Source organism: Pogoniulus pusillus, chromosome 37 (assembly GCF_015220805.1).
Source record: "Pogoniulus pusillus isolate bPogPus1 chromosome 37, bPogPus1.pri, whole genome shotgun sequence".
Classification (NCBI taxonomy): domain Eukaryota; kingdom Metazoa; phylum Chordata; class Aves; order Piciformes; family Lybiidae; genus Pogoniulus; species Pogoniulus pusillus.
Window position 1 is genome coordinate 1675950 of NC_087300.1, and position 120412 is coordinate 1796361.

At 59.1% G+C, this 120412-nt stretch overlaps 12 protein-coding genes across 20 annotated transcripts; 6 read left to right on the forward strand and 6 right to left on the reverse strand.

Moving 5' to 3' along the window:
* Nucleotides 1-272: 272 nt before the first annotated feature.
* On the forward strand, nt 273-1325 carry CNR2 (cannabinoid receptor 2). The gene has a single exon (XM_064172540.1). The coding sequence runs from the start codon at nt 273-275 to the stop codon at nt 1323-1325; it is 1053 nt and encodes a 350-aa protein (XP_064028610.1).
* Nucleotides 1326-3253: 1928 nt separating this feature from the next.
* Nucleotides 3254-10925, forward strand: FUCA1 (alpha-L-fucosidase 1). Its single transcript, XM_064172442.1, has 8 exons — nt 3254-3606; nt 5094-5228; nt 5654-5791; nt 6400-6505; nt 6911-7111; nt 7885-8075; nt 9451-9550; nt 10691-10925. Exons 1-8 carry the CDS (start codon nt 3254-3256, stop codon nt 10829-10831), a joined length of 1365 nt encoding a protein of 454 aa, XP_064028512.1. The 3' UTR covers nt 10832-10925.
* Nucleotides 10926-12029: 1104 nt separating this feature from the next.
* On the forward strand, nt 12030-17904 carry HMGCL (3-hydroxy-3-methylglutaryl-CoA lyase). 2 transcript variants are annotated; one of them, XM_064172443.1, is made up of 9 exons: nt 12030-12095; nt 12398-12487; nt 13186-13293; nt 14240-14335; nt 15067-15215; nt 15591-15654; nt 16289-16477; nt 16607-16732; nt 17258-17904. In XM_064172443.1, the coding sequence occupies exons 1-9, from the start codon at nt 12045-12047 to the stop codon at nt 17357-17359; spliced, it is 975 nt and encodes a 324-aa protein (XP_064028513.1). In that variant the 5' UTR covers nt 12030-12044; the 3' UTR covers nt 17360-17904. The 2 variants fall into 2 exon arrangements, with proteins under 2 accessions (XP_064028513.1, XP_064028514.1); XM_064172444.1 differs by lacking the exon at nt 12030-12095 and adding an exon at nt 12182-12278.
* A 2765-nt stretch (nt 17905-20669) lies between these two features.
* On the forward strand, nt 20670-24903 carry GALE (UDP-galactose-4-epimerase). Of its 2 annotated transcripts, XM_064172897.1 has the most exons (10): nt 20670-20791; nt 21833-21948; nt 22204-22317; nt 22494-22670; nt 22874-22987; nt 23057-23123; nt 23210-23295; nt 23429-23506; nt 23696-23810; nt 23901-24039. In XM_064172897.1, the coding sequence occupies exons 1-10, from the start codon at nt 20671-20673 to the stop codon at nt 23954-23956; spliced, it is 1044 nt and encodes a 347-aa protein (XP_064028967.1). In that variant the 5' UTR covers nt 20670; the 3' UTR covers nt 23957-24039. The 2 variants fall into 2 exon arrangements, with proteins under 2 accessions (XP_064028967.1, XP_064028966.1); XM_064172896.1 differs by lacking the exon at nt 23696-23810 and having other exon boundaries at nt 23901-24903.
* A 1529-nt stretch (nt 24904-26432) lies between these two features.
* LYPLA2 (lysophospholipase 2) lies at nt 26433-36373 on the reverse strand. 3 transcript variants are annotated; one of them, XM_064172899.1, is made up of 10 exons: nt 36171-36373; nt 32839-32943; nt 31835-31866; nt 30290-30355; nt 29509-29556; nt 29236-29306; nt 28920-28993; nt 28632-28733; nt 28009-28185; nt 26433-27362 (listed from the first exon to the last, which is right to left on the reverse strand). In XM_064172899.1, the coding sequence occupies exons 2-10, from the start codon at nt 32914-32916 to the stop codon at nt 27312-27314; spliced, it is 699 nt and encodes a 232-aa protein (XP_064028969.1). In that variant the 5' UTR covers nt 32917-32943; nt 36171-36373; the 3' UTR covers nt 26433-27311. The 3 variants fall into 3 exon arrangements, with proteins under 3 accessions (XP_064028969.1, XP_064028968.1, XP_064028970.1); XM_064172898.1 differs by lacking the exon at nt 36171-36373 and adding an exon at nt 35910-36017; XM_064172900.1 differs by lacking the exon at nt 36171-36373 and adding an exon at nt 33869-34113.
* Nucleotides 36374-36459: 86 nt separating this feature from the next.
* Nucleotides 36460-39156, reverse strand: PITHD1 (PITH domain containing 1). Its single transcript, XM_064172446.1, has 6 exons — nt 38959-39156; nt 38723-38766; nt 38495-38572; nt 37632-37736; nt 37112-37220; nt 36460-36881 (listed from the first exon to the last, which is right to left on the reverse strand). The coding sequence occupies exons 1-6, from the start codon at nt 39154-39156 to the stop codon at nt 36780-36782; spliced, it is 636 nt and encodes a 211-aa protein (XP_064028516.1). The 3' UTR covers nt 36460-36779.
* A 658-nt stretch (nt 39157-39814) lies between these two features.
* On the reverse strand, nt 39815-55815 carry ELOA (elongin A). Of its 2 annotated transcripts, none has more exons than XM_064172567.1 (11): nt 55650-55815; nt 50762-50818; nt 50077-50195; nt 48064-49264; nt 46017-46131; nt 45518-45670; nt 45290-45387; nt 44766-44946; nt 43615-43726; nt 43185-43336; nt 39815-42685 (listed from the first exon to the last, which is right to left on the reverse strand). In XM_064172567.1, exons 1-11 carry the CDS (start codon nt 55719-55721, stop codon nt 42624-42626), a joined length of 2322 nt encoding a protein of 773 aa, XP_064028637.1. In that variant the 5' UTR covers nt 55722-55815; the 3' UTR covers nt 39815-42623. The 2 variants fall into 2 exon arrangements, with proteins under 2 accessions (XP_064028637.1, XP_064028636.1); XM_064172566.1 differs by having other exon boundaries at nt 45518-45673.
* Nucleotides 55816-58331: 2516 nt separating this feature from the next.
* Nucleotides 58332-61692, reverse strand: RPL11 (ribosomal protein L11). Of its 2 annotated transcripts, none has more exons than XM_064172596.1 (6): nt 61614-61692; nt 61083-61233; nt 60555-60661; nt 60079-60210; nt 59030-59140; nt 58332-58412 (listed from the first exon to the last, which is right to left on the reverse strand). In XM_064172596.1, the coding sequence occupies exons 1-6, from the start codon at nt 61617-61619 to the stop codon at nt 58383-58385; spliced, it is 537 nt and encodes a 178-aa protein (XP_064028666.1). In that variant the 5' UTR covers nt 61620-61692; the 3' UTR covers nt 58332-58382. The 2 variants fall into 2 exon arrangements, with proteins under 2 accessions (XP_064028666.1, XP_064028665.1); XM_064172595.1 differs by lacking the exon at nt 61614-61692 and adding an exon at nt 61319-61444.
* Nucleotides 61693-63327: 1635 nt separating this feature from the next.
* On the forward strand, nt 63328-70330 carry PPT1 (palmitoyl-protein thioesterase 1). 2 transcript variants are annotated; one of them, XM_064172893.1, is made up of 9 exons: nt 63328-63452; nt 64083-64192; nt 65490-65617; nt 65910-65980; nt 67345-67447; nt 67524-67614; nt 68864-68962; nt 69153-69224; nt 69625-70330. In XM_064172893.1, exons 1-9 carry the CDS (start codon nt 63344-63346, stop codon nt 69745-69747), a joined length of 906 nt encoding a protein of 301 aa, XP_064028963.1. In that variant the 5' UTR covers nt 63328-63343; the 3' UTR covers nt 69748-70330. The 2 variants fall into 2 exon arrangements, with proteins under 2 accessions (XP_064028963.1, XP_064028965.1); XM_064172895.1 differs by lacking the exon at nt 63328-63452 and adding an exon at nt 63813-63827.
* A 2011-nt stretch (nt 70331-72341) lies between these two features.
* CAP1 (cyclase associated actin cytoskeleton regulatory protein 1) lies at nt 72342-87179 on the reverse strand. Of its 2 annotated transcripts, none has more exons than XM_064172891.1 (13): nt 87111-87179; nt 81857-81968; nt 81409-81509; nt 80364-80441; nt 77294-77437; nt 76687-76772; nt 75826-75931; nt 75541-75718; nt 74586-74773; nt 74312-74435; nt 74128-74210; nt 73211-73354; nt 72342-72596 (listed from the first exon to the last, which is right to left on the reverse strand). In XM_064172891.1, the coding sequence occupies exons 2-13, from the start codon at nt 81948-81950 to the stop codon at nt 72513-72515; spliced, it is 1410 nt and encodes a 469-aa protein (XP_064028961.1). In that variant the 5' UTR covers nt 81951-81968; nt 87111-87179; the 3' UTR covers nt 72342-72512. The 2 variants fall into 2 exon arrangements, with proteins under 2 accessions (XP_064028961.1, XP_064028962.1); XM_064172892.1 differs by lacking the exon at nt 87111-87179 and adding an exon at nt 86976-86994.
* Nucleotides 87180-95368: 8189 nt separating this feature from the next.
* On the reverse strand, nt 95369-106114 carry MFSD2A (MFSD2 lysolipid transporter A, lysophospholipid). The gene is made up of 14 exons (XM_064172520.1): nt 106031-106114; nt 105789-105911; nt 105064-105188; nt 101608-101731; nt 101408-101486; nt 100030-100202; nt 99826-99916; nt 99171-99292; nt 98798-98881; nt 97907-97990; nt 97321-97433; nt 96984-97127; nt 96605-96781; nt 95369-96026 (listed from the first exon to the last, which is right to left on the reverse strand). Exons 1-14 carry the CDS (start codon nt 106112-106114, stop codon nt 95969-95971), a joined length of 1581 nt encoding a protein of 526 aa, XP_064028590.1. The 3' UTR covers nt 95369-95968.
* Nucleotides 106115-113626: 7512 nt separating this feature from the next.
* MYCL (MYCL proto-oncogene, bHLH transcription factor) lies at nt 113627-118840 on the forward strand. Its single transcript, XM_064172597.1, has 2 exons — nt 113627-114334; nt 116781-118840. Exons 1-2 carry the CDS (start codon nt 113830-113832, stop codon nt 117344-117346), a joined length of 1071 nt encoding a protein of 356 aa, XP_064028667.1. The 5' UTR covers nt 113627-113829; the 3' UTR covers nt 117347-118840.
* The last annotated feature ends 1572 nt before the right edge of the window (nt 118841-120412 follow it).

Genomic DNA, 120412 nt, shown 5'->3' on the forward strand with positions numbered 1-120412 from the left:
AGAGCAGGCTGCCCAAGGAGGCTGTGGCTGCCTCCTGCCTGGGGGTGTTCAAAGCCAGGCTGGATGAGGCCTCGAGCAGCTGAGGGGTGTCCCTGCCCATGATGCTGCAGAGGAGCTCTGAGCTCCCTTCCAGCCTGAGCCATGCTAGGATTCAGTGAATTTATTGCTCTCAGGGCTCCTCTAAGCCCTTTTCACCTCGATCCTTTGCAGAGCCCCTGAAGAAGTGCAGAAGGAAGCAGAAAGGCTCTCAGGAAGCTCCCAGCTGCATTCCAATGGATACCTGTGAGACACATGAGAACACCTCCAAGTGCAGTGTGAACTCCATGGAGTGCTTCATGGTGCTCAGCACACAGGCACAGAAGATCAGCATTGCCACCTTGTGTGGCCTCTTTGGGACACTCTGCATTCTGGAGAACAGTTTGGTGCTGTACTTGATCTTCTCCTCCCCTGGCACCAGGAAAAAGCCTTCCTACCTCTTCATCAGCAGCCTGGCCATGGCTGACATCCTGGCCAGCATCATCTTTGTCTGCAGCTTTGTTAGCTTCCATGTCTTTAAGGAAACTGATTTCTCCAAAGAGATGTTCCTGCTGCAGCTGGCAGGGGTGACCACATCCTTCTCTGCCTCCTTGAGCAGCCTGCTGCTGACAGCCCTGGACCGTTACCTCTCCATCAGCAGGCCCTCTGAGTACAAGCTCCTCATGACCAGGAGGAGAGCTTGGATAGCTCTGGGGGTGCTCTGGGTCACCTGTGCCACCATCGCTTCCCTGCCTCTGCTGGGCTGGAACTGCTGCACTCTCAACTCCACCTGCTCCCAGCTGTTCCCCTTCGTGGATGGCAGCTACCTGTCGAGCTGGGTCTGCCTCACCCTGCTGCTGCTGGGCTGCATCGTCTGCGCCTACGCGCGAGTGCTGCGCAGGGCGCACCGGCACGTGGCCTGCATGCAGCAGCACCAAGCTCAGGGGGCACAGCAGCAAAGCAGCAGGATGAGGATGGATGTCACCCTGGCCAAGACACTCGTGATGGTGCTGGCAGTCCTCGTGCTGTGCTGGTCTCCAGTCCTCGTCCTCATGACCTACAGCATCTTCTCCAGGCTGAGTGCTCACCTGCGCAGGGCATTTGCCTTCTGCAGCACCCTCTGCCTGCTCAACTCCATGGTGAACCCTATCATTTATGCCCTGAGGAGCAAGGAGCTGTCTGCCTCCCTCAGGGTGGTCTTTTCTCAGTTCAGGAGGCAGATGAAGGCCTCTGAGGAAAGCCCAGAAGCAGGCAGTGCCCACAAGTGCTCCGTGATAGAGACCATCTGCGAGGACGTGCGTGGGAGTTAGGGAGGCAGCCACAGGAAGTCCATCCTGGGGGTGGCAGAAACAGTCTGGAGCACTTTTTCTTTTCTCTTCACATGGAAGTCCTGGGAGATGAGGGATCAGGTGCCTGTCATGCAGCCAGCTCCCACTGATGTTATCCTTAGGTGCTGGGGCATAAAACGTGCAGATGTAGTCAGGCAGCTGCCTCACAGCTGCAGCGATGCTGGTGCCATGTCAGTGTGCCAGCCATGGTCACATCGTGCCACAGGACAGCAGATTCTCATGTTTTGTAGGCTCCTTTTGCTTGGCAAAGACCTTTAAGATCCCTGAGTCCAACCATTCTCTAACTCTACCAAGCCTGGTGCTAAGCCATGACCCTCAGCACCACAGCTCTGCCTCTTGGAAACACCTCCAGGGGTGGGGAATTCAACCACCTCCCTGGGCACCCTGGGCCAGTGCTTGAGAGCTCTTTCAGTGAAGAAGTTTGTGCTGATATCCAACCTAAACCTCCCCTGGTACCAGGTGAGGTCATTTCCTCAGACATCATCAAGGATGATGAGCTCCTGCCAACAGTGAGTGCAGGACCAGCAGCAGCAGGAGGAACCCTGAGCCTTGCTGGGGAAGCTGGAGCTGCTTTCTCTGGACTCACTTGCAGACAGCCCTGGCTAAGCACATCTCACAGCATCTAGGACCACGTTGATTTTAGTCTCTCCTTCTTTATGGAAGACTGAAATGCTTCTCACTGGGCTATGGACTCTGCCATGGTTGAGGATCTCAAGGCAGCCTGGACCCTGCAGCCAGCGAGTTTCCCTCAGCAAACTCAAGGAAGGCTAACCTGTGCCACACAGGAGTTGGTTGGACATTAAATGATGAAGCATTAAAGCCATTTCCAGCTCTTTCTTTCTTTAACCCCTGGAGCACAGACTCCATCTGGTGACAAGCTCAAGCCCAAGCTGGGGCAGCAACTCAGAGCAGGAGGAACTCCATCAGATTTGTTGGCAGCTGCACCACCTGCAAGGAGAGCAAAGTGGGGCAGAGCCCTTCACCGGGGCCCTGGAGGACTCCTGCTGGTTCCTCTGCTAGGGATGAGCCTGGCTGGGCTGCCCAGGGCATGGCCATGAGGCCTTTGGACTCTGCCCTGCTCCCCCAGGGCTCGCACCCAGCCCTCACATGCTGGGTTTGGAGCCAGGCCCTGCGTCTGCTCCAGCTGACAGCAGCAGAAGGGGCTCATGGAGCCTGAGCAGCCACGGGGCCAACCCCACAGGCTCCCTCCTGGCCCCTCAGGGCATGGACAGCAAAGCTCAGACTGCAGGAGGAGGGACCCAAGCAGCTACAGTGGGGCAGAACCGGGCTGGGAAGGTCACACCTTGAGTGCTGTGCCCAGTTCTGGGCTCCTCCATTCAAGAGAGCTGTTGAGGTGCTGGAAGGTGTCCCCCAGCACAAGCAGCACACGGAAGGGTTGGAGCCAGCGCGGAGGAGGCCACCGAGAGGCTGAGAGGGCTGCAGCAGCTCTGCTCTGAGCACAGGCTGGGAGAGTTGGGGGCTGTGCAGGCTGGAGGAGAGAAGGCTTGGAGGAGACCTTGGGGTGGATCTGAAGGGGGCTGGCACAGGTTGAGGGGGGTGAGACCCTGGCACAGGTTGAGGGGGGTGAGACCCTGGCACAGGGTGAGGGGGGTGAGACCCTGGCATAGGTTTCCCAGGGAGGTTGTGGAGCACAGAAGCACCCAACGTGATCGAAGATCACGTTGGGTGCTTCTGTGCTCCACAACCTCCCTGCAGGTGTTCAGCACCAGGCTGGCTGAGTCCCTGAGCGACCTGTTCTAGCAGGAGCTGTTCCAGCGCTGGGACCCTAACCCTCACCCAGCCGCCAGCGGTCTCGAACCGGCGGCCCTGGGGTGGGAGCCGTGGCGGCGGCGCGGTGACGTCACGGCGCGGTGACGTCACGGCGCAGCATGGCGGCCGCGGCGCTGCTGTGGCTGGCGGCGGCGGCGGCGGCGCTGGGACCGGCCCTGGCCGCTGCCCGTTACAGCCCGGACTGGGCCAGCCTGGACGCGCGGCCGCTGCCGGGCTGGTTCGAGCGGGCTAAGGTGGGGGTGTTGGTGCACTGGGGAGTGTTCTCCGTGCCGGCCTGGGGCTCCGAGTGGTTCTGGTGGCACTGGCGAGGCGAGCACCGAGCCGACTACGAGCGGTTCGTGAGGCTCCGGTACCCGCCCGGCATCACCTACGCCGCCTTCGCGCCTCGCTTCACCGCCCGCGACTTCCAGCCCCGGCAGTGGGCGCAGCTCTTCCGGCGGGCTGGAGCCAGGTGAAGAGAGTGGCTTCGAGAGCCTGCGTTTGTGGAGGACCTGGGGGGGGTGGGGTGGGGTGGGAGAGGGCTGGGGGTCCTCGAGTGCCGTGCCCGGGGGTCCCTGAGGGTGTGGTGGAGCCCTTCTGGGGCTCTGCGAGGAGATGGGGAGCCCCTGGCAGTGAGGAGCCAGGGCAGCCGTGTCTGAGGCTCCTTGGAGGTACCAGGCAGCTGTTCTCTGGGCCTGTGAGGGGTGGGGGGCCCTGGTCACCGACCCCCAAGGGAGCCACGGCTGGGGGCCCTGTGGGGATCGAAAGAGAGCATGGGGGCCTGTGCCTGGGGTCCCCAAGGGGACAGAGGGACCCCGAGGGAATGGAAGAGACGAGTCCAGGAATCCCTGAGGGACTGGGGGTCCCTGAGCAGCGCTGGAGACCCTGTGGGGTCATGCCCATGGTGCTGAGGAGATCCCTGTGGGGTCATGCCCATGGTGCTGAGGTGATCCCTGTGGGGTCATGCCCATGTGCTGAGGTGATCCCTGTGGGGTCATGCCCATGGTGCTCAGGAGATCCCTGTGGGGTCATGCCCATGGTGCTGAGGTGATCCCTGTGGGGTCATGCCCATGGTGCTGAGGTGATCCCTGTGGGGTCATGCCCATGTGCTGAGGTGATCCCTGTGGGGTCATGCCCATGGTGCTCAGGAGATCCCTGTGGGGTCATGCCCATGGTGCTGAGGTGATCCCTGTGGGGTCATGCCCATGGTGCTGAGGAGATCCCTGTGGGGTCATGCCCATGTGCTGAGGTGATCCCTGTGGGGTCATGCCCATGGTGCTCAGGAGATCCCTGTGGGGTCATGCCCATGGTGCTGAGGTGATCCCTGTGGGGTCATGCCCATGTGCTGAGGTGATCCCTGTGGGGTCATGCCCATGGTGCTGAGGAGATCGCTGTGGGGTCATGCCCATGTGCTGAGGAGATCCCTGCGGGGTCATGCCCGTGGTGCTGAGGTGATCCCTGCGGGGTCATGCCCGTGGTGCTGAGGAGATCCCTGTGGGGTCATGCCCATGTGCTGAGGAGATCCCTGTGGGGTCATGCCCGTGGTGCTGAGGAGATCCCTGTGGGGTCATGCCCATGTGCTGAGGAGATCCCTGTGGGGTCATGCCCGTGGTGCTGAGGTGATCCCTGTGGGGTCATGCTCATGTGCTGAGGAGATCCCTGTGGGGTCATGCCCATGTGCTGAGGTGATCCCTGTGGGGTCATGCTCATGTGCTGAGGAGATCCCTGTGGGGTCATGCCCATGTGCTGAGGTGATCCCTGTGGGGTCATGCCCATGTGCTGAGGCAGTGAAGGGTTTAGTACTTGCTGAGTCTCGAGGGTTCATTCTTTCCCAGCATTAAAGTCCTCTGCCTGTGTTCTGCACTTGAAGGGCAGTGCCAGCTCCTCACAGCGTGGCCACGCAGCCTGCTGCTGTTGCAGTGGCTGGGGCTGACCCTGACCAGCTCTGCCTTCCCTCAGGTACGTGGTGCTGACCACCAAGCATCACGAAGGCTTCACCAACTGGGGGTCTCCTGTCTCTTGGAACTGGAATTCTGTGGATACTGGGCCTCACCGAGACCTCGTTGGAGAGCTGGGACAAGCCCTCAGGGAGAGGTATGGCACTGCCAGGCCCTGCTGCTCCTCTCCTCTCTGTGCACTGAACTCTCCTGGCTGCTCTTGAGAGCAGAAAACAGTTTGATGTGAACAAAAGGAATGCTTGCAAAGTGGTGAACTCTGAGCTAACAATGCCAGCAGCCTGAGCTGCCATTTAACAGGGACAGGGCTCTAGGCTGGATGTTAGGAGGAAGTTGTTGGCAGAGAGAGTGATTGGCATTGGAATAGGTGGTGGAGTGGCCATGGCTGGAGGTGTTGAAGCCAAGCCTGGCTGGGGCACTTAGTGCCATGGTCTGGTTGGTTGGACAGGGCTGGGTGCTAGGTTGGGCTGGCTGAGCTTGGAGCTCTCTTCCAACCTGCTGGATTCTATGCTTCTATGATCCCTGCTGCCAGCATAACTTGTTCCTCTGTTTTCTGTCCTCCAGCAACATTCACTATGGACTCTATTACTCACTGCTGGAGTGGTTTCATCCTCTCTACCTAGCTGACAAAGAAAGTGGCTTCAAGACCCAGAACTTCATTGCCAAGAAGACTATGCCAGAACTTCATGATCTTGTCTTAAAGTAAGAGCTGCAACCAGTTAGGAATCAAAAGCATTTCCTGGCTTCTGTGCTGTAGAGAAGTGGGTGCAGGGCAGGGGGATGAGCAGTGTCAATCTTTGCCATGTTCATGATGAGTGGTGGTTAAAGAAGGGCTTCACATTTGCCCTGTGGGCAGTTTAATCTGGAGAATAAGGTAGGGACAAACTTGTCAGAGGCAGTTTTGCCTTTAATGCTGCCTTTGTGCAGGGCGAGTTTGAAAGTGGAGCAAGCTGCTCAGTGTTTGGTGGAGTAGAAGAATGGCTTCACTGTGGCTTGCTTCCCCTTGTTGACAAAAACATGAGGCTTCAAAACATGCTGCTCCAAGTGGCTGTTGTCCCAGGTCAGGACCATGACCCCTGATTGCTTCTGTTTCTGCTGAAGGGCTGAATCCTCTCCCGAGCTGTGACCCACACAGCACTTGTGCTCTGTGAGAACCTCCCTTAGAGCTTTGTCTGGTGGCATAGCCCTCCTGGTGCTGCCAGGCAGTAGGAAATGGAAGTGAAGCTAGAGCCCAGCAGGCAAAGCCCAGTGCTCCCTTTGTGGCAGGAGCAAATAAATCCATTCTGGAGTAACAATCATCTCTCTGTTAGGTATAAACCAGACTTGATTTGGTCGGATGGAGACTGGGAAGCTCCAGACTCCTACTGGAACTCCACCTCTTTCCTTGCCTGGCTCTATAACGACAGCCCTGTCAAGGTATCTCTTCCAGCTGTCCCTCGTGGCCACTGGCAGCTCATGGGGGTGGAAGGTCTGCAGCAGTGAGGGATGAGTGGGATCAAAGCACAAACCTGTTTGCCAGATGTGCTCTGTTCTCTCACAGCAACCCAAGAGGCCTCCTCTGAGCTCCTAGAGAGAACTCTCCTGCCCTTTGCAGCATACCTGGGAGGCTCAGAGGCCAGGAGCCTCATTCCCTCAACTGCTACCCAAGTGAATTGAGAGACATTCTCCCAGAGAGGGGTTCAGCCTTCTCTGGAGGATCCTCTCTGGCTTTCCGTGGATCACACAGGGGATTTTTGGTGCCTTTGCTAACCTCAGAGGGATGAATGAAAGCTGGAAAGTGCCAGGCAAAGCCTCCCTGCTGAGCTGAGCTGCTTCTTGCAGGACACTGTGGTGGTCAATGATCGTTGGGGCAAGAACTGTGCTTGCCACCATGGGGGCTACTACAATTGTGCTGACAAATACAAGCCAGGGTCCCTGCCAGCCCACAAGTGGGAGATGTGCTCCTCCATCGACAGGCTCTCCTGGGGCTACCGCAGCAGCATGAACCTCACCGAGCTGATGGATGTGGCAAGCATCATCCAGGTGAGAAGTCTGAGAGGCACACAGCAGCTGTGAGGGAGTGCCTGAGGGTTAGAGCTTCCCTTCAGCAGATGGAGGGAGGTGATTCTCCCCCTCTGCTCCGCTCTGCTGAGACCCCACCCGAGTACTGCCTCCAGTTCTGGAGCCCCCATTACAAGAAGGATGTGGATGTGCTGGAGAGTGTCCAGAGCAGGGCCAGGAGGATGCTCAGAGGCTGCAGCAGCTCTGCTGTGAGCACAGCCTGAAAGAGTTGGGGCTGTGCAGGCTGGAGCAGAGGAGGCTCCCAGGTGACCTTCTTGTGGCCTTCCAGGATCTGAAGGGGGCTACGAAAAGGCTGGGGAGGGACTTTTCAGGCTCTCAGGGAGTGCCAGGACAGGGGGGAATGGAGCAAAGCTGGAGATGGGTAGATTCAGGTTGCACATGAGGAGGAAGTTGTTGAGCATGAGAGTGGTGAGAGCCTGGCAGGGGTTGCCCAGCGAGGTGGTTGAGGCCCCATGGCTGGAGGTGTTCAAGGCCAGGCTGGCTGAGGCTGTGTGCAGCCTGCTCTAGGGTAGGGTGTCCCTGGGCATGGCAAGGGGTTTGGAACTGTCTGCTCCTTGTGGTCCCTTCCACCTCTGACTGATTCTGTGATTCCTCCTTGCAGAAAAGAGTTGCCAAGTGTTTCACACAGCCAGGCTGGGGTTGAAGGAGCAGCTGATGAGGACCATGCCCTCCTCAGGCTCCTTTGTTTGAAGTGAGGACGATGCAGTTTGTCACCTTGCCTTTGTCTGTCGCAGGAGCTAGTGGAGACAGTGAGCTTTGGAGGCAACTACCTTCTCAACGTGGGGCCTACAAAGGAAGGAGTGATTGTGCCCATCTTCCAGGAAAGACTTCTGGCCCTTGGGAGGTGGCTGGACACTAATGGAGAGGCAATTTATGAGTCCAAGCCATGGAGAGTGCAGATGGAGAATGGAACAGACAGGGTCTGGTAAGGACTCCCTTGCTTAGTACCTTCTGACTTCCAGAGCTGACAGCAGAGCTCTTCAGCCTGGAGAAGAGAAGGCCTCCAGGAGACCTTAGAGTAGCCTTCCAGTATCTGAAGGGGACTACAGGAAGGCTGGGGAGGGACTAGTGACAAAGTCTGGGAATGACAGGATGAGGAGGAGTGGGCTTGAACTGGCAGAGAGGATGGTGAGACACTGGCACAGGTTGAGGGTGCTGAGACACTGGCACAGGTTTCCCAAGGAGGTTGTGGAGCACAGAAGCACCCAATGTGATCAAAGATTGGTCGTCAAAGATCACAGTGGGTGCTCCTGTGCTCCACAACCTCCCTGGAGGTGTTCAGGACCAGGCTGGATGAGGCCTTGAGCAACCTGTTCTAGTGGGAGCTGTCCCTGCCTATGGCAGGGGGGTTGGAACTGGCTGAGCTTTGAGATCCCTTCCAACCTAAACCATTTTATGATTTCTTTCTCCTTTCTTCTTTCCCTCTGCTCTGGTTGGAGGTGTCCCTGCTGACTGCAGAGGCCCTTTGAGGGTCTCTTCCAACCCAATGCAATCTGTGGATCTGTTGAATTTGTTCTTAAATCTGCAGTTGTTAAAACTCTGAAGTGTTGCCATCGATTGCAGATGGCTTTTAGGTAAGACCCTGCCCCAGGCTGTTAAGTGAGGAATCTCTGACTTGAAAGCAGAGAATAAAAATCAGGACTTCATCCATTTCTGCTCTGTTTGGAACAGAAAAAAACCCCAACTCTTCCTTAAATCCCTGCAGCTGCTGCCAGGGCTGCTTGGGTGGTGCTGGTTAGTTTGAATGACACAGGTGTCAGGTACCCAAATTCAGTTTGTCAGCACAGCACTGTTGACTCTTCAGCTGTTATGTAGTAGTGCTAAGCACTAACCACACTCACCCAGATTTACAGTGGCTAAGAAAGGTGTAGTGAGTCAGGAGCCAAAAATTGCCTCCAGACAGGATTTTTGGGTTCCTTAAGCATGCTCAAGTGTGTTCTGTCTGGAAAAGCAGAGCAGCATTAGAATAAGGCAGCAGCAGCACATCCTCTCTGTTGACCACAAGCTGGGTCAAGGACAGGTTGGCAAAAGGCATTTTGCTTTTAGGAAGCACTCATGGACTTTGTTTGGGTTTCATCAGCCAGTGCTGACTGGTTAATGGTGGGTCCAAAGGGATAGGCTTTGGGCTGGGAGGAAAGTAGGTGACCCCAGGGTGGTGACAACAGGCAAGCTGCTCTTGTGCTGTCTGGGAAGGTCAAGCTCATGCCTGCTTGTGTCTCTTCTGGGGTCTTTTATCTTGCTCCTTCTCCCTTAGGCACCCTGCTCCTTCTCTCTTAAGTACCTTGCTCCTTCTCTCTTAGGTACACTTCTAAGGAACCAGCTGTCTATGCCATCTTTCTGACCTGGCCTCAGGACAACATTCTGCAGCTGTCCTCACCTATTCCATCCCAAGCCACACAAGTAAGGGACTTGATAAAAAAAAACAAACAACCTCTGGAGACTTTCCAAACCCACCTGGATGTGTTCCTGGGTGCCCTGCTCTGGGTGCCCCTGCTCTGGCAGGAGGGTTGGACTCCGTGGTCTTCAGAAGCCCCTTCCAGCTCCTACCACTCTGTGATTCTATGATCTTGGCCACATGTGGGCTGGGAAAGTCCAACCTGACTTCATTTGAAGAGGAGACTCAGGGCAGACCTTATTGGCCTACCTGAAGGGAGGCTGTAGCCAGGTGGGGTTGAGCTCTTCTCCCAGGCAGCCAGCAACAGAACGAGGGGACACAGCCTCAAGTTGTGCCAGGGCAGGTCTATGCTGGATGTTAGGAGGAAGTTCTGGCAGAGAGAGTGATTGGCATTGGAATGGGCTGCCCAGGGAGGTGGTGGAGTGGCTGTGGCTGGAGGTGTTGAAGCCAATCCTGGCTGGGGCACTTAGTGCCATGGTCTGGTTGGTTGGCCAGGGCTGGGTGCTAGGTTGTGCTGAAGGAGTTTGGAGCTCTCTTCCAACCTGCTTGATTCTGTGATTCTGTGATTTGGAAACTTGGGGGGGTGTGGAAGTTGTCCTCCTCTCCTTGTCCTGGGGTGCTCTGGCTTCCACCCAGAGCCTTGCAGCTTATTCTCCAGGCTTTAGCTCACTGTCAGCACAGAGCATTGGGTAGGACCTGCCAGGACAGGCTGCCAGCCTGCCACAGAGCAGGCAGAGATGCTGCTTTGGATCTTGTTGACACAGGGAGGTGAAGCACATAGCAATCCTCACACGTAGAAGGGCTCAGTGGTCTTCAGCCCTGATTCAGTCGGGTGCACTGACCTGCTGAGTGTAAATGGAATCGTGAGTGACGCAAATGCCCTTTGCTCTGGATAAACACAGCTAAAGCCTCCCCAGGGGGGAACCCAACCAAACAGCCAGCACCAGGCAGATGTTTACCCCCCAGATACCCTGCCTGTTGTCTCTTGTGCCCTGGCAGTGCTGGGTGGAAGTGTGCAGGACTGCTTTGACGTGTGGGAGATGCCCCTGCACAGCTTGTCTGCGTGGGGTGGGTGTGTGGGGATGTTCTCGTGGGAAGCACCTGTGTGAGCTGCCACTGAGCGTTTCCCCTGCCCTCCTCTGCAGGTGACAATGCTGGGATTAGCAGGAACTCTGAAGTGGCAGAAGTCCCCAGGTGGAGGGCTGCTGATAACTTTGCCCTACCCACTGCCATCTTCTCTACCTCCTCAGCCTGGCTGGACTGTTAAGCTTGAAAGTGTGAAGTGACAGCTGCAGGATGAAAGCAGCAACCTCCTCCTGCTCTCCAGTCAGCTGTAAGAGGTTTCTGCATTCCTTGGTCAATAAAGTGTCTTTCTCTTGAGAGAGTCTCTCTTGCAATGTTTTGCCTGTGGAATAGATGACCTGGAAAGGTCCCTTCCAAGCCAAAACATTCTGTGATTCTATGAATCTAGTGGTAGAAAATCATCACCTAATGCAATTCCATCAACAAAGTGATTTCTCTTGTGATGGAGACAGCTGTGAATTGGGTTTGCTCTTTCATGAATGAGAACCAAGTGCTGAGTTCTGCACTTGGGTCACAACAACCCCATGCAACACTACAGGCTTTAGGGGTTGGCCTCTTCTTTCTAGCATCAAGTGATAGGGTGAGGGGAAATGGCCTCAGGTTGTACCAGGGGAGGTTTAGGTTGGATGTTAGGAGAAGCTTCATTCCTGCAAGAGTGGTCATGGACTGGCACAGGCTGCCCAGGGAGGTGGTGGAGTCCCCATCCCTGGAGGTGTTGAAGAAACCTGTGGCCGTGGCACTGCAGGATGTGGTTTAATGGCCATGGTGGCATTGGGCTGATGGTTGGAATCAATGATCCTGGAGGTCTTTTCCAACCAAACCCATTCTGTGACTCTCTGAATTTAAGGGAGTTGCCATTCTGAGGCCAACCTCTGACTGCTGCCTGAGTGCAGTGAGTTTCCCCGTGTTGATGTTGAGCCTCTCTAGAAAGGGCTGAACAAGACACGCTCCGGAGGGGAGCTCCTGACAGCAGCAGCTGTATCTGGAGCAGGGCTGCACCTCTGCGTTCAGCTCTGTGTTGTTGCTGCAGGGAACGGTGCAGGCTGCGGCCGGGGCTGGGACACGTGCGGAGCCGGTGCCGGAGAGCAGTTACTCAACGAACAAATAATGATTCGTACAGAGGAACCTGAGCTGAGTTCTGGGAACTGGCACCGGCTGCCCGGGACCTGTGCGCTGGCGGCAGCACCGCTCCGGCCCTGCCGATGACGCTGTTGTGAGCACAGAGAGGGAAAAACAAGACAACAAAGCCATGGCCTCGTTTCCTTCCAGCCCCACCGCGGGGATGACCTCTGGTACCAGAAGGGTCCCATCCAAAACAAACAGGCCGTGTTTGCTTAGCGACGCGGCCAGCCCGAAACCCATCGTATAAGTACCCAGCTGCCCAGCCGCCCTGCAGTGCCGCAGCCGGGGGCAAGGATGCCGCAGTACGACACCGGATCGCTGGCGCGGGACGGCCCGCGGGGACAGGTACGAGCCGCGGCTCTGCCACCGGGCGCCGGGCAGCAGGAGCCCTCCGCGCCACGTGGCTGCGAGCACGAGGGTCATGTGATCGCCGGGTCACGTGGGGGTGGGTGTGTCCCGATCACGTGACAGCGAGCGGACATGGCGGCGAGGAGGCTGCTCCCGCGCTGGGCTGTGGCGCTGCGGCCGGTGAGCGGGGCCTGACTCTCCCCTTCTCCCCTTCCCTCTCCCCTTCCCTCTCCCCTTCCCTCTCCCCTTCCCTCTCCCCTTCCCTCTCCCCTTCCCTCTCCCCTTCCTTCTCCCCGCAGGTCAGTTCGGCGGCAGCGGCGGGCGGAGCCATCCCCAGGCGGGTGAAGGTGGTGGAGGTTGGGCCGCGCGATGGGCTGCAGAACGAGAAGGTAGGGACAGGCCTGGGCACTTCCTCTGCACCTCCCCCGGGGCTGCGCCAGCCAAACGCCCGGAACGAGTCGCTGGGCACCGCTGGCAGGCTTCAGATTTATTGAAGTGCCACAGGCAGGGACAGCTCCCACTAGAACAGGTCACTCAAGGCCTCATCCAGCCTGGTCCTGAACACCTGCAGGGAGGTTGTGGAGCACAGAAGCACCCAACGTGATCTTTGATCACGTTGGGTGCTTCTGTGCTCCACAACCTCCCTGGGAAACCTGTGCCAGGGTCTCACCACCCTCAACCTGTGCCAGGGTCTCACCACCCTCAACCTGTGCCAGGGTCTCACCACCCTCACTTTTCCCTAGCATCCAGTTTCAATCTCCCCTCTGCTACTCCAAACCCATTCCTCCTCCTCCTCCTGTCATTCCCAGACCTTGTCAATAGTCCCTCCTCAGCCCTCCTGCAGCCCCCTGCAGATCCTGCAAGGCCACTCCAAGGTCTTCTGGAAGCCTTCTCCTCTGCAGGCTGCACAGCCCCAACTCTCTCAGGCTGTGCTCAGAGCAGAGCTGCTGCAGCCCTCTCAGCATCTTGGTGGCCTCCTCTGGACTGGCTCCAACCCTTCCATGTGCTGCTTGTGCTGGGGGCTGCAGAGCTGCACCCAGGGCTGCAGGTGGGGTCTGCCAATGGCTTTGCTTCTGTTTCCTCTCAGAATGTGGTGCCCACACCAGTGAAAATCCACCTGATCAATCTGCTGTCAGAGACAGGACTCCAGGTCATAGAGGCCACCAGCTTCGTTTCCCCTAAGTGGGTTCCTCAGGTCAGTACCCAAGCAGGGTTTGCAGCTGCATGTGCTGAGAGTGCCCCCTGGGAGATGAGAACCCAAGGGGAAGGTTCTCTTGGCTCCAAAGCCTTTGTCACTGTGGCTTGTAACCAGGCAAGAGACAGCAAAGGCAGAAGGGCTTGGGATGGGCCAGACCTTCCCCTTGCACCCTGCAGAGGAGCAGATGCCAGCTGGAAGCAGCAGCTGGCTGCGTGCTGGGGCTGGCCTGAGTGGCTGCCCTGGGGCCCTCCCAGTGCTGTTTGCTCTTAGAGCCATAGAGTTGGAAAAGGCCTCTAAGGGCACTGAGTCCAACCACTGACCCAGCACCCCATGGCCCTGAGCTGCCATGTCTGCATGCCATATCTGTGCCCTGAGGTGCCATGTCTGCATGCCATGTCTGTGCCCTGAGCTGCCATGTCAGCTGCCATGTCTGCATGCCATATCTGTGCCCTGAGCTGCCATGTCTGCATGTAATTTGTTAACACCTCCCTGGGCAGCCTGTGCCAATGCCTGTGCCAATGCCTGTCCATTCCTGCAGGAAAGAATCTTCTCCTCATATCCAACCTAAACCTCCCCTGGTACAGCTTGAGGCCATTTGCCCTCATTCTGTAACTTGCCATGAGGGACACCAACCCCATCTCACTCCAACTCCTCTCAGGGAGCTGTAGAGAGCAGTGAGGTCTCTCCTCAGGCTCCTTTCCCCCAGGCTGCACACCCCCAGCTCCCTCAGCTGCTCCTCCCCAGCCCTCTTCTCCAGACCTGTCACCGAATTGGTTGTCCTTTGGCCCTGCTGCTGCACCTCAGTGCCCTTCCTGCAGTGGGGGCCTGGTGTCTCCTTCCCAGATAATGCTGTTCCTGTTTCCAAAGGAGGTGCTCAGCCTGACTGCCCAGTTGGCAGGTGTGGATGCTGTCACCCTTAGGGAGCCCTCCCTGTGCTTTGCAGATGGCTGACCACACAGAAGTCATGCAAGGAATCAGCAAGCTGCCAGGCGTCAGCTACCCTGTGCTGACCCCCAACCTGAAGGGATTCCAGGCAGCGGTAAGAGCTGGCAGCATCTGGGTGTTCCCAGCACCTCCTGTGCAGGGGCTGGCTGGGAAGGAGCATTTCCAGCTGTGCTTAAGGGTGGGAGAAGCCTTTCAGCTCAGTTGTGCTTGTGAGTGCCCTGGCAGAAGGCAGTGGCTGTGCTCTGTGAGTGCCCTGGCAGAAGCCATGGCTGTGCTCTGTGAGTGCCCTGGCAGAAGGCAGTGGCTGTGCTCTGTGAGTGCCCTGGCAGAAGCCATGGCTGTGCTCTGTGAGTGCCCTGGCAGAAGGCAGAGTGGCTGTGCTCTGTGAGTGCCCTGGCAGAAGGCAGAGTGGCTGTGCTCTGTGAGTGCCCTGGCAGAAGCCATGGCTGTGCTCTGTGAGTGCCCTGGCAGAAGGCAGAGTGGCTGTGCTCTGTGAGTGCCCTGGCAGAAGGCAGAGTGGCTGTGCTCTGTGAGTGCCCTGGCAGAAGCCATGGCTGTGCTCTGTGAGTGCCCTGGCAGAAGGCAGAGTGGCTGTGCTCTGTGAGTGCCCTGGCAGAAGGCAGAGTGGCTGTGCTCTGTGAGTGCCCTGGCAGAAGGCAGAGTGGCTGTGCTCTGTGAGTGCCCTGGCAGAAGGCAGAGTGGCTGTGCTCTGTGAGTGCCATGGCTGTGCTCTGTGAGTGCCCTGGCAGAAGCCATGGCTGTGCTTTGTGAGTGCCCTGGCAGCAGACATCAACTCCACTTCAATTTGTGCTTTCTGGTTGGCAGGTGGCAGCAGGGGCCCAAGAAGTGTCCATCTTTGGAGCAGCCTCTGAGCTCTTCACTAAGAAGAACATCAACTGCTCCATCGAGGAGAGCTTGGAGAGGTTTGGTGCAGTGATGACAGCAGCCAGAGCAGCCAACATTCCTGTCAGGGGGTAAGCAGCTCCTGCTGGGACCGTGGCCCTGAGCAGGCTGTGTGGAGAGCTGTGGCTGCTCGAGTTGATCTCTTTGGAGCCCACCTCCTGCAGCACTGGGGGGAGGCTTTTGAACTTCACCTTTTTTGGGGGGGAAGGGAAGTGTCTCTCTGCTTGGATGTGAGCTCTGCACATTGATTTGGAAGCAGCACCACACAGCCACAGCTTCAGGAGCTGGCTTGGTGCAGAGCCTGTGCTGAGTCCGGGAGCAGGGAGTTCATTCTTCCATTGCTCAGAGCATGCAGGGTGCAGCACAGGCCCTGACCACTTTGGCCACTATAAACTGACTTCAGTTCTGCAGCTAAAAGGCTGTTGGGCTTTCTGTTACATCCACAGGTACGTTTCCTGTGTCCTTGGGTGTCCCTATGAAGGGAAGATTTCTCCAGCTAAGGTGGCAGAGGTGAGTTCCTCATGAACAGAAGCAGCATTTCTGAGAGGTGTTTGCCTTCTGAGCTGGGCACTGAGGGCTGGAGGATGTGTGGGGAGGTAGAGCTTGGTCTGTTCTCCCAAGTGCTACAGGACAGAATGAGGGGAAATGGCCTCAAGTTGTACCAGGGGGGGTTTAGGTTGGACACTGGGCAGAATTTCTTGCCCAGGAGGGTTGCCAAGGCCTGGAACAGGCTGCCCAGGGCAGTGACAGAGTCCTTATCTCTGGAGGGCTTTGGAAGCTGTGGAGATGTGGTGTGGAGGGACATGGCTTAGTGGTGGCCTTGATTGTGTTGGTTTGATGGTCGTGAAGGTCTTAAATGGTCAAACCATTCAAGCAAAGACTGAGAGGAGGCTGAGGAAGGGTGCAGCTCCCTGCCACCACGGGGAGGGGAGGCTGAGGAAGGGTCTAGCTCCCTGCCACCACGGGGAGGGGAGTCTGGGTCTGGTTGAAATGGGCAGAGGCACTGAGGGAGCTGTGGGAGATCTCAGCCCCCTGGCTGCTGTGCTGCAGGGAAGGATGCTCTGATCCCTCTGTGCTGCCTGCCAGCAGCTGAGGGCAGGGAGTGCCAGAGCTGCCTGCTCACTCAGTGCTGGCTCTCGGGCAGGTCTCAAAGAAGATGTACTCCATGGGGTGCTATGAGATCTCCCTGGGTGACACCATTGGCATCGGGACCCCAGGCAGCATGAAGGAGATGCTGACAGCAGTCATGAAGGAGGTGCCAGTTGGGGCTCTTGCTGTTCACTGCCATGACACCTATGGGCAAGCTCTTGCCAACATCTTGGTGGCACTTCAGGTAAGCTCTTCCTTGGAAGTTCAGCATCTTTCCCTGGGGGCTCTTTCTGTGCTGGCTGCCAGCTGTGGATGCGAGGAGCAGGAGCTCTGTGCCCCAGGAGGAGTTCCCTGATGCTGGCTGTGTTTGCAGATGGGTGTCAGCGTGGTGGATGCGTCTGTAGCTGGCCTGGGAGGCTGCCCCTATGCCCAGGGAGCATCAGGCAACGTTGCCACAGAGGACTTGGTGTACATGCTGAATGGCCTGGGCATCCAAACGGTGAGCACCTGCACACTGCCTCTGGGCAGGCTGCAGCCAGGCCTCAGAGCTTGGCTGGGGGGGCCTGAGCATAGCTGGTGGAGCTGGAGGATCCCTCTGGCTCTGACACATCAGCCAGGCTGTGTCTGGGGGCCTTGTCTTGCCACTGCCAGCCATTGGGACCATTTCCTGCTTGACCCCCAGAGCACTCAGGGCCTCCTTAACGTACCCTTCAGGCTCCCTCAGCCCCTGCTGGTCCCTCCCACTGTGCAGTAACTTCTTGACTGTGGGGGTGGTGAGACACTGCAACAGGCTGCCCAGGGAGCTGGTGGAGACCCCCTCCCTGGAGACACTCAAGGTCAGGCTCGATGTGGCTCTGAGCCATCTGATCTAGTTGGAGATGTCACTGAGGGGAGTTTGCCGAGGTGACCCCTGGAGGTCCCTCCCAGCCCAAGCAGTTCTGTGACCCTCTGCCAGTTGTGGCTGGGCAGCTCTAGGTGGCAGAACCGGTACCAAGGCAGGTCCTGTCTTTTTGTCTCCATGAAGGGTGTGGATCTGCAGAAGCTGATGGACACAGGCACATTTATTTGCAATGCACTCAACAGAAGAACCAATTCCAAAGTGTCCCAGGCATGCTGCAGGCTGTGAGGTGGAACTGAGTTTCTCCTTGGATCAAGAAGAAAGCAAGGATCAGGCATGGGCTGGGTTTCCTCTCTGCTCTGATGCCTTCAGTGCCCCTTCCAGGCTCAGCACTTGAGAAGAAATGCATAATCCACCAGAAATTAAAGACCACCAAGACTACTGCAGTACATCTTGAAGCCTTCAACCGTTTGCCTTAGAGAAGGGGCTGAGGGAGAAGCAGAGGCTACAGTTGTCTTCTCAGAGAGCTGTGGTCTGCAGCACAGGCTCAGAGCAGCATCTGGTGTAACTTCTGCCTCCAGCCTGTGTTGCCAGCAGAGGATGAAGCACAGTTTTTGCAATTAGAGCACTTCTCCAGGTCAGTTTTGACTCTTCCCTTCTGTCTTCTCACTACAAATGTTAAGACTGAAAGCAAAAGGCTCCCCTGCCTAATTTAAGTGTCAAGGAGCAGCTTTGGACCTTCTGTCTTGGCATTTAGGGTTGGTTATAACTGTATCTGTTGTAAGATACTTCTACCTGCTGAGAGTAATAAACACATTATTTAATATTCTAAACTATTGGAGATCTGCTTTAATTAAACCAATTAAGGAGCTTTTGCTGCCAGTCTGGTTCCAAGTGCCTCTTGCACCAGCACTCAGCATGGAGTAACTGCCTCAGTGTGGGCTGTGACCCAACCTTGGAGAGCAAGGAGCATGGAACCTGCCTGCTCTGCACCCAGAGTGCCCAGGCCCTGGGCACTGCTCCCGACCTTCTATTTAAGATAATTTATTGAACAGTGTGTTTGGGAGACCAGAGACCAGCATGGTGACTCTGTCCTGCTGCAGCGTGGGCAGCTTTGTAGCTCTCCTGCGGCTTTCTCTGGCTGTCCCAGCGTGCCGCACACGGGGCCGACCCTCCGCGTGTCGCTACTTCACTCGTCTGAGTTGTAACAATGCAATAAAGCGGAGCACTGAAGCCAGGAGTCTCGATTCATTGCTGGGATTCCGCCCGAGGCGCAGCGCTTTCCTCTGGCCGCCAGGCGGCGCCACAGCTCCTGCTGCGCGCAGCTGGCCGGCGGTCGGGCGGGGGCGGCAGGAGCGCGTTCGGCGCATGCGCGCTGTCAGCTTTTTGTCCCTGCGGCCGCCCCGTAGCTGGTGAGGCGTTTCCATGGGAGAGCGGCGCGCGTGGCACCGCGGCCGCGCCTTAAAGGGGCCGCACCCGGAGCAGGTCTGCGCGGAGGGAGGGCAGCGGCGGCAGGAGCGGAGGGTGAGCGACCGAGGCGAGCGGGAGGGGCGGCAGGCGAGCAGGGCCATGTGCCGCTCTGCAGGCCTTTAGCGGGGAGCTCTCGCGTCCTGCCCCTTCAAGTGCCTGCTCCTCAGCTCCAGAGAGATGCTGAGGTGCGGGAAGGTGCCCGGAGAAGGGCAGCGAGGCTGGGGAGGGGCCTGGAGCAGAGCCCTGTGAGGAGAGGCTGAGGGAGCTGGGGGGGTGCAGCCTGCAGCAGAGGAGGCTCAGGGCAGAGCTGATTGCTGCCTGCAGCTGCCTGCAGGGAGGCTGTAGCCAGGTGGGGTTGGGCTCTGCTGCCAGGCAGGCAGCAACAGAAGAAGGGGACACAGCCTGAAGCTGTGCCAGGGCAGGTCCAGGCTGGCTGTGAGGAGGAAGTTGTTGTCAGAGAGAGTGATTGGCATTGGAATGGGCTGCCCAGGGAGGTGGTGGAGTGGCTGTGCCTGGAGGTGTTGAAGCCAAGCCTGGCTGGGGCACTTAGTGCCATGGTGTGGTTGGTTGGGCAGGGCTGGGTGCTAGGTTGGGCTGCAGGAGCTTGGAGCTCTCTGCCAACCTGGCAGATTCTGTACACCCCACGGCCTGGAGTAAATCTGGCCCCTGAGGTGCGTTTAGCACCTTGGGAGCCTCTCCAGTCCCACAGGGACCTTCGGAGCTGGCCCCTCGGGAGCCGCTCAGCCCCAGAGGGGTCTCCCGGCCGCGGTCCCTCAGCCAAGCCCTGGACCTGCCGCCGGCTCCGAGGCAGCGGCAGCCTCTCAGGGCAGGCAGCTCTGTCCCTGCTGCTCAGGTGAGTGCCGGCCGCAGGCGCAGCTCCGTGGCTGTCTCCGGGCCCCGCCGGTAGCGGCAGCCTCGCAGGCAGCTCCGTCCCGCGGCCGTGCCACGTCCGCAGCCAGCGCCGCAGCTCCGCTCCCGCCTCACCTGCTGGCAAAGGAGGGTTTGGGCTTCCAGCCCTCACCTGCCCAGCCCCGGCCCTGCCCCCCCCCCCCGGAGCTGCCTGCCTTGGCTGCCAGAGAAGCCCTGGGGCTGGCAGCAGGCACAGGACAGGACAATTCAGGAGTTTCAGTTTGGTTTTGAGCTTGAGATGCAGCTCTGAGCGTGACCAAGTCCCCCGGGATGGAAAACTTCCCTGTGCCTCCTGCACGCTGGTGCCCAAGCGAGTTCCCTCTCCTGCCTGGAGAGCAGGAGTGGCACAGGGACGCTGCCCAGCAGGGCAAGGAGCCTGCAGGGAGCTGGGACTGCTGTAGAGGTGATCTCAGAGCTGATGCCTATGTGGGTGCCGTGAGCTGAGCTCTGCCCTTGTGCTCTGGGGTGACCTGGCCAGAGGGGTCTGTGCTGCAGGGGATGGTGACCCCAGCAGCTTGGCTGGGCTTGGCAGAAGGACAGAGGCTTCTGCCCCGTGTGACAAGTGCCAGGCAGCCTCTCCCTGCCCAGCAGATGTGACCCAGGCTGGCTGGCAGGGTGTGCTGCTACCTGCCCAGCCCTTTGCTCTCCGGATGTCGTCCTGGCCCTGGCCCCGCCAAGCACGGGGTGTACCCGGAGGCAGTGCTGACGTGACAGTGCCCATGTCCTGCCTGCCCCTTCCCTCCCATGGCCCCTGGCTGTCCTGCACGCCCCACAAAGTGCTCCATAGAATCAAACAGGTTGGAAGAGAGCTCCAAGCTCCTCCAGCCCAACCTAGCACCCAGCCCTGCCCAACCAACCACACCATGGCACTAAGTGCCCCAGCCAGGCTTGGCTGCAACACCTCCAGCCACAGCCACTCCACCACCTCCCTGGGCAGCCCATTCCAGTGCCAATCACTCTCTCTGCCAACAACTTCCTCCTCACATCCAGCCTCAACCTGGCCTGGCACAGCTTGAGGCTGTGTCCCCTTCTTCTGTTGCTGCCTGCCTGGCAGCAGAGCCCAACCCCACCTGGCTACAGCCTCCCTGCAGGCAGCTGCAGGCAGCAATCAGCTCTGCCCTGAGCCTCCTCTGCTGTAGGCTGCACAACCTCAGCTCCCTCAGCCTCTCCTCACAGGGTTTGTGCTTGGCTCTGAAGGACCTTTTCTTCCCCAGGGAGCCATGGCAGAGAAGATCCTGGTGACCGGCGGCGCTGGCTACATCGGCAGCCACTGTGTGCTGGAGCTGCTGCAGGCTGGCTACAGCCCTGTGGTCATAGACAACTTCCACAATGCCATCCGAGGTATGGAGAACCTTTGTCCCTTCCTGTGCAAGGGATCAGTGCTGAGCCTGGTCCTGTTCAATATCTATACTGATGATCTGGGCCAGGGGATTGAGTCCAACATCAGTAAGTTTGCAGATGACACCAAGCTAGGAGCAGCTGTGGAGCTGTTGGAGGGTAGCAGAGCCCTGCAGAGGGACCTGGCCAGGCTGGATGGGTGGGCAGAGGCCAAGGGGATGAGACTGAACAAAGCCAAGTGCAGGGTTCTGCACTTTGGTCACAACAACCCCAAGCAGCACTGCAGGCTGGGGCCAGAGTGGCTGAGAGCAGCCAGGCAGAGAAGGAGCTGGGGGTGCTGGGAGAGAGGAGCTGAAGATGAGGCAGCAGTGCCCAGGTGGGCAGCAGAGCCAGTGGCATCCTGGGCTGGCTCAGGAGCAGTGTGGGCAGCAGGACAAGGGAGGTTATTCTGCCTCTGTGCTCAGCACTGCTCAGGCCACACCTGCAGTGCTGTGTCCAGTTCTGGGCTCCTCCATTGCAGAGAGATGTTGAGGTGCTGGAAGGTGCCCAGAGCAGGGCAGCAAGGCTGGGGAGGGGCCTGGAGCACAGCCCTGTGAGGAGAGGCTGAGGGAGCTGGGGGGGTGCAGCCTGCAGCAGAGGAGGCTCAGGGCAGAGCTCATTGCTGCCTGCAGCTGCCTGCAGGGAGGCTGTAGCCAGGTGGGGTTGGGCTCTGCTGCCAGGCAGCCAGCAACAGAAGAAGGGGACACAGCCTGAAGCTGTGCCAGGGCAGGTTGAGGCTGGATGTGAGGAGGAAGTTGTTGTCAGAGAGAGTGATTGGCATTGGAATGGGCTGCCCAGGGAGGTGGTGGAGTGGCTGTGGCTGGAGGTGTTGAAGCCAAGCCTGGCTGGGGCACTTAGTGCCATGGTCTGGTTGGTTGGATAGGGTTGGGTGCTAGGCTGGGCTGGCAGAGCTTGGAGATCTCCTCCAACTTGCTGGATTCTGTGATTCTGTGCTCTGCCAGAAGCTGCAGCTCTCCCAGCCCCTCACTCTCTTCATCTCCCCAGGGGCAGATGTGCTCCCCGAGAGCCTGCGGCGTGTGCAGCAGATCACACAGCAGCCTCTCCTCTTCCAGGAGCTGGACATCACCGACGGGGCAGCGCTGCAGGAGCTCTTCAGCAAGGTGGGAGCAAGGCTGCAGTGCCCCAAGGTGGTTGTGCTGGAGATGTAGCCTGGGCAGGAGCTGAGCTGGGTGGACAGTGCTGAGGAAAGGCTGGGACCAGCAAATGTTCCTCTGCAGCATGAAGGCCACACAGGGAATCTCCTGGGGAGGCTTCTCTCTGGGTTCTGCTGCTGGGGAGGCTTCTCTCTGGGTTCTACCCAGAGGTTGTGTTTGCTGTTACTGTGCACTAACCCCAAGCCCTTTCTGACTCTGCAGCATCACTTCTCAGCTGTGATGCACTTTGCAGGGCTGAAGGCCGTGGGGGAGTCTGTGCAGAAGCCCCTGGAGTACTACAGGGTGAACCTCACCGGCACCATCCGGCTGCTGGAGGTGAGTGGAAGCAGGAGGGCAGTGTGTGGTGCTCGGGGCCACAAGGGCACTGGGGGTGGCCTGCTGGCTGCCTGCTCCTTGTGGTGCTCCCTCTGCCCCGGGGGTGTGGTGGTGGAGGGCTGAGCTGGGAGGTGTGGAGCTGGCTGGCTCAGTGGCACCGTGTCCCTGCTCCCCAGACCATGAAGGCTCATGGCGTGAAGGACATCGTCTTCAGCAGCTCTGCCACCGTCTATGGAGACCCCCAGTACCTGCCCCTGGATGAGAGCCACCCGGTGGGAGGCTGCACCAACCCCTACGGCAAATCCAAGTACTTCATCGAGGAGATGATTCGAGACCTCTGCAAAGCAGAGAGGGTGAGGAGCTGCCCCAGGCCCTGCAGGGCTGGGAACTGAGGTCTTTTCCCCCTGGAGCAGAGCCCAGCGGGGAGGTGGCAGCACAGCCTGGGGTGAGCAGGCAGCAGCAGCAGCAGAGGCTGGGGGGAGCAGGCAGCAGCACAGCCTGAAGGGATCAGGCAGCAGCAGCAGAGCCTCCCCAGCAGCCACCTCTGTCCCCCCAGGACTGGAACGCTGTTATCCTGCGCTACTTCAACCCCATCGGTGCCCACGAGTCAGGCATGATTGGAGAGGATCCTCAGGGCATCCCAAACAACCTCATGCCCTACGTGGCACAGGTGAGGCCCCGCTGCAGCTGGGAGCGCCCCCGTGTGGGCACAGGCTGAGGGGGCTCTGTGTCTGCGCAGGTGGCCGTGGGGCGCAGAGAGTTCCTGAGCGTGTTCGGCAGCGACTACAAGACAGAGGACGGAACAGGTAGTGTGGACGCTGGCTCCTGGGGCAGCTGGCACAGCTGCACCCCTGCCAGGAGGGATTTACCCTCACCCCCTGCGTCCCCACAGGTGTCAGGGATTACATCCACGTGGTGGATTTGGCCAAGGGCCACCTCGCTGCCTTGAGGAAGCTGAAGGAGAACTGTGGCTGCAAGGTACCGAGGGAGCTGTTGGCTGGGCTGGGCTGGACCAGGACCAGGCTTGTCCAGCCCCAGGGCAGCTAAAGCAGGGCCTGAGCCTTTTCCCCTTGCAAAAGAAGCTGAGCCCCATCCCTTGTCCTCCTCCCAGGTCTACAACCTGGGCACAGGCACTGGCTACTCTGTCCTGCAGATGATCCAGGCCATGGAGAAAGCCTCAGGAAGGGAGGTAAGGTCTGACCTGCAGCCTGCAGGGCTGTGGGCACACAGGCAGCTGCTGCCGCCGTGCCAGGCTGTCAGTGCCACGGGAGCCTTTGTGCTGCATCTGCAGCAGCCACTGGCACCGCTCCCTCAGCTCCTGAGTGCCCTCTGAGGAGCCCCAGGAGTGCCCAGCCCCAGGGTGCTGCTCTCCCTGCAGGTCAAGTACAAGGTTGTGGGCCGGCGGGAGGGAGATGTGGCCTCCTGCTACGCCAACCCCGCGCTGGCCGAGCGGGAGCTGGGCTGGAAAGCTGCCTGTGGCCTGGACAAGATGTGTAAGAGCAGCAGCCCCTCCCCTGGCACTCTGTGCCACCAGCTGCCCCTCTCCTGCCCCCCCCCTCACTGCTGCTCTCTTCCTGTTGCAGGCGAGGACCTGTGGCGGTGGCAGCTGCAGAACCCCACTGGCTTCAGCAAGAACTGAGCCAGGGCCTGGGGGCTTGCCTGGCTGCCTTGGGGCTTGCCTGGCTGCCTGCTCCAGCCCAGCTCTGCCTTCCCCCTGTGGGCCCAGACAGGTTGTGAGCAGTCTGGCTACAATTCCTGCCCCCTGCGTGGGGCAGAAAGGCCAGGAGCAGCCCCAGCCTCTCCCCTCCTCATCCCCCCCAGCTCCTTTGCGTTTCACAGAGTAGAACACAAGGAGGAGCAGAGTCAAGGCCCAGCTTTGGCACCCAGAGCTGAAACCCTCTGCTGAGAATGCACAGGGGCTGCTGCCAGCCCCAGCAGCTTGGCTGGTCTCTGGAGCCACCACTGGCAGTGGTCACATCCAGCACTCAAACATGTGAGTCCCGCAGAGGCAAGCACCCACTGCCTGCTCCACCTGTCCCCAACCTGCCCACCTCATGGACCAGACCCAGGATGAAGGCTGGGGCACCCAGTGCCCCCTGCCCTGGGCACAGAGGTCTGCTGAGCACCTACCTCATGGCCTCAGGCCCCAGGAACCCCCCATTCCCACAGGGACTAGTCACATCCCAACCCTGCCACGGCCTATTTCCCCAGCCCTTGCTAACTCCCAAGGGCCTCATCCACCCTTTTTTCCCTCCCCAGCATGGTTTTGGAGGCCAAGCCTCATCTCCTGCTTGCTCCTGCTCAGCCACTGGAGCCAGCCCTGGGCTCTCAGCCTCTCTGCTGCCCTTGGCTGCTGCCTGCCTTTTTTGCTTCCACGTTGCCTGTGGCAGCCTTTTCCCTGCTCGCATTGCCAAAGGCTCCCCGGGAGCAGGCTGTGCTCAGCTGGCAGCTCCTGTTTATTAGTGGCAGCTCCAGGGGCTGGCCGGGCCCCGCCGCGGCCGTGGGGCTGGGCTGGGCTGGCAGCAGGCTGAGTAATAACTTCTGTGGCTAAGTTCTGAATGGAGCTTTTCAGTTGTTCTTAAATAAGCTTTCTTACTTTCTGAGCTGCAGCTCTCCTCTGCCGCTGCTCAGCCACAGCTGCTGCCCTGGGGGCGGGCAGGGGGCCAGGTGGGGGGGAGGCTGGGGAGCCTCCTGCTGCTCCTGCCCCAGCCACGAATGACACCAGAGCAGCTCCGGGGGAGGTTCATGATTTATTTAACCTTGAGTCTGACTCTGTGGAACACACACATGAAAATAAAAGGAAAAAAAAAATAATACCCCAAACATTTACAAGGAAGACAAAACAGAGAAGGGAACCAAAACAAAAACCCAACCCAAAGAAAAGCTGCATTGAGGAATGGAGAGAAGCTGTTCGCCCTCCCGGGTCCTCAGCACAGCCCTGCCCAGGCCTGTGCTGCCCAGGTGGGGAGTGAGCAGGAATGCTCTGCAAAGGGCACCCCCCCCCCTCCCCCTAACCCCCCTGCCCCGTGTCGTGCCCAAGGATGGCCACGAGTGCCAGGCCCCCAGCTCGGCGCATGGTTCCAGTTCACAGTCAAATAGGTCATTCTGTCCATCTGCCAGCCCTCGGGCATCCCGCAGGGAGCTGCGTCCCTGTCCCGGCCAGCCCCTCCGGGCTCCTCCCCGCCCGCCGGAGGGGAGGACACAGCAGCAATAAAACAGCGAAGGTCAAAGAAAAGAGCAGGACTGAGCTCCACGCCAGGCAAGAGCAGAGCTCCCCCCGGCACCAGCAGCAGGTTTGCTGGGTTTAAGACTTCCAGGAGGAAGAGGAAGGAGGGAAAAAACCAAAACCAACCCAAAACTCCATAACCTCAATCCCCAACCAGGAGCAAGGATGGGGCTGACAGCTCTGACTCTCCGGAGAGCAGCTTATTGCTTTACGCATCCCAGGCAGGGAGGGCAGAGCTGGGGCAGAGCTGCTGCAGCCGCCCCCAGCCCCACCTGCCCCCGGAGCGGGACCAGCCACAGCACGGAGCTGGCCAGGGGCACCGAGCAGGGCAGGGCATGGGGCTGGGCACGGCCTCGCCTCCCGCAGAGCTGGAGCGGCAGGAGGCAGCCGCAGCCCCCGGGCTCAGGAGGGGTTCGTGGTGTGGTTCTCAAGGGACCAGAAGGGCAGCTCCGCCCTGGGGGTACCCAGCAGTGCTGGGCTCAGCCCGTGGAGCAGAGGCGAGGCCAAGGGCAGTGCTGCTCAACAGCGACAGCCCTCGGGGAGGGGAAGGCCAAGAGCCCACCCACGGAGGAGACATTCAGGGTCCTGTGCCCGGGGAGCTGCTCACTGGTGGGGACAGGCTTGGCCCCCCAGCCCCAGCCACGGCCACCACTCGAGAGAGGACAAAGCCTTGGCCGCAGGCTCCGGGCACTGAGGGCCCCCAGGGACACCTGTGATTGTACATGGAGAGGCCAAGAGAGGCCCTGGCCTTGGGGAGCAGGGAGACCCCCACACTGCCCCCCAGGGCAGGGCAGGCTGCGTCTGGGTGTTAGATGCTGGTGAGATGATGGCTGGGAGCAAACCTGCTTCCTCCAGCTGCACCAGGCAGGGCCAGGCACCACCCCTGGGGGCCTCTCCTCACCTCTGCTCTCCCTCCCTGAGCCAAAGCAGGTCCTAAAGGAAGGAGAAGTAGCAGCAAGAGAGACGCTAAGGACCAGGCTCCACGGCACAGCCGCTCAGAACCAGGCTGTCAGCGGCAGTGCTCTGGGGCTGTGAGGGCACAGAGCTGGGCCAAGGGAGGGAGAGAAGCCTCTGAGGCCCCTCGATGGGCTGAGGAGGAGATTGTAACAGCAACAAGAGGAGGAGGGAGATTATCTGCAGGAGGGCAGAGGTGCCGCAAGCCGAGGGCTGAGGCTGCAGGGGCACAGGGAGTGTGCGTGTGCGACAGGGCAGGGGCCAGGCCCCCTGCGGGGCTGGGGAGCGGCGTGGGGGCTGCCCCCGGCCCGGGCAGGCAGGGCAGAGGCACTCCCAGGAGAGTCCCAAGTTCCTCAGCTCAGGCTGGAAACTTGAGAGTCGCCTGCTGGAGGCTGGGCCGAGGGCAGAGCAGGGGCAGAGTCTGCCGCGGAGGCTGCCCCTGCCCCGTGCCCGCTCCCTCGCCGCAGGGCACGGCCCCAGCCCTGACCCTGACCCGCCCGTGCCAGGGCCAGACCCCAGGCGGCCGGCACCGGGAGCTGCGGGGCGGTGAGCTCCACGGGCACCGCCGGGAGCCAGAGCAGGAGAGGAAAGGCCGCCGCAGGACTCGCCTTGGCCAGCTCCGCTCCGGGCTCCGAGCGCAGCGGGGAGGCGGCGGCGGCGCCAGGCGGCGGCGGGGGCGCGGCGGCAGGGGCGGAGGGGGTGCCAGGGGTGCCAGGGGTGCCATGGCTTCCGTTCGCAGTGGACAGGTCACAGGGGACAGGGCAGCGGCTGCCACCTCGGCGTCCTTCCCCGCGACAGTCTGGGTCGGCTCCGCTCAGATCCGGGGCAGCAGCTTCTCGATGAACTCCTTCACCGCCATCATCTCCTGAGCAGGGCACAGGGAGCGTCGCTGCGGGGCCCTGCCCGGGCGGGCTGGGGGCAGCAGTCCCGCGGGGAACTGGGGGCCAGGCACGGCCTGGGTGCTCTGCACCGGGCACTGCCCCTGTCCTGCCTGACCCAGCCTGACAGGGGCAGTGCCAAAGGGGAGAACAGCTCCTGCCAGCCCCGTCCAGAACGGCACTGAGCAGCAGGTCCAGAGGAGGACAACGACGCTGGGGAAGGGTCTGGAGAGCAGGGCTGGGGAGGAGCAGCTGAGGGGGCTGGGGGTGTGCAGCCTGGAGAAGAGGAGGCTGAGGGGAGGCCTCACTGCTCTCTACAGCTCCCTGAAAGGAGGCTGGAGCCAGGTGGGATTGGTCTCTTCTCCCAGGAACAAGACAAGATGGGAAAGCCTCAAGCTGCCCCAGGGCAGGTTTAGTTCGGACATGAAGAACAATTTCCTCCCCAGAAGGGCAGTCAAGACCTGGCCCAGGCTGCCCAGGGCAGCGCTGGAGTCCCCATCCCTGGAGAGCTTTCGAGCCCTGGGGCTGTGGCACCGAGGCCCCCTGGCAGCGCTGGGGTGAGGGCTGCACTCCAGCATCCCAAGATCCTTTCCCAACCAGACTCACTCCATGAGCCCAGCCCGGGGCACTGACCTGAGGGCAGGAACTGTGCATCACACCCGGGTAGGTCTTGAACTGGACCTTGTTGGGGCTGACGACAGATTTGAGCTTCTCGGCGGTGAGGGCCCCGAAGCGCACCGGGATCATGGGGTCCATCTCGCCGTGGCACTGCAGGATGGCAATGTCCTTGTTCACGCCGTTACTGGCCGCCTGCAGACAGGGAGGGACAGCTCAGGGGTGCCCAGGAGAGGGCAGCCTCAGCAGGGATCGAGGCAGCTGCTTCAGCTGTGTCCCCCTGCAGACAGCACCTGGCAGCTCCCCCTCCTCAGGAGCACTGCTCACACAGCGCCTGCCGTCCTGCCACCAAAGGCTTCCCCCCCCAGGCTGCCACTGGGACAAAGCTGCTGCCCAGAGGGCACCAGGACGCTTGGTGAGGAGCTCGGCTCGCAGGTGCCCACCTCAGATCAGCAGCAGAGCTCTGACCTCTGCTGTGCCTTCACCTGCCCCCAGTCCCAGCCCAGGGGTGTGGGGATTAAATCCCTGCCACAGGCACCTCGTGCCTGCAGCAACCCTGAGCTCACTGTGAACTCCAGCAGGGAAAACCTACCCCCACCCACCCTGCCTCTGGCAAGAGGAGTGCTGGCAGTGCCAGGTACCTGTGGGAAGGCCTTGTGCAGCGGGAGCCAGCAGCTGAGTGCCACGATGCCAGCCAGCTGGTGCTGGCAGGTGAGAGCTGTGTACAGCGACAAGGCACCGCCCTGCAGCAGATGAGGAAGGGCTGTTAGTGCCATGGGGGGGCACAGAGCCGGGGGTACCCACCTGCCCCAGCTCACCCAACATCCACCCACCTCCCTGCCACAGGTGCTCCCTTTGAGGGGTGTCTTTCGAGGGGGGAAGAGGGGACCCAACCCTGGCTCTGCTCCACCTCAGCCCCAGCAGCTCACCTGTGAGAAGCCCCCCAGGATGATGCGGTTGGGGGGGATCCCATTCTTCATCTCGTGCTCAATAATCGCTTTAACTGGAGGAAGATGGAGCAATAGGTCAGTGAGAGGTGATGGGGGGGACAAGAGCAGCACACCCTGGGCCTAGGGGTGCACAAGGGACACCCAGCACACCAGGGAGAGGCAGGTGCCAGAGGTCCCAGGTGGGCTGAGACCACCAGGAGAGCAGAGTGGAAGGAGAGGTGAAAGGAAGATGCCCACTGCTGCCCCAGCGAGGCACCCAGCAGCTCAGCACTTCCCCCTCCCCAAAGCCTCTTACTGTTCTCTGCAGCTTTCTTGATTCCAGCTTCATCCTCAGGTGCATCTGGAGTCAACCCCATCAGGTCAAACCTGGGAGAAGCAGAAGGGTTAGTCCCAAACCTCTCCCAGCCCCCAGGGTTGTGGGGAGGCAGGAGCTGGCTGTGCTCTGCCCTGCCCCTGACTTCTTCCTACAGGGAGGTGCATTCTGGCCCTTCAAACCTCCCATCCCTCTCACTCCCCAAAATACACCCCCAAAAGGGTCCCAGGCACCTCTGCCACCCAAGGCACTGACCAGGAGGGCATAACCATCTTCATGTTGAGGGTCACTGGGATCCGTGGCCTGTGGAGAGAAGAGTTTGGGTGTCTCAGCTCAAGAGCAGTGGATGCAGGTCCAGGTGAGGGGAGCAGGGGGAGCCTCCCTTCTGCCTGCAGCCACAGGCCAAGGGACAGCAGAGGGCCAGTGCCACCAAACCTAGCCTGGGGGCTGCAAGGTGACCCCAGGGACCAGCTGTGAGCCCCAGGTGGGTCCCAGCTGAGCTGGCAGCTCCACAGTGTTGCCAAGCAGACAGACTGTTTGCTGCTGCTGAGCCAGGAGCTGCTGTCAGGGTGGCTGACTCTGCTCCTCAGACAGCACACCAGGAAGCCAAGGCCCTCCCCAGCCCAGTGAGTGCCCCCCTGGCATCCTTCCATGCTGGGGACACAGCAGGGAGGGTTTCCTTCCCCTTCCTGCCCCCACCCTGCCTCGGCACAGGGACAGGGAAGGAGCTCCAAGGCTTTTGGCTTTCACAGCAGCCATCAGGGAGGTGGAGGGGGGGAAGAAACCAGGCTAAGAGCAGCAGCTCCTGCACTGATCAGCTCTGTGGGAAAGCACTTTGCCTGCAGGCAGAAAATATCAGGGCTGGGGCCCTGCATGAGCCAAGCACAGCAGGAGAGCAGGTCTCACTGCACATCCCCGCGGGCAGGTCATGGCACAGGCCACCTTCTGCCTCTCCAGACAGCCTGAGCAGCAGGCACCAGCAGCACAGCCCTGCCAGGCTCCCCCAGGGCCCTGCCCGAAGCAGGGCAGCACTTACGCGTGAGGGCAGATGTACTTCACGTAGGGCAGGCGGATGGAGGAGAGGGCATCAGCCCAGCTGTGCCTGGGGACAGAGCAGAGGGCAGCAGGGAGGTCAAGGCTTGCCTCAGTGTTTGGAGGATGCTGGCAAAGGTGGGTGAGGGATTTCCCCCAAGGGAAGCTTTTCTCCAGGGCTGCCCCTCCCAGCAGCCTGCACCCCAGCGTCAGCCCCCAGCCCCGACCCACGGCAGGGCACAGGCAGCACACAAACAGAACCAGAATCCAGCAGGTTGGAAGAGAGCTCCAAGCTCAGGAGCCCAACTAGCACCCAGCCCTGGCCAAGCAACCAGACCATGGCACTAAGTGTCTCAGCCAGTCTATTTTGGACACCTTCACCACCATCCTGGGCAGCCCATTCCAATCCCAATCACTCTCTCTGGCAACGACTTCCTCCTAGCATCCAGCCTCAACCTGCCCTGGCACAGCTTGAGGCTGTGTCCCCTTCTTCTGGCCCTGGCTGCCTGGCAGCAGAGCCCAACCCCACCTGGCTATAGCCTTCCTTCAGGTAGTTGTAGACAGCAATGAGTACTGCACCCAGTTCTGGAGCCCCTGGGACAAGAGGGACATGGAGGTGCTGGAAGGTGTGCAGAGAAGGGCCAGGAGGATGAGCAGAGGGCTGGAGCTGCTCTGCTGTGAGGAGAGCCTGAGGCATTTGGGGCTGTGCAGTCTGGAGAGGAGAAGGCTCCCAGGTGACCTTACTGTGACCTTTCAGTATCTTAAGGGGGCTACAAGACAGCTGGGGAGGGACTTTTTAGGCTGTCAGGTAGGGATAGAACTGGGAACAAAGCTGGAAATGGGGAGAGTCAGCCTGGATGCTAGGAAGAAGTTCTTCAGCATGAGGGTGGTGAGAGCCTGGCAGGGGTTGCTCAGGGAGGTGGTGGAAGCCTCATCCCTGGGAGCGTTTAGGGCCAGGCTGGATGAGGCTGTGGGCAGCCTGACGCAGTGTGAGGTGTCCCTGCCCATGGCAGGGGGGGTTGGACTTTGTGGTCCCTTCCAAGCCTGACTGATTCTATAATGCTATGAGGTCACTCCTGAGCCTCCCCTTTTCCAGGCTACCCACCCCACAAAGCCCTGCAGCTGGAGCTGCTGCTGGCACAGGAGGAGGGAGAATCCTCCCAGGGAAAAGCCTTTTGTCACTGCTGCACCTCACGCCGTGGCCTCACACACGTGGAGAGCTGCTCCTGCCCAGACACAACCCAAGTCCCAGGGCCTGGCAAAGCCGCAGTGCTTATCTGCTCGCCTCAGAGGAAGCAGCAAATCAAACCCGCAGGAGGCAGGGGGCTGCCAGGCTGCTGGCATCATAAATATTCAAGAGCAGACAGCTGCTGTCCCGAGATTCCCTGCCGGGGGTGCTGCAGCCACCGCTGCCGGGGCCAGCTCAGAGCCTCAGGCAAATCCTGAAGCTGGGGAAGGCAGCGCTGGGTGCTCACAGCAGCCAGCCAGGTCCCAGCTCTCACTCGGCAGAGGGCAGGTCGCAGGCAGTGCCGGCCCCAGGGATACTCACCCTGTGTCTCCAAGGCCATGTAAAAAAATGACCTGTTAAGCAGAAAAACAAAGCATCAGCTGGTGTGGCAGCGGCTGCCGGGCAGAGGCAGGGCTGGGCTGGCAGGGAGGCGGCAGGAGGCCACTGACTCACTGACTCGGAGCAGGCAGGAATGAGGTGATGCTAATGACAGGGCTCTGCATTCCGAGCGTGAGGGGTGGGTGGAACTGCCGCATCACCGCCGCCACCCCGCCCCCGGCTGCCCAGCACCGGCACCAGCCTGCCAGGCACTCACCGCACCCAGCCCCACAGCCCCCTCGGCTCGGCTCCCAGCAGCCCCTAAGCTACAGGGAGCTGGAGCGGCCCCAGGGCAAGAGAGAGGCTTTTCATTGGGGCATTTGCTTTTTAAGGCTTAAAGAGCCAAACCAGATCCAACCTCCCCCCCCCACCGGCTCTCCTGCAGGTCAAGCCTGGCAGTGAGGCTGTGCCCACGCTGGGCCAGGCCTCAGCAACAAAAGAGCCCAGCCCAGAGGACAGCTACAGCCCCTCAGCAAGACGAGATTCTGCTGCACCTGCATCTGCTCTGATGCACTCAGAGGTACAGCTGAAGGTCTCAGGGATTATGGCCCCTCTGAGCCTGCCAAAGGCAGCTCTCCCCTCCAGAGCAACAGCCATGGCCCCTCTGAGCCTGCCAAAGGCAGCTCTCCCCTCCAGAGCAACAGCCATGGCCCCTCTGAGCCTGCCAAAGGCAGCTCTCCCCTCCAGAGCAAGAGCCATGGCCCCTCTGAGCCTGCCAAAGGCAGCTCTCCCCTCCAGAGCAACAGCCATGGCCCCTCTGAGCCTGCCAAAGGCAGCTCTCCACTCCAGAGCAAGAGCCATGGCCCCTCTGAGCCTGCCAAAGGCAGCTCTCCCCTCCAGAGCAAGAGCCATGGCCCCTCTGAGCCTGCCAAAGGCAGCTCTCCCCTCCAGGGCAAGAGCATCTCAAAGGGAAGCAGGAGGGGAGGCAGGAGAGGTCCAGCCCTTACCGCGGCAGTCTCCCGCTCTGCCCCTGAGACAGTCACTGCGTCAGCGAGGAGGGGGACAGACATGTTGTTACCACACATACACCGAGGGGACGCAGACACTGGCACCTGCAGGACAGAGGGACAAAGGTAAGGCAGGAAAAGAAACCTCTCTTCCTCTCCAGCAACTGCTTGCTCCAGAGGGACTACCTGGGGAGGGGGAAACCAAAGGCTTTGGCGTTGAAGCTCCTGGGACAGCCCAACTCTGTCCCTGGCTTGAGAGTCAGGAAGCAGCACACACTTCCCACACGGCAGCACCAGCTGCGTGCTGGGTGTTGGGAGTGTTAAAATGAGCTGGTTTTGTGACACCTCAGAGCCAAAGTTATTTCTGGGCCCGTGAGGACGTGGGCAGAGGGTGGCCAGGCGACGGCGCAGCCTCAGCATCCCCTCCCGGCTGCCAGCGGAGCCGAGGAGCAGCCTGACCCACATCTGCCGCGCTGGGGAGGCAGGAGGCAGCAGCAGGCAGCAGCGCAGGGCTGCGCAGCACTCAGCAAAGCCCCAGCCCTCTTTCATGGAGCTCTGCAGGGGCAAACCACAGCCTCCAGCTCCTGGGCTGGCCCTGCGCTGCCACCATCCCCCCCCGGCAATGGCATCCCTGCCCCTCCTCGCTGGTCAGCCAGCCAGGGCCAGCACTGCTGTCCCTACCACAGCAGCCAGCAGCCCGCGGGAAGGGCTGAACGCCACCTCCGGAGCCTGGTCCCGCAGCTGGCCGCAGCAGACACCACCCCCAGCCGCCACAGTCGGCGGTGTCTGCCCCCAGCCCAGCACCAATCCCTCAGCTGCCAGGCCCCAGACCCCACTTCCCACCCGGGGCTGAGCGGACCAGAGCACATCGACAACGCTGCCATCACCTCCAAAGAGCAAGAGCAGCCCCCACCGCCTGCTCCAGCCTTCACATCTCACAGCAGACACCAACCCCAGAGGGGTTCGGATGGCAGGAGACCACCCAACACCCCCCCCCCCCAACCCCCGGTACTGCCAAAGACAGCCTTACCCTCCAGAAACCAGCAGCTCCTCTGCCAGCCTGCCCGAGACCTGCCCAACTCGTTTCACCAACTGCTCGTCAGCTGCTGCCCTGACTCAAACAAAACACGGCCGAGGTCTGGCAGACCTCACAGACACGCAGCCCACGTGCCCGTGGGTGCCCCGGGGTCAGCACCAGCAGGCAGAGCAGCAGCACATGCCAGGGCCCTGGCGAGAGCAGCCAGGCACAGCAGCGGCTCCCGCGGCACACACCAAACCCTGCTCCCCGGGCAGCGCCGGCTCGCAGCTCTGCCCCGCAGCTCTGCCCCGCTGCTCTGCCCCGCAGCTCTGCCCCGCTGCTCTGCCCCGCTGCTCTGCCTCGCTGCTCTGCCCCGCAGCTCTGCCCCGCTGCTCTGCCCCGCAGCTCTGCCCCGCTGCTCTGCCCCGCTGCTCTGCCCCGCAGCTCTGCCCCGCTGCTCTGCCTCGCTGCTCTGCCCCGCTGCTCTGCCCCGCAGCTCTGCCTCGCTGCTCTGCCCCGCTGCTCTGCCTCGCTGCTCTGCCCCGCAGCTCTGCCCCGCTGCTCTGCCCCGCTGCTCTGCCCCGCAGCTCTGCCCCGCTGCTCTGCCCCGCAGCTCTGCCCCGCAGCTCTGCCCCGCAGCTCTGCCTCGCTGCTCTGCCCCGCAGCTCTGCCCCGCAGCTCTGCCCCGCTGCTCTGCCCCGCAGCTCTGCCTCGCTGCTCTGCCCCGCAGCAATGCCCCGCTGCTCTGCCTCGCTGCTCTGCCCCGCTGCTCTGCCTCGCTGCTCTGCCCCGCAGCTCTGCCCCGCAGCTCTGCCCCGCTGCTCTGCCCCGCAGCTCTGCCCCGCAGCTCTGCCCCGCTGCTCTGCCCCGCAGCTCTGCCTCGCTGCTCTGCCCCGCAGCAATGCCCCGCTGCTCTGCCTCGCTGCTCTGCCCCGCTGCTCTGCCCCGCAGCTCTGCCCCGCTGCTCTGCCTCGCTGCTCTGCCCCGCTGCTCTGCCCCGCTGCTCTGCCCCGCAGCTCTGCCCCGCTGCTCTGCCCCGCAGCTCTGCCCCGCTGCTCTGCCTCGCTGCTCTGCCCCGCAGCAATGCCCCGCAGCAATGCCCCGCAGCTCTGCCCCGCTCAGAGGCGTCAGGGAAAGGGGGGGCTCAGGGTCACGGCTGCCTGAAGCACCCCCACGGAGCACCCCTCTGAAGCGCTTCCAGAGACCACCACTCTTGAGGCACCCCTACAGATCACCCCTCTGGAGCACCCCCATAGATCTCCTCTCTGGGGTACCCCCACACATCACCCCTCTGGGGTACCCCCATAGATCTCCTCTCTGGGGTACCCCCACACATCACCCCTCTGGGGTACCCCCATAGATCTCCTCTCTGGGGTACCCCCACGGAGCACCGCTCTGGGGCACCCGGGAGCTCTGTGGGGTGTTGCTGCTCCCCCCGTGGGGCACCCACCGGACGGTCCATGGCTGCCACCGCAAACGCAGCTTGAGCAGAGGCCAAAACACGACCCGGGAAGGACAAAGGCCCCCGAGGGGTCTCCGCCTGCACCAAGGCAGCCCCCGGGAGCGCTCTGGGGCTGCTGCAGCGGCAGCCTCGGAGCCACCGCACCCCACACCTGCCCCTGCCCCGCGGCTCTGACACCGGCAGGGAAGCCTCCTCGGGCCCGGTTGCTGTCAGGAGAGGAGCAAGTCGTTAACCGCCGTTTATTACCGAGCCCCAGCCCCTCCCGCTCCCGCAGGCCCGCACGAACCGGCGGAGAGCCTGTGCCGGGAGGGAATGGCCACAGGAGGCTGAAGAGGTCCCGCCTGGGAGCGGCGGGACGGGAGGGAGCGGGACGTGGGGGCGAGGGAGGGCGGCAGCCGGTTCGGCCGCACCACGAGCTGCCCCGCCTGCACCGGGGATGCCAGCTTCCCGTGGCAACGGGGCAAGAGGATGTGGGTCAGCGGCGGGAAGGCGGCTCCGCGCTGCGTGGAACGGCCCCGTTACCGGCAGCGTGCTTCTCCCCGCCGCCCCGACCACGAGGCCGCAGGGCCACCGGGCCCGACCGGGACCCACCGTGGCCGGAACCGCAACGGGAAAGGGGAAGTGGGGTCCGGGATCTGCAGCCCCTCTGCCGGATGCTCCCCGCGCCCGGCCCGCCGGTGATGCACCGCCCCGCTCCCCCCCGTTAAACACGAGGAGAAGGGGCTCCGCCATCCCGCCCAGCCTCCCGCCGCCGCCTCCCAGCCCCTCAGCACCGGGAGCTGGCCCTGCCCCGCCCCGTCCCGGTGGCGCGTGCGGCCGCCGCCCCCCTGCCCCCCCCCCCCCCCCCCGCACCTCTCCCGCGGGCCCGGCGCGCGCTCTCCTCCCGGTCCCGACGCGCTCGCACCGGAACTTCCGCCCGCGGGTCGCGCGGGGCAGCGCGGCGGAAGTGACGCAGCGCCGGCGGGAGCGCTCCGCGCTGGGCCGGGGCTCACCGAGGGCAGGCTGCGCCCGGGGCCAGCCCCAGCCACCCGCCGGTGCTGTAGCCTCCCGGCCCGGTCCCCCTCCTCCCCGCCCCCGAGCGGCCGCTGCCAGCCTGGGCCCGGAGCCGTCCCCGCCGCCGCCACCCACAGTCAGGGAGGGATGCGGTGAGCAGGCCACGGCCGCAGCTCGGCGCCGCAGCCTGTGCTTTATTGGCGCTCAGCGGAGCGGAGCGGAGGGGAGCAGAGCGCTGCCCCCGCCCGCCTCTGCCCTCACAGGGGCACTGCTGCCTGCCGCAGCACCCGGCCCTCAGCGGCCACCTTCTGCGGGCGCGGCCCAGGCGGCGCTCTGCCTTCCAAGGCAAGGACCCATCCGTCAAGCTGAGGCAGTGCTGCAGCTTCAGGAAGCCATTTCTGCCTGAGTCAGCCCCTCGTGTCTGTGCACTTGGACTCCACTGCCCCCGGGAGCTGCCCTGCCGCACTCTTAGGAGATGAAGTGAGTCTGGGGGGTGATCTGTTCCAACTTGTGATCAGCAGGGTTTGCTGAGGCCTCGTAATTGCAGATGGTGACTTCGTGGCGGTGAGCCTGAGTGAGGATTGAACGAATTAGACCAGAGGAGAGCAGAATTCAAGTCCCTCCTGAAACACCGGACTGGCAAAACCTGAGCAAGTTCCCATCTTGCAGACTTTTCATTACAGAAACCTCCCCCACGCACTCCCCTCACTTCCTCACTGCTAAAGCTCAACTTGAGCCACCATTTAAAGCCCTTTTTTACCCTGCTGGCGCAGTCCCAACTCATCTCTGCTCCCACCTACCTCTGTCCACTCTCCCTTCAGGCCTATGTAAAAAATCTTTGTTGTTTCTGCTCCAAAGTTCTTTGAAAAGTGGATGGAGAGGTGGTAAACATTGGAGAACCTGGCAATCCTGAAAGGAGACAAACACACCTTGAGAGCAGAGCTGACACCTCCACACCTCCTACCCTGATCCAAGTCAGACTTGGGATCAAACCCCTGCAGGGTGCAGGAGGAGCAGCTCCCCTCATGTCTGTGGTGAGCAGCCCAGCAACAAGCTGTCATGTGCCAGGAGCAGGAGAAAGGACACTGGGATGAGTCTGCTCCCCAAAAAAACCCAGTCACAAGTATACATCTGGCTCTGGGGAGCTCTGAAAAGGACAGGTTGGAGCCCAGGGAGGCAGGTTCTATGTGTGGCTTTAAAACAGAAGCGAAGGAACTGTCTTCTGCTAATGCTTTCCCAAATCAGGTGTCCCAGCAGCAGGCTGGAGAGAGCACAGCAGCAGCAGCCCCACACCCCCAGGGGCCTGCGCCCACTTCCTACTTGGTGGGATACTCCAGCTCCCCCGTTGGATCCCGGTTCAGGCTGAACATCTGGTCTGGTTCTCTGCCTGTGTCATCAAAGGACATGTGAGGAATGTTTTTGAACCTGGGAAGAGAGGGAGGGCAAGCAGGAAGTTACTAACACACAGCTCAGCTAATTGGTTTCCTCCCCATCCATCAGCACTATCCACAGTAAGAGACTGGATTTGCTTTATCTTCTGAAGGAGAAGATACTGACACCACCACAAAGCATCCTCACACTCCAGAGCACCAAACAGCCTGGAGAAATAACAAGGAAGAGTGAGCAGCAAGGCTGGGGAGATGGAGATCTCATTGTGCTTGGGCACAGGAAGAAACTCAGGGTGGAAAGCAAAGCAGGGAAGCAGCTCTGCAGGCAGAAATCTGGGTACCAGATAATTACAGCTCCAGCCAGTTCAGCACCAGCTCTTTTGCTCTGAGGGATGACAGACCAACACAGCTCAGGTGCCTCCTGCTTCCACGGGCAAAGCAAGCCCCAGCCGTGCTTCACATCCACGTCTGTGCAGCACAGAGGACAATGCTGGATTGATAGATCTTGATCCTTGTGCAGAGCCAGAAGGAGGTTAGTTCCCCACAGCACACAGCCAACGTCTCCACCAAACATTCTCTGCTAATTAAAACCAGTGCCCCATTTCTGCCCGGAAAAGGCAGCACATAGCCATGTCAATCCTCCTCCAAGTCACAGTTTCCTTCCCTCTCAGAGACCCTGAACAGCCAAGCTGCTGCAGAGCAATGCTGCCTGCTCCCTCTGCTCCCACTGGGGGCTGGGTTACCTGGACGCTCTCCATCCCTTTAGGCTTCAAAGTCAGGGCTGAGTTTACTTACAGCCTCATCTCTGCCGGGTGTGTCTCATCATCCTCTCCCACCACAATTACTCCTTTTAATTTCACGTTGCCCGTGAACCTGCCAAGAGACACCGAAGTGGCATTTTCATGCCGGTTCTCTCCAAATCGGCCCCCGTGACAGGGACCTCAGCTCCCAAACGCACAAAGGTGAGGCACAAGCCCTGCGCTAAGGCCAAAACTATGCCAGAGGCTGGGGGATCCAACTCACGGGATATTAAACAGCAGTTCCTCGTCATCGTCGCTTTCCACGAACTGAGGGGAAAAGAGAGAGAGAGGCAGTTCAGGGCCGGTCCCGGCCGCGCAGGTATGCAGCTGTGGCACGGGAGGCGGGGCCCAAATTCTCGCTTCCCCCCCTATTCCCTATTCCCTCTCCCCCCCGCTTGGTTCTCCCGGGCAGCGGCGCCGCTGCAGGCCCTGGTCCTATGCGGCCCAGCCCAGCCCCACCTGGGTGCGGTCTTTGCGCTCCTCCCAGGCGCGGAAGACGAGCGCACCGCTACCTTCGCGGCGCTCATTGAGGCACTGCAGCCGCTGCCGGTCGATACGCAGGTAAAGCCCCCAGGCCGCCCCCCGCTCCTGGTCCCCGCCGGACCCCGCTGCCGCCCCCCCACAGCAGCAGCTGCAGTGGCCGTGCCCGTGCGCCATGGTCACACTGCGCCCCGCCCGCCGCGCCCACTGCGCCTGCGCGCCGCCGCCGCCCCGCCCACATGGCCGTCACGCCCCCTCAGTGTCCCGCCCACCGCCCCGCCCACATGGCGCCTGCGCCCCCACAGTGTCCCGCCCACTGCCCCGCCCACATGGCCGTTACGCCCCCACAGTGTCCCGCCCACCGCCCCGCCTTCATGGCGGTTACGCCCCCTCAGTGTCCCGCCCACCGCTCCTCTTGCGCCTGCGCCCTAGCGCCGCCCCGCCCTCACGGGCGTTCTGCTCCGCCCACCGCCCCCACCGCGCCTGCGCAGTGCCGGAACCCCGCCCGCCGCGGCGCTCGGCGCCGCATGTGTTCGGCCCCCGGCAGGCGCAGCAGCAAGCAGCGGCTTGTGCCGGGAGTGGGCTCTACCGGAACTCGACCTCGGCTGGATCTGCCGGGGAGGGCCAGGCTGCACCAACACCTGGGGGGAAAGTAAAGCTCCTTGCCAGCAGCGCCAGGAAATGCTGTAGCGGTTTAGACCTGCGGCTTGTTCCAGCGCGGAGTGGGGAACAGGAGCGACCTCCGGCGGTGGGGTTCCTCTGCGGCGTTCCAGAGACCGAGTTTTGCTAGCGGTGTATTTATTGCTCAGAGACAGAAAAGCACAAGCAGACAGGGTCCAGTGTTTGGCTTTTATTGAGACATGATTTTCCTCTTTTCATATAACTTATCTAATTAAAATATTCCTCTTAGTTACCACAAAAAAAGGAACATAGAAAATTGTATATACACAGTTGGGGACCAAAATACAAATGCAAGTCAAAGTCATTCCCTTTCCTGCCCACACTCCTCCCCAGCAGCAGGGCAGCAGAAGGGGAAGAGGCAGCTCTGTTCAGTTCCTTCGTGTGTAGTGTAGCACAGAAAAATTGCACCACTCTAACCCCCCCCGGACGCTGAGAGACTGGGAACAGAGCAAGCACTGTGACCTTTGCTTAGTTTGTCTTGTGGAAGCAGCCCTCCTGCCTTCCCAGCTGAGGGCTGGTGCCTACCTCTTCAAGTCTGCCCAGCTGTAGTGTCTGAGCACAAGGAAGGGGAGAGAAGGGAGAGCAGTTTGCATGGGTCCCAGTACAGTGGGACAGCACAAAGTCAATCCAGGGTCCCAGCATCAGATGTTCCTGCGACCCAGCAGAGGTAAAATACAGACACAGCTGGCAAAGCCTAGAGCAAAAAGGCTGCTTGAGAGGGAAGGTTCAGAGCCCTGCAACAGCAATACCCACACCTCAGCAGCTCACTGTTGGATTCATGAAGTGGCAGTTCAGCAGTGCCCGAGATCATTCTCAGGCCTCACCTTTGGGTACCTGAAGACAATGCTAGGCTCCCCCTTCCCTCCCCTCTGTCCCTACCCCAAGTACAGAGGAGAAATAAATGGTAGCACAACGGTCAGCAGAAGATAATATATTGTTATCTAATTAAAAATACAGCAAAATTAAATACAGCAAAAATGCAAGAGTAAGGAGCCATTATTTTACAGCACAACACACACTGAAATGCTGCACGGTAACACTGAAGCATCTGGGACTGTAACAAACTTACAGCACAGGAGAGTCTGAGAACGTTTTTCCAAGACCTTCAAAATAAGAGGGGACCAAATAAAGGAGAGACAAGTGTTCTGAGTGGTATGAAAGAAAGAAAGGGCAAAAAAAGGAGGTAAAAAGAAAGAAACTGACAGAAACCAGAAGGGTGCAGGGATTTCTGTAGAGTCCTCCAGGGAGAACTCTTCACAGCAAGGTTTTCCCTGGTCAGTGCATGGACAACTCCACCAGGTTGGGGCTGGCAGCCACAGCCAGCCAGCAGTAGAACTTCTCAAGGACTACCACCACCAGCATCCACTACCAGCACCTTCTCCACCTGCACAGCAGAGTGCTAGGGCAGCAAATGCAGCATGGAACAGGAGAACCTCTTCCCCTTTCTGATCTCAGCTCTTACAGAGGTCAGTTCCCTTGCCACAGGACCTAGGTCTAACCAGCTCCATCCTCAGCTTGCACCATCTCTGGATAACTTTGCTTTTGAGGCAGATGTAACCCACAAGCAGAAATGGTCACCACAAGAAGGCTTCACACTGAGCGTGTCCAGCTCCCTGCTGTGCTCTCAGCAAGTCCACATGCAATCACACCTCCTGGCTCCCCACCTGCCCAGAGGAGCTGTGCTCCAGAGCATGTCTGCACACTTCCACCAGGCCCTCGATCTGCTGGGTCCCATCACACCTTTTCCTTCCAGACCACCAGTTCCTCTGACACCAAGCACAAATGAGCCTTTTGGCCTCCTGCTACGTAGCCTGCACGCATTAAAACGCAACCACATTCTGTAATTCACTCACCTCCAACCCCAGCTGAGTGGCTTTGGGTACAAAGACTAAAATCTTTGCTTTTTCCAAAGAGAAAGCAGAGCAAAACATACAGGAAGGAGAGAGGATTTAAGTACCAGCTTCTCAACTGGAAAAGAATCCTTCCCAATTCCACACAGAAAACATGATAAAAGTATTAATTCCTTCCACTAAAAGAGGCAAAACCTGGTGCCTTCATTGAGATTTAAAAATTCCAGAGGCAGACAAAAATCCCCTAGCTCCAGAAAACCCACAAACATAAAAACTGACTTGGTGCACAGTAAAATTTCTCCCCAAATCCCTCATAGTTTTCTTCCCAGTAGCCAGCAGAAGACAACAGCAGCAGAGAAAAACTCCCCCAATGGCTCTTGGCATCCCTGCGTGACAAAAACACATCTCTACAAGATCTACATTGACAGCAGAGAGAAGGTCAAGGGCTAAAATTGTATTGACAGACACAGGAGCAAAGCCTCAGGACTTGATGCACTTGCCAAAGGATCAAGGAGCAGGTGAGCCACAAGTCCTACCTGTCCCAGAGAGTCCAGGTGGGACTTTGGGCCCAGCAGGCAGCCGATCACAAAGCCAGACTCAGGTGACACCAAGTGGCCCCTCAGACAGACACAGAGAAGCTGACCCTTGTACTGGATTGGGAAGAGGGAGATTTCTGGGAGCAACATAAATAAAAGCAGTGTGTGGGGGGGGGGGGAAAGGGGCAAAATATTAATTAAAACCGTTTCATAATTTATAAGAGGTTAAATAGTAAAACAGTCTCTGGATCTTCTACTCTCAGCAGGTGCCAAGGCTTCACATTTTCTCGTGTCAGGAGGTGCTGTGCACCTTCTTTTGATGGATGACAAAGCCAGAAACAGGATGCCCAGGGCTAGGGGCAGGGGAAAACAAAAGAAAAGAGGGGAGGCCTTGACACTGAGAAAGGGACCAGAATGAAAAGCTAAAATACTGTGCTGTCATCTTGTGCAGATCAAAGCTTCTCCCAGCAGCTGCAGCCTCCAAAGAGTTCGACAGGAAAGGGCTGTTTGGGTACCTTCTTCTCCCTTCAGTGCCACTCCTCTGCAAGCAGGCAAGTCCCAGGTCTGCCCTGCAAGCTTATCTCCGAGAGAAGCGGTTTTTGAAGGCTTTGATAGTCTTTGCCATCATGGGTGCAATTTCTGCAAGAGAGAAAGCAAAGCCACAGCTGCAACCCCAGCAGGCAGAGAGCAACTCGAAGCTGCAGCCCTGCCAAAGTAGAGGCAAGGTCAGTGTGTGTCCTTTGTGGCCTCTCCTGTCTTCAGGTGACAGCCTGAGCAGAACCCACACCCTCTCGGCTCTGCAGCAGCACAGATCTCTGCTCGACCTCTCCCAGCTTCCTTCCCAAGGCAGCTGCACTGTGGTTTCGAGTGGACAGACACAGCAGGAGGCCAAAGGCAGGGCTCCTGCACTGCATGGGGACAGGCACTGGGCAGGCAGGGGAGATGGATATTTCCCCAGGCCTTTGCTTGTGCAAGGAGTTTGAACAGACTTGGATCATCCTCTCCTCAGGGAGAGAGGGCACCAACATCAACCCTCCTGCTCAGCCTGGATTCCTCCCTCAGCAAAAGCAGCAGATTTGTATGTTTGTCGAGGAGGAGCTCAAGGGGACCATGTGGATGCTCTGCAGTTTGTACTTACTCTTCACTGGTGGTTTCCTGGGGTCGTAGGGGGAGAAGGTGCTACCTGAAGATGGGGCAGAATGGGCACTGCTGGTGCTGGGCCCATCGTAGGACTGCTCCTCACTCACACGAGGGTGGCTTTTGTTAGATGTGTAGAGGACTGGCTTGATTCTGAAAGAGAGAGGGGATGGATTTCAGGGAAGGAGTCACCATGGATGGATAAAGTCCTTCAGCCACAAGCCCCATTTGTTGACAGCAGCATGGCTGATGCCACCTGGGACCTCCACACTTCCCAGCAGGAAAGAGCCTAATGCAGGTACAACTTCCACTGCAGAAGGAGCTCTTGGACCCAGTGACCTGTCTTGTCAGAACAAAGAGCTTCAGGGGGAAGCTGGCAGGAGCCCACAGGTAGAGAGGCCCTGAACAGGAGACACCTGAGAAACACTCACTTGGTCTTCTCTGGCAGAAGAGGTCCTCCAGTTCCAAACTTCTCTTGTCTCCTCCGTACGTCCCGAGGGGGCTTTGCTGCAGAGTTCACAAAAGCCATTTTGGCCACTCTACCTGTGACAGCCCAGAGGGAAACACTGCTTAGATCCAGCTTCCTGGAAAGGAGGCTCCTCAGTGTCTTACCACAGCAAGCTCCAAGCACCTCTCCTCAGTCCATCTACCCCAAAGCTCAGGTGATAGCCTCCTCCCTAAGGTCTGAATGACTTGGGCTGTGAGAAATCAGACTAAGTCACCAAAATGCTTCCCCCACCCTGATGTTCTTCAACTCCAGCATGAAGAAGCCACTCTAGAACAGGAGATGTCTCCACAGCCTACATCTTCTTCCTGCCCTGCCAACTCTGCATTAACACCACCACTACAGATGAACTCAAGAACCTGCCAAGCACAGGCATACAGAACCAAGGGCCATGAAGATGCTCAGAGGGCTGCAGCAGCTCTGCTATGAGGACAGGCTGGGAGAGTTGGGGCTCTGCAGCCTGGAGAAGAGAAGGCTTTGAGGAGACCTTATAGTAGCCTTCCAGTATCTGAAGGGAGCTACAGGAAAGCTGGGGAGGGACTATTGACAAGGTCTGGGAATGACAGGAGGAGTGGGTTTGAATTGGCAGAGGGGAGGTCAAAACTGGATGTTAGGAAGAAGTTGTTTGCAGTGAGGGTGGTGAGAGACTGGCACAGGTTGAGGGGGGTGAGGCACTGGCACAGGTTTCCCAGGGAGGTTGTGGAGCACAGAAGCACCCAATGTGATCTTTGATCACATTGGGTGCTTCTGTGCTCCACAACCTCCCTGGAGGTGTTCAAAGCCAGGCTGGATGAGGCCTGGAGCTGCCTGTTCTAGTGGGAGATGTCCCTGCCTATAGCAGGAGTGTTGGAACTGGAGAAGCTTTGAGGTCCCTAGTGGGAGCTGTCCCTGCCTATGGCAGAGGGGTCGGAACTGGATGCTCCTTGAGATCTCTTCCAACCTAAACCATTCTACGACTCCTAAACTGAACTAGGTCTAAGTTCAACCACTCCAAAAGACCTTCCCTAGAGCAAGACATGCCCTGGGCAGCACTCCCTGAGGCTTCTGTGAGGGTTGAGGCAGAGGAGGCAGGCAGACCTTTGGGCTTGTTGGCGTGAGCAGAGCCGATGTTGCGCGCCAGCATCAGCAGGCGCTGCTCCCGCGCGTCGTGCAGCCGCAGGTACATCTCCCGCCAGGACTCGAACTCCTCTGGCTTCTCGTTCTTGAAGTCTCGCAGGCAGTGGTTGTGCCACAGCTGGTCTGTGTCCTCGATCAGCACCTGAAGAGAACCCACCTGTCAGCTGGCATCCCCTCTCGAGAACCCCTCTCCCTTCGCCCTCAGCATTTCAGGTTGACAGGCTGAGGAGCTGGGGGTACTGATGGAGAGTGACTGAACGTCTGGAGACTTTCAAACCCCTTCCTGGCAGGATCCAGGCTTTGGAGGTCCCTTCCACCCCCTGCCACTCTGTGGTTCGATGAAGAGATGGGCAGCTGGCAAATGCAGGTGGCAGAAGCCACTTCTTGTTGTACAGAGCATTGTGCTTTGCTCTTCTGCTCTTGCAGCTGAGGACAGAGCTGCACCTCCACATGTCCCCATCCCCTCCCCAGGCCCAGGCACTCACATGGTTGCATTCCTCGATGCGGTAGAGCTGTTCTGGGGTGCATCTCTCCAACACTGGCTCCAGCACAGAGAAAGGGACACCACCCACTTCATAGATTGCTGGGAGAGAGGCAAAATGCACAGAGGGTTTCTCCTGCTCCTCCCTCAGGGGAAAGGCCTCCGTAGCCTGACACGCAGTGGACAAAGCTGCAGCGGAAGGCGAGGGGAAGGAGACAGGAGCTGCACTTACAGTCAATGTTGTTACTGAGGACTCTGATGCACTGCTGGTACAGGGACATCATCTTTGGGAGGTAGGCAGTTTTGGAGCCCGAGTACACCTGCATCTTGGAGTTCAGGCGGCGGCCTGTGAAACCTGCTTCACTCTCCTCCACCGGCGAGGACACTGCTGCAGGCAGAAGGACTTGCAGTAAGAAGGGAGCAGAAGAGAACAAACCCACCCTGAGAAACAAATTCGAGTCACCCCCAGGGGCCAAGTCTTCTCTAAATGACCTGAGACCCAGTTCAGGAAGGGCGGATCCAAAGCCTGAGCTGCAGGAAGGGTCAGCAGAGGATCTTCCTCCTTTCTGCTACAGCATGTGGTATCAAAGCCACTTTTTGCCCAAAGCCCAAGCTGCAGGCATCAGAGGACACCAGACCCTAACAGGAAGGCCTGAGCCCAGCCAGCCTCCACTCCCTCCCACAAACAGTGGCTGCAGCCCATTTCAGCCCCATTTTCCTGCCCACTGTACCTTTCCTTTTCGTCTGGGAGCAGCTAATGGACTCGATTGAGGGGAGAGGGCGGTAGTTGGCCTGGATGGGTGGCAGTGGGATGTCTGGCAACGTTGGTACCACATCTAGAAGTATCTGGAAGGAGAGCACATGCAAGTGAGCCGTGAACACAGGAGGGTGTTTCACCCTGCCAGTGCACAACCAGCACCGAGCTGCATTTCAGTTGCTACTTGGGATGAGGCTCTGGATGTGATCAGCTTGCAGCAGGAAATAGCCTCAGGGGGAGGCTGCACCTTTGCCCCTTCACTGTGGCTCTGTATGGGTTGTCCATATAAAGGAGGCAAAATCCAGGACCTGAATCACTGCAGCTCTCTCCAGTAAGATCCATACACATCTTTAACCTACAAAGTTCTTACACAGGAAGGATATGGACCTCATTGAGAGGGTCCAGAGGAGGCCACAAAAATGGTCAGGGGCTGGAGCACCTCTGCTACTAGGACAGGCTGAGGGAGCTGGGCTTGGTCAGCCTGGAGAAGAGAAGGCTCGGGGAAGACCTAAGAGCAGCCTTCCAGTGCCTGAAGGAGCTACAAGAAGGATGGGAGGAAACTGTTTGCAAAGGCCTGCAGAGACAGGACAAGAGGAAATGGTTCGAAGTGAGAGCAGATTGAGACTGGATGTGAGGAACAAGTTCTGCAGCAGGAGGCTGCTGGAACACTGCAGCAGGTTGCCCAGGGAGGTAGCTGAGGCCTCTTCCCTGGAGATCTCCAAGGTGAGGCTGGACAAGGCTCTGAGCAAGCTGCTCTAGTGCAGGATGTCCTTGCTGAGTGCAGGGAGGGTGGACTGGATCGTCCAAGTGACCTTTGGAGGTCCCTTCCAACCCAAACCATTCCATGAGTCTATGATTGTTCAGCATTGAAGGGCTCTGGCCAGAACAGAGTCAGGTTAACAGTGCAACAAACTGGAGGGGAAGAAACCAAACAGAAAGCTGCAGGAAGATTTCCTTGATCTCAGACACTCATTTACCCAACTCCATCTCTTCTCTTTCCCACCTCCTGCAGAAATACCTCCACAGTGCTGGAGGGGAGGGGAACCTCAAACTGAGGGGAACCCACAGCTTGGATATGAAGGAATGGCAAAGTGGAGTTCTGAAATGCTGTGCAGGTTTTATAAACCCACTTTGGGAAGAGCAAATTGCTTCAAACTTGAGCAAAAGGATGAAGCAGGAAAGGTTTTCTTCCACACAACAGTGCCTGTTCCTATACCAAGCCCTGGCACTCACATGGCAGTGGGCATGGACAGGAAACCAGTGCTCATTTTCCAGGCTCTCACAAAAGAAGTTCTGTCTTCTTCTGATCAGTCAGGATCAGCTGAACACTAACACCACTTCTGGACACCAACAGACTGAGTGATACTGCAGCAGTGAGGTTCAAAAAGGTCACTTTGAGAGAAGCAGAAAGACTTTAAAGAGAGAAGGGAACCTTGCAAGAAGGTGGAGATGGTCTCCTTGCATGTCAGAGTGAGGCCTGTGCTGACTAGCAGCTCAAGGTGCTCTGCACGTTCAGCAGGTGGAGCCTGTCCAGCTCACTTTCACTTCAGCCTGTAGCTGAAGGTGCTGCCTTTTACTCCTCTGACACACAAGGTTTTCACAGAAAGGGTTGGAAGTGGCCTCAAAGCTCATCCAGTGCCAGCCCCCTGCCACAGACAGGGGCACCTCCCACCAGCCCAGGTTGCTCAAGGCCTCATCCAACCTGGGCTTGAACACCTCCAGGGAGGACACATTCACAACCACCCTGGGCAACCTGTGCCAGCGTCTCAGCAGTGTTTTACCTATTGCATTTCTGCCCCCACCTCCCCTTCCCCCCCCTTTCCAGCAGAGCTCTGCTCTAAGAGCACAAAGCCCTGGCTGTGGGGTGTATGGAACATGCAATGCTTCCCAGCAGGAACCAGGAGTGAGGCACCACAACCACAGCACTTCTGAAGGGACAACTAGTAAGCCCCAGAGAGCAGAGGACCAAGAGCAGCTGCTCCCACCTTCTTTGTCCACTTTCACATCCTTCCAGACCTTACCCTCTTTGGTTTAGGAGGCTCTGGTTGCTTCTTCTCTGCCTTCTTCTCACTTGTTCGCTTGTGGCTTGGACTTTTCCGACTCGAGCTGGAGCTGTTGGTGCTGGCTTTGGATCCATTCTGTTTGCTGTGCCCTCGCTCTTTCTCTCCAGCTGGCACAGAGGCTTTGACCACCTTCTTTTTCTTTTTCTGGGGCTGGTCATAGCTGAGATAGGACTCAAAGGACATCGTAGGTTGCTCAAACTCATCCTCCACTTCCCCCTCCCCCAGACTCGAAGCACTGCCTGCTTTTTTCTCCACCTCGGCGATTTTGCGCTTCCCCTCTGTGGATTTTAGGCCTCCAGAACTGCCCTTTTCTTTGATCCTATTTGATGAGTCCCTCTCAGCTTTCCTTTTCTCCCTCTCTGTGTTTGAGCTTTCCAGGCCCAGCTTGGGCTTTTCAGATTTGCTTTTCTCCGAGTCTCGATGCTTTTGTTTCTTGATGTGGTTCTCCACAGGCTCCTCCGAGTGCAGCTTCTCCTTTTTGGAGCTGCTGCTTTCTCGGCTCTTCTCCTTTTTCATGCCATCTGACACCCTCTGCTTCTCCTTCCTGCCCCCTGCCACGGGGGCTTCTCGGAGCTGCTCTTTGAAAGAGGCCTTGTGCAGTCTTTCTGGGCTGAAAGCAGAGGTCCTGTCCTCCCCCCTGCCATCGAGTCGCTGCTTCTTGTGAGAGGATTTGTGCTCTTTGCTCCGATTCGCGTTCCCTTTCTCACATGACTCACCAGGGTTCCTCTCCCGGCCTGCCCCCAGCTTCTCCTGAAAGCTGTGGCCTTTACTGGCTTTCTGCTGGAATACTGTGGGCTCTTCCTGCTCCTCGGAGCCATAAGGGTCTGTGTACATGTCCTGAGGGCTCTCGCTTGGCTCAGGTGACACAGCTTGCCCATAGTCCGAGTACTCCTGATCTGAAGAGAGCACTGGGGAAGATCTGCCCCAACCCTTCCCCTCGTGGCTGCCATAGCCATAAGTCTCATGAGCTCTCTCAGGCTTAGGACACCTTTTGGACTTCTTTTCCCTATGATCTGGGCTATAGGACTGGCTGCAGGATGGCTGGAAGGGTTCTGAATACTCCTCGTCGGGTTCCTCATCCTCTCTGTGGGGGGGCTCCTGCTGTCTCTTGCTAGAGCTGCTCCTCTCATAGTCACGCTCTTCAGGGTCCAGGTTATTTCTGGAAGGTTAAGAAACCAAAGTAAATAAGATTCAAACTCCCCACACGGATGGGGACCTCTCTTGCAAAAGACTAAGGATGCCTGTCATGGTTTGGTGGCAAAAGCACCACCAGAGATGGTATTTAGGGATTCAGCAAGTGCCTTTCCAGTGCAGGACTGAAGGATTTTCGTCAGGACTGCAGATGTCAGAGTTCCCTGGAAGCTGAGACAGAGGTTTACAGAGACATCTCCATGCCCACAGATTCCTGCCTCAGTGGAACCTAAGGGAAACCTTTCCCCGAGTTCACCAGGCAGGGACACACAGGCATTGAAATGCTGATGAGTCTTTAGCACCCACATCTAAAGGGTCTGATCTTCGCCGGGCTCCACACAGCTCAGACCGCAGCCTGCTTGTGAGCAGCAGCTCTCCATCTGAGCAGGATTCTGGCACACCAAAGCCTGCTGTCAAAGCAAGCCACTTCCTTCACTCGGGCCTACAGCTTCCTCTGCTTAGCATCATAAAATGGGAAGCAAGCAGGTTGCATCTCTTGCCTCATTAAGGGCACTTTGGGGGCATCTAATTAATCTCTTCATCAGACTGCAAATCGTTGAGACCCAGCCTCTGCTTTGGCCCAGCCTGCAGCCGCCAGCGCCCGTGTGGCTGGCAGAGGCAGGAGGCTTAGGCCAGAGCAGGCAAAAGGCCATGCAGAGTTGTGCTACAAGTTCTTCCAGAGCCTTCACCTTTGTTCCCTTGGCCAGAGAAGTTGATAATCTCCACTGCAAAACCCAGAACAAAGCTCATCCTTGGAGATAGCTGAGGAGGCTCACTCACCTGTCTGCCTCCTGGGACACCGGCACCAGCTTCTTCCACCTTGCCACCAGGTTCTTGGCAAAGTCTCCTACGAGCTCATGCTTCCTTAAACTGTTCACAGTCTTCCCAACACCTGTTTCCTTCAGGAGAGAGCCAAGACATGAGCCCATCTCAGCAAAACAGCCAGCAGCCTCCCCTCTGCTCAAAGGAGCGAGGTCAACCTGCTCTTGCTGCTAGGTAAGACGCAAGATTCCACCACCACCTCACAGCAAAGGTATTGCAGTTCCCCAAGCCAACAAAGACCAAACTCTGCCTCAAACACTTAATGAACTGCATTGATTAACCAGCTCAGCATCGACCATGACTGTTGGTAAGCTTGAGGGCAGAAGTCATCAATAATTTTAAGGACTGGCACTTCCTAGTTTCATGCAGATTCAGTTAGCATTAAGACCTGCTCCACCTCAATACCCCAGCCAAGTGTTAAGCCTTTGGAAGAGCCCAGGGTGACAAACTGCCCTCTGTGGCTTCACCTTTGCTTGACAAGCTCTTTCCCCATGCCTGCAACCTCTAGAATCACATCATGCCTGTGACCCCAAGCTGGAGCAGGTGGCCAAAGCAGCACACCTCGGTACAGGGAAAGCAGGGCAGGCAGTTCCCCTGGGCTTGACAGCTAGGATGGGAGTGTGAGAGACTTCACAGCTCTTACCACAAGGATGTCAACTGTGATGGGCAGCTCAGCCAGCCTCTTCAGACTTTTCAGCAGCTGCAGAGACAAGAAGGAAAGTGTCCAGACTTGTCACACTGAACCGTGCACTGTGGTCGGAAAGGAGCAAAATTCCACACTCCACGAGAGCTTGGCAGAGAGAGCCAAGTGGCAGACAGCTGCTGTCTGCTCCAAATTAAGCTCCCCAGGAGCTGAACACCAGGGCCAACTGTAAAGAAATTGTCACCTCTCTGCCTCCAAGGGCCCACCTGAGAATCTGAACACTCAAATATTCCTGCTTCCTTCACTCTGAGCTCTGGCCTGAAGCACAGCAACAGACACTCGCAGCTCTGCTGTGCAGTGAGAGGGAGAGCAGACTTGGCAGCTTGTGACTCTTGAAGGTGGTGCTGAGAAACACATCACTTGCTGAGAGAAGGGGGAAAAAATCATTCCAGAGTCCTTCATGAAGTTTTGCAAGCCAGACACTGAGGGAAGAAAGATTTCTAGATGCTCATAAAGGTGTCAGAGGGAAGGCAGATCTCCTCTGCAGACCCTCCGCTCTCTGAGTGCTCTCCCCTCAGCTCCATGAAGGTGACTGATCCACAGCCACTCTTCTCCCTTCCCTTCCTCACACACTGGAAGAGGTTTTCCTCCACACACACACTGTCAGCATCACAGCTGCTCCAAGGGTCAGTGAGGGAAGAGGAGCCCTCTCCAGCCTGCATCCCAGGGACAGGCTGCAGGTGAAGGGGACACACTTGGACCTTTGCCACCCAGGTGATTTGGGACATCTCTAATCATGGAATCATTGAATTATTTGGGTTGGAAAAGCTCTCTAAGATCATCCGTTGCAGCCATTGACCTTGCAGCCATTCATGGCCTTTAAACCATGTCCTGATGTGCCACATCCACACATTTCTGAACCCCCCCAGGCATGGTGACACCACCACCTCCCTGGGCAGCCTATTCCAAAACCTGACCACTCTTGCAGCAGAGCAGTTTTTCCTCATACCCAACCTAAACCTCCTCAGGTGCAACCTGAGGCCATTTTCTTTCATCCTATCATTTGACACTAGGCAGAAGAGACCAATCCCCACCTCACCACGACCTCTTTTTAGGTAGCTGTAGAGAGTAGTGAGGTCTCCCCTCAGCCTCACCCAGATGCCCACCAAGTTTTGCCTTGCAGCCCATGGCAGCACACATCTGACAGCAGCACTGCTGCCCCTCACATCATTTCCCACAGCTCAGCTACAGCCTCACAGCAGCCTCGTCAGCGTTCCCATTATGATAGCCCCCATACTGCCCAGGCCTGGGTCAGCAGGGCTGTGCTATATGCCATACAAAAGGGCTGTCCCTGATCCAGAAGATCTCTTTAAAGCACTGTGCTCATGCTTAAATTAGCACAGTTGGCCTAAGCTACTCCAGTCATCCCCACTTGCATCGTGCAAGGCTCAGAGAGGTTTAGAGGTTCCCTTCCAAGTTCTTTTAACCTGTTTGAAGAGTGCTGTGACTTTCAGAGAGAAGACTCTCCTCAGGCTAGAGCAGAAGCACAGCACTGCCCCATCTCCATTATATTTAGGACTTCCTTGCTGTGATCAAAGCAATCTAAGACTCAGAACTTAGTGATGTTGCTCAGTGCTGCTGCCCCAGTGCCACACAGCCTGGCAGTAGTCGAGCAGGGCTACCTTTAGGAGCTGTGTTCATACAGCACAGCAAAACCTCACTTTGCTTGCAAGGTTCTGCAGAGCACAGAGGCAAGTGCACGAGCTGCACAGCTTCAGGGCTTGTACCACGTTGTATTTCCTGTGGAGAGAAGCTGATGGAGCACACTCCACTGCCTGCAGCTGAAATCAGTCAAGCAGAGCCACATCTGGCAGCTCATCTCTGAAACAACCAAGCTCTGAGTCTCCTTCTCTGAAGGATTTCAAGACCCCTCTGGATGCGTTCCTGTGTGACCTGCCCTAGATGATCCTGCATTGGTGTGGGGAGTGGACTGGAGGATCTCTGGAGGTCCCTTCCAACCCCTAGCACTCTGTGACCCCCCAAGTCCTCTGAGAAAAAAAGCAACCAGGCAGAAGATGGAGAGCACAAAGCTGCTGCCTGCCAGACGCCAACTGAAGCACAGACCTGCAAGCTCTTCGAAACCACCCCAGCACAGGGCAGAGTTTCAGGCAATCCACCACAAAATGTAAATCATGAAAGCTCCACTCAGCTGCAGTGAAGCTTTGTTTGACACGGGTGGGTGGTTTTCTTTTCCTAGAAGTCAGGCAGACTGTCACAGCACCCCCAGCACCGAGATCGAATTACCTCAGAACAGCCTGGCCTCTTCTAGCTCTCTCCTTCACGTTTGCCTCACTCTCTTTCCCCACTCCTGCAGCAGACCTCTTACCTTCCCTGCTGGAAAAAGGAGACTGTCTCCAAACCATTACATTTCACTCAAAGGTCTGTGCCAACAGCCCAGTTTTCACCCCACACTAACACTTGAACACCTCTGGGCAGGGCAGTACAGAGTGGTACAATGAGTCTGGGCAAATGTTCATCTGATACATTACTGATCAAATATCCAAAAGCCAAGGCAAAAAGAACCCCAAAACCCTAAGATGGGAATCCCAGGAGAGTGAGGGCTGAGAGGGACCTCTGGAATGAAAGTTAAAGCAGGGGCACCCAAAGCAGGATGCCCAGGCAGGTTTGGAATCTCCCCAGAGAAGAAGACTCCACAACCTCTCTGGACAGCCTGCTCCAGGGCTCCACCACCCTCACACCACAGAATGTTCTTCTCATGTTCACAGAGAGCCTTCTGGGTTCGTTTATTCCCATTGCCCCTCATGCTGAGGCTGGGCACTGCTGGCTCCAGCCTCTTGCCCCCTGCCCTGTAGATCTTGCTGAGCACTGATCAGATCCTCCAGGCTTAACACCCCCAGGGCTCTCAGCTTTTGCTCCCTGGAGAGATGCTCCAGGCCCCTCGGCGCCTTCATAACCTCCACTGGACTCTCTCCAGTAGTTCCCTTTCTCTTTAACTGGGGAGCCCAGAACATTCCAGACGTGGCCTCACCAGGGCAGAGAAAAGAGGGAGAAGAACCTCCCCTGACCTGGTGGCCACCCTCTTCTCAAGGCACTCCAAGTGTAAGGCGCGGGCAGCACGCAGAGGTGCCCTGGTTTAGCCCTGCTGGCAGCATCGAGCTGTAGCTGCTCCAGAACTGTAGTGGAAACAGTTACTGCAGAGGAGCCACAAGGTGGTTTCCAACATGGGAAGGAGCTCAGCAGATACAATCTATCAAGTCACCACCAGGGCAGCTAAATTCGAGCCTTGAAACTCGTAACTCTTCCAAGGATACAGTTGAGAATGTATCAACAATAGAAAGAGTGGAGGCCACCAAGCTTTGTGCCAGGGGAGGGGAAAGGTTTCAGGCCACTGTCCTGCTGGTTAGAGTTTGTGGATGCTTAACCACTTCTCCCTCCCCTTGCAAAACTGCAGAGGATGGAGAGAAAAGGAAATGGCAACACCCCAGGGAGCCTGGAGAGAGTCAGCAAATAGTGCCCAAGGAACACAGAGGAGCAGTCACTGCCCCAAGGCGGCCATGGGGGCCAGGGAACAGGGCACTGACTCTGTGCTCAGTGTGCTGTCAGTATTTGAAGTCTTGTGAGTGCTGCCTACACCACAGAGCCCAAAGAAGCCCTGCAATGGATTCCTCAGCTCCATTTGGAGCTCCACCAGTTCAACCCTCCTCTAGTCTTAGCTGAGAGGGTGTGAAGAGGAACCTGATCCTTGCATCACATCTCCTCCAGCCAGGCTGGAGCTGGGTGCAGGAGCCTCTGCTTCAGAGCACTTCTGTGTCCATGCTTCTTCCCGGGCAGCCCTGGAAAGTGAATGGTTCTGCAGGTGTCTGCCTCAGCTACAGCTCAATGAACCGAGTGCAGGGCGGCTGCACAGCCCTCACTGCCTCCCCTGTCACCTGAAACGAGGGGGACATGAGCCAAACACCCAGAAACAGTCACGACAGAAGCTCCCCCTCCCAGTACGACATCCTAGAGAGTGGGACAACAGCACATGCTGGGCCCACAGCTGGGCTCAACCCCGAGTCCAAATCTCATCTGAAAACAGCAGCTCTGGGCCCTGGTGCCCAGCAGGAGAGCTGCTGTCAGCCGCGGGACACAGCCGAATGTCACCACACGGCTTCGGGCAGCAATGCAGCTCAGGGCAGCAGCACAGCAGCTCCAGCACAGCAGCTCCAGCACAGCAGCTCCAGCACAGCAGCTCCAGCACAGCAGCTGCTGCGGGCAGCACATTTTGGCAGCGGACACCTTCCCTCGGGGGATGGGCGAGAGGGCACCGAGCAGCTTCCCCGGGGCCTGGGGGGCACCCAGCTCTGCCTTTCACTCCCACTCTCCAGCGATGGCCGCAGCCTGGGCGAGGTCCCGGCCCTCCCGGCCCCGCAGCAGGTCTGTGCCTCCTCCGCCACCCCACGCCGGGCGCCGCGGCTCTGCCGCCGTGAACACGTCACCAGAGCGGGACTCTCCGGCCAGTTCTCCCGCTGCCCGCTTGCCCGCGACCCGCACCGCGGCGGGACCCCGCACACGGGCCCCGGCACGCCGCAGCCGATCCGCCGCTGGGCAGCGGGGGGGTGCGAGCCCAGCCCCGGCCGGCAGCAGCACCGAGAGCTTCCACCGGGGACAACTCCCTCCGCGCCTCCCCTCCGCGCCGCCGCCGGCCGCCTGCTGTGCCCCACGGAGCGCGGCCGGGCAGGAAACTTCGGTGAGGGGATGGCAGGCGAAGGCCAGGCCCCGGCCCGGCCCCGCTCCCGGTGCCTCCCGCGGGCCCTCCCGACCCCCGCCCCGCCGCGCAGCCCCCGCCGCGGAGCGGGAGCCGCGACCGCGCCGCCGGCACCGTCACCTTCCTGGGCTCCGAGCTGCCCGCCAGCCGCGACTGCAGCTTGCCCACAACTTCCAGCACCGACTCCGCCATGTTCGCTGCTGGCGAGGCGGCGGCGGAAGCAGCTTCAGCGCCCGCTGCCCGCACGGCCCTGCCCCGCCGCCGGCGCCATCTTGGCTGCGGGCAGGAAGCGGAAGCCGCGCACTGAGGGCAGAGCGCTGCGGCGGCCGTGCTGGAGCCTGGCGGCCGAGGCTGGCGGCGCCATGTTGAGTGCTGGCAGGGCCCGGCGGAGGGCCGCGCCGCAGCCGCTGCCGCCGCTCGCCGAGGCAGAGCAGCCTCCTCCGCGCCCGCCGCCGCCGCCGGGACAGGCTTTCCTGCGGCAGATGTCGCTCCGTGTCTGTTCCCGTTGTCTCCTGGCGGCCGAGGGTTCCGCCGCTGCCCTTGGGAACGAGTGGAAAGCACTGTTTTGGATTGACCTGTGGCTACAGGCAGACTGAAGAGGGCAGCAGCTGCCCGGGCCGGGGGCTCGGAGCTGCTGTCCCCTCCGCTCGCTCGGGAGAGCAGGGAAGGCATCGGCAGGACGATGTTCCCCCAGCCCATCCCCAGGTGCCTCAGTGAATCCCTCTGGACCAGAGCCGGGCCTTTGGCTGCCTCCTTTCTGCCTCCCCCTCGGCAGCCACCAGGCAGTCGTGCCCAGCCTGGGGTTTACTGCCTTGTCCTGGTGCTGGCTGCAATGATGCCCTTGGCCAAAGCAGTGCCGCCTGAATCCAGCCCTTTCCACACCCACTGGGACCTGGCCGAGGGCAGCTGTCCTCACATCGCCCCAGAAGCCTGCTGTAAGTGTAGCAGTGTCAGCTGGCTGGGAGGGAAGGGGGGAGAATGTCATGTGGGGAACGCTGGGGGTCTGTGTCTCTCAGCCTGCAGAGCCCAGTGCTGCTCAGAGCTCCCCTTGGACTAATCAGCAAGGCAAGGAGCAGCCCCAGCTCGTGGCTGACTCACGGAGGAGCAGGGCTCGCTCAGCAGGATTTGCAGAGACCTCGCATGGGGCACAGGAGCTGCTGAGTCATGGAAACGATGGCATGGGGAAGGACTTGGCTTGCTAAAACGGGGCTGGAGGAGTCACTGGCAGCAAAACACTGCCCAGAGCTAGCATGCAGGCTGCTTCCCAGGCCAGCTTGGTATGTGCTGTGACTTGGAGCCTGTTTGAACCCAGGCCTGGGTACAATGGCAGTTAGAGGAGGACTCTCACTCTTTGGTTAGATGCTGAAGGGAAGAAACCTGTCATGAGTTTCTGGAGATGCAGCATCACCCTGCTCTGCTGTTAGCTCAGTAGTACAGTGCAGGGCTGAGATTAGCACTGAAAGGATGTGAAGCCAGCTACTGTCTTTATAGAGAAGCTTAGAGCTAGAAAAAAGCCCTTGCTTCCCTCTTTTCTGTCTGGGCTCCTTGAAAGCTCTTCAAACCATTCCATCTGCCTAGATTAATCCAGCAGCCAGGACTGATCCATGGGAAAAACCTCCCTCTGAAGTCACTGGAGTGGTGTTTTGAGCAGAAGCAGCAGCGATGTCCCACTTTAACTGCAGGTAGTAAAGGCTGCTCTGCTCTCCTGCAGCCAGACGATGGAGCAACACGAACATGTGCTTCAAACTGACTGTCAGAGGTGCCCGAAGGGGACAGGCAGGATCCCACAGAGATCAGTATGAGCCCTAAACTTCCAATGGCTGCTTTCTGCTTGTATGAAATGTGCAGTTTGAAGACCTCTGTTTTATTAGCTCTTGAGCAGGGGATGGAGGAAGCCAGCTGCATTGCTGAGCTTTCCAGGAGTTAAGAAGGCCACATCTTGAGTGCTGTGTCCAGTTCTGGGCTCCTCCATTCAGGAGAGATGTTGGGGTGCTGGAAGGTGTTTGGAGAAGGGCAGCAAGGCTGGGGAGGGGCCTGGAGCACAGCCCTGTGAGGAGAGGCTGAGGGAGCTGGGGGGGTGCAGCCTACAGAAGAGGAGGCTCAGGGCAGAGCTCATTGCTGCCTGCAGGGAGGCTGTAGCCAGGTGGGGTTGGGCTCTGCTGCCAGGAAACCAGCAACAGAAGAAGGGGACACAGCCTCAAGCTGTGCCAGGGCAGGTTGAGGCTGGATGTTAGGAGGAAGTTGTTGTCAGAGAGAGATTGGCATTGGAATGGGCTGCCCAGGGAGGTGGTGGAGTGGCTGTGGCTGCAGGTGTTGAAGCCAATCCTGGCTGGGGCACTTAGTGCCATGGTCTGGTTGGTTGGGCAGGGTGCTAGGTTGGGCTGGCTGAGCTTGGAGCTCTCTTCCACCCTGTTTGGTTCTATGCTCCTTGAGAGCAGCTTGCCCAGCCCTAATGCTGGGCTCCATACCAGGCCCATAGGAGCTGAGAGTGCTGCTGTCAACTCTCTAAACTGGGATCTAGGCACCCATCAATAACCCAAGTGATGGTGGAAGATGCTTTGCTAGAGGTCAAACATCTCAATCCCTGCACAGCAGCAGCTCCAACAGCTTCCACTGTGTGGCCATGGAGGCTGAAGCAGCAGACCTCAGAGGCAGCCTTCTGGAGGACATGAACCTGAATCTCTCTACTAGTACAAAGATCCCTCAGCCACATTTTGGTTTTATGGCTCCTTGATCAGAGCAGGACTCTGCCATTGCTTTGGTTTCCCTTTGAAGAGCCCCCACAGAAAATTCCCAACAGCATTTAGGGGTTAGAAAATTTTATTTGCCTTTTTTTTTGGTAAGGGGAACTGCTTACTTCCCAGGAAGGATGATGCCATCATACTGTGGAACAAACAAACAGAGGAACCAAGTCAGAAAGTACCAAGGTGCAGAAAACTGAGTTGTCATTCTGAGCCAGGCAGCATTGCCATGGGAGCTCATCTGTCCCACAGCTACCTGCCCTTTGCCCTCTGCTGCTCTGCACTTAGCACCCAAAGGGGGCATTAAGCTCTTAGAAGCCCAGCAAAACAAGCAGCTCCACCCTTGAAGATTTCTCTGTCCAGAACCACACTTGTCCCCTTCCAGAGACTCCATCTCTGAGCATTTCCAAGCAAGCTTTGTGCATCTCTAACTCACTATCCAATCTCTGTCTGCAAGCTATGGATAGATGAACCCAGGGACTGGTTTTATTTGGACTCGAGGAGCTGTGTCTCTTGTGAACCAAAACCTGCAGGAAACAGGTTTACAGAGCTGCTCTTTCAGTCCAGCATGCACACACTGGGGCATGAACCGCGCTGATGCTCAAAGGCAGCTTCTGTAATCGCAGAGCAGCCAAAGTCAATGGCTGAGCAGCCCTCACCAGGGTCTCCGCCTGCCCAACGACTTGTGCCAGCCTTTCCACAGGGCATTTTCCTGCCACTTGCTAGGAACCCCCTGGGGCATAGCCCAAGAGCCTTTACCTTTTGCTGGAACCAGCGCATGGCTTCTTCCTTCCCGATTCTGTGCTTGGCTCCAATGTTCCCTGTCCTGCGCTTCTTGTCAGCAATGCTGAACCCAGGCCTGCCCAGCACCTGCAGGATGAGACCCACAGCACCACTTCATTTGGGGCATTCACTTCCTTTTTTCAACTTAACCTTTTCCTAGGACAAAGAGCTGGAATTTCCACACCAACAACGCCTTTTTGCCCAAGCCACATTCCAGCCTGAGCCCAGCAGCTCTTACAGCTTCAAAGGAAACTGAAAACAGAGTAGCTGCTGAGGAGCCAAACCAACTTGAGAGAGTGATCTCTCACTGGAATGGGCTGCTCAGGGAGGTGGTGGAGTTGCCATCCCTGGAGGTGTTCAAGAAAAGAGTGGATGAGGCACTTAGTGCCATGGTCTGGTTGATTGGACAGGGCTGAGTGCTAGGTTGGGCTGGGTGAGCTTGGAGGTCTCTTCCAACCTGCCTGGTTCCATGACTGGGACTGCTCCTTGGTGGAACACTGACAGTGCATCCACTGACTGAAACTCAAAGGTGTGTGGAGCACACAGTTCCATGCCCAGAGGCCTCAGCTCTCCAGAACAGATACACTGAGCAGCACTGCCAACACATCATGTAACAGCTTCTTTCCACAGAGTAAAGCAACTGGCACACACCAGCTCCCAGCACTGCTCCCTGAGCACCCCGGCCCCGTGCAAGCAGGGAGACACCCCCAGCAATGCAGCCCCTCTTCCACACAGCATTCCCATGGCCCTTGCTGCTCTTTCTCTCCCCAAACCCAGCACCACTGCTCCAGCATTGTCCCAGGAGCACCAGCAAGGGGCACACAATTCACTTCTGACGAGGCTTTGTGAGATAAGGCATAAACCAGGGGTTTTACAGCAACCCTGACAGCCTCAGTTCAGACTTAGATTGTGCTGGCACTTTTCTGTCTTCCAGCAGCGAGTTCCTGTGAGGCATTTATCATTCCAGGCTCCTTCCAGAGCTTTCCCCCCAGCCCAGGAGCTGTGAGGAGGCAGGGAATACGCACCACATAGAAGTCCAAGCCATAGATTCCGATACTGGGATCGTATTTAATGCCCAGGTCGATGTGTTCCTGGATCCCAAAGCCAAAATTGCCAGTGTCTGAGAAGTTGTTTTTCCTCAGCTCGTATTCTCGCACCTGAAACATTTGTTGTGGTCACTGTTTTACTACTGACTCTGTTCCAACTGCCCCCCAGGCCTCCAACCTGCTTACAGGCTATGAAATCTTTAAAGCCAAGTTCTTGCTCCCAAAACCAGCTCACAAATCAAAGTCAGAACCTCAAGAGAAAGAAGAGGCTGCACTCACCAGCTCTTAAATAAGGATGAAGCAGCCTCTCAACGGCACAGAGCTGCCCCCGTGGAGCTGCTCCTCCAACCCTCACCATCCTCAAACTACACCAGGCACAACATCTCCAACCACACCTCCTTCCATTAATGGATTGAGTTTTGTGCTTCATAAATCAAAGCAAGCCAACTTCTTACCTTCAGCCCCTTCTCCAGGATCTCCTCTGCTTTGGCCCCACGAACCGTGCAGTGAACAGCAATCTTCTCATTCCTCCTGATCCCAAAGGATCTCACAGTGTATCGTGCTGCAGGCAGCAAGAGCTACACTCAGAAACCAGCCAAACAATTTCCATCCCAATGAATTCAAAACATCGAAGAAATTACTTTAAAGCAACAAAAAAAAATAAGCCCAAGCAGCCACACACTCCTCAAGGATGCAAGCAGAGCAAACACCTGCGTCTGGGGGAAGAACTGACTTGACAGAAAGGACCACCAGCACCTGAATATTTAGAGGCCCCAACGCTCCTCCCAGCAAGACCCAAGGCAGACCAGAGCTCCCCAGGCTGTCAAGCAGCCCCCTCCCCAGGACCCACACTGCCGCTTCACTGTCTGCATGCTCCAGAAACGGAAGAAAACCACCCACGGGCCGCTACTAACATCGGCAAACAAAGAGCACTGCTCCTCCGCAGCCGCCCGCGGCAGTCGGCAGGCACAACCGCCCCTCACCTTTGGAGAAGACGGGGGTCTGGCCCGTCAGCTGCTCCAGCACTTTGGCCGCCCGGGTGAGTCTGTCACCGCTCTCCCCGACGCAGATGTTGAGGCAGAGCTTGCGGATGCGCAGCTCTCGCATGGGGTTCTCCTTCTCTCCTTGGTCTTGCTGCGGAGAAACGACGCAGGGGTTAAAGGGTGGGCACCCGGGAGGCAGCCCCACCGCTCGCCCCGGCGGCCGGAGGGTGCCTCACCAGGCCGCTCCCGGAGCCTGGCGCCGGGCCCTGCTCCGACCCAAAGGGAACCTCAGCGCCGCGGGCCCCTCTCAAGCGCCGCTGCACAGAGGGCAGGCCGCGGCCTGTCATGGCAGCCGCATCCCCTGGGCGGCCCACCGGGTCCTCCCTACCGGCACCGGCGCCGCAGCTCTCCCTCCCGGCCCCCCGCTCTCCCGCTGGCGCGGGCCGCAGCCCACCCGAGTCGCGCTGCGGGCGGATGGCGACGGATACAGCCGGCACAGGCCAGCCCGGGCCCACGGGCGCCGCCACTCACCGCCATGATGGGGGCGGGGAAGAGGCCAGCTGGGCGCCGCCGCGGGGCCTTATGGGAAGGCGCGGGGGGGGGCGCGGCCCGGGCGGTGTCTCCCCCTGGCGGCCGGAGGGCGGAGCTGCGCCGCTGCCTGCTGCTGGCCAGCTGAGGGTCCCGGAGTGCCCCAGGGGCCACTTTGTCCCCCAGACCCACAGGGACAGTGGTGCGCAGGGACTATGGACCCTGCCCACCCCCACGCCATGCTCTGCAGAGAGGCTGGGGCCAGGACTCGGCTTACATCACCGTGAGCTGCTGCCTCTGCCGTGGAGCTCGCAGGGCCAGATGGTAGTGGGTACTGGGGTCTGCCAGGAGCCCCATGCTGCTGCTGAGGCCGGCAGGGATGAGCTGCAGCAGTGCTGCTGGGGAATCTCACGCCAAAAGGTGTTGGAAATCCTCCAGTGCCATGAGCTGTCGAGTGTAGCTTACCCAAGCCTGGCTCCCAGAGCTTCTCCTGCACCCATACCCCTGAGCTCCCTTGAACCAGACCTAGGAACGTATTTCGGTATCACTTCACTCTTTCAGGAAAGCCTTTGTGGGTTTCAGGTCTCTGCTTGGGATCTGGATCCTCTTTTTGTGCAATTTTGACTTAGTCTGGAGCAATGGAAGAGTTGCAGCCAGCTCCTTGCTGTGATCAGCTGGTAGCAGAGTATAACACAACTTATCTTGAAGGAGGTGAGCTAAATTCTCACCCCTTTGGGGGGTCCATATACCTTTTTCAGTGGCGACATCCTGAGCTGAATGCTTGCAATGAAGCTCTGAGTAAGGATGGCACCAGCTCAAGGCTTTCCCTGCTTATCCCCTTCCCTGCCTCCCAGAGCCTGTGCTCAGGGCTGCCAGGCTGAACTCTGTAAAGCCCTCACTTATTTTTTGCCCCAGTTGCTTCAAAAAGGGGACGAAGAATGAATGAATGATCAGCTTGTCCCGTTAAAAACAGAACAAAACGTGCCAGGAGCCTCTGTGCGGAGGGCGTGAGAATCTGTAGCTAAAAAGTAACAGCGCTCGGCGACCCTCACGGCTCTGCCTCCCCTCGGCACGGCTTGGCTGGAGGAGGCTGCAGGCTCCCCACAGAGCTCAGCCAGCAGCCAGCGCTACCAGCTCCCCACGGATCCCACCTAGGGTCTGCCCACACTGCAGTGCTCCTTCCCACGGGCACGGGGTGAGGGCAGGCTTAGCTGCACTGCAGGCAGCAGGGTGCGGGCAGCGACTGCTGCCTCTGCCCCGGACACAGGCTCTGAGCGCAGGGACTCACAGCAGCCTCACAGCGCCCCGGGGCGGCCTGACCTGCACCCACGCTTCATAGCCCTCACTCGCAGCGTCCTGGCGGAGCGGCCGGGGGCTTCTCACCCCGGCGTGCTCCTGCCCCGGGGACCCCTGCTGCCCTCCCGCGGCTGCCGTAAGCTGAGCTTCATTCCCGGCCCCGGCCCCGGCCCCGGCCCGCCAGGGCAGCTCACGCACAGGAGAGTTGTTTCCCCCAGCCCAGAGGGGACGAGCGGGGCCCCGAATCGCCTGGGTCGGTGTCCCGGGACGGGTCTGCGACGGAGCAGCCCCGGGGCCCGCACCGGCGGCGCAGGGAGAGCAGGGGCGGGGCCCTGCCGCTGCGAGGCACTGCCCCCTCCGGGACCGGTCCCGCCCCGTCCGGTACCGGCCCCGCCCCCTCCGGTACCGGCCCCGCCCCGGCGCCTGCCGCCTGAGTCATGTGCCCGTTCAAGATGGCGGCGCTCGGGGTGGCGGCGCTGCTGCTGCTGGGGCTGCGGCTGGGCCCTGCGGCTGCCGCCGTGCCCCTGGTGATCTGGCACGGCATGGGTGAGCCGGGGCCGGCAGGGGGAGCGGGGCTGCACCGGGACCGGCAGCGGGAGCGGGGCTGCACCGGGACCGGCAGCGGGGAGCGGGGCTGCACCGGGGCCGGCAGGGGGAGCGGGGCTGCACCGGGACCGGCAGCGGGAGCGGGGCTGCACCGGGGCCATGGGGCTGCTGCCGCCGTGCCCCGGTGATCTGGCACGGCATGGGCGAGCCGGGGCCGGCAGCGGGAGCGGGGCTGCACCGGGGCCATGGGGCTGCTGCCGCCGTGCCCCGGTGATCTGGCACGGCATGGGCGAGCCGGGGCCGGCAGCGGGAGCGGGGCTGCACCGGGGCCATGGGGCTGCTGCCGCCGTGCCCCGGTGATCTGGCACGGCATGGGCGAGCCGGGCCGGCAGCGGGGCCGAGCCGCTGCTCACGGCTCTGTGCGCGGGGTGCAGCTGGCCCGGAGCGAGCTCTTAGGGCTGGCCCCGGCCACGCTCCGGTGCTCTCCTCCCCCGCGGTGGCTGCGAGGCGGAGACGCTCCTCGCTCGGGCCCTGCTCTGCTTTGCCTTCTCCTCCATCCCGCTGCTGCGGCGGGGTCCCGGCGGAGGCGCGGGCCTGGGCGCTGGCTTGACGGTCGGGACCCTTCGGCAGGAGACAGCTGCTGCAACCCGCAGAGCATGGGCTACATCAAGAAGCTGGTGGAGAGCAGAATACCGGGCGTGTACGTGCTGTCGCTGAAGATCGGCGGCAGCCTGCTGCAGGTAACGCCGCTGCCGGCCGTGCTTCTGCTGGGCAGGGCGGGGGCCGCCCGTGCCCGCTGCTGCCACCCGTACCCGCTGCTGCCGCCCCCGTGCCCGCTCCGTGCCCGCTGCTGCCACCCGTACCCGCTGCTGCCGCCCCCGTGCCCGCTCCGTGCCCGCTGCTGCCACCCGTACCCGCTGTTGCCGCCCCCGTGCCCGCTCCGTGCCCGCTGCTGCCACCCGTACCCGCTGTTGCCGCCCCCGTGCCCGCTCCGTGCCCGCCGCTGCCGCCCGTGGCCGCTCACACCACGCTCCCCGCGCTTGCGTTGTGCTTTCCCTGCTGCTCGGGTGTGGCTTTTTAATTCTGCATGAAGCAAACAGCTTCGACAGGTAGAAACCAGTGAGGTCCAGTTAATACCTGCAGAAGAGAACTGGGGGAAACCAAACCCTAAGCCTGAACGGATGAATGTGCAGCTGCAGCGCTTAACACTCCCTGATCGCTGCAGGTAGCACAGAGGCTGCTGTGAGGTGCGGTGGTGGAGCAGAGCTTTAGCCCCTGCCCTCCTGCAGCCCTTCACAGCTGTTTGTTCTCGGCCATCTTTGCTGTAATGAGGACACAAACTGCCTCTGGGCCTCCTTGGGTTTGGGCATTGCTGTGCAGCTCTGTGGGATGTCTTCAGGTGGTGTTCCAGGATGAGCTGCAGCTTGAGTTACAGTCTGGGGAAGAAGGGGAAGAGGAATTTTCACTTCTAGATTTGTGTGAGAGGGTCTGAAGGGACCAGGAGGTTTTGGGGAAATGACTCTTCCTCCTGAGGTGGTTCTGCCAGGCAGGTGGTGAAGAGCCTGTGAGGAGAGACTGGGAGGGTGCAGCCTGGAGGAGAGGAGGCTCAGGGCAGAGCTCATTGCTGCCTGCAGCTGCCTGCAGGGAGGCTGTAGCCAGGTGGGGTTGGGCTCTGCTGCCAGGCAGCCAGCAACAGAAGAAGGGGACACAGCCTCAAACTGTGCCAGGGCAGGTTCAGGCTGGATGTCAGGAGGAAGTTGTTGTCAGAGAGAGTGATTGGCACTGGAATGGGCTGCCCAGGGAGGTGGTGGAGTGGCTGTGGCTGGAGGTGTTGAAGCCAAGCCTGGCTGGGGCACTTAGTGCCATGGTCTGGGTGGCTGGGCAGGGCTGGGTGCTAGGCTGGGCTGGAGGAGCTTGGAGCTCTCTGCCAACCTGGCTGATTCTGTGGTTCTAAGGGAAGTCTCAAAACATGAGTGGGAAGCTGAGGTGCTGTGTCAGAAGAGGTGCAGGGGTGCAGGATGTGTGCTCTGCTTTCAGGACATGGAGAACAGCTTCTTCCTGAACGCCAACGAGCAGGTGCGGGAGGTGTGCGCCCAGCTGGCAGGGGACCCTCACCTGAAGGCAGGCTACAATGCAATGGGCTTCTCCCAGGGGGGCCAGTTCCTGTAAGTTGCTGCTTCTCTGCCATGTTCAGTGATTTCTGTTGGGGTTCAGTTGAAACTCTGCCTGGGACGAAGCAGCTGTGAGCTGACAACCCCCTTGTAAAGGTGCAAAGCCTCCAAAAGAGGCAAGAACACCTTAGCCTGGAGCCCTCCTCTACCAGGAGGGGTCAATTCTCTTTGCCAGTGTTACCCAAGGAGTGCCTGAGCCCACACAGTGCCAGGCTGAGAGCTGCCTGTGAGCCAGCACTGGTGGCCTGGGCACATTGGTGCTGAGCTCCTTCCTCTTCCTTCACAGGCGGGCAGTGGCCCAGAGGTGCCCTTCTCCTCCCATGCTCAACTTGATCTCTGTTGGGGGGCAGCACCAAGGTAATGTCCTCTTAAGTCACCTCATAACCACTGTGAAGGCTGGGGGGCTTCTTGCTGGCAGGAGGAATGATTCTGTGGGTCTCTTCCTCAAGCCTGACTGTTCCCTTGTGACTCAGACTCCCCCTTTGTGCCTGGCTGGAGCTGGTGTCTGCTCCAGGCCAGTTACTGAGCAGCTGTTTTCCCTCCTGCCTTGGGCCTGCTTACCTGGCACTGGGAGAGGACCTCTGTAAGTGGGTAGCTGCCTGGGTAGAATCCTTGTGTGGCATGGCAGCACTTGGGATGAGTTCTTTCATTCCTAACTGCAGAGCCAGGCCTGTGGGAAACTAAACCTTCTGGGCCACAAGGATGTTTGACAGTTGGCACCTGGCAGGCTGGAGAGGGAGAAGGGAGCTGCTTTGTGCAGTGTGAGGTGGAGTGGGAGAGCTGCACGGTGGAGAGTGGCTGGAAGTGCATTTTAAGTGCTCTCCACTGAGACATTCCATGGCTTGAGCCTATTTCTTTGCACTGTAGGGAACCATCCTGAGACCTCCTGGGAATGCCCTGGGGGAGCTGGACAGTGCTCTGCTTGCATGGGTGGAAGATGAGGTAGAGGAGGTTCCACGTGAAGCTGAGGAAGGATTTTTTCCCTGTGAGGGTGGCACAGCCCTGGAACAGGCTGCACAGGGGAGGTTATGGAGGCTCCCTCTGTGGAGACATTCAAGAGCTGCCTGGATATGTTCCTGTGCCATCTGTTCTGGGTGCTCCTGCTCTGGCAGGGGTTGGACTGGCTGAGCTTTGGAGGTCCCTTCTAGCCCCTGACTCTCTGTGAGCCTGTGATACCCTCAGCTCCATCCATGCATCAGTGCCCAGAGGCAGGAGAGAGCTGTCTGATGAGACTGCAGGATTGCAAACTCCTTGAGGCCCTGAGCAACTCCTGCCACTGCTCTGTAGAGGGTTGGTTCTTCACCAGCCTGCACCTCTGCTGTGAGGACAGGCTACAGGAGTTGGGGCTCTGCAGCCTGGAGAAGACCTTGGAGTGGCCTTCCAGGATCTGAAGGGGGCTTACAGGAAGGAATGGGTTTAAACTGGCAGAGGGGAGATTTAGACTGGGTGTTAGGGGAGAAGTTCTTGCCAGTGAGGGTGGTGAGACACTGGCACAGGTTGCCCAGGGAGGTTGTGGAGCACAGAAGCACCCAATGTGATCAAAGATCACGTTGGGTGCTTCTGTGCTCCACAACCTCCCTGGACGTGTTCAAAGCCAGGTTGGATGAGGCCCTTAAGCAACCTCTATGACAGGGGGGCTGGAACTGGATGATCTTGAAGGTGTCTTTCTATGAAGGGGTTTCAGTTTGGCTCCTCAAGCCCCTGCCTGTCTCCATCCCCAGGTGTCTATGGCTTCCCTCGCTGCCCCGGGGAGAGCTCTCACCTCTGCGACTGGATCCGCAGGACACTGGACCTGGGAGCCTACACCCAGGCTGTGCAGGAGCAGTGAGTACAGGCAGCAGGGCTGCAATCTGGGCAGCTCTGGACTGCCAGCCTGATCTTTGCCTTCTCTCTTTACCAGCTTGGTACAGGCAGAGTATTGGCATGACCCACTGAGAGAGGAGGAGTACAGGAAAAACAGCATCTTCCTGGCTGACATAAACCAGGAGAGGGTAAGGGTGTGGGGGGAGGTGGTGGAGTCACTGTCCCTGGAGGTGGTCAAGAAAAAGATTGGGTGAGGCACTTAGTGCCATGGTCTGGTTGATTGGATAGGGCTGAGGGATAGGTTGGACTGGCTGAGCTTGGAGGTCGCTTCCAACCTGCTTGATTCTGTGATGTGGCTGATGGTGGAATCACAGAGTGTCAGGGGCTGGCAGGGACCTCCAAAGCTCAGCCAGTCCAACCCTGCCAGAGCAGGAGCACCCAGAGCAGATCACACAGGAACACATCCAGATGGGGTTTGAATGTCTCCAGAGGGAGACTCCACAGCCCCCCTGGGCAGCCTGTGCCAGGCTCTGTCAGCCTCACAGGGTTAAAAATCCTCCTCATGTTTAAATGAAACTTCCTCTGTCTCAGCTTCCACCTTTGCCCCTTGGCCTGGCACTGGGCATCACCCAGCAGGGGCTGGCTCCAGCTTCCTGGCACTCACCTGCACATCTTTACAATCATTGCTGAGGTCACCTCTCAGTCTTCTCCCAGCAGCACAGCCCCAGCTCCCTCAGGCTCTGCTCCTAACAGAGCTGTTCCATTCCCTTCAGCATCTTTGTGGCTCTCTACTGGACTCTCTCAAGCAGTTCTGTGTCCCTCTGGAACTGGGGGGGGGCAGAACTGGACTCTAGATGAGGCCTCACCAGTGCAGAGTAGAGGGGCAGGAGAACCTCTGTCGACCTACTCACCACAGCCCTTCTAACCCACCCCAGAATGGCACTGCCCCTCCTGGCCACCAGAGCACTTTGCTGGCTCATGCTCCACCTCCCATCCCCCAGGACCCTTTCCCCTTTGCTGCCTTCCACCAGCTCAGTCCCCAGTGCAGGAGAGCAGAAGCCTTCACGGTTTGCTCCTTCCTGTTGGCTCTCCCTGGCAGCTGGGAGAAGTCCCAACTCCTGCTGGAGCTGAAAGGGGAGCAGGTTTTTGCCCCTCATCCCAGCACTGGCAAGAGTGGCTTTGCTGGGAGGGTTAGGGATGAAACTTGCCTGTGGCAGAGCAGCTCCTGTGCCTCTGCTCTCTCTGGGGGGTCGATGCCAGTGTGCCATGTGCTCAGTCCCCTCCCAAGTGCCTGAATCCTCTCCCTGGGAAGGTTCATGCAGCCAAGGGAGGCTGGTGCCAGAAAAGCACCTTCCTGCCTCCCAGGAGCAGCTCTCCCCAGCCTCTCTGTGGGCTTCCCAGGGACCTGCAGCTGTTCTCTGGTGCTTTTCTCTCCAGGGCATCAATGAGACCTACAAGAAAAACCTGATGGCCCTGAAGAAGTTTGTGATGGTGAAGTTCCTCAATGACACCATGGTTGACCCTCCCATCTCAGAGGTGAGGTGGGCGGGGGGGGAGCTGCTTTGGGGAGTTTCTGGTTTGTCATTTGGTGGCAAACCTCGAGGCTGGGGAGGAGCAGGCTGAGCAGGGAGGCCTGACAGGGCACTGCCTGCAGCAGCAGCTGGTGCAAGCCTGCTCCTCTCCTGGGAGCCCTTCACCAGCTCTTCCCTTGGTTTTGTTCTGGCAGTGGTTTGGGTTTTACAGACCAGGCCAAGCCAAGGAGACCATCCCACTGCAGGAGACCTCACTGTACACAGAGGTATGTTCTGCTCTGGGCTGGGGGCTCTGCTAGTGCCACTCTGCAGTGTCCCTGGGGACTGGAGGAGCTCTGAACCCCACGGCCCTGCCCTTCTCTGCCCTTTCCTGGGCCACTGCCTCCTCTGTCTGGGGAGACATCTCCCTCCAGGCCAGATCTGGCAGTGGGAATTCCAGCCCCAGGCCTGGCTCCAGCTCCCCTTCAGCAACTCTGTAACGAGCTCTGCTCCTTTTTAGCCTCGTTATAAAATTCATCCCAAATGCCTTTTCCCCTCTGAGAGAAGCTTTGAAGAGCAGAGGTGGAACCCACCCCCAGCTCACCAGCCACATCTCTGCCCCTCAGGGCTTCTTCCCCAGCCCTGGCAGGGCTCTGGGAAGCTATGGCCACACTTCTGTGTCCGCAGGACCGGCTGGGGCTGCAGCAGATGGACAGAGCTGGCAAGCTGGTGTTCCTGGGGGTGAAAGGGGACCACCTGCACTTCACAGAGGAGTGGTTTGACACCACCCTGCTCCCCTTCCTCCAGTGATGCTGGGGGAGGCATCCTGGGAGCACTGGCAAGGGCCTGGCACTGGAGTTGCAGCTGCTCCTGCAACAGCACTTTCTGGGGAGAAGCCTGCGGGGAGCTGGGGAAGGGGGAGAAGAGGGAGGGGTAGCTCAGCACTGCCAGGCTGGGCACAGCTGGCACCTGGAACACTGCAGTAGAAACGGGACTGGGTGGGATGTAATCATGCTCCAGTAGGGGTGGGCTGAGCCTTGCACTAGCTCTGAAGCACTCCCACCCTGCACAGGCCTGCCAAGGCTGCCTCAGCTCTGAGCTGTGCCTGTGGCTGCTCTGTGATGGCAGAATGATGGAGAAGAGGGTGGTGTGCCTGGCACCTGCTCCTGGCAGCACACAATGGCAGTATTAACCTCAACCACTAGTGCAAGGCAGTATTAACCTCACTCACTCTCCAAGGGGTGCATCCAGGTACTCCAAGCCTCTCCTCCAGGAGGGGCAGAAGGGCCCAAGGGAGGGGTTTCTGGGGTAAAAAAGGAGGGCTTTGAGCTGGGTCTTAACTAATGACTTCTTTCATGCACAACTCAACTCAATAAAGAACTTTCCAGCTAAACCAGCTCAAGAGGTGAGATTGGAGGGGAGGAAACTCTGGCAAAGGTTGCCCAAGGAGGCCATGGATGCCCTCTCCCGGGAGGCATTCAAGGCCTTGGAGCAACCTGGCCGAGTGGAAAGCTGAAGGCAAAGGGGTTGGCACTGAATGATCTTTGAGGTCCCTTCTGTGGCTCTATGACAGGGTTCAGGACACAGCCAGGAGCTGTCTTGTCCTGCCTGCCCCCCTGGAGTCCACCACCAGGAGCCAGTGTCATGAGCAAGTTGGCATTAACTTTATTCTATCTTCTGTATAATCTTAAGTACATAAGAAAGGTTTTGTTTTTCCTCTTCACAAGCCTCAGGAGAAGACAGAGAACAACTCACAGGACAGTCTCAACATAAAAAATTGCATATTTTTTTTTCCTTTTTTTTCCTTTTTTTTTTTTCCTGTTAAGTTTTGTCCTAGAGAAGGAAAAAAAAAAAACCCAAAGACCATTGCCACTTTACAGAGGAGATGCAGGTGAGAGATGCTTTGTGCCACCCCAGCCCTGGGCTGGTGGGGGGGAAAGAAAAGAAAACTATGAAGGGCAAAGCACCTGCAGCTCCCTTTGTGGGTCAGAACAGGACTGGCTCTGAGATCCACCACTCTGCTCCAGAGCCCTGGAACAGAGGCTGCAAGCTTCCACCAAAGGAAAGAGGCAAGCGAGAGGGCAAAGGAGAGGTTGAGAGGATTCACTCGGTGGGGACTGACTGCAGCTGCCCAGAGCTGATCCAGCTCGGGGTATGTACAGCACTGCAGGACTGACCCTGGAAGGGAGGAGGAGACCCTCTGCAGGAGGGGACACCTGCACAAGAACTCTTCTGGAAGACTGAACCCGAGTTCAGCTGCTCCAAGAAGGAAGCCTTGGGGCAAAGATTCCCTTTGAAGGGAGGAGGGCTCCTGGAATAAGAGGTGCTCAGCTCCAAGCTACCAGCCAGACTGCCAGGAGCTTAGGGGTAACCACAGTTACTCCACTGCAGCCTTCCTGTGGCACTGGGTACCAGAAAGCCTCTGTCATGGCACAATCAGAAATACACTGAGCTAGAAGGAATGATGAAAGAGGAATCAGGGTGGAATGCTATGGGCCAGGTCCTCATCATTTGGTCCAACAAAGCCATGCCCCTGGCCTGTAATGCCATCAAATCAGTACAGAGAGCTGCAATTAGCAGCTTCCAGGACCTTCTTGAGCCATTTGGCTGCTCTGGGACCTCAACACAAACCATTCTTGGTTAAAAAAAGGGGACAGTTTTCCTCCCTCACACAAACGGTTTGCTTTAAAGGCAATACAGAAAGAAACACCCAACCCCCAGACCTGAACAAGGCTCTGAAAGCCAACTGCCAGGACTGGCTGGGGACTGCCCTAAAACCCTGGACATGATCGATTGGTGCAGTTAGCTTGGACAGGGGATAAAAAACCCACAGGAAATAAAAATAGACCTTCCTGCTGAGAGAGGTGGGCAGCAGCTGCCCTGCCCCCACCCTGCAGCCGGGCAGAGAGGTGGGCAGCAGCTGCCCTGCCCCCACCCTGCAGCCGGGCAGAGAGGTGGGCAGCAGCTGCCCTGCCCCCAGCCCGCAGCCGAGCAGAGAGGTGGGCAGTAGCTGCCCTGCCCCCACCCCGCAGCCGGGCAGAGAGGTGGGCAGCAGCTGCCCTGCCCCCACCCCGCAGCCGGGCAGAGAGGTGGGCAGCAGCTGCCCTGCCCCCACCCCGCAGCCGGGCAGAGAGGTGGGCAGCAGCTGCCCTGCCCCCACCCCGCAGCCGGGCAGAGAGGTGGGCAGCAGCTGCCCTGCCCCCAGCCGGGCAGAGAGGTGGGCAGCAGCTGCCCTGCCCCCAGCCGGGCAGAGAGGTGGGCAGCAGCTGCCCTGCCCCCAGCCGGGCAGAGAGGTGGGCAGCAGCTGCCCTGCCCCCCCCCCCGCCGCCGGGCAGAGAGGTGGGCAGCAGCTGCCCTGCCCCCAGCCCGCAGCCGGGCAGAGAGGGGGGCAGCAGCTGCCCTGCCCCCAGCTGGGCAGAGGTGCTGCGGTGCCCGCAGGCAGCTGTGGCTCTGGGGTAGAAGGGAAGCAGTTGGAGAGCAGAAAGGTTCCAAAGAGATCTAAAAGAATCATCTGAAGCAGCTTTGTCCCCCAGCAGGGCCAGGGGAGGGCAGAAGCAGCCTGGCAGCTGCTGTGCTTAGCCAGCGATTTCCGTCACCGTGGTAACCAACTTCTGACCGTTCCACACTGTCTTGAACTGTTCTGGGACAGGGAATTCAGTCTGGAGAGGGGGAAAGAACAGGAATCTCTGGTCAGAAATCAGCTTGTGGCAGAAGGGGACCTAGAGCAGGGCTGGGGCTGGCTGGAAGGGCTTGGAGGGACAGGATGAGGGCAGCGGTTTGAAACCGGAGCAGGGCAGATGGAGGTTGGACATGAGGAGGAAGCTCTGCACTAAGGGTGGTGAGGCACTGGCAAAGGCTGCCCAGGGCTGGGGCTGAGGTCTCATCCCTGCAGACATTCAGGATCAGCCTGCTCTAGCTGGAGGTGTCCCTGCTGCCTGCAGGGGGTTGGACAAGATGCCTTTGGAGCGTCCCTCCCAGGCTGGTACCTCCTGTGAAGCTGTGACTAGTGACCATCTCCCGCTGCTGCGAGCAGCTCCCTGCTGTGCCCCCTCCTGTGCCACAGCCACCACCCAGCAGCTCCCGAGGAAGCAGCAGCAGCTCTCCCAGACCAACGACTGCCTCTGGCTAAAGACAAATCTGATCTCTGCTTCTAACATCACTGACAGCCTCCAAAACCCAGACCTGTCCCTCACTGGAACCAACGACAGGAATCTTGCTCTGTGCCTCCCCAGCCCCAAGCAGCCTCCAGCAGCATTTGGAAGCCAAGACTTACAAAGTCACCACCCTCTGTGGGGATAAGGATGTTCATCTCTGACGACTTGGCACTGACCACTTCGCAGTCTAGGGAGCTCTTGCTCAGGTACACATGGCACCCATCTGTCTTGTTGATGGAAATGGTTGGCACTTTACCCATTACCTGGCAGAGGGCAAAGCAGCAGTGAGAGGAGCATCAGCTTGAAGTGAGCAACCCCAACACACTCACCTCCATGGCAAGAGGTTTGACTCCAGCCCTCCCTCTGCAGACACACACTGGCTTGGTCTCCTTCCCCAAGCAACAAGTGACAGGAGAAGAGAAAATGGCCTCAGGTTGCACCAGGAGAGGTTTAGGTTGGGCACAAAGAACAATTTCTGCCCCTCGAGGGTCGTTAAGCCCTGGAACAGGCTGCCCACAGCAGTCCCCATCCCCAGAGGGGCTTCAGAGCTGTGGAGCTGTGGTGCTGAGGGCCATGGGTCAGTGGTGGCCTGGCAGTGCCAGGTCAATGCTTGGAGTCAGTGACCTTAAAAGGCCTTCTCCAGCCTAAAGGATTCTGTGATTGAGCTGCTCCCAGCTTGGGCAAACCCCCAAAGTTATCTCCTGTTTGGAGCTCTTCAGAGCAAACCTGCAGTGAGTGCTGGGCAGAGAGCCCACTCCAGAGACCAGCACTGCAGCCAGAGCAGATTCAGCTGCTGGCCTCCTGCCTGGGCAGTCTGATGGTGCCTCAGAGACCTGAGCCTTCCCTGTGAGCCCTGCAGCAGCTCAGGGAGACAAAGTTCAGCCCTTTCCTAGGGGTGAGCTGCAGAGTGGTGGGGCAGATGCTGTGAGTGTTCTCCCCAGAACCACACTCCTGTTCTGGGCATCGACCTGCTGCCAGCAGCAGCTGCTGCAGGTGCCCTGTGCCAGCAGGCAGGGAACAGCTCCCAGACACTCACCTGAACTTTCACATCCCTGCTGTTGATGATCTCTACGATGCCCACCACATCATCAAACACCAGGCCTAGCTTCTTGCAGTTGTCTGTGAAGGAAAGACAAGAGCAGGTCACAGAGGCCTTGGGGATGGAAGCTCCTGCAAACAGCCCAGCAGGCAGCAGCAGGCCCCAGGCTTTCTGCACCTACCCAGGATGATGGAGTTGATCTTGCCTTTGATCTGCAGGGTGCTGTTTGTGCACTTGAAAGCATAGACTACCTGCTTCAGCTCTGTGTCACTGATGACCAGGTTGGTGGCATTCTCCTGGTTCTCCTGGGAAGGCAAGGAGAGCACCAACAGTGCTGGGATGCAGAGCCACCAAAGCATGGGAACAGTGCAGCTCCTTTAAAGGCAAGCTGCCTGTACAAGAAAGGGCTCCAGGAGACCCTCCCCCCTCCAACCCAACTCAAAACAACCACTCACCACTCTCCACTTTTTGCCTTCTAATTCTAGCACTGGAGGAGCCTTTGGAGAGGTTTTTAGGGAGGGATTAGCATTGCAGGCTGGTTTGGGAGCAGTGAAAGGTTTGGGCCCACTTCTCACTGGACCCCCTTGGCTCTTCAGTGCTGGGTTCTTGTGGGTCTTCATGTCATCTGAAACATGTCTTAAGCCTGCAAGAGAAGTGGAGCCTGAGGTCCAGCTCACCTCCAAGAGTGCAGTGTCACAAGCACCAGAGATCACTGATGGCAGCAATCAGCACAACAACGTCTTCAAAACACAAATCAGCTGAGACTGGGCCTGGGCTGAGCCCAAGCATGACAGACAGCAAGTGACAGAGGCAGCAAGAAACAGCCCCAACGCTGAGGGGAGCAGAGGATGTGCTGGAGAAGTGGAAAGTGCCACCTCTGCCACTCTGCAGCTGGAAGAGACTCTGAGCTTGCACCTTGCTCCTGTTTTATGCCTGTCCCAATACACTAACCTGGTAAGGCATAAAAGGGACAAGTCCTGCAGCAACACAAACAGGTGCAGCACTGCACCTTCTGCAGCAGGCAACCAGAGGGCTCCTCTGCCCCCTCCAGCTGCAGATGAAGCTCTGCTACACCTGCCAGGTGAGGCTGGCAGTAGTCAGAAGTGCTCCCTGTGAGCTGCCTCAGGGCTGCTCCTGGCTCCCCTGGCAGATGTCTTTTGTTCCTTGGCCACTGGAATGGGCTGCCCGGGGAGGTGGTGGAGTCCCCACCCCTGGAGGTGTTTAAGAGGAGGCTGCATGAGGCACTTAGTGCCAGGGGGTAGTTAATTAGGAGCTGTTAGGTTGGACTGGATGATCTCAGAGGTCTTTCCCACTCTGGTTAATTCTGTGGAGTGCTGTTGAGGACCAGCAGCAGAACACAGGACCCACAGCAGTGCCCTGGGGGTGCCCTCCCTCTGCCCCTCCACCTACCCGAGGTGATGCCTTCTCCCCGGTTGATCTGGGCGAAGAGTGCGGAGCGGGAGGCAGAGTCGTCCATGCTGGAGCTGCTGGGGGCAGGAGCAGGTGGGGGAGGAGGGCCTGGAGGGGGAGGTGCAACCCCAGCTGGGGCAGCAGATGGTGGTTTAGCTCCTGCTGTTGCTACAGGACCCTGGAAGAGGCCGGCAAGAGGTAAGGTCGTTGGCCCAGCTCGGTGCCTGCTGCAGTCACCAGGCAATCCCCGCCCCAGGAGCTCCTGCAGCTGCAGCCAGCACTTACTGTTTTGCTCCAGGTCAGCCCTATGGTGTGATGCTCTTTGATATAGGCCTGCAGCTCTGTCCAGATACTCAGGTAAGCTTTCACCCAGTCCACCTGCTTTTTATCTCTGAGGACAGAAGAGATCATGAGGGAGGAGCAGATGAATTTGCCATTATAAACCCAAGGACTACAAACAGTTCTTCCCATCCCTCCACCTCTCAGCCCACAGGTGAGACACAGCTGGACCAGCACAGCAGCCTCAACCCCAGCACTGTGTTCCAGCTGCAGTGTGATCTTGCACCTGCAGGCAGAAGGCCCCAGGCCTGCTCTGCACTGCTGTAATGAAGGGCTCTGGTTTGGCCAACAAAACCCACTCCCCAGGCCCAACCTGCTGCCCTGGGTGCTGGTGCTGAGACAAAAGCTGCAGGGGACCTGCTACCAGATTCCAGCTGCAACAGTACAAGGAATCTTGTCCCTGAGGATCTGACAAGGGCTTGGAGTGATAGAGAGGGGATTGAAGCTTGGAGAGGGCAGACTGAGACTGGAGATGAGGAAGAAATCCTTTAGAGTGAGGGTGGGGAGACACTGGCACAGGTTGCTCAGGGAGGCTGTGGGTGTCCCCTCTCTGGAGGTGTTCCAGGCCAGGCTGGATGAGCCTTTGAGCAGCCTGGGCTGGTGGGAGGTATCCCTGGCCCACAGCAAGCTTTGATGGATGAGCTTTGAGGTCCCAACCCAACCCATTGTGTGATTCTATGATCAGGAAAAACACAGTTCAGTGCTGGCCTTTAACAACTGCAGAGCAGGGCAGCTGTGGTTTGGTGCTGCAGCATCTCCTCCACACCCTGTTAGCTGTGCCCAGAGCAAGAGAAGAGGTCAACTTACACATCCTTGTACTCCTTGAGGATCCTGTTGGTGTAGAACATGGCAGCATCAGTCATCTCCTTCACAAAGGGACCAGGCTTTGGAGCCTAAGGAAGAAAGAACACATTGGTAAAGCCTGCTCAGCTGCTCCATGCCAAGGAAACCAACTGCAATCAGAATGGTTTAGGTTGGAAGAGACCTCAAAGATCACCCAGTTCCATCCTCCCACTAGAACAGGTTGCTCAAGGCCTCATCCAGCCTGATCCTGAACACCTCCAGGGAGGTTGTGGAGCACAGAAGCACCCAATGCTTCAATCAAAGATCACATTGTGTGCTTCTGTGCTCCACAACCTCCCTGGGCAACCTGTGCCAGTGTCTCACCACCCCCAACCTGTGCCAGTCTCTCACCACCCTCACTGTCAAGAACTTCCTAACATCCAGCTTCAATCTCCCCTCTGCCACTTCAAACCCATTCCTCCTCCTCCTCCTGCCACAACAAGACTTTGTCACTAGTCCCTCCCCAGCCTTCCTGTAGCCCCCTTCAGGTACTGGAAGGCTACTCCAAGGTCTCCTCGAAGCCTTCTCTTCTCCAGGCTGAAAAGCTCCAAGTGCCCACTGGAGGTCTCACCATGGCAATCCAGCCCAGGGCTGGGATGCTCTCGCTGACTGCTGATAAGTGGTTGAACATTTTGCTCCCACGATTCTTCTCCCTGAAGTTCTGCACCACCTGGATCTGCTCTGAAATGGGTTTCAGAAGCGAGGAGAAAGCACTCTGCAGGACAAGAGAGAGAGACACACAATGAAGCACTCCTGGAGTGGCTCCCACATCTTTGTGGCTCTGCTGTGATGATGGTCACAGAATGCTAGGGGTTGGAAGGGACCCCAAGAGATCATCCAGTCCAACCTCCCCTGCCAGAGCAAGGCCAACTACAGCAGGTCACACAGGTGGGTCCTTAAGTTATTCTCTGGAAGGTGTCCAGAGAAGGGCAGCAAGGCTGGGGAGGGGCCTCGAGCACAGCCCTGTGAGGAGAGGCTGAGGGAGCTGGGGGGGTGCAGCCTGCAGCAGAGGAGGCTCAGGGCAGAGCTCATTGCTGCCTGCAGCTGCCTGCAGGGAGGCTGTAGCCAGGTGGGGTTGGGCTCTGCTGCCAGGCAGCCAGGGACAGAAGAAGGGGACACAGCCTCAAGCTGTGCCAGGGCAGGTCTAGGCTGGATGTTAGGAGGAAGTTCCTGGCAGAGAGAGTGATTGGCATTGGAATGGGCTGCCCAGGGAGGTGGTGGAGTGGCTGTGGCTGGAGGTGTTGCAGCCAAGCCTGGCTGGGGCACTTAGTGCCATGGTGTGGTTGGCTGGGCAGGGCTGGGTGCTAGGTTGGGCTGGCTGAGCTTGGAGCTCTCTTCCAACCTGGCTGATTCTATGGCTCTATTTATGCAAGCAAGAGCAATGCCAGCTGCTCAGCTAAGCACTGACCCCAAGCACAGCAGCTCTGCAGCTCTTAGCACAGCTCTGACTAATGATCCACGAAGCTGCAGGAAGATGTCCAGAACAGACACCAAAATACCTCCAGCTCTGGTGGAACACACTGCTTTAAGGCCTTGATTCAGCCTGCTGCCTACTTTTGACTCTACCATTGCTTGGAAGAAGACTCTCAACTGGCACAGGCTGTTGCTACAAACTTCTTGTGCAGGCTTGGCCCTGCCTGTTGAGCCAAGCTCCTCCAGGGCTGAAGTCACAGCTCCCAAGCAGATGGGAGTACGCCAAGAACTGTGACTCATGTTGAATGCAAGAGGCACTGACACAGCTTGTTAGGAACCAGCACAGAAATAGCAGTTTGCCTTTCTTGGATCCTTTTGTTCCCAGACAGTTTTGTTAACGTTTCCCCCCCCTCTCCTTTACAAACCCTCTCACAAAGGTGGTGCTGAGCAGGGCTCTGAGGCTGGGCACCCACAGCCTGCACTGCAAGCACAGGCACAGCAAGTTCTGAGCTCAGGAGCACAGAACTGTCAGGGCTGGAAGGGACCCGAGGGAGCATCCAGCTCCAAGCCCCGTGCCATGGGCAGGGACACCTCACACTAGAGCAGGTTGCTCACAGCCACATCCAGCCTGGCCTTAAACACCTCCAGGGATGAGGCTTCCACCACCTCCCTGGGCAACCTGTGCCAGGCTCTCACCAGCCTCATGGTGAAGAACTTCTTCCTAACACCCAGGCTGAATCTACACACTTCTACTTTTGCTCCATCCCCACCAAGTCCTGTCACAACCTGACACCCTAAAAAGTCCCTCCCCAGCTTTCTCGTAGCCCCCTTCAGACACTGGGAGCCCACAGTAAGGTCTCCTTGCATTTAGCCACTCTGACAAGCTGGACACCAGGACTCAGTCAATTCCCAGGTCAGCCCAAGCCTCGGATGCTAAAGCCTGTTTGTGTGTTTGGCACTTGGAATGCTGAGTGAAAGCCCTCAGAAGGCTTCTGAGGTCAGAGCAGCCAAGTTCACATTCCCAGAGGTGCCTCTTGGGCAATTTTTCTTTCCTTTAAGATCAGAAAGTCTCCTGCTGGGGGCAGCCAGGAGGGACACAGCTGCCCCCAGCTTTCTTTTCACAGGCTCATCTTCTGCTTTTGCTGTCCCTTCCTCTGCTTAGATGAAAACAGAGAGGTTGTGAGCACCACTGGCCAAGGCCATGCTTCCAGAAACTTCAGCCTAGCCAAGTGCCAGGATGGGGCAATTCTTTGCCACAGGCAAGGAGAGGTCATGCAGTTTGCATTGGCTACTCCAGGCCTGGGCTCCTACAGGACAACCTGCACTGGACTGAGGTTGTTTTGTTCCTAATCCTCCATTTGAATAACATCTCAGTGGAATTTCTAAGCAGATCCCCAGAGCAGAGGCTGTGCAGAGCATCCCAGCAAGCCTGGTGACAGACAAACAACTCCCCCAGTGCCAAGGGTAGGGAAAAGGGCAGCTCTGGTGTGCAGAGAAGAGGAAAGCAGCACAAAAATCCACAGTGGAACAGGAGGGCCCATGCCTGAGTCAGACAATAACTGCAGAGAACAGCAAGGCAGGATCCTGTTGCTCAGGAAAAAGAGTTCTCAGCAGGGAAAAGCAAAGGCATTCAGGATCTGCTTCTCAGTCTCAGCCTGCTGAGAAGCAGCAGCCCTGGGGAAAGTGTTGAATTACTTGCTGGGGACAAATCAATCCTGCAAGCCTGGCTATTAATTCAGAGGCTACTGAGGAGAGACAAGTGCCTGTTCTCCTCCAGGAGGAGTCTGCTGCCTGCAAGTCCATCAAGCATCTCCTAATGAAAAGCAAATCCCACTGTGGCTCCTGCCTCAGATAAGCTCCTGCCTGCAGGTTGCATCCCAGGGAACAGAGATTGTGCAGTGCTGGTGCCGGGTGAAACTGGAGACAGCTGCTGTGAGGTGACACTCAGAAGCTGCTCTGAGAGCTGCAGAGAACTTGGGGCTCTAATGTCTGGGAAGTGTCAGCTCTGCAGCTCCAGAGCTCTGCCCAGCAGCTCCAGAGCTCTGCCCAGCATTGGGCCAGCACCAGAACAGTTCATGCTGTCAGCAAGAGCCATGTTATGGAGGAGGATTTGAGCCACTTGCATCCAGTTCCTCATCTGGAGCATCTGGAATGGCCCAGACCCCCCTCCACTGCAGACATCCCTGAGGGAAGGGCAGCCAAGGCCTGTGATGATCTCCCACACTTACCTCCTCTGGCTGCCGCTGCTGAGATGCCATCACCAGGATTGCTCTCTCGCTCATCAGACCTGCGTGCACCATCTCAGCCTGAGGGCAGAGGGAAAGCCAGAGCACTTCACAGGAGCACAAAGTGGTGTGGCTTGGAAGAGACCTTCAACATCATCCACTTCCAAGGCCTCTGCCACAGGCAGGGACACCTTCCACTAGCCCAGCTAGCTCAAGGCCTCGTCCAGCCTGGCCTTGAACACCTTCAGGCTTGGAACCTTCACAACTTGTCTGGGCAACTGGTTCCAGTGTCTCACCACCCTCCTGGGGCAGACTTTCTCCTAATGCCTCATCTAAATCCAGCTTCAAACAGTCTGAAGCCATCACCTCTCATCCTGCCCCTCCCAGCCCTTGTCCAAAGTCCCTCCCCGGCTCTCCTGCAGCCCCCCTCAGGGAGACCTCAGAGCAGCCCTCCAATACCTGGAGCTCTCTCTTCTCCAAGCTGAACAGCCCCAGCTCTCTCAGCCTGCCTTCATAGCACCTTTGTGCCCCCCTCTGGACCTGTTCTAGCAGTTCCATGACCTTCTTTTACTGGGGGCTGCAGAGCTGGACACAGGACTTCAGTTGGGGCCTCAGTAGAGCAGAGGTCACTTTCTTTGTACCCAGTGTAACACTAACAACCATTCAAGCCCCCAGTGCCTGCATTTCCTAGTGTGCAGGAAAGCAGCTCTGCTGATCTCAAAGCATGTTCTTGGAGACAAGCACCCTCAGAGAGAGCTGCCAGGAGGGCAGCAGCTCCTGAGCCTCCTGAAGGCAAGCACTGGAGTCTATAAAGAGAGCCAGGCACCTAACTGCCTAAGACTGAAAAGAGGAGGTTTGATTCATGCTGTGTGTAGGTGGCAATCTGCTGGAGGTTATCTGGGCACCTGCACCCGTTTTGGATCCCCAGGGGTTAAAGACATCCTCAAAGATGATGCTGAAGGGATGCAGGCACTGCCAGCAAACCTGGCCCTTACCAGCCCCAAAGGACAAGCAGCATTCAGAGCCAAGGAAGAACAGGAGTCCTTACATGTGTCTGCACATCCCCACCAACTTCCTTGCTGATCTTCATGTACTCAGCTACTGGACCAGCCAGAAGGGCATCAAAGGCCTGCACATACTCAGCCACTCCTGCAGGGAAGGAACCAGAGCACAGCAGTCACTGGGAGCACTCCTACACAAGCACCAAGCTCCTGGGCTGCACCTTCCAGCTCTCTTCATGCCAAATCTTCCCCCTGGGTCACCCCAGCTGAAGGCAGCAGGCTCAGCCTGGGGCTGGCAGCTGAAGGCAGGGGAGGGAAGTGCTGCAGCCACAGGAAGCCTCCTGCAGCAGGGTGCTAACCGCAGCCCCTCCGCCTCTGCGCAGCGCCTGCTGCCAACCCCAGCTTCCCCCCCCCCACAGCCCTCTGCAGCAGCACTGCCTGCTCCACAGCAGCTCCTGCTGCTGCACCACCCAGAGCCTCAGCACGGGGCCTCACCTTTGGAGGAGCCATCTGCACAGCGGCCAGGTGCTTGGCACACTGTCTCCAGGCGCTCCACAGCCTTCTCCAGCCGCTCCACCAGCCTCTCCATGCTGCTGCTCTCCACGACCTGCACAGCCAGAAGACAATGACTCAACCTCCTCTCACAGGATGGAACTCAGATGGCATTCACTGAAGAGGGTTTGTCAGCTGCCTGGTTCCAGAGGAATAACTCCTACCTAGCCCTGCACCCCGATGATGCCCAGCAGGGTGCTCTCACATGAGCAGGGACGTTGGCATTACACAACAGCCACTTTCTATTGCCACAGCTGCTCTTTAATGGCCACATTCTTTCTACTCCATTGCAAGGACTCCTCGCACGTATAAGGACACTGCAATTTCCATTAGCCTCGGACTGACACTGCTCTATAAAGCAGAGGGCTGCACAAAATGTCACTGCAGCCAGCTGCTGGCCAGAGCCCCAGCTGGGACCACGCAGCAGATGTACAACTGCTTTACTGGGAGCTCACAGGACCCTTTAGGTGAGGGGAAAAAAAAAAAGACTTCACACAGTGCAGGTCACAGAGACCTCCCAGAGTCCTGAACTCCTCCAAAGAACATCTCTAACTGCAGCATCTATGGAGCATCAGTGTGCAGAACGAGCCACCCTGGCACATGCCAAGAGAGCAGCTGCAGCAGCTAAGGCAGCAGAGCTGCTGCTACAACAATGTGCCCCTGTTCATCCTCTCCAGGCTCTGGTCTCCAGACTCCAGGACCTGCTCCTCAGGCACTGCAGCACAGCCAAGTGATTTAGGTGCACAAATCATCTGCAGCATCTCCTCTGGACGAGTCCAAGAGCCACACAAGCCCTCCATTAATTGCTGCCCTGCAGGAGCTCTGCAGCAGGGAGCAGGACAAGTCACGCTGCGGGCAGACTAATGCCCAGGGAATGCAGGGAGGGAGCAGCAAGTCACCAGGGGCATTCTTATCTTATCTCCAACTCATCGACAGGCTTTTACTACATGATTCACAACCACGGCCTGGATGCAGCTTCCTTCTTACTGCAACAGCCTGGCAGAGCTCAAAACCCTGCCTGCAGGAGAAGGACCTGCCCAGCTTAGCCAAAAGAGAAGGCAGAGCTCACCCAGCTGTGTCCAACCAGCAGCAGAGCTCCCTCAGAACAAGTCCTAGGGAGGGTTTTGTTTTTCCTCGGCACCTTCGCTGCCAGTTTCCAGAGGATGTGGGGCAGAGCCAGCGTTAGTCACCAGCAGCACTGTTGTCACAAGACAAACCAGGCCAATTCTCACCTTTGTTGCCTGCTGGCATCAGGAGAAGCAGCTCTGATGTTGGAAGGGGGCAGGAAAGAGGCCACCCCCTTCCCAAGAGCAGTTTCCTCCTCTGTGCAGGAGCGAGGCACGGCAGAGACCTCAGCAGGAACTGGATGGCTTCCAGATACAGAAGTCCAGAGAGGCTGAAGCCTGTGGGCAGTCACCCACACAATGAACAGTAATGAATACTTCTTTTTTTTGCCCTGCTGCTGTTTTAATTCTGTGCCATGTAGGAACCCCTGGCCACAGGGCTGCCAGGGCCCTGCTGCATCCAGGATGGGGCTCACGTCGCCAAGCGGGAGCGCAGCCAAGAGCAGGGCTCTGCCTCCCCCGCTCCCAGCACACGAAAAGGGTTCCTTTTTCCTCCCCACCCCAAGAAAAAATACACAGAGCCACCTGCTAAAGCAACTCTTTCATGCTTTGAGAGTGCAGCGAGATAGGTGCAACGCAGGGGGGAGAGGAAGGACACCAGGTTCGGGCAGCGCTGAGCAGACAAAGCTGCTGTTCGGCACCGCTGATCCCCCTCACATTCCAGGCGAGGCTCTAATCTGATCAGCCCCATTAGCGAGTCACAAACTGCGCTTCAAATCAGGATTACAAACCAGAAAGTCCAGACGGAAAGCAGCTTGCAAGCCCCAGCAGTAAACCAGGCTGCTGCGAGGAGCACTCCGCACCGGCTCCAGATCCGCTGCCAGGATTAATGTCCTCTGGCAGGGAGGCGTTCCTGAGGCTCAGGCTCCTGCGGGTCCCCTTGCTGCCTGACACCATGTCCTTCCTGGCTCTCCCTGCCAGCAGCTCACAGCGCTCCACACCAGCTTTGTAAACCTCAGCACGATCTGGCAGATGGTGAACTCATTTCTCTTTAATGGGCAGCATTAAGGCAACTTACAAGATAAGTCACTGGGTAAGCTGGCAGCAAAGAACGGGGAGCAGGCAGCACAAAGTCCTGGAGCAGGCAGCTACACCTTGGTCCCTCCTTGCTGCAAGTTATCTCGGCTCACCCTTACTGCTGCTCTCTACACACCCAAAGGAACGAAACGATTGAGTTGTAGCTAACATCAACAGCCAGAGCCTGCAGATTAACATCTAGCAAGGAGGGGGAAATAAACAACTCACAACCAAAAGCCAAGACCACAACCAGACCTGCTCGGGCTGCACCGAGCCAGCACTGCCTCAGCTGATCGCTTCACATGCAAAATGATTTGTGCCCAACTGACTGCCCAGACCTCAGCACCGTGCTGTAAACTCCTCTGCCTCCTCTCCAGAGGAAGCTGAGACACATCACTTCTGCTCAGCACCTTGTCCTCTGCCCAGAAGGGACAGGGAAAGCTTTCAAGCTGTGCTGTGCAAGCCAAGGTTAGAGTTCTGCTGACAGCAGTGGAGATGAAGCTCTCCCTTTTGGGACTGTAATGCAGGATTCAAATCTAGGTCTTGTTTAAGTTCAATTGAACTTTGATTACCAATGGAGCAGAAGCTATGGAGGGGCAGCAAGCAGACATTTCACCCTGGGCCAGGGAGTCCATCCATTTTCACAGCACATTTACTTCATCTCTTAACGAGCTTTTGATTTCCTCCCAAGCCCGGGAACACGTCTGGGAACACACAGTGCAGCAAACAAGCTTTCATCTGCAACCAGACCCTTCTGCTGCACTGCTCAGAGCAGGGAAGAGAAAGGAATGCAGCCCCAAACTGAGCCTGTCCAACGACACAGCAAGAGGAGTTTCCTGTTTGGAGAGCATCAAGGAGCTGACACGTCCCGGAGAAAGGGTCTAAATGAAACTCTTCCTGCTGCACGTTAACCCCAGCCCGCACTCTTAAGCCAGGCAGGAAGACACCGATGTGAGCTCCGGAGCCAAAGCAAGCCAGACCTGCGCCTGCCTCCAGCCTCAGCTCCTGCGAAGCCCCACAGAGTGCTGTCAGCAGCACGAAATTTGCATCAGCCACTTCCTGCTTCTGCAGGCAGGAGGAGCAGAGATGGGAACGACTAAATTAAGAACATACCACAGCTTATTTCTGAGCTGACACTGGAATATCTCAGGGGATCAGCTACCAGATGATTCCCAACGTTTTTAGCTTTCAAAAGCCCACAGAATTTCTTTGTTGTTTCCGTTTGAACGGATCAGCTCCTCGAGGAAAGGACTATTTGAAGCGAGGCAGGGCTCAGATGCCTGAATTTAGGCAGTTGTCAGGACCAGCCATGAACACGAGGCAGCTACTGCCAGTCCCAGCAGCTGCCAAGACAGAGATCTCTGCTGTTTATAGCACAACAATACTTGCTGACAGTGCTCCAGAGCCCAGGGTGGCTACTGCTGGTATTCCACATCTACTTCATTTAGAAAGCCAAATGTGCTTGGAGAAAACCCAACCCAACCAACAAAACCAACCCCAAGATCCAGCTGGACCCTATTTAAAGTCCCTCCAGCAGCAAACCCTCCCGAAGCCATCACCCAGGGCACTGAACATTTCCACCTGAACCTCCTCCTGCAGTTTGCATCTCTCTCTGCTCCTTTTTCCATCCCCACTACAGGAAGCAGGAGGTTTTTTTTTGCACTTGCCAGACTCTTGTTGCTATGCTCCTCTCATTTCCATTCCCTGCCAGGGCGGTGAATCCACCAGGGAAAGGAACTGAGGAGCTCAGATCTAAGCTAAATTGGATACAGCACCAAGCTCCCTATCAGGAATTCAGAGCACCAAACCTCCTCAGCATCCCTGCCGAGCTGTGCCTGCTTGGCTGAACTTTGCTACATCAACACCAGGGGGGAGGACTTTTGGCTCTGGGGAAGCTCAGCAATATTCCAGGGACAGGAGGATTGTGTGAGGAAGAGGAAGGGAGCAGAGCAGTTCCTCCACACCTGCCTTTTCAGCGACCTGCACCCACAGCCCCAGCTCTGGGGGCTTCCTGACCCCGAGGCACAAACCCCTGCGACCTGGCACACGAAACACCTCTAACGTCTGCTTCATCTCACTGCCACAACGCTCAGAGCAATCCTTCACGCCTTCATCCCACCCAAATCACCTCCGACCCGCAGGAGGCAGAGTAGAGGCCAGCAACAGGCTCAAAATAAAGCCCTACCCCAGCCCCCTAGGGTGGCACAGGAGGGGCCCTGGCAGCCGGGCAACGCCACCCACGCAAACAGCCTTGCTCCGGGCTGCGGCAAAGCAGTGCCGCCGTGGATCTACCACCCGAGCACACACACCCCCTTCACCCGCCCGAGCGACTCACACAGCCGCTGCCGGCCCCGGGCGCCCACCGGCCCCGCCGCGTTCCATCCCCGGGCGGAGGCGGCTCTCGACCGAACGCTGCCCGCCGGCACCCCTCGACCCCCGCCCGCAGCGCGGAGACAGAGCGACCGCCGCGGGCAGGGCTGAACGCCTCTGCCTGGGGTTCTGGGGACAGACCGAGCCCTGCAGCGGGCGGGCCGGCGCCGGTGGGGATGGCCGTCGGCGGTACACCCCTCGGTAACCTGTGCTCCCCGCCCCCAGCAGGCAGAACTCGAGCGCAGAGACAGCCCCAGGCGGGGCCCCGCGGCAGGAAGCGCCTCCGCTCCCCGCAGGAACCCCCAGGTAGGCCCAAAGCCGCCCTGCCCGGTGCCACGGGCGGCGGTGAGCCCCGGTAACGGCCCCACCGGGGAGTTTTCACCCTTGCATGACTGAATTAACCAGAAATCACCGCACTGAACAGATTTAACTCCCATCACCCAGGCAGGCAGGAGCCTCTCTCGCCTCTATGCATCCTCCCAGCGCAACCCCAGCAGAGGCGGACGGCATCCTCCGCGCCCAGGTGGGCCCGACTGCTCACCGGCACCCACCGGCCAGCCCCGGGCCCAGGCGCGGTCGAGTGGCGGCTGCTCCGCAGTGGCCTCTCTCCCCCCCCAGTACTGGCTCCGGGTCAGGAGCAGCAGCCCCAGCAGGAGGCGTCCCCCACTCCCCGCCCCGGCGCTCACCTCCCGCCGCCGCTGCCGCTCCGCCGCCGCCCGGCGCCGCCCAGCACCCCCCGCGCCGCCGCTTCCGGCCCCCGCCCCGCGCGCAGGAAGTGCGCACGGCACGGCGCCGGGGGGAGGGGCTGCGGGCGGCCTCCGCCCTGCGATTGGCGGATCGCTTGGGGGGCGGGGCCGGAGCAGGTCAGGGGCGGAGCCTGGGGGCCTCGCCAGGGGTGGAGCCACAGGGGGCGGGGCCTGGGGGCAGGGCGGGGCAGAGACCCCCGCGGGGGTCTGTGGGGCTCCGGGAGCGGGGACGTGCCCGAGGCTCCCCCACAGGGCTGGGAGGGATCCAGGAGCCGCGAGGTGCCCGAGGCTCCCCCACAGAGCCAGCAGAGTGCCCAGGTGGGCAGCAGAGCCAGTGGCATCCTGGGCTGGCTCAGCAGCAGTGTGGGCAGCAGGACAAGGGAGGTTCTTCTGCCCCTGTGCTCAGCACTGCTCAGGCCACCCCTGCAGTGCTGTGTCCAGTTCTGGGCCCCTCAATTCAAGAGAGCTGTTGAGGTGCTGGAAGGTGTTGAGAGAAGGGCAGCAAGGCTGGGGAGGGGCCTGGAGCACAGCCCTGTGAGGAGAGGCTGAGGGAGCTGGGGGGGTGCAGCCTGCAGCAGAGGAGGCTCAGGGCAGAGCTCATTGCTGCCTGCAGCTGCCTGCAGGGAGGCTGTAGCCAGGTGGGGTTGGGCTCTGTGGCCAGGCAGCCAGGGACAGAAGAAGGGGAAAGGGGACACAGCCTGAAGCTGTGGCAGGGCAGGTTGAGGCTGGATGTTAGGAGGAAGTTGTTGTCAGAGAGAGTGATTGGCATTGGAATGGGCTGCCCAGGGAGGTGGTGGAGTGGCTGTGGCTGGAGGTGTTGAAGCCAAGCCTGGCTGGGGCACTTAGTGCCATGGTCTGGTTGGTTGGGCAGGGCTGGAGGAGCTTGGAGCTCTCTTCCAACCTGCTGGATTCTGTGATTCCATGATAGGGACTGGGGAGGCTTCAAGACCCCTGGCTTCAGGGAGCACTGGAGAGGGATTTGGCATCTCCAGAAGCCTCAAAGTGCCCGAGATGCCCACACAGGGGCTGGGAGGGGCTTAGAGCCCCAGATGTGGTAGCTGAGATACCCCCCAAGCAGGTCTGGGGGCAGTCTGGGCCCCCGGTGCTGTTTGCCAGGGGTTCTTGTCATTGCTGGCTTTGTGTAGCAAGGCTGCTGCTGCTGTGTGCTGGCTCGTCCCAGGCATCAAACAACTCCTAGATGCTTCCCGGGGTACAGGCACTTTGCAGCCCCCTGTTCACAGACCCTCCTCGATCTGAGAGTCTCAAAGGGGTTTGCAGAGGGGAGGTAAATATTGTCCCGGGTTTGTTTCTGCAGAGACCGAAACTGACCTGGGCAAGGGGGAAATAACTTGGATTGAGGAGCTCCACTCGGGACTGTTCCCACGGGAGGCTCTGCTGCCTGCTTTCACCACTGGGGCAGGATTTGCTCCAGGAAAGTGTTTGCTGCCACGGTTAGAGAAAGGGCAGGGAGGGAAGTGTAGCTTTGCTTTGCGTTTTGGGGTCCTAGCAGCCCTGCGGAGGGAGCGTGGGGTCTGTGCAGACAGACGGACAGACAGAGCATCTGCCCCAGCGAGGGCTGGGACACGTTGACAGGATGGGGAGGAGGAGAACCCCCCGCGAGGTCGGCTGAGCCTTGCAGCGCTTCCTGCCCTCTGCGCTGCTACCATAGATGGTCACAGCCTGCGCTGGGAGCGAGGCCAGGCCAGCGCTCAGCTCCCGGCGCAGCTCCGCGCTCCGTCTGGGGCATCCCAGCTGGAGCCAAGCCCGGGATGGGCTGGAGGCTGGCGGCCGGGAGCGTGGCTCTGCTGACATCTAGTGAGGCTGTCTCCTCCAGCTTCGTGCTCCTGCGAGCTCTGGAGCCGTTCAAAACCCTTCCAGGGCTTTGTGCTGCTGAGCAGACAGGGGGTAGGAGCTGTGTGTCTCCCTGGGGAGCTCAACACTCCTCTCCCTCCCTTCTCTCCTTCCCTTCTTTCTTTCTCCCTTCACCCTTCTCTTTCTCCCTTCTCTTTCTCCCTTCACCCTTCTCTTTCTCCCCTCTCCCCTCTTTCTCTCCCCTCTCTCCTCTCTCTGCTCCCCAGCTCCCATCCACTGCCCTGGCAAAGCAGACAGAGCCAAGCTGGACCCGCACCACTGCTCTCACAGCATCCTTCCTAGGCTGAAGCCTGTAGGGCAGACAAACAGCTTCCCGCAGTCAGTGCTGCTGTTTGCCTGGTTTTCTGGCCTCGTTTACCCCCCTCTCAGCGCCTGGTCTGCCTCTTGCAGCTGCCTCCCCTAAGATCAGTCACAGAATCACTGAATCCCAGAAGCATGCAGGCTGGCAAAGCCCCTCAGGGTCACCAAGTCCAACCTAGAGCCCTGCTCTACAGGATTCACCTTAAACCATAGCCCCAAGCACCACATCCAAAACACCCTTAAACACCTCCAGGCTGGGTGACTCCAGCACCTCCCTGGGCAGCTCATTCATCCCTGACCACTCTCTCCATCAAAAACTTCTTCCTAATGTCCAATCTAAACCTCCTCAGCCTCAGCTTGGGGCCATTCCCCCTCGTTGTGTCTCCAGTTCCCTGTGAGCAAAGCCCAGCAGCAGCCTCTCCACGATGTCCCTTCAGGTAGTTGCAGACAGCAATGAGGTCTGCCCTCAGCTTCCTCTTCCTCACACTAACCATCCCCAGCTCCCTCAGTTGCTGCTCAGCAGATTTATTCTCTAGGCTCTGATCACTTTAGGGTCAACTGGCACCATGCAAAACAGCAAATGAGATGCAACCACCTCTTTGCTCTCACTTCCAGCATCATATAAAGGTCACAGTGGTGAAGTCCCAACCATGCCCTGCCTCAGTGGTGACCCTGCTGGTGAGCACAGGCAGAAGTCCTCTTCCTGGGCTCCCTCTGTGAGGAGGAAGCAAGACTGAGGAGAGGAACCAGAAACAACCAGAGAAGGAGGAGAGGAAGAATGTGGCTCACTGGGGATATTGCAACCCAGCCCCAGCCTGGCGTGTTTGCTTCTGGGGTGGGTCAGTTCAGCTGAATGTGGTTCCTGAAAGAACACAGACCAAGTTCCTGGTAAGGCTGGGTCATAGGAGTGCTGTCTATTGCCAGGTCAGTGCTCTGCAGGGGATCCTGGTGCCCATAAACCACGTCAGCCTGTGGCAGTCACTGTCCTGGCTGCAGGCAAAGAGTTCACAGCTTCCTGGTGCTGCTGCCAGATGCTTTGCTGCCTCATCCTCCTTTCCTCCAAGCACCACGGGAATATTTGCTCCTTCTTCTTTAGTTGTGAGAAGGCTAAAATGAAGCAGACAGGAAATGGTTAAAATGCTTCTGTGTGCCCTGGGCAGTGCCTCTGGCTTGCGGCAGCAGCAGGAGAGCACCGTCGTGGGGTGAGGAAGGAACTCGTCTGAGCTCCAGCCCAGGTCTTTGTGATGTTGAGCAGCCTCCAGGCTCCTCCACAGCAGCAAACACAGCCCCGGCAGGGGCTAGGGCAGAGCTCCTGGAGCCATCTCTCGCTGAGGCCAAGCCTGAGCGCTGGCTGGCACTCAGCATCTCAGTTCCTAGTAAAAGCCACTTGAAGCTTTCTTCCCGGGAAGAGCAGGGAGTTTCTCGGTAGCTGTGAGAGCAGTTCCTTGCCACGTGTTGCAGCACCTGCCTGCCTGCACCTCTGGGAGCAGGGGGCTTGTAAATCATTAACTGCAGCCCCCCAAAACAGGTCGATAGCCTTCAGTTTCTGTTTGCCGATGAAGTGAGTGACCTCAGCCAGGTGGCACAAAGTGACCCTTAGGGACAGTTCTACGCAGGAATGCTTTTGTCCTGTGCCCCTCAGGCTACTCAGCTGGCCCTGGGTTAACTCTGCCTTCTCCAGCTGCTGACAGACTCTGGTGCTGGTGAGGTGGCCCTGCTCACCATCACCCACTGCCCAGCACCCCTGCCCCCAGCACAGCCCTGCTCCAGCAATCCTGCTTCTCCCCGGAGCTTCCCAGGCTACATCCCAGCTGGATCCATTTGGGCAGCAGGACCAGGGAGGTTCTTCTGCCCCTGTGCTCAGCACTGCTCAGGCCACACCTGCAGTGCTGTGTCCAGTTGTGGGCTCCTCAGTTCAAGAGAGATGTTGAGGTGCTGGAAGGTGCCCAGAGAAGGGCAGCAAGGCTGGGGAGGGGCCTGGAGCACAGCCCTGTGAGGAGAGGCTGAGGGAGCTGGGGGGGTGCAGCCTGCAGCAGAGGAGGCTCAGGGCAGAGCTCATTGCTGTCTGCAGCTGCCTGCAGGGAGGCTGTAGCCAGGTGGGGTTGGGCTCTGCTGCCAGGCAGCCAGCAGCAGAAGAAGGAGACAGAGCCTCAAGCTGTGCCAGGGCAGGTTGAGGCTGGATGTTAGGAGGAAGTTGTTGTCAGAGAGAGTGATTGGCATTGGAATGGGCTGCCCAGGGAGGTGGTGGAGTGGCTGTGGCTGGAGGTGTTGAAGCCAAGCCTGGCTGGGGCACTTAGTGCCATGGTGTGGTTGGTTGGGCAGGGCTGGGTGCTAGGCTGGGCTGTCTGAGCTTGGAGCTCTCTTCCAACCTGCTTGATTTTGTGATTCTCTGATCCAGCCCCCCCCCCCCAGAACCTGTACCAGCAGGTGGCTGCACTGCCCAGCACCCCTTTCTGTGGCAGCTTGGGCATGGTTCAGGTTGAAGTGTCCATGAAAGCAGCCCTGGGTGTTTTCTGCTGCAGGGGGAGCACACAGGTTCCTGCACCAGCAGCAGCTCTTAACCTGTCCTGCTGTGACATAAACCCCAGGGATCTTTGCTCTTTCCCTGCAGATAAGATTCGGGGTTATGAGGTTATGCCTCCTGCTCTGCAAGGAGACACTTTTCACACTTCCACTTTGCTTCAGGTAAATAGACACAGCTTGGCCACTCTCACCTCGGGGATTGTCCCTCCAGACACTCCTGCTGCCTCCACCAGGAGGGGACCTGCCTCTTGGCAAAGCCACTCTTGGTGACTGTCAAGAGGGTGCAAGTTTTGCAGGTTCATGTTCTGCTCTTTGGAGGCTGCAGCTGATGTTTGCTTGGTCTCCTCCCCCTCCACAGTAGACACCTCCCAGGACAAGTGCCCTGCAGTTGAGGTGAGCACCAGTCACAGGCTCACAGGGTGTCAGGGGTTGGAAGGGACACAAAGAGCTCATCCAGCCCAACCCTCCTGCCAGAGCAGCACCACACAATCCAGCTCAGGGCACACAAGAACACATCCACACAGGTCTTGAAAGGCTCCACAGAAGGAGACTCCACAGCCTCTCTGGGCAGCCTGTGCCAGGGCTCTGGGACCCTTCCAAGCAAGAAGCTTCCCCTTGTGCTGAGCTGCAACCTCCTGTGCTGCAGCTTCCATCCACTGCTGCTGCTCCTGTCCCAGGGAGCAGTGAGCAGAGCCTGTCCCTCTCTCCTGACCTTCAGCCCTCAGGTAGTTACAGACATTGATTAGGTCCCCTCTGTCTTCTCTTCCCCAGACTCAAAGCTCCATTACCTCCCAGACTCCCTTCTCCACTTTCCCCCATCAGATCCAGGTCCTATGGCACATTGCTGGCTCCCCTCAGCTCTGTGGTCCCAAAATACCCCTCTGAGAGCTTTGTGCTGCAGGAGAGGCAAAGCCTCCCACCAGCTTGGGCTCAGCCCTGGTCCCCGGGCACCCAGCAGCTTTCCACAGGGCTCAAGGTCAGGCTTGCAGCTTGACTGGAGGCTCTGGGAGGGCTGTGGGGTGCACTGACACCCTCTGATGTGTGTCAGTGGAGACAGAGGGACACCCCTTGGGGCTCACCCCACTGAGCAAGCTCTGGGTGCTAGAAGCTGAGCCTGCACCCCAGCAGAGCCCCCTGAGTTCAGAGGCAGGACTCCCCAGGTGCATGGCACCAGAGGGTAACCCTTGCCCCAGCAGCCAGCTGAAGCCCATCAGCTGGGCACTGGGGCTGACCCCAGCCCCACGCATGGCAGCACAGCCCCAGCCCCTCTGCTGGTGCAGGCATTGGCTCAGCAGGTGCTGAGCACACAGCTGCCCCCCTGCATTTCCCATCTCCTGGCTGTGGTTTCACAGGGTCAGCTCTGCCCCTGCCTCAGCCCAGGGACGCAGCAGCCGTGGGGCTCCAGCTCTGCAGGGAGCTGCTTCCCAGACACTTGCTCCATCCTGGAGGACAGTGTGGATTAAGCTGCAGCACAGCTGCTGCTGGAGGCCAGCTCTAGGTGCAGGCAGCATATCCCCACACTGGAGAAGCTCTCTGCCTGCTCGCAGTGAAAGCTCTCTGTGATCCTGGCTGAAGCAAAACAGTCTCTGCCTCGAGGCTGGAGTCCTGCCCTTGGCTCAGTGCTCTCAACTCCCACAGTCACTTTTCCTTCTTCCCCACCTATCTTCAGAAAAGCCTGGAGCAGAAGAGGTGTGCTCAGCTGGGCAGGTCTGGGCCCCAGTTCAAGCTCGGTGTGCTTTTAGTCTCTTAAGCTGGCTGCAAAAGAACCTGAACGGAGGCTCCTTGAGAACCCCACAGAGCCGAGGAGGAGGAGGAGGCAGGGAAGAAAACGTCTCTGGTTCCTGCTGAAGCCCTTTGGAAAGCCAGCAGCAATCTTTCAGATCCTTGGAGACAGCAATGCTGCCCACACCCCTTGGAGGCAGCCAGGTCATAGCAAGGGCCAGGATGACTCCTCCAAAGCCTGGCCAGGACCAGGGCAGGGGTCAGTACATTTGCAACAATCCGGAGCTCTCTGCTTGGCTGGAGCACTGCCCTCCTCCTCCCCCCTGAGGGTGCACATGGCACCCCCTTGCCCAGCCACAGGGGATCTAGAGCACACTGCCACGGCGCTGCCGTAAACTCCATCCCTGGGGGAAGCAAGGGACACCCAGGTCATGCCTCACACTGCCCCTGCTCAGCACAGAGCCAGCTCCTTGCATCGTCCCTTTTGCTTCTCTCCACGACCTGCACCGTGGTGGCCTAGTGGGGCCCAGTTAAGTATTCCCAGCTCAGGTCTAATCCCTCTGGCTATTTTTAACACCCCCAATCCCCATTCCAGTCCTTTGTACCCAAATGTGGAGCTAAGGATGAGGCTTCCCTTCCCCCCAGCCCCTCCTCTGCAGGGAGGCTGCACTCAGCTCAGGCTGACCCCACGAGGTCCTTGGTGTGACAAATGTGCTGAACAAGAGGCAGAAGTCCTGTCCCTGCCGTGCAGGGGCCACGGGACAGAGCCTGCAGAGTCCTCTCACAACAGGCATCTGCCCCAGCTCTGCAAGCGGCTGCTCAGGGGACCGAGAGCATCCTGGCCTGTGCCAGGGACAGTGTGGCCAGCAGGACCAGGACAGAGATTGCCCTCCTGCGCTGGGCACTGGTGAGGGCACACCTTCAATACTGGGGTCAGTTTTGGGCCCCTAGCTCCTAAAAGGACATTGAGGGGCTGGAAGGGTCCATAAAAGGATCACAAAGCTGAGGAAGGGTCTGGTGGAGGGACCTGAAGTTGTTCAGTCTGGAGAAAAGGAGGCTGGGGGGAGACCTTCTGGATCCCTGGAAGGAGGTCAGGGGTTGGTCTCTTCTGCCTGGTATTAGGTCATAGACTGAAAGGAAAGGGCCTGAAATTGTGCCAGGGAAGGTTCAGGTTGCTGCAAGTGTGGTCAGGGACTGGAAGAGGCTGCCCAGAGGGGTGGAGGAGTCACCACCCCTGGATGACCTTAGAGGTCTTCCCCGACCAAAAATGATTCTCCATCCTCCTTTTGCCCTCAGCACCACACTTGCTGCTGGAGCAGGACAGTTCTCCTGCTCCCCATCGCTGCTGTGGGGAGTGGAATGCAGGAGCAAGGTATAAATATCCAGGAGGATTAGCACTTGCCCAGCTCTGGGCCCTGGCAGGAAGTGTTGGGTGTCACCCACAGCCCACATTCCCTTTCTCTCTGCTCCCCAGCTGCCTCTGCCCTGTTTCCAAGCCCTGGGCTCACAATCTCCTCAGCCCTCACTTTGATTCCATTCCTCCCTCCACCCCCTCTTGAAAGGGAGAAGAGAAAGGAGCCTTTGTTGGGCTGCTGCAGTGCAGGCAGCGAGCAGGGAGGCAGAGGAGGGTAAGGGGCTGCTGGGCACAGGCTGCTGCCTGGATTAGGGAATTCCTCTGCTTCCAGCTGAGGGAGAAGTCGAATCCTGCACCTCACCCAGCATGTGAGGGAAGCCTGAGCTTGCTGACATCCACAAAACCACCACAGCCAAACCCAGAGCAATTCCAGTCCTCTCTGCCCACGCCCCTGGCTTCTCCCACCTTTATTAACACCAGCAGGTCCTGGGGGTGGGCTCCTGTACAGGTATATACAGACAGCAAAGTGCTGCTTATTTACATCCTTAAGTTAATTGGGGTCTAGAAAAAACCCCAAGGAGAAGAGCTTTGCAAGTCAGTGTCCTATGTACAGGCAGCAGAGGTGAGCTCACGTCCTCGGCGCGGCCACATTGACAGTGTAATGTACACCAACCATTGCCCCTGGCCCCACGGGGCACGAGTGGCAAACAGGATCCCAACTCCAAGAGGATCTCGACTCCAAGCTTTTCTGCTCTCTTTTCTCCAGGACCCAGCAGGGAATCTTGGTTCTGGTGGCACACACAAGTCCCCGAGGGTCATTCGTGTAATGTACACTACCAGCGCTGTGTGGATCCCGTGGAAGGCACAAGACCAGCACAGATCCTGTGTCCCAGGCACTGCAGGCTCCTTGGGGCTTCTCCCAGCTGCTCCTCACGCTGCACACCTATGGCAGTACCAGGCTGGGCCAGCTCTGGAGGGGACAAGTTCTTTGGAGAGCCCTGGGGCGAGTGGATGGACCCAGCCCGGGTCACACGATGCTGGCCAGCTCTGTGTTGTCCGACTCTGAGCTGCTGTTGCTCTCCTCCCTGGAGGGGGTGGGGGCAAGAAATAAAGGATGAGGAGGAGACATGGAGCAAGGTCTGCCTGTGAGCACAGCTCTGCCTTAGAGAGCAGAGCAGAGAGATCACCCTTGGAGGTGTTCAAGAACCCTGTGGCCATGGCACCTGGGGACATGGTTCAATGGCCAGGGTGGTGTTGGGTCAGGGGGTTGGACTGGATGATCTTGGAGGGCTTTGCCAACCAAAACAAACTCTGAGCCAGAGTTGCCTCACTGGTAAAGGCCTTAAGATTGAGTCCAACCATAACCTAACATCTGCCTTGGAGCCAAGGTGCCCCTGAAGGGCTCAGGAGGGAGGGCACCACCTTGCACAGTGCCCAGACAAGTTCTCTTTGGCAGCTGGGGCAGGTTCCCGTTGGTCTCAAGCACCTCACACCACCTCTTTGGGAGTCAGGATTGGGAGGGCAAAGGCAGCTCTTGCCTCAGCCCATCACCCACGGAGCCTGGAGGACAAGTCACAGTGTGTCCCAACCCGCCTGGGCCTGATGCTGCCTCCCCACCCTGGCTGGCACACCCTGCACGCTGCCCCCAGAGCGCTGCCCCCACCTGAGCTCCTGCAGGGCTTTCTTGTTCTTGCGCCGCTTCTCCTCGTCGATGGGGTAGAGCTTGAAGAGGAGCAGGCCCAGCAGGATCAGCCCCACGGGCACGGCTGACACCAGCATCTTCAGCGTGGTGTTCACCTCGCTGGGCTGCGAGCAGCCCCGGGTCTGGTACCCTGCGAAGCTGGCGACACAAAGGCACCTTCAGGCCAAGGAAGCTGAGCTCTGCAGGATGCCAACCTGCCCCCGAAGGGAGAGGTTTGGAGCCACAGTGGGATCTGGAGCTCCCACCTCGCTCCCAGCCCTCGGGGAGCAGTGGTGCCTGGAGGCAGAGGTGTGAGGCTTTGTCCCCCTCCCTCCCCCTTGGCTCTCGTGCAAGAACTCACTCTAAGCTGAGCGTGGAGATGCCCAGGGAGACCCCAGAGGCAAACTTGGTGAAGAAGACATAGAAGGAGAAGAAGATGGCTTCGTGGCCATGGGAGTCAGGGTGCTGCAGCTTGAAGTCATCTATGACATCTGGGAGCATGGACCTGTGTGGAGAGCGAGGTGGTGAACACAAGGACTGAGCCAACAAACGTCTCCTCTGCCTGCTGGGAATCCCATCTTGGGTTGAACACAGCACAGAAAAGGCCTCCCAGGGACTCCCAACCGCTCCAGCAGGCCCTGGAAGCACTTTGCCCGGGTCTTGAGGTGCAGTGCTGAGTGCCAGGACCTCACACTCACCAGGGCAGGAGGAAGGCAGCTGCAACACTGATCCCAGCAGCAACAGCCACGATGTAGGTGACGATGAGGTTACTGTCCAGGACGGCCACCAGGATGAGGAAGGGGATGGCAGACTGGAGAGGGGACAGAAACCAGGCTGTGTCAGCAGTGCCCTCTGGCCTCTCCCCTTCTCTCCCCGTGCACAGCAGACCTCCAGCTGCAGGGACAGGCACTGGAGCAGGCTGCCTGGGGAGGTGGTGGAGCTACCAACCCTGGGGGGTTTAAAGGTGTTTGGATGAGGAGCTGGGGGACATGGTCTGAGAGTTGTTAGGCTATGGCTGGACTCCATGGTGCCTTTTGTGTACATGTCTGACAGCTGAGGAAGCAGCAGTGCAGCTTCCCCCCCAGAGCCCCATGGCAGCCACACTCCTGCTGGCCTTGGCCACATCCATGACAGCACAAAGAGCAGGGTGAGGGACAGGCACCAAATTGTCACCACCAGTAGGCCCTGCCAAGCTCTGGGCTCTCTGAGGGACACAGCCCTGCCCAAGCCATGTGGGGAGCACCACCTTGATGTGCAACTCTGCACCTGGGGGGAGCCACTCACCGAGATGCCCAGGTAGACAGCAGTCTTCTTCCCAAAGTGGATGAGGAACCACTGCCAGAGGGGAATGGTCAAGGTGGCCGAGAGCTAAGGGAAGAGGAGGTCATGGTGGCACTTGCTAGCCAAGCTCTTCTCTGGTGGAGAAGCTCCTGGACACAGCCTTCCCCCATCACCATTCCAGCAGCTCTGATTTCCACACTCGCAGGGCTGGCACAGCCACGCTGCTGCCGCCCTCGCCCCATCCCTCACCTGCCTCCATTCCCAGGAAGGACAACTTGCAATTGGAGCAGGTGTGTGGGGCCACCTCCTCCTCCACCCTGGCACCCAGCAGGTTCCAGGACATCTGCCCAAACAAAGGGAGGACTTAACTCAATCCTCAGTGCTGGGAAGGGACCTGATCTTGTCGCTGCTGTGCACAGCGTGGACAAGAGCCAGACCTTGGCACCTTGTACCTCCTCATCTCGTCAAGCAGAGAGGATGGGAAGGGCTGCCAGGGATGAGGCAAACTCGGATGGGCCTTCAAGGAGCTGTTTTGCTCCTTCATTCTGGCAGCAAACACAGAGCTTTTTCTCAGAGCTGGGCGGGAGGGAGATAAGTGGCAGGATTTGGACAAAAGGTCCCCATGACTCCTGATCTCCTCCATCTCTGGCTGCCTTCACTTGGGAACAAAGACCTTGCTGTTCCTGCCAGCCTGTCTGGTCTTTGCAGGACACTTGGCAGCTCCTTCTCCCTCCCAGGAGACCTTCAGCCACTGTTCCTGCAGCAGACCATAGTGGCCTCACAGCATCCCACTCCTCAGCCCAGGGAGCATCCATCCCACAGCAGCTCCTGGGGAGGACCCACAGTATATTCCCCTGCAGTCCTGGAGGAGCTCCAGGACAGGGCCACACTCACCATGATGGCCAGGAGGATGTTCTGGAACTCGTTTCTGAAGCCCAGGGTGTAAGTGCAGAAGAGGGCAAAGTTACCTTCCAGCAGCTGTGAGGGAGGCAGGCAGTGGTTAGGGGGGACAGGCAGCAGGGGGATGTGCTGCTCCTCACAAGGCTGCACCCAAGGCAAAGCAGGGGAAGAAAGCAGCCATTCACTGACCCATCCGAGGCCAGCAGGCCACATCCTTCCTCTGCCCGGGGCAGCTCCGGCTCCCTGAGCTGCTGCCTCACACACTCCCAGCCCCCAGGCATCCTTTTGTGTCCTGCTCTGCTCAGCCGTGCCCAAGCTGAGCTGCTGCCGGTCCCTCTTGCAGTCCCCCAGGCCCAGCTGTGCTCACCATGAAGGCCAGCGAGGTGAAGAGGAAGCCAGCAATGAGCTTGATGTAGGCACCGTGGTTCATCACCAGCTTCAGCCCCTGGAAGAAGGAGACAGGCTCGTCCGACTGCAGCTGGGACGACTCTGGGGAGCAGAGTTAGACCATGTTAGACCTCCAGGTGCAAGGGCTCCACTGCCTCATGCCTGCTGCTGAGCTGCACCAAGCCCTGCCCACCTCAGCATCCCACCCCAAAGGAGTCAGAGTGATGCCTGCAGGAACCTCCCTGCCCTCAGCCTCACGGAGAGGTGAGGATGGTCTGGGTGATCTGCACGGGACAAGCAGAGCTGAAAGCAGAGGGAAGGAAGGACAGAAGACACTGGACTTTGGACATCACCTCACCCTGGGATGCCCTGACTGACACCAGCAACCTTAGCCAGCCAAAACAGCACAAGATAAGGTTTATCTGTGGCAGTGCAGAGAGCCAAGTCCTCAGGGCTGCGCTGGAGCATGTCCTGCTGGCACTGCCCTCCTGCAGCACCTTCCCCAGGCCCTCATACCCAGGGCTAAGGTACCCATGCTGGAGCTGAGGCTCCAGCTGCCCCTCTCCTCCAGGGCAGGCTCCAAGACCTCAGCCAGGGGGCATTCCCAGGCGCCTGGGGCATGCCCCAAGCCTCACCTCTCCTCTCCCGCACGCCCACCGACAGGATGATGGCACAGAGGACGTAGAGCCCCCCGATGACCCCCGCAGCGATCATGTAGGCGTTTCTCTGTGCAAGAGAGGGGAGCAGTGAGGGGAGAGGCTCCTCCCAGCCACCTGCTGGGTCAGAACTCCAAGGAGCAGGTGTCTGGGGCTGCCAGCAAGTGCCCAGCCCTGGCTCACCGTGTCAGTGAGGGAGCCTGTGTCGCGGGTCATGTTCAGCTCCTCCATGGCCACCGAGGAGTTGGGCTTGCTGGTGAAGAGGGGACCCTCCACGCAGGGGGTATCCACCTTGCCCACGATCTGGCCCTGGATGGCAGTGCCCAGCACAGAGCCCAGCACTTCCACTGTCATACCTGGAGGGAGAGGTGAGTGGGTCTCAGTCAGTGGGCACTCCAGGCATGGGTGCAAAACCCCTCTCCAGAGCAGAGCCTCCCCAGCTGCAATTCCCTGCCCCTCTCCAGGCAGCTCAGCAATCCTACAGCTCCCTTCAGATCACCAAGTGCTAAAACCACGGGGAAAGAGGGCTGGGGAAACTGAGGCAGGGAGAGAGGCCAACATCTGGTCCTGCTGGTCCTGCTGCTCTACAGAGCACAAGGAAAGACTCAGGAGCTCAGATTCCTCCATCTGCTCCAGGCAGGCACCACCTCCCCATCAGCTCAGCTCTCACCAGACCAGACAAAGATGTGTGCTGGAGGAGCTGGGGAAGAGCTCAACAGAGCTGCAATTCAAGCTCAGAATGATGTTCATCACACACCATCCTGTGACCAGATGAGCCCTTCCAGCAAGGCATCTGGAGGAGGACCCATGCCTCAGCTGCAAAGTTCACAGTGGCAGGGTGTTTAGACCAGTAGGAAACTACCCAGGGCTTGTTTGAGCCCATTCCCAGCCCTTACCCTGTCCTCAAGTGGCAGTTCCAGACATTAGGAACACCAGACTAGAGTGAAATGCAGCAGCAGAGGCTTTAAACTTGCTATGGGGTTTAGTCTGTTTGGTCACCTTATTATGGCCTTTCAGGATCTTAAAAGGGCCTACAAGAAAGCTGGGGGGGGACTTTTGAGGCTGTCAGGTAGGACTGGGGGGGGATGGAACAAAGCTGCAAATGGGGAGGGTCAGCCTGGATGTGAGGAAGAAGTTCTTCAGCATGGGAGTAGTGAGAGCCTGGAATGTGTTGCCCAATGAGGTGACGGAAGCCTCATCCCTGGAGGTGTTTAAGGCCAGGTTGGATGTGTCTCTGGACAGCCTGATGTAGTGGAGGTGTCCCTGCCCATGGCAGGGAGGTTGGAACTGGCTGATCCTTGTGGTCCCTTCCAACCCTGACTGATTTTAAGATTCTATCAATCCACACCTCTCGAGGTCAGGCTGCAAGCATCCCAGGCTGCGTTCTGCTGCCAGCCTTCCCCTGAGGGCACCCACTGCTCTGGAAGTGCTGCCTTCTCTTAGGGGACCTTCTGAATTCCCCCACGGATTCAGCTCTCTGCCCTTGCATTGCTTAGGTCCCAAACCCAACATAGAACCCAGCTGCTGAGCAGCAGCAGGAAGGGAAGGAGATTGCTCTTACGGTAGGCAGTGGCCGAGTCCCTCTCGCTCTGCTCCCTGCTGATGAACATGGTCAGCGCCGAGTAGGGCACATGGAAGCACTGCAACAGCACCACAAGAGTTAGCCTAGGGCTGGGGACCTGCCCTCCCACACAGCCCAGTGAGCTGAAGGCAGGGATCCATCCTCTGCAGCCCCTGGTGTGTGTGCAGAGCCCAACTCACCGTGACGAGGGTCTGGAAGGCGCAGTAGAAGATGAGGTACCACATCACCTGGCCCCTGGAGATGTCTGGCACGAACCAGATGAGGATGTAAGCAGTGACAGCAAACGGGGTGGAGAAGATGATCCTTTGGGAAGACACAACATTAGCCTCACAAGCGCACAGTGCCTGGGGAAACCCCTCCTTGCCCCCCCAGCCCAGCTCTCCCCCCTGCCACACATCCAGTGAGGTTCAGACATCTGATCTGGGGGCTCCTGAGCTGTTCTGGGGTGGCTCACCCTGCTCCAGCACTTAGGGATGATTCAAATCAGGCTGGAGGCAGCAGCTCAGGTCTCAGAGGGTGAGGAGGGGAAGAGCTGACTCAAAATTCCAGGGAAAAGCTGCATTTGCAGAAGCAGACATCCCAGCTTTGGTGGAAGCCACTGATCTGCTCCCACCCTCAGCCCCAACCTCTCCCCCAGGCAGCACTGGTGTGTGCTCAGCAGGGTGCAATCACCTCCCTCAAGCAAGGGGCCCTGCATGCTCCCCAGCCAAGTGCCTCTCAGCAGCTTGGCATTGCTGCCAGCCTTCCCAAGAGCCCTGGGCTCACCTGCCTTCTGGCAGGGATGGGGCAAACCAGCAGCAGCCTGGCTCCTTCTTTGACCCCTGCTCAGCTTCCCAGAGATGCAGGCACAGGGGCACGGGATGCAAAGCACAAGGGAGGCTAAGGGTGGATTGCTCAAGCCCTGGGCCCTGGCAGCAGTCCCAGCAGGACCGATCAGCGAGGGTGATGGCAGTGGGGAGCCACTCAGTGCATCTCTCCACTCCATCCAGCACCTCTTGTAACCCTGCTGCAGCCCAGCCAGGAAACAGCTCTACCCTGCACCAGCAGCCCGAGCACACCACAAGCACCCAGGTCCCCCCCATCACTCAGGGGGTCAACTCCTGCTCCTGGAGGTCAGTGAGCCAGGTGTGGAGGTTACCCCCACATCTGCTACGGGGACAGGTTTCAGGCACCGTGGTGCTCCCCAAACCGCTGGATGGAGGCTGCACCCTGGAACGATGCCAGGAGAACCGGACACAGGACAGAGCCTTGTACGGCCAGGACTGGCCCTCGACAGCTCCGGCGCCGCGGCACAGCCGGATCCTTCCGCCAGGGCTGACGCACAGGACGCAACGTTTAAATATACAGGGAAGGTGGGGGGATGGGGGCGTGGGGTGAGGAGCAAGGAGCTAAATCTGCCTGGATGGAGAGCAGGCAGAGGCAGTGCACAGGACCGAACACATGCACATTTTTCCAAGCGCACGTCAGCCCCCGACGGCAGTGGGGAGGGGAAGGAAAAGGGGGGAGCCAGCTGCAGCCACTCCTCTCGCAGCCCTGCTTATCACCCCTCGCATACGTGGAAGAGCCAAGGGAAAGTTTCGAACCAGCAACGACGTCAAAGCTCGGCGGCGGGAACCGCGTCAGGCGCGGCGGATGTGCCAACCCCCCCTTGCCCCATCCAGCCCACCCGCCTCGGGGCTGGAGGGCTGAGTCCTATGCCAGGGGGGGTGACCAACAAGTCCTGGGCCAAGCGACTCGACTTCGAGTTACCCCTGACCGAGGCCAAGGTGATTAAGGCGCCCGGAGGAGGCTGCCCGTGACGCGCTCGCCCGCTCATTGGCCACCCAGCCATGGTGTGTTCCTTTGTGCCACGGCTCAAAGCAGCCCTTCCCGGCTCCCACACCCCCTCCCTGCTCGGCATTTTAACCCTTTGCAAACAGGCGCTGCCCCGCGGGAGGAAGGTCAGCGCTGCCTTCCTCGGGCACCGACACTTCCAGGAACGGTTTAGGCACGGAGCGGTCCGAGGTGGTCAAGGAAACAGAGACTCAGCCCGGGGCTGGGGACAGGACGAGAGCCCTGAGGTCATAGGGGTGGAGGAGGCGGCTTAGGGGATGAGCTGCTGGGAAAAAAAGATACCCAAAAGTTTCGGAAAGAAAGAAGCGAAAGAGCTGATGGCTCCCGGGGGAAGTCCTCTCTGCCTTCCAAGGGGTCAAAACAGCCCCAAGCTTCGAGCAGGCGCTGCCGGAGCTTGGTGTCACACAACGAACGCCTCAGAGCCCGGCAGAAACTTCGAGCACCAAAGCCCTGCACACAGCAGAGTCGCCTCGTGGGTGCTGAGCGCTGGGGTCGGGCAGCAGCCTCCGAAACCACCCCGCAGCACCTGCAGCTGCTGGCTTTGCACAGAGGGAAACCGAGGCAGCAGAGCGAGCGGCTCTGCAGCCACCCGGCCCGGGGCTGCGCGGCCCCACGAGCTCCCGAGCTTCAGAAGGCTTAAACTCAGCTCAACTCCATCCAAACCGACCTCAGCAGGATGCCCTTGAGCCAGCAAGCTGCTGGCAGGCGGCTGGCCGGGCAGCGCTGAGGGGCCCAGCACAAGTCGCAGGCTCTGGCTGATTTTAAGGACGCCGGGAGGAAGGCAGGCACCGCATCCGCATCCTCCCCCTCCCCCTGCCGCTGCAGCAGCGCAGGCAACGCGCATGGCTGCCCCACGCAGCCCTCATCTCCGGACCCCAGCCCCTGGCGCACATGCGGCCGCTGAGAGACTATTTCAGGCCACGCTCGGAGCTTGGCTTTACCAGCAGCCAACTGCCACTGCCCAGAGCTATTCCAGGAAAGCCCCGGAAGCAGAGGGTATAATCTGCAGGGAAAGGACTGTGTCCCTCTAATTCCACTCCCCCCCCCCAATGCCCACCCTCTCCGCTGCATTGTATTTCAGCAGTCCCACAAGTGCCCGGGCCGTGGGTTGCTTTAGCACAGGACATGCCACCGTGCCCACACTTGGGCACGGGCAGCCTACAACGCTCAGCCTCCCACACAGGCACAGGTGTTTGTAGATGTCCTGAGTTTGCCCTGGCTGCAGGCAGGAGCTTCCTAAACCCCATCCCACCTACTCCAGCTTCATTCCACATTCCTTAGCTCAGCAGCCTGAACTCCAGGGCAGCAGCAGCAGCAGCCACGTGCAGACAGCCAGCTCGGTGACAGCTGCTTCCCTTCCAGAAGGGCACCCTCGTGACCGTCAGCTGGCACCACACCACCACGCGTGGACCATGCACACACCCCCGTCCCTCCTCCCTGAGGGTGCGATGCCACCTGCTCTGTTGGCAGCGCGGCTGCATCGCCAGCCAGGGGCTCTGCAATCACCAAAGGACCAAAGTCCAGCATCCCAGCAGCTCTTAGGGAGGCTGGAGCTGCTGCAGGGGCAGTGACACAGGGGACAGCTCGGGCACTTGCACAGGGACACCCTGGGACCAGAGTAACAGCTACAGACTCCAAGCCCCAGCTTGTTGGCACCACTTTGGGATTTTGGGGGCACGTGGCATGAGAGAGGGAGTCAGCACATCCTGCCCTGGCACACCTCATGCCAAAGGAGACCCAAGGCTGACTGGCAGGTTGTGACACATCAGGCAGGGATGTGAGGTGCCACGGGAGGCTCTTACCAGGGCATCAGGCGGCCGACACGGGTCCAGGACGTTTTGCTGATGAAGAAGCCCACCATGGGGTCTGTGATGGCATCCCAGGCTCGCCCCACAAACAGGATGATGGAGGCATAGAATGGATCCAGCTGCAGGGAGAAGATCTTGTGTCAGGGCACCCACAGCCCTGTGCCCCTGGCTCCCCTTCCAGGGCTACTCAAGAACTTCCCAACCACACCGAGACCCCACTGGGAGCAGGGGATGGGGCCCTCGGCTTCTGCCTCTCGTTCAGTGAGCTTTGAGGCCCCCATGTAGAGTGGGGTTTGGGGTCCTTTGTTCAAGCAGGCTTTGAAGCATGGCATCCCAGTCTCTCACGGTGCTGGAGGGACACTTCCTACACCAGGCTCCCCATCTCAGAGCAGAGCTCCCCAAAACCCGCCTACAGCCAGCACAAGTGTCTCAAGGGTGCTTCTCTGCCTGCTTCCATCGAGCCAAAATCGCTGTGGTTTCCCGGGACAAAACCCGCAGGACCTACACCACGACCCAGTGGTATTGCCTGAGAGAACCCCGCAGCCCCCGCACCGAGCCCCCGCAGGACTGCGTGACCGATACCCCTGCTCCCCGATTGCAGCGAGGGTCTGGCCAGCAGCAAGCCCCGGGCGCATCCCTCCACAGGGCAAAGAGGCACCGAGAGCTCCAGTTTCTCCTTACCCCCGGTGCCAGTGTCCCCGCTCTGGGTCTGGCCGTACCTGTGCTACGTCCAGGAGGTAGATCTGGAGGAAGAAGCCGAGTGCGCAGCCCGTGATCTGGTACGGGGCCCCCCCGACGGCGTAGCACAGCTTGCTGCATACCGACAGCCGCTCCCGGTTCTCCTGCAAGCAGGCTCGGCGTTAGCGCGTCCGGCAAACGCGTCCCAGCGCCCCCGTTCCCCGACCAGTCTCGGTCCCACCCCGGCTCGCTCCATCCCGACTCCTCCGGTCCCGGGGCTCACCTTGCGGCGAGGCTGTCGGCAGGCGGGCGGCAGGAACCCTCCGGGCCGGGCCCGCTCCGCGCCGGCGCCGCCGCCCCCGGCCATGCCGTGCGCGATGAATGGGGCCGCGCCTCCGCCCGCGCCGGCCTTGTACCGGCAGCGCCCCGCCCCGGGAGTGGCCCCGCTCCGCGCCTCCGCCTCCCCCGGGCCACAGTCCTCCTCCCTCCTCAGCCCTACGCGCAGCACCTTCGTCCCGACGCTCCTCTTGCCCCAGTCGCCTTCTACATCTCCTCCCTCTCCCACCTCTCGGCTCCTCATCCCCTCCTCCCTCCACTCCCTCAGTCCTTCATTCTCCCATTCCTTCATTCCCCCAATCCTGCATCCTCCAAATCCCAATCCCCATCTCCATTCCTGAATCCCTCACCCTCCTTTCCCCCACTCCTCCATCCTCTCCTCCCTCCATCCTCCTCCACTCTTTCACTCTGCGGCTTTCAATCCTCATCCCTCAACTCTTCCATCCAAATTTCCCATCCTTCCATTTCCTTGTCCCTCATCCTTGTCCCCTCATCCCTCCATCCCTCCATCTCCAACCCTTCATTCCCCATCCCTCACCCTCATTGCTTTGTTCCTTCTATCCCCCAATTCCTCCTCCCCTCAAGTCTCTGTTCCCTCATTCCTCATTCCCATCCCTCATGACCTCACTCCATCCCTTCCCTCTATGCCAGTCCTTCATCCTTTCCCTTTCTGCACCCCCCCCGTCCCTCCATTTCCCCCCCAGATGCTCTTATTCCTGGCAGAGGACACTCTGTTGTCCTTCAAGGGACCGCAGCTGGATACTGTCACCCTCCCTGTCCCATCGGCTCCCAGTGGCACTATCTAGTAAAGGTTGGGGACTGGAAGCTCTCAGTGCCAGCCCCAGCATGGCCCCACTCAACCCCATCCATGGGGGGGCAGAAGTGAAGCAGGGGCTTCCCCCCCGCCCAGCACCAATGCCCATGGCCTTTGGTTGTTACACAATAGTTTTGGTGCATGATGGTGGCTCAGGCACCTCTCCCTGGGCCACCAGTGGTGTCCTCTGTCCTAGGTGGCTGCGTGGACATTGATCCCAGCACCTCTTGGAGCAGGTGTAGGTATGGCTGTGCCAGTGCCATGTCACATAGTGACAGCCACCAGCTCTTCTCAGGCCAACAGGGTTCAAAGATCACCCTTAGATATGCTTCGAGATGAGATGGGGCTGCAGAGCTGGGCCAAGCCAGCAGGGCCAGCGTGGCACCACTGCCATCACCTGATTGCCACCTGGAGCTGGATGTGGAGCTGCAATTACATGGGGCCGGGGACAGGCTGGGTGGGTAGTGGGCACCGAGCAGGGACCTGGGGTGCAGCAGAGCCTGAGCAGGCACTGAGGACAGGCAGGGTGGGTGCACCCCAGTGTGGAGTGGTGGCACAACAGCTCCAGGCACTTCCCCTTCGATGAGCACTGTGCCGGTGTCACCACTGACTCACAGTTTCCGTCCCCTCACACAGCTCTGCTGGGGGTTTCCCTGGCACCACCACGCCTCACTGCCCCCTGCCCACCTGCGCCGGGCACCCAGGAATGCCACCCACCGGGCACCATGGCCTGCACAGGGCTTTGGGCTGTCCAGGTGTGTTCAGTGACACAAAACAGCTTGAAGAAAGAGGAGAGTGAGGTGTGGGCAATGCCACTTTGCCAGCCAGTTTGGCAGAGACCTGTCTTGGGTTCCTGAAGCCGCTGTGCTCTGGTGGTTCGAGTGCACCTGGCACTGGGCAGCCCCAGGATAGGCATCCTGGTGTGAGCTGGAAGTCCTCCAGGAGCCTTATATCAGGGTGGGCTTATGCCCACCTCTACCAGCACAGATGTGATGAGCCAAATGGCCTCTGCTCTCCCTCAGCACCCTCTGGGTGCTGGTGCAGAGCAGAGGGCCCTCCCTGGGCGCTTTCTCACCGGGGAGGACCATGCCAGAGAATCAGAGAACTGTCTTGGTTAGAAAAGAGCTCTGAGATCATCGAGCCCAGCAGGATGTCCTCCAGGCAGCATCGCTGGGGGCATCCGTGCGGGTTTGTGCCCCTGCCTGAGACCAGCCCTGCCTCACCCCCGAGCCACAAGTTTGGGTACCCCAAAGCTCTCTGCTCCCCCAGCACATATGACCAAGGATCTGCCAGGGGGACATGTTTGAGCCAACATCCTCCAGGCTCGGTGCAGACCCCCCCCAACACTGTGCCTCAGTTTCCCTCCACGGAGAAGGCACGGGAGCAGAGGTGGCACTCGCCTGCCCCGCAGGGACCAGGCTCTCCGGAGACAAGGTCGTCTCGTCCTCAGCTCCTCATTGTCTTTGGCCCCGGCGCTGTTGCTCTGCTCCCTTTGTCTCAGGGGCTCCTCAGCTCCTGATGCTTTTGACATTCCTGTCCTTGAGCAGATCTCGGAGGAGCTGCCTCCTGGACAAAGGGGGCTTGAGTGGAACAATGAGCGGCCCTTTGTGCTGGGGCCGGGGCAGAGAGCCCGCAGATAGGTGCAGCTCTGCCTTACATACCAAAGAGGAGAAGTGGCGAGGCCAGGATTTCCCTGGCTTAGGAGGATTTTCTCCCCCAGATCTGGTGTTGCACAATTCCCAGGGAGTGGGGGAGAAGATTTTAGACCTTCCACCCAAGCAGATGCTCTAAGGGATAGTCACAGCAATTAATAAGCTGCTGAAGGCTGATCCCAGTGGGGATGTTGGTGCAGCAGCTTCCACCATGCTACCTACAAGTGGTTGAAGCTGGGCTACTCACAGTCACCCTTGGCGCCGGGACCAGCTCAGTGTGATGACCTAGAGCTCAAACACCTGGCTGAGAGTGGTGCTGCACCATCCTGTCCTCAACACTCCTGAGCTGGGGACATCACTGGGCTCTAAGGGTGACATTTCAGGGGCTGGGCTGCAAATGCTGGCCCTAGGGATGAGGCTGAGCCACAGGAGCATGGTTCAACCCCAGGAACATCACAGGGCCAGGAATGGGGGTTTCTGCAGTGGGTGCTGCCGTCCTTCCTGCCACCCACACCTCTCTGCTGTCACAGATCCGTCACAGCCTGGAGCAGGAGCTGAGCAAGAGTGAGCACACCTGAAACCAGCCAGCCCTGCCAGGCTGGGCCAGCCAGGAGAGGCAGCACAGGCTTGGGGGCAAACTGGCAGTAAGGTGATCTCAGACCTGCTGGGGGACTACAGGCCAGCCTCAGTGTGGCTCCCCAGTCTGGGGACAGTGCTGCCCACGTGCAGAACTCCTCTTCAGACCTCGGGGGAGTCTCCTGGCATTGGTCAGGGTGTGCTGGGGGCAAAATAAGTGCAGTGCAGATGAGGAGGCAGCAGGGCTGGAGCCCATCCTGTGTTTTCCTCTCCTTTCTCTGGACTTCACTGCCTGCTGAATCCAGAGCAGGTGGCTGCACCCCCAGGATGCCAGCGCTAGCACGACCCCGGGGCTGTGAGGACTGTCCCCTGCCACTCGGGACTGGGCAGTCTTGTGCTGCTCCTGTGCCCTGCGGTGGTGTGGGCAGGGACTTGGGCAGGCGTTTCACAAGGGCTCATGCAGAGAGCTGCCCAACAGCTTCAGCAGGACAAAGGGGATGTGGCAGCAACTGCCGAGTGCCACCCACGCCCCTCATGCCCACACCTCTCCTGCGTGGGACCCTGAGGAGCGTGTCACAGGACTGAGAAGGATGAGAAGGGGCTGGGATACGTCGGCACAGGGACTCACAGCTTCTGCTGTCCTTAGGCAGTTGGGAATCCTGCAGGCACAGCAGACCTGGCTGGAAAGCTGCTGCTGCAGCAGGATGGGGACAGACAGAGGCAGAGGCCAAGTGCCCAGATCAGGGTGACCCCAAGGACACCCATGAGGATCAAGGGCACTGTCTACCGTGGGGAAGGGGTCACAGTCCAGCCTTGCTGTCGGTGGGGATCCAAAGGGCACGAGGACCCCGAGAGCTGCCTTGCGTCATGGCATTGGAGCTGTGCCAGCTTCCTGTGGAGCTGTGCCAGTGCCCAGGGCACATGCCCAGTGTTGGCTGTGGAGCTGTTCCAACACCTTGCAAATGGGGGGGGGGGGAGCACAGCAAGATGCTGGCCTGGCTTGTGAGTGGCCCCCCCAGTGTTGTCACCTGCTGTGGCACAGCCCTTGGAGCACCCACACCCCCTACACCCCCACCCGTGTTTGTGCAGCTGGCACGGGCAGCAAGAGGCTCTTGGGGCCTGTTTGCAAAGTGCCTGGAGAGGCTGGGATGAAAGGGCTGCGTCCCCCCCAGCCCTCTCCACTGGTGCTTTCTCACCTTCAAAGCATCCCAAGCCTGCCGAGGCTGGGACAAGATCCTGCCTCACCCTGGGAACAGCTGGAGAGGTCCCTGACGCCGGCAGGGAGGGGGAAGGTGACATGACCAAGAGCTGTAGGTTGTAGGAGCCTCTGCTCCTGTGCCTGGGGGTGTGTTGGTGTTGGAGCAGAAGGTCTGGGACAATGAATCCCCAGTCCTGCCCCTCCATCCCTGCTGACCCCAATGGCACTGGAGAAGGATGAACCTCCACAGCCCCTGCCTTTGATGTTGGTGGGACAACTTGTATCCTCGAGAGAAAGAGACAGAGGACATCACTCTTGCTTCCTGGGAAGGGAGAAAGGCAGGGAGCAGCCCTTGGGCTGAAGGAGCCTGGCTGGGACAAGCCCAGGGCTCCCAACAAGCCTGGGCACCAAGACCAGTGCTGAAACTGGAGCACAGGAACGTCAGCCTAAGCTCCTGAGCCTGGCTGGGGCCTGGAGCTCCTGCCCCAGCCTTCATGCGGGATGCTTGTGCAGCCCTGAGGCACCCCAAAACCTTGGGGGTCCTGGGGACAGCCACCAGCCTAGAGTCTCTCACCCCTTGCTCCTCTCGTCTCGGCAGCGAGGACACGGAGCGGGGCGAGAGGACATCGCCCGGCACCTCGGGGTTCCGCGGGGTCCGGGGGTGCCGATGGAGCATGTCCCCCCTGCCCTGTCCCCGCGGGCCCGCGGCCCTGCCCGGCCACCAGCAGGTGGCGCCCTGCGCCCGCCAGTGGCAGCGGCAGGAGCCCGGGACCGGGGCGCGGGGCTGGAGAGGTCCGGGGAGGAGCGGAGGGACCCAGGAGGGCCGGAGCAGAGAGGGGGAGCAGAGGGGTTCCCAGCGGTGAGGATCGGGACAGGTCGAGACGGGCCGTGAAAGGTCGGGAGGGGACCGAGGAGACCTGAGAGGAGCTTCGTGGGGTGGGGTGGGGTGGGGTGGGCTACGCTGCGCCGCACTGGGCAGCGCTGGGATGTGTTGGTTCGCCTGGGGCTGGGCTTCTCCGTGCTGGGCTGCGCTGGGATGTGCATTTCTGAGCTGTGCTGGGCCATGCTGGCCCGTGCAGAACCATACTGGGATCTGATGGGAAGAACTGGACTGCGCAGGGCTGTGCTGGGCTGTGCTTTTCTGCTCCGCGCAGGATCCTGTGCTGGGAAATCCTGGAGAGTGCAGGTAAGGGCTGGTCTGGGCTGGTCTGCTCTAGGCTGTTCTGGGCTGCTCTGGGCTGTACTGGGCTGGGTTAGCCCATGCAGGATCGTGCTGGACTGTGCTGGGAAGAGCTGAAATGTGGTGGATTGCACTGGGCTGTGCTGGACCATGCTGGGCAGCTCTGGGATCATAGAATCATAGAATCAATGAATCAACCAGATTGGAAGAGAGCTCCAAGCTTCTCCAGCCCAGCCTAGCACCCAGCCCTGCCCAACCAACCACACCATGGCACTAAGTGCCCCAGCCAGGATTGGCTTCAACACCTCCAGCCACAGCCACTCCACCACCTCCCTGGGCAGCCCATTCCAATGCCAATCACTCTCTGACAACAGCTTCCTCCTAACACCCAGCCTGAGCCTGCCCTGGCACAGCTTGAGGCTGTGTCCCCTTCTTCTGTGGCTGCCTGCCTGGCAGCAGAGCCCAACCCCACCTGGCTACAGCCTCCCTGCAGGCAGCTGCAGACAGCAATGAGCTCTGCCCTGAGCCTCCTCTGCTGCAGGCTGCACCCCCCCAGCTCCCTCAGCCTCTCCTCACAGGGCTGTGCTCCAGGCCCCTCCCCAGCCTTGCTGCCCTTCTCTGGACACCTTCCAGCACCTCAACATCTCTGTTGAATTGAGAGTTCCAGATCTGGACACAGCACACTGCTGGCTCATGTTCAGCTGCTCTCTACCAGCACCCCCAGGTCCCTCTCTGCCTGGCTGCTCTCAGCCACTCTGGATATTCTGGGCTGGTCTCTGGACCGAGGCGGATTTCTCTCTGCAGGGCTGATGCTGCAGGAGGGACCCAGACCACAGGCCCCTGGCTGCCAGCAACATCAGCCAGGGCAGATCCTGTGAGCCTGACCTTACTGGTGGCAAATGGAGGGCACTGGGGCTGGACTGGGCTAGCACAGGCTGCTGAGAGCATCTGCTGATCCCAGGTGGACTGTGCAAGGGCACACACACGTGTGTGTGTGTGTGTGTGTGTGCAGTGATGCCAGGGTCGTTGGTGCACACACTGAGAGCCTCACCGAGTTTTCACAATGTTTATTGCCCTTCCCAGAGAAATACCTTGGCAGTGGAGGATGCAGCATCCCACTGCCCCTGCCCACATCCCAGAGGACACAACTTGTCTCTCCAACCCCCCAGGCTGGATGTGCTGGGCACCACTGGGGCACAACTGAGCTTGAACAGCAGTGATGGGACAAAACACTGGTGGTGGTGCGATAACAGCTCTTGTGTAGCCCAGTACATGCCAGCTTCCCTGTGGCAGGTCATTCCCAGCTGTGCTGGCAGCTCCTGGTCCCTCCAGCTGGTGGTTTCAGAAGGGTGAAGCTCCTGGGTGGATCTGTGGGGGCATTGATGGCTGTGGGGTCACCTCTGCAGAAATACCCCAGACATGACACAGACACAAAGTGACCTCACTGCTGCCTGGGGCTGGAGCCACTCTCCTGCCCATGTCTGCAGGGAACAGCCAAGCGGCAGTGATGGGTGTCTCTGGCAGAGGGTGGTGGCAGTGATCTAGTGCCAGCTTGGGAGCCTAAGGGGAAGTAGGAGCATGCCCAAGCAGGGAGAGGTGGCTGGAAAAAGGCACCCCGGGGTGGTCTCTGGTAGTTGGTGATGCCTGACTGCTGCCTGTCCCCACTTACCCAGTTTGCTTTCCATCGTTGTCAGCTGAGTGCGCCCAGGCTGGTGGCACAGCTGTGCTGGACCTGGGTATCCTCAGCCAACGTCTGCCTTGCAGGAGTCCACTCCTTAGTGCTTGCAGAGGGAGGGTACCCAAACCCTCGACCCTTCCGGGGAGCTGAGGACAGCCTTGGGAGCCGGTGGGATGCTCTGGGGGTTGCAGCAAGGGTCCCACAGCGCAGCGCACCGGGTGGACACTGGCCGATAGCTCCGTTACTGGCCCCGTTTGCAGGAACGGAGAACATCGCGGAGGGGTCGCGGCATCCTTCACATCGTGCCCCCCCTTGTGGGTGGAGAATAGGACACGGTCCCGCCCTCTATGCAAATCTAAGCACAGCGATTGGCGAGCGGGCGGGGCCGGGAGCCGCAGCCAGGCTATAAGAGCTGGGGGGGAACAATACAGCCGCGGTCCCGGCTCGGGGGCTGGAGCCGCCGCGACCCGCAGCGCCGGGCGAGGTGGGTGCACCAGGGGCTCCCCCGCCTTTATCCATGGGGCTGGGGGTGCCCCTCTCCTGAGCGAGGCTGCGGATTGGGTTGGGGGGGTTTGCTTCCTTTTCCTTCTGGCCGTTCAACCCCCTCCCTTCAAGCTCTGCAGCTTCGCGCACAGACTCCTCGCAGAGATGGAGTTTGACTCGTACCAACACTACTTCTACGACCACGACGCCCAGGAGGATTTCCACCGCTCCACGGCACCCAGCGAGGACATCTGGAAGAAGTTCGAGCTGGTACCCACGCCCCCGCTGTCCCCCCTGGGCACCCCCGGGGAGAAGAGCTGCTGCTCGGGGGCTGAGGAGCGCTCGGGCTGGTTCTCCCGCTACTGCCTGGCCGGGGAAGAGCCGGAATATTTGATCGGGACGGGGCAGATCTTCGGGAACCTGAGCGCTTTCATCCTCAAGGACTGCATGTGGAGTGGGTTTTCAGCCCGGGAGAGACTTGAGAAGGCGATGACGGAGAAACTTTCCACGGGCACTCAAAGGGCCACCCCCCACAAGCCTTCCTTCGCGCAGGATTTGGGGTTCAGCAGCTCAGTCAGCGAGTGTGTGGATCCCGCTGCCGTCTTCCTCTGCCCACTGGCCGAGAGCAAGATCCCCCCGTCCTCGGGCTCCGAGGGCCAAAGCGATTCTGGTAAGGATCGAGGTGCAGAGCTGTCCCCCGGCCCAGCCGCCCTCCAGCCTTGCTGCAACCCGTGGGGAGGCCACGCGTGTCCGCACAAGTAGGACCCTCCCAGCCAAAGCAGTGCCTTTGTTGTGGCTCCAAACGAGCCCCCGTGGTCCCGTTCCCAGGAACAAAGCGGGTTCGGCTGCTTCTCTTCCAGCGGAGCTCCTGCTCGGGAGCCCCTTGCCCCTCTCGGGGGGTGGGGTGTATGTGACTCTCTCCCCTCACATACGCACCCGCCTTTTTGGCTCGACCCGGCTCCACGGGAGCTTCGTGGTCAAGTTGATGAGGGGCAAGTTTGCAGCTCAGGAGGCAAAGTTTAGGCTTTTTTTGCTGCGGGTTCATAAACTGGCCTGCTCCCCGTGCCTCCCACCACTCACAGGACCCACTCGGGACGAGTTTTCCTCGGAGCGAAAGGCAGAATGTCCCCAGGGGCTGGCAGGTCGCGGAGTGGTGGCTGCGTGGGCCGGACAGGAACATCCCCCATCAGTTACAGCGCGTCCCACCCCATCCCCGGGGCACGACTGCGTGTCCCCCGTGGGGAGCGTGATGAGGGTGCGTGGTGTATTTACACTGGGGGGGGGGGGGGGGGGGGGTGTCGAACTTGGAAACGAGGCTGAAACTCACCAGCCAGGGGCAATGCGGTGTCACCCCCACCCCGACATCTCAAGCCATAGGGGCGTATTTGCAGTCCTCCTTTACAACCCCGGGGTCTTCCCCAAGCACTCCTCTCCCAGGGGCGGGGGCAGGCATACGCTTTCCCCCTCGCTCCCACGGGCTGACTCGGCTGCCGTGGAAGCGATGACGAGGCCCGCGGTTGCCTTGACCCCGTTAACAAATCTGCCGGTGGCAACGACCTGCGCCGGTGAGTCACGGCGCGGGAAGGGGACTTAATGCCATTAGAGCCCGCGGACAGTAAGCAGGTCGCGGGCGTTAAGAGGCTTAGCCCAAATGGTGGAGGAAGGCTGGATGGGGTAAGAGTGAGGACCCTTGGGGGTCTCGGTGCCGGTGGGGTCCCGGTGCCGGTCCCGGTCCGGCTGCGCCACGTGGGAACCGAACAAAAAGCAACAGATTGCAAACAATAAGAGGGGCAGCACTGATGGACAGGCGAGGGGGCCAATGGGATGAGCATGCGGTTGGCCGGCCCCGCCAGGCAGCCAATGAGTGGCTTGGAGGGGCGGGGCCCCGCGGTCTGACTTTTATTAATGAGCGCCGTTGGGGGTGGGGGGGGTTGTGTGTACACACGTGGCTGAGACCGGCCGGGTTGTGACACTGAGTGTGGTCACCGAGCTCTGTGGGGGCAGTCGTGCTCCCCGCAGTAGCTTCAGTAATGGGGTGGCTTGGGCTTGCTGGACAGAGTCCCCCCAGAGCCTGGGAGCGGAGAGCTGTGGGCCACACGCAGGAGAGTGCCTTGAAGCTCAGCTCCTGTGGCCACTGCTGGTCCTGGTGCAGGAGGGGTGAGGGTCCGGGGGTCAGGACGTCTTAGGGGGGCTGCCCAATGTGCTGGTGGAAGGTTGAGCATCTCAGGTAGACCTCTACTGAGTGGCTGTTTCCCCCCATAAAGCCTAAGCGAATAGGTGGAAGTACATAACTGAAGCTTCTCCTTCTCTCCTAGAAGGAAAGCAATCCCAGGCGTGTCTGGAGCCAGGTCACTTCACTGTCCCCAAGGGCCAGCTCTGTGCCACTGGGTTGTGCTGGGGCAGGACAAGCTCAGTTATGCTTTATTTGGGTCTCGCTGTTCACGGCTTTGATAAGCTCCTACCGCTGACTCCTGGGATTGCCTTCGAGGTTCACCGAGTCTGTCGGAGGGGCACCCCTTCACCTCTCCCTCCCCCACCCCTGCACTGCGGGAGATTGTCCCTTCTGTCCCCAGGGACCCCAGGCTGAATGGGGTTTATCACTTGTGAAAAGTAACAAGTCACCGAAGTGGGAAGCTGCAGCCCAGGGGAACAAAGGGCAGCTCTGCCCCCACCTCCCTCATTTACAATTCCAATGGGCCATGAAAGCTCCCGACCGGGATGAACTTTGGAGTTAGGCTGTCGCAGGTCCCCAGCATCCTGTTCCTGCTGCCCCCATCCCAGGCAGGGGGGGGCTTGGGTGTTCCTTACCTGACGATCCTCTATCTAGGACCTTTGTTGCTCCTGCTGCTGAAGGGAAGCAGAAGCAAAGCCCCACCCCAGTTTTGTGGCACACAGATGTGGGGGGAAGTCTCCTTCCTGTGCAGTGGTTGGGGGGGTAAAAACAACCATTTAAATCACCCAGTGCCTTCTGGAGGTCACGGAGTGGCTTTGCAGTGCCTGAGGAAACTTCTGTGGGATGGCGGTGGGAAGCTGGGCTGGGGGCTGTGGGGAGCCCCGGTGGGGTGACTGAGGGCTGGCAGCTGATGGTGACTTTTTGCCGTGCCTGTTTCGAGCAGAAGGGGAGGAGATCGATGTGGTGACAGTGGAGAAGAGGCAGTCCCTCAGCCTGAGGAAGCCGGTCACCATCACCTTGCGTGCCGACCCCCTGGACCCCTGCATGAAACGCTTCCACATCTCCGTCCACCAGCAGCAGCACAACTACGCCGCTCGCTCACCGCCGGATGCCTGTCCCCCGCCAGAGCCCCCCCAGCAGGACGAGGAGCAGCCACCGAGCACCACGGAGCCGGAGCCGGCCCCTGCCGTGGCGCTGCCCGAGCCCGGCTTGCCGAAAGCCGGCAGCAGCCCCGGCTCTGACAGCGAGGACGTGGCCAAGAGGAAAAACCACAACTACCTGGAGCGCAAGCGGCGCAACGACCTCCGCTCCCGCTTCCTGGCCCTGCGGGACCAGGTGCCCGGGCTGGCCAGCTGCCCCAAGACCCCCAAAGTGGTGATCCTGAGCAAGTCCTCCGAGTACCTGCAGTCCCTCATCAGTGCCGAGAGGAGGATGGCGGCTGAGAAGCGGCAGCTGCGGCTGCAGCAGACTCAGCTGCTCAAACGGATTGCTCTCCTCAAGGGGCATTAGCGCCCAACGTGTTCCCCGCCCTTGTGGCCACCACCCTGCAGCTCCCTCTCAATTTGCACATATTTTCAAACGTTTTGTTTCGGTTGGGGTTGGTTGTTGAACTGTTGGTCCCGGGGAGCTGGGGCAGATGGCAGGCACCGCAGGTGGGGTGGCTCTGGCTGTGGGAATGGGGCCACAGTGTGTGTGTGTGGGGTTGCCCTGTGACATTGCCTGCCTGGGGCTGGCTTCTCGGCACTGGGTGTTTCAAGGGTTTCTTTTCTCCTTGTCTGCCCTCAGTGAAGCTTTCTCAGGTGAGTGCTTCAATTCCTGGGCTTAACTCCACAAAAATTGCTCCACCATCGTTGGGCTGCCCGGGGAGGCAGTGGAGTCCCTGTCCCTGGAGGCATTTAAAAGGCACTTGGATGAGGAGCTTAGGGACATGGTCTAAGAGTGGTGTAGAGAGAGATGCTAGGCTGTGGTTGGACTCTGTCTCAAGGCCTTTCCAACCAGGAGATCCTACAATTCCCCCTCCCTCTTTGCCATTTGCCACTCACAGCATCTCTGGGAGCTGCCCCTGAGCGTCCATCTCGCACCCTAAAAATCCCAAGCACCACTGTCTGCATCTGCTCAGGGGAACAGCTGGAGACAGACAGAGGGAGCCCAGCACGGGGCACACGTCTGGATGGATGCCCATGAGGTGGTGGCAGTGGGATGTGTCTCTCCCCAGGGCCAGCAGCACCCCGTGGGTGACCCCCTCGCTCGGCTGGACCGTACCTCACTTTCTTACCACTTCACGCAGTAGCTTGTCTTGGATTTTATGTTCTAGAAACTGATGCTGCAACTGCAAGTCTTATACTGGAGGCTGTGTTTTTATACTGTATTTTTGTACCACTTTTTGAGAAGTATTGGTAAAGAGTTTGCTTTTTTATATATATATATAATTTTTTTTTTCCCTTTTTGAGGGGGAGGAGGGTTCCTGCTGTGGGGGAAGGGCTCAGTCCTGCTGCACTTTAAGGAGATCAGGAAGGGGCTGGCTTCTGTCAGACCCTTGAGCTGAGCCCTCATGGAGGCCCCCTTGCAGCTCTCCAAACCACCCGTTTGCAATAACAGGGGATTTTTTTTTTCTCTTTCCCCTTTCCCATCCTTGTGAGCATCCTTGTGTCCCACTTTCCCATCCCTGTGAGCACCTCCTCACCAACAGCCACTTAAAATCCCCAGCGAAGCTTTGGGCTTTGCAGGGAGCCTGGCTGGAGGGGCAGGGTGGGGGAGTGGGGAGGATTGTGCTGCCTTTGTGCCCCCCCCCTTGCCTCTGTCGTCCTGCCGCCCAACTGTGGTGGGGTAAGGTGGGTGGCAGGGTCCTCCATCCCCTCCCTGGGGGTGCTGGCAGGGGTGACAGCATGGGACAGCACCCTTGGGTCCCTGCTGACCTGCTGAGAACCGTTAGAGTTAACACTGTGGTCGGATTTAGCACTTTCTTCATTACCTCACGCTTCATAAATAAATAAGTTTGCAACAGCCTTGGGTTGGCTTTTTCCATGCAGGCAGCTGGGGGTTTCCATGCATCACACCACAGTGCTCCTGGCGGGGGTGGGGGGATTAGGGAGGACTGGCCTGGGCTGGGCTGCTGTGTTTTTGGGGTGCTCTCAAGAGGAACAGAAATGAATACGTTTTACACCAGAGCTTGGCTGCCTCACTGCTGGCGAGACAGAGCTCTTTGTCCTGACTTTCTCTCAGCGATGGAAACAGAAGCTGTCACGGTGGTGGGGCCAGGGAAATGAATCACCTGGATTCTTTTTCCTCCTTTTAAGTGGTTTTATTGGCAAGGAGGGGCAGGGAGCCCACACTGGGCTCAGAGAAGGCTTTGCTGTAACACTAAACGCACCTAATGGGGCTCGGGGCGGTCGGTGCGGGGCAGCAGCTGACCTGTAACCCTGTAAGGAGGGGGGAGTGCAATCTGCTCCCTTTCAAGGGGCATCAGAGACCTTCCCGCACCCAGATCTGCAGAGTGGATGAAATTATATACATGTGTGTTCTCCCTGCTCTCCCTGAACCTGATGCTTTTGGGTTTCCTTCGTACCGGTAGCAAAAGTCTTATTCTAAATGCAGGAGGGAAATGGGATCCTGTTACTGCTGAGAAGGCAGAAGCGAGCTGCTGCTGCTGCTGCAGGCTCGAATCACCTGGGGGAAACCAGCCTTAAAAAGCAATGATTCTCCTCAGAAGCTCTTCACTACCCTTTCCCTTCGGTTCTGGCAGCATTTCACACTTTCTGCACGTTGCATCATGCTGTGGCAAAGCCTTTTTGGAGCTGTGTTTAAAAAGTGCTCAGGGGAAGCACAGTTTAAAGAGGGAGGAGGGTGACCTAAATCTGACACCTCACCCATGCGCAGGAAACAAAGCCCAGATGTAAAGGTCCCTCCAACGTTTATTTTGGGTGCATGTACACCGACACTTGCAGCCTGGTGTCTTTTTTCAGCTCAAGGTGACCCTCCAGATAAGGTTTTTAGCAGCGTGGGTTGGGTTTTTTTCACGCTGAAGGCACATTTTCTTTCCTGGAAACGATGTGCAGATCTCATGGGCTGAGCTGAGAACCTCACCAGTGGAAAGTGTAGTTTGCTTCAAATCAAAGCGAGGCACAGTGGCAGTTTTGCACACACCTTTCAGCTCCCCTGCTTACAGCCCACGTAGGTAAACATCCACCTGAAGCTTTCCTGGTTACCAGAGCAGATATTTCCTATTGTGTTGCCGTGGTAAGGACCATGAAAGCAGACTGGCAGTGTTAAGTGAAAACAAAACACAACACACAGGGCTCCTGCTCCTCGCCTCAGTGCTGCACTTTGCAGCAACCATCACTGCTCAGCACTGCCAGGCTTGACAGTTATTGTTTTAATGCACGCTGCCCTGCTCACCCCCTGCTCTCTGCCACTCACTCCCTTGGCTCCACTGCCGTCACCCCCAAACCACCTCTGCTCTCTCAGCAGAGCTTTGCTCCCAGTTCCGTGCGGGGCAGCTTCAGCCAGCCCGGGGGTGGCACAGGCTGGGGGCAGCCTTCACGCCTGGGCTGGCAAATTTTTAGGACAGTTTCCCGA

Bases quoted from the DNA above. Each gene is read 5' to 3' on its own strand.
- RPL11 (XM_064172595.1), bottom strand. From the start codon at position 61,429: ATGACAGGCCGCGGCCTGCCCTCTGTGCAGCGGCGCTTGAGAGGGGCC. The intron at 61,234-61,318 runs GTGAGGCACCCT...GTTTCTCCGCAG, and splicing joins CAGGCTCCGGGAGCGGCCTG to CAAGACCAAGGAGAGAAGGA. The intron at 60,662-61,082 runs GTGAGGGGCGGT...TGCTGCCTGCAG, and splicing joins GACCCCCGTCTTCTCCAAAG to CACGATACACTGTGAGATCC.
- FUCA1 (XM_064172442.1), top strand. From the start codon at position 3,254: ATGGCGGCCGCGGCGCTGCTGTGGCTGGCGGCGGCGGCGGCGGCGCTG. The intron at 5,229-5,653 runs GTATGGCACTGC...TCTGTCCTCCAG, and splicing joins GGACAAGCCCTCAGGGAGAG to CAACATTCACTATGGACTCT. The intron at 5,792-6,399 runs GTAAGAGCTGCA...TCTCTCTGTTAG, and splicing joins CTTCATGATCTTGTCTTAAA to GTATAAACCAGACTTGATTT.
- MFSD2A (XM_064172520.1), bottom strand. From the start codon at position 106,114: ATGGCCGGGGGCGGCGGCGCCGGCGCGGAGCGGGCCCGGCCCGGAGGG. The intron at 105,912-106,030 runs GTGAGCCCCGGG...GCCTGCTTGCAG, and splicing joins GCCGACAGCCTCGCCGCAAG to GAGAACCGGGAGCGGCTGTC. The intron at 100,203-101,407 runs GTAAGAGCAATC...CTCTCCCTCCAG, and splicing joins GGACTCGGCCACTGCCTACC to GTATGACAGTGGAAGTGCTG.
- PPT1 (XM_064172893.1), top strand. From the start codon at position 63,344: ATGTGCCCGTTCAAGATGGCGGCGCTCGGGGTGGCGGCGCTGCTGCTG. The intron at 65,618-65,909 runs GTAAGTTGCTGC...CTTCCTTCACAG, and splicing joins TCCCAGGGGGGCCAGTTCCT to GCGGGCAGTGGCCCAGAGGT. The intron at 67,615-68,863 runs GTAAGGGTGTGG...TTTTCTCTCCAG, and splicing joins CTGACATAAACCAGGAGAGG to GGCATCAATGAGACCTACAA.
- HMGCL (XM_064172443.1), top strand. From the start codon at position 12,045: ATGCCGCAGTACGACACCGGATCGCTGGCGCGGGACGGCCCGCGGGGA. The intron at 15,216-15,590 runs GTAAGCAGCTCC...TTACATCCACAG, and splicing joins GCCAACATTCCTGTCAGGGG to GTACGTTTCCTGTGTCCTTG. The intron at 16,478-16,606 runs GTAAGCTCTTCC...CTGTGTTTGCAG, and splicing joins ACATCTTGGTGGCACTTCAG to ATGGGTGTCAGCGTGGTGGA.
- LYPLA2 (XM_064172899.1), bottom strand. From the start codon at position 32,916: ATGTGTGGTAACAACATGTCTGTCCCCCTCCTCGCTGACGCAGTGACT. The intron at 29,557-30,289 runs GTAAGTGCTGCC...TTCTCTCCACAG, and splicing joins AAGTACATCTGCCCTCACGC to GCCACGGATCCCAGTGACCC. The intron at 28,994-29,235 runs GTAAGAGGCTTT...ATCTTCCTCCAG, and splicing joins CAAGAAAGCTGCAGAGAACA to TTAAAGCGATTATTGAGCAC.
- CNR2 (XM_064172540.1), top strand. From the start codon at position 273: ATGGATACCTGTGAGACACATGAGAACACCTCCAAGTGCAGTGTGAAC.
- ELOA (XM_064172566.1), bottom strand. From the start codon at position 55,721: ATGGCGGAGTCGGTGCTGGAAGTTGTGGGCAAGCTGCAGTCGCGGCTG. The intron at 50,819-55,649 runs GTGACGGTGCCG...TTGTCTCTGCAG, and splicing joins GCAGCTCGGAGCCCAGGAAG to CTGCTGAAAAGTCTGAAGAG. The intron at 49,265-50,076 runs GTGAGTGAGCCT...TTAACCTTCCAG, and splicing joins GTGTCCCAGGAGGCAGACAG to AAATAACCTGGACCCTGAAG.
- PITHD1 (XM_064172446.1), bottom strand. From the start codon at position 39,156: ATGGCGCACGGGCACGGCCACTGCAGCTGCTGCTGTGGGGGGGCGGCA. The intron at 38,767-38,958 runs GTGGGGCTGGGC...TTTTCCCCTCAG, and splicing joins AGCGCAAAGACCGCACCCAG to TTCGTGGAAAGCGACGATGA. The intron at 38,573-38,722 runs GTGAGTTGGATC...GTCTCTTGGCAG, and splicing joins GAACTGCTGTTTAATATCCC to GTTCACGGGCAACGTGAAAT.
- CAP1 (XM_064172891.1), bottom strand. From the start codon at position 81,950: ATGGAGAGGCTGGTGGAGCGGCTGGAGAAGGCTGTGGAGCGCCTGGAG. The intron at 80,442-81,408 runs GTAAGGACTCCT...CTCTGCCCTCAG, and splicing joins GTGGGGATGTGCAGACACAT to GCTGAGATGGTGCACGCAGG. The intron at 74,774-75,540 runs GTAGGTGGAGGG...CTTCTCTTGCAG, and splicing joins GGGAGAAGGCATCACCTCGG to GCTTAAGACATGTTTCAGAT.
- MYCL (XM_064172597.1), top strand. From the start codon at position 113,830: ATGGAGTTTGACTCGTACCAACACTACTTCTACGACCACGACGCCCAG. The intron at 114,335-116,780 runs GTAAGGATCGAG...TGTTTCGAGCAG, and splicing joins CGAGGGCCAAAGCGATTCTG to AAGGGGAGGAGATCGATGTG.
- GALE (XM_064172896.1), top strand. From the start codon at position 20,671: ATGGCAGAGAAGATCCTGGTGACCGGCGGCGCTGGCTACATCGGCAGC. The intron at 22,988-23,056 runs GTGAGGCCCCGC...GTGTCTGCGCAG, and splicing joins TCATGCCCTACGTGGCACAG to GTGGCCGTGGGGCGCAGAGA. The intron at 23,124-23,209 runs GTAGTGTGGACG...GCGTCCCCACAG, and splicing joins CAAGACAGAGGACGGAACAG to GTGTCAGGGATTACATCCAC.